We start from the raw sequence: 121,896 nt of genomic DNA on the forward strand, positions 1-121,896 counted from the left end.
TGAGAGTGGACATCCTTGTCTTGTGCCATTTTTGATTAAGACTTTATTGGAAAGGGAGCCATTCACTTTAATGTTGGCACTAGGATTAGCATAGATAGCATGAATCCATTTCATTAGGTTCTGTCCGAATCCCACATGTTCACATACTTTAAACATGAAGTCCCAGGCGACTCGGTCAAAGGCCTTCTCCGCATCGGTTGACAGGAGAAGACCCTTGACTCCGTCTTGCCTCATCCTGTGAATCAAATTAATGGATTTAGTAGTGTTGTCTTTTGCCTCGCGATTCGGCATAAAACCCACTTGTTCAGGGCCTATTAATTTGTCTAGTAATGGTCTCAGTCTATTGGCAATAATTTTAGTTAAAATTTTGAGATCTAAGTTAAGAAGCGAAATGGGTCTATAGTTTGTGCATTCTGAGGGGTCCTTGTTGGGTTTGGGAATTATGGTTATGTGTGCTGCCAAGAATTCACTGGAAGGTTTGTAACCCGATATAATGGAATTAAATGCTGTTGCAAGGTGCTCTGATAGGGTGTGTTCAAATATTTTATAATATTGGGCCGTCAGACCGTCTGGGCCAGGGCTTTTCCCGTTTGTTAGATCATGAATAATTTTGGAGACTTCCGCTTTAGTAATTGGCGATTCTAGGGCGTCTGAGTCTGCTATAGGTAGAGAGGGCATTGCACAGTTAATTAAATATGAGGAGATTGCTTGATCTCTAGTAATGAAACCTGATTGTTTTCTTGTTTGCGTCGGGATGTTGTATAATGCTGAATAGTAATTTTGGAATGTGTCAGCTATTCTTTGTGTATCATGTGTGATAGAGCCATTTCTAGTACGTATCCTGTAGATGTTGTTTGAGGTCAGGGTGTCTTTAAGGGTTCTGGCTAGGATTTTACCTCCCTTGTCACCATGTTCATAATAAATGGATTTTTGAAAGAATAGGTTTCGTTTAGTTTTGTTATCTAGTAAGTCTTGGAGTTCTTTCCTGACTGTTGTAAGTTCCGCTAAGTTTAAAAGGGCTAAGGATCTTTTATGGGTTAGTTCAAGTCTGTTAATTTTTTGGACTAAGTCAAGAATGTGTTTTTCTTTTTCCTTCTTCTTTCTGGCCCCCCAACTGATCAACTCTCCTCTTATGACACTCTTGTGTGCTTCCCACACCGTCATTGGAGATATATCGGGAGTATTATTCTCAGAGAAGTAGTCCTTTAATGCTTTGAGTATCTGAGCCTGAATAGTTGGGTCTGCCAGAAGTGAAGGGTTTAGCCTCCAGTTAAAGGAGGAAGGGCGACTGTTGTAGTAGTTAAGTTTAATTGCCACAGGTGCATGGTCTGAGATGCCAATCGAACCAATTTCAGCATCGATTAAGTTTTGAATATCTCTTTGTGTAATGAAAAGGTGATCAATTCTGGTATATCTGTTGTGGATGGAGGAGAAAAATGTGAAGTCTTTTTCTGAGGGATGTAGTGATCTCCAGGTGTCAATGAGGGCGAGGGATTTTAGAAGGCACTTAATTTTTTTTAGTGTGGTGTAGGCTATGCCAGATTTGCCCGAGGAGGTGTCTAGGTGCGGTTCTAAAGGGATGTTGAAATCTCCTCCCAGTAGGATACAACCTTCTGCGAAGCCTTTGAGTTCATCTACTATTAATCTGCAGAATGCTACGTGAGAGGAGTTAGGGAAATAAACATTTGCCAGGGTAATCGGCTTGCCGTTTATTGTGCCTTTCAAGAATAAGTACCTGCCTTCTGGGTCTATTAGTTGGTGTTGGATATCCATTTTAGAGTTCTTGTTTATGAGTACAGAGACTCCTTTTGTTTTGGCGTGTGGGTTTGACGTATGAAATGCTTGTGTAAAGAGGTTATTTGTTAGTTTGGGGATTTGTGTATTTTTAAAATGTGTTTCTTGAAGGAATACAATCTGTGGGTTACTCTTTTTGAGTTCATGTAATAGTTTATGTCTTTTTGTAGGGATGTTTAAACCATTTACATTGTGGGATATTATAGTGGGCGATTTACCTAGTCCTGTGTATGCCATGATTGATAAATAGAAAAGGGGGAGAATAGAGGGGGGGAAAGGGGATAAAAGAGCAAGGGTGAGGGGAAGAGGAAAGAAGAAATTGAGCGAGAGAAGAGAGAGGAAAAAGAAAGTTCAAACTGAGAGAGAAAAGTGTATACGTAGGTGACGTAAGCGCTGGGTTATTCGTCTTTACGTCAATGTATTTATGAAGAGAAAGTTGTGGCAGGATATAATCTGGAAGCAGGTAGAGAAAAAAGAAAAAGTTTCTCGGTGGGAGCGTGGCGTGGACACTCTAAAAGCAATTACTTATAAATATTCATTAAGTAAATAACAACAGTAATTGAAAAAGAACAATCAAATGTATCATAAAACCAGAAGAGCAAAGGTTCTCCTAGAAGAAAAGGAAAATTAGGTTGTTATAAAGTCCAAGTGGACGAACTTCTCAGAAATTTGGGCATTTCCACTGGTCCTGAAGGTGGAAAATTAACCTGTAAACAATAACAAGTGTGTACAAAAGTACCATAGTAACAAGCTAAACAGTAGCAGTTTTCCTACAAGGCATAATGTAATAGAATACCCTTCTAACGGGGTATAAGTAGTAGTTTGCAGGACTCTGGAGTTCCTAAAAGTTTAGGATGTTCAGTTCTCAGACTGTCGATTTGTTTAATTACCCCTGAAATGAAATCGAGCGTCAATAACCGCTTCTTTAAAAGTACATCCGGAGCTATTTAAAGTGAATACTTAGCCCTTCAACAGCTCTGGTAAGGAGGAAGGAATTAGGTGAAGTGACTGAGATTTCAGGTGGTAAGTTTCTGATGGAAGGGATCCTAGGGGATCTTATCCTGTAGTTTGTCCATAGGAAATTTGGTGATCCCTATCAGGGGATTTGGTTGCTTCCCGGGGCAAAAGAAAGGGAGAAGGGGGTAATAATAATGAACGTTTTTACCTTGTGTTCTAGCTATATAACACAGCCAGTTTGGTGATGTACCTTTGTGAATCAGCGATTGTTCAGGTATGTCTTCTGGGGGAAAAACGTTAGTTTCATCTGTTTGGGTAGCGGTGCTTCTGTCGTTTTGATGATGATCTTCGGTGTGGAATAAGAAGTCCCAGGTGTAGCAAATAAGCGTAGCTTGTAAAAATAGAGAAGGTATTAGTTTGCCTATTCATGAAAGTTATTATAGGAGGTATGTGTATTTTTTAAGTGATCTTCGGTTGCGGGATGCTGCCATCTAGTGGTTAATAAACGAAAAGTCATGTTGTAGGAAAAATTAAAGACAAGTTATCAGAGTTACTTTTTGGTTTTGGAGTGCGTATAAGTACATAATACTGTATAGAAAGTAATAGTTCCAGGTTTCAGGGCCAGTGGATTGTAAAATGACATCAACGGCTGTCTTTTAGTTTACTGGATTTATGCGGTGGGGTGGAGAGATTGTAATTGTCATAGAGCTTCTGTTTCTTTCCACCTAAACCTTTGACGTATGGTGATTTACTTGGTGAGATGCGTAACGGTGAGGCTGGGGCAGTGACCGGGGGAGGGAGTCTGAATTCTTGGTACCATTCAGGCAGCTCAATTTGCTCAATTTGTAGAAAATTGCAAAACGAGGGTAATTCATCCGGTGTGCGCAGGAGATGGACTTTCCCGTTATAGGAGACCTGTATGGCGAAGGGGAATTTCCATCTATACTGGATTCCTTTTTCTCTGAGTACGTCAAGAAGCGGTTTAAGAGCCTTCCTATTTCTGAGGGTGATAGGAGAAAGGTCTTGAAATAGCTGAATTAATGTGTCATTGAAAATTATTTGTTCGTTTTGTCTCGCTTTCTGAAGGATTTCTTCTTTCAGTGTGAAGCTTGTGAGACAACAAATAATATCACGAGGTGGAGCAGGATCAGGGGCTCTAGGCCTAAGTGCCCTGTGTGCTCTATCAAATTCAATGGGGGATTCTTGTGGCCTCTCCAGCAATTTATTGAATACTGAGCAGAGTACTGGTCTGATTTGATCTGGGGTGATTGTCTCAGGTATTCCTCTGACCCTAATGTTCGATCTTGTCCCCTGTTGTCCAGGTCCTCTAAATGTCTGTTAACGTTTATTAAGTGAAGGGAATGCTGGTGTGAGACTTCATCTAGCCTTTCAATAGCTCTGTCCCTCTGTCTGCCTGCTATCTCCCCTGCCGCCATTTGCTCAGTCAGCATTAGGATGTCAGCTTTGAGGTCAGTGATAGCCGTAGAAAAAGATGATTTGATGTCTGCTGCAATTTCCATCATTGCTGCATGTGTGAGAGGGAGGTCGGGTGGGGAAGTGTGTCTTACCAGTTCCTCAGAATTCATTAGAGACTCCGTGTCGAAGTCCTCCTCCTCCTCCTCCCTCGTGCTTGCCCGCGCCATATTGTCTTCCACGGGGCCTCTCCTTCCCTGTCCCTGGGACAGGAATATATCAGGGATTGCCTTGTTTTTGGATGGTCCCGGAGTCCGGGGGTGATTGTGCTGGGTTCCCCCTTTGGAGAGCCTACCCATGCTGCGTCTGTTCGTCCCTATAAGCTGCAAGAACCGTTGCTCTGCTCCGGAGCTCTGTCTCAGGCTTCCATCGCTCTCGTGCGCCAGGCCACGCCCCCGAGTTTTTTGAAGTTGTAATTTTCCCACAATTCTTGGGAAAATGAAGAATGTTTTTTTACAAAATTGTCATAATAACAAGTTATTTCTCATACACAGCATATGCATACTTCCAATTACACCCCAAAATACATTCTGCAATTCTTCCCGAGTACGGCGATACCACATGTGTGGGACTTTTACATGGGCTGGCCACACAGAGAGGTCCAACATGCAGGGAGCTCCGTCAGGTGTTCTAGGAGCATAAATGACACCTCTAATTTCCTAATGACCTATTACAATTGTGAAGGCCCTGGAGCACCAGGACAGTATAATTACCCACGAAATGACCCCATTTTGGAAAGCAAACACCCCAACGTATATTCTATGAGGCATAATGTGTCTATTGAACAGTTCATTTTTTCCCACAAGTCTTCGCAAAACGTGGAAAGAAAATGAAAACATATTTTTTTTTTACACAAAGTGGTCAGTTTATAAGATATTTCTAACTCAAAGCATGTACATAGCAAAAATTACACCCCAAAATACATTCTGCTACTCATCCTGAGTATGGCGATACCACATGTGTGTGACTTTTACACAGCCTAGCCACATACAGAGGCCCAACATGCAGGGAGCGCCGTCAGGCATTCTAGGAGCATAAATTACACATCTAATTTCCTAACGACCTATTACATTTGTGAAGGCCCTGGAGCACCAGGACAATGGTATTACCCACAAAATGACACCATTTTTGAAAAGGAACACCCCAAAGTATATTCTATGAAGCATTATGAGTCTTTTGAACGGTTAATTTTTTTACAAAAATCTTCAGAAAACGTGGAAAGAAAAGGAAAATCTTTTTTTATTTACACAAAGTTGTCCATTTATAAGATATTTCTAACACGTAGCATGTACAGTGGTGTGAAAAAGTGTTTGCCCCCTTCCTCATTTCCTGTTCCTTTGCATGTTTGTCACACTTAAGTGTTTCGGAACATCAAACCAATTTAAACAATAGTCAAGGACAACACAAGTAAACACAAAATGCAATTTGTAAATGAAGGTGTTTATTATTAAAGGTGAAAAAAAATCCAAACCATCATGGCCCTGTGTGAAAAAGTGATTGCCCCCTAAACCTAATAACTGGTTGGGCCACCCTTAGCAGCAACAACTGCAACCAAGCGTTTGCGATAACGTGCAATGAGGCTTTTACAGCGTCCTGGAGGAATTTTGGCCCACTCATCTTTGCAGAATTGTCCTAATTCAGTTACATTAGAGGGTTTTCGAGCATGAACGGCCTTTTTAAGGTCATACCACAACATCTCAATAGGATTCAGGTCAGGACTTTGGCTAGGCCACTCCAAAGTCTTCATTTTGTTTTTCTTCAGCCATTCGGTGGTGGACTTGCTGGTGTGTTTAGGATCATTGTCCTGCTGCAGAACCCAAGTTCGTTTCAGCTTGAGTACACGAACAGATGGTCGGACATTCTCCTTCAGGATCTCTTGGTAGACAGCAGAATTCATAGTTCCTTTTATCACGGCAAGTCTTCCAGGTCCTGAAGCAGCAAAACAGCCCCAGACCATCACACTACCACCACCATATTTTACTGTTGGTATAATGTTCTTTTTATGAAATGCAGTGTTCCTTCTACGCCAGATATACTTGGACACACACCTTCCAAAGAGTTCCACTTTTGTCTCATCGGTCCACAGAATGTTGTCCCAAAAGTCTTGGGGATCATCAAGATGTGTTGTGGAGAAATTGAGACGAGCTTTGATGTTCTTTTTGCTCAGCAGTGGTTTTCTCCTTGGAACTCTGCCATGCAGGCCATTTTTGCCCAGTCTTTTCCTGATGGTGGAGGCATGAACACTGACCTTAACTGAGGCAAGTGAGGCCTGCAGTTCCTTGGACGTTGTTGTGGGGTCTTTTGTGACCTCTTGGATGAGTCGTCGCTGCGCTCTTGGGGTAATTTTGGGCGGCCGGCCACTCCTGGGAAGGTTCACCACTGTTCCATGTCTTCGCCATTTGTGGATAATGGCTCTCACTGTGGTTCGCTGGATTCCCAAAGCTTTGGAAATGGCTTTATAACCCTTTCCAGACTGATAGATCTCAATTACTTTCTTTCTCAATTGTTCCTGAATTTCTTTGGGTCTCGGCATGATGTGTAGCTTTTAAGGATCTTCTGGTGGACCTTACTGTGTCAAGCAGCTCCTATTTAAGTGATGCCTTGATTGTGAACAGGTGTGGCTAGAGAAATTGAACTCAGGTGTGGACAACCACAGTTATAGTATGTTTTAACAAGGGGGGCAATCACTTTTTCACACAGGGCCATGATGGTTTGGATTTTTTTTCACCTTTAATAATAAACACCTTCATTTACAAATTGCATTTTGTGTTTACTTGTGTTGTCCTTGACTATTGTTTAAATTGGTTTGATGTTCCGAAACACCTAAGTGTGACAAACATGCAAAGGAACAGGAAATGAGGAAGGGGGCAAACATTTTTTCACACCACTGTATATAGCAAAAATTACACCCCAAAACACATTCTGCTACTCCTCCTGAGTATGGCGATACCACATGCGTGAGACTGTCAGGTACTCGGGTACTCAGATGGGCTGACAGGTATTCAGGTACTTCGATACTCAGATGGACTGTGACAGGTACTCGGGTGCTCAGATGGGCTGGGACAGGTACTCGGGTACTCAGATGGGCTGACAGGTACTCAGGTACTTGGATACTCAGATGGACTGTGACAGGTACTCAGGTACTCCGGTACTCAGATGGGCTGTGACAGGTACTCAGGTAGTCAGATGGACTGTGACAGGTACTCAGATGGACTGTGACAGGTACTCAGATGGGCGGTGACAGGTACTCGGGTACTCAGATGGGTTATGACAGGTATTCGGGTACTCAGATGGGCTGAGACAGGTATGCAGGTACTCGGGTACTCAGATGGGCTGTGACAGGTACTCAGGTACTCTGGTACTCAGATGGGCTGGGACAGGTACTCTGGTACTCAGATGGGCTGGGACAGGTACTTGGGTACTCAGATGGGCTGGGACAGGTACTTGGGTACTCAGATGGGCTGGGACAGGTACTCAGGTACTCAGATGGGCTGACAGGTACTTGGATACTCAGATGGACTGTGACAGGTACTCGGGTACTCAGATGGGCTGGGACAGGTACTCGGGTACTCAGATGGGCTGACAGGTACTCAGGTACTTGGATACTCAGATGGACTGTGACAGGTACTCAGGTACTCCGGTACTCAGATGAGCTGTGACAGATACTCAGGTACTCGGGTACTCAGATGGGCTGACATGTACTCAGGTACTCGGGTACTCAGATGGTCTGACAGGTACTCGGGTACTCAGATGGGCTGACAGGTACTCGGGTACTCATATGGGCTGGGACAGGTACTCATGTACTCAGATGGGCTGACAGGTACTCGGGTACTCAGATGGGCTGACAGGTACTCGGTTACTCAGATGGGCTGACAGGTACTCGGTTACTCAGATGGGCTGTGACAGGTACTCGGGTACTCAGATGGGCTGACAGGTACTCGGTTACTCAGATGGGCTGTGACAGGTACTCAGGTACTTAGATGGGCTGTGACAGGTATTCAGGTACTGGGGCACTTAGATGGGCTGTGACAGGTACTCAGGAACTCGGGTACTCAGATGGGCTGACAGGTACTCGGGTACTCAGATGGGCTGGGACAGGTACTCGGGTACTCAGATGGGCTGGGACAAGTACTCTGGTACTCAGATGGGCTGTAATGACAGGTACTTTGATGGGTGGTGACAGGTCCTCTTTATTGGGGCAGTAATCAGTGTGTGTTGATGTACACTAGGCGGTAACGAGATGTTACCGCAATCTCCTCCTCACACACGATCCGTGTGTGAGGAGGAGAACCCAGTAACATCTCGTTACCGGGGTTTGTTTACATTCTGTGACCGGCTGTGATTGGACACAGCTGGTCACGTGATAAAGAGACAATTTCATTGGCTCTTTACTGCGATCGGGGTTGGGCTGTGTCAGGGTGACAAGCCGCATCCCCGATTGACACTCAGCGCGCACCCTAGGCGCGTGCACGAGCGACATGAATGTGCACAGTGCATATGACCGGCTGTGATTGGTCACGGCCGGTCACGTGTATCGGGGGTGGATGGGGCTGGCAACCACACAGATCGGGGATGGGCTGTGTCCGAGGGACACACCTCATCCACGATCGCCGAGGAGCGGCAAAATACCGAGGCCGTCATATGACGTCCACCCAGGATGGGAGATCCCATCTGTGGGCGTCATTTGACTATGGCACGGTATTGAAGTGGTTAATATACGATGTTAAGTAAAATTGACTAAGAAATGTATGTAAAAGAAAGTAATCTGTGTATTTTTTATCCATAAAATTAAAATAAAGAATAAATAAAAAAAACAATAATTCTTCTCTCTCTGTGCTATGCAGCTGTCACCGCTGGTTGCATCGTTCCCAGGCTCCGCAATTGGATGGCACAGCCTAGCAAAGGTGGTGGCGGTTGGGAGGGGGGCCTTTCCACCACCCACAGAAATGATCAAGTGGCTGTTCAGTTATTCCTATCACTTCTGCCTAAAAGGGAATTGCCAGCTGAGTATTCTGATACCGGGATGATGCCTGTAGTTGCAGGCATCCCGGTATAACCACTGCAAACTGAGGATTAAGGATGAGTCGAACACCCCCCGGTCGGTTGGCACCTGAATCTGCGGACAGACCTAAAATTCGCATGAACTTTAGAACCCCATTAAAGTCTATGAGACTCGAACATTCAAAATCAAAAGTGCTCATTTTAAAGGCTAATATGCACATTATTGTCCTAAAAGGGTTTGGGGACCCGGGTCCTGCCCCAGGGGACATGTATCAATGCAAACAAACCTTTTAAAAATGGTAGTTTTTTTGGGAGCAGTGATTTTAATAATGCTTAAAGTGAAACAATAAAAGTGTAATATTCCTTTAAACTTCGTACCTGGGGTGTGTGTATAGTATGCCTGTGAAGGGGTGCATGTTTCCTGTGCTTAGAACTGTCCCTGCACAAAGTGTCATTTCTGCAGGAAAAGTCATTTAAAAGCACTCGCGGGTATAATGAATTGTCGGCTCCCTGTAATACAGAGATTGAATGTCATTGATAAAAAATAAATAAATGAGTGGGGTTCCCCCAAAATTCAATTACCAGGCCCTTCAGGTCTGGTATGGATATTAAGGGGAAGCCCGCTTCAAATTTAAAAAAAAATGACGTGTGGTTCCCCCCAAATATGCATACCAGACCCTGGAGGTCTGGTATGGATTTTAAGGGGAACCCCACACCAATTATTTTTTTTTAAATGGCATTGAGTTCCCCCCAAAAATCCATACCAGACCCTTTATCCGAGCACGCAACCTGACAGGGCGCAGAAGAAGAGGGGGGATGAGAGAGCGCCCCCCCTCCTGAACCGTACCAGGCCACATGCCCTCAACATTGGGAGGATGTTTTGGGGGTCTATGACCCCTCAAAGCACCATGTCCCCATGTTGATGGGGGCAAGGGCCTCATCCCCACAACCCTGGCCGGTGGTTGTGGGGGTCTGCGGGCGGGGAACTTATCGGAATCTGGAAGCACCCTTTAACAAGGCGACCCCCAGTTCCCAGCCCCCCACCTGTTTGAAATGGTAACGGGTACATTGTACCCCTACCATTTCACAAAGAAATTTTAAAAGATTGTAAAAAAAGACACAGAATCTGTTGGGATAAGTCCTTTATCCTTTACCTCTTGGTATCCTGCGATGGCTGATCTCTTCTCCGGGGTCCAGCGATGGATGATCTCTCCCGATGATGTCCAGCAAAGCGCATCCTTTCTCCACAGGAGACACCGCAGGAATCCTGGCAGCCTGACAGGTCTTAGCTGAGGAGGACGGGGCCATCCGTCACCTGCCCCCGCCCCCCCTCTGACGCAAGGGGAAACCTGGGCTTCACCAGTGATGTGCGTGTGACCCCGCCCCCCTCTGATGTAGCGGAAACCTGCGTTACACACCAGGTCACCCACCACAACCAGGAACCCCTCCCAGACCCATTCTGGCTCAGCTCTTGCATTACAGAGACAGAGAAGCAGTACTGAGACATGCACGAGAGAAGGCCAACTTTCAGGTGAATGGGGTTAGGGGTCATTTTATCCAGACTTCTCTGCAGAAGTACAGAAACGCAGGGCCGAATTCTCAGACGTGAAGAGACGTCTGAGGGCTCTACAACTAACATATGACATGCTATACAGTCTCCCAAGCTGATAGTTACTGTTAACAGACAGGCCCACTTCTTTGAATCAGCCTAGGATGCGGCCATGTGGCTGGACTGCAACAAACAGGCCCTATGTCACCGTGGCAGAGATGAAGAAGGAGATTGACCGGCCTGGTGCACCTGCTACTAAGGACCACCGGAGACCCATACAAGTGTCTTAAAGAAAGTTTGTTTGACGCTCACTTATTACCCCCTTGATGGAGCTGTTGTTCCCCTCATGATCCTACACACACCTGTTTTTTTTTTTTTTACTAATACATATGTATTTATTTTTCTTTTACCCCTGGATCCCACTCCTATGACAGGAAGTTTATACATATGGGGAATAGGAATGAGCTTCGTGTTCGACTCGAACTCGAACATCGGCTGTTCGCCCGTTTGGCGAATTCCGAATGTTATGGGCCGTTCGCGCCAAATTCGTGTGGCGCTCAGGCCCACAATGCACTGCAATGGCGCAGTGCATTGCTGGCTCATGATTGGCCAAGCATGCACTGTGACCCCGCATGCTTGGCCAATCACAGCGCCGGCAGCGAGGAGAGCCATGATTGGCCACAGGCAGGATGCCTGTGGCCAATCATAGCTCAGGCTGTGTAGTACACTCCCCACACTATATAAGGCCGCCAGCGCGGCGGTCTTGTGTAGTGTGTTGGCGTCTGTAGCAGTTAGTGGGTGTTCTGTGTACCTTCAACACAGTATACACCGATCGTTATCGGCCGATTTTTCATTCTTGCTCTTCTGTAGTGGTTGTTGTCTGCGTGCCCTGACCGCAGTATACACCGCTATGTTCACCTATATAGCTAGCGATATATCTATCTTTTATAATAGAGCTTGCAGTCAGTGTTAGGAGATTGTGCGTGCTGTCTGCGTGCTCTGAACGCAGTATACACCGCTATATCCACCTATATAGCTAACTATCTTGCTCGTTTTAAATAGAGCTTTCAGTCAGTGTTAGGAGATTGTGCGTGCTGTCTGCGTGCTCTGAATGCAGTATACACCGCTATATCCACCTATATAGCTAACTATCTTGCTCGTTTTAAATAGAGTTTTCAGTCAGTGTGAGGAGATTGTGCGTGCTGTCTGCGTGCTCTGAACGCAGTATACACCGCTATATCCACCTATATAGCTAACTATCTTGCTCGTTTTTAATAGAGCTTTCAGTCAGTGTTAGGAGATTGTGCGTGCTGTCTGCGTGCTCTGAATGCAGTATACACCGCTATATCCACCTATATAGCTAACTATCTTGCTCGTTTTAAATAGAGTTTTCAGTCAGTGTGAGGAGATTGTGCGTGCTGTCTGCGTGCTCTGAACGCAGTATACACCGCTATATCCACCTATATAGCATACTATCTTGCTCGTTTTAAATAGAGCTTTCAGTCAGTGTTAGGAGATTGTGCGTGCTGTCTGCGTGCTCTGAACGCAGTATACACTGCTATATCCACCTATATAGCTAACTATCTTGCTCGTTTTAAATAGAGCTTTCAGTCAGTGTTAGGAGATTGTGCGTGCTGTCTGCGTGCTCTGAACGCAGTATATACAGCTATATCCACCTATATAGCTAACTATCTTGCTCTTTTTAAATAGAGCTTGCAGTCAGTTGTAGGAGATTGAGCTACACTTTAAAAATTTACCAGTTGAAAATTACAAACAGATTCAACTTAACACAACAAATCTACACAGTCCCTGTCTTGTTTGCACCGCCTGTATACTGCTGTTCTGAGTATATAGGGCCTGGGGGCCACACGTATTTCCTTTTTTTAATATGGGTACGGGGTTCCCCTTAATATGCGTACAAGACCCAAAGGGGCTGGTAATGGGCAGGGAGGGCTACCCATGCCATTTTTCTCAATGATTTTCAACCATATTGCAGGAACCAGATATAACATTAAAACCACAAGCAGTTTTAAATGATGTTATTTCCATTAAATGTCATTTTGTGCAGGGACTGTTCTAAACACAGGAAACACGTGGCACTTCACAGGCATTTTTTTTTTCACTTTAATCGTCATTAAAATCAGTGCTCCCGCCAAAACAGCCGTTTTTAAAACTTTTTTTTGCATTGACCCATGTCCCCTGGGGCAGGAGCCAGGTCCCCAAACCCTTTTTAGGACAGTATCTTGCATATTAGCCGTTAAAATTAGCACTTTTAATTTCGAACATTCGAGTCCCATAGACTTCAATGGGGTTCTAACGTTCGTACGAATTTGGGGTCCGTTCGAAAGTTCTGGTGCGAACCGAGCCGGGGGGTGTTCGGCTCATCCCTAATGGGGAATTTCCATGCCCTATCCTGCTGGGAGACTTAATATTACCACACAAACCGCGAGCTATCTTGTGAAGTTGGCAAGAAAAAATGTGTAATTAAGAACACCATGTTTGTTTCTGTTTCAAGTTCAACTGCAATGGCCTGTCCTGTTGATGGCCTGGTTTTCTGTTTTTCATATTTACTTTACTTATACTGAAAGCTGCATATGCAAGATGCTGGATTCTGGAACTGCTGCTCTGCAAACACTGTCACATCCGAGCTGCAGGACATTTGGCTCACGACTAAATCCTATAGCAGGGAACACCAGTGGATTACACTAGCCCCACCCAGCCCCCTTGAGAGGGGATCCCCACACCTACTCAGCCCTATGGGCCCAGAACCGTTCCAGAACTTTCCGGGTGCTGTACCGGAATCATGCTCCTCACTAATGTCATGTATAATTGCTCCCAATGGCAGAAATACCAATAATTTCCTGAAATGTTAGGGGCTTAGGTTCCCCGCTTAAACGCATTATGATTTCCACTTGTCTTAAAAAATATCACCCTATGATTTTATGTATGCAGGAAACGCATTTGACTAATGAAACTGCCTTAAATATGCTTGGGTCCGAAAGGCCTACCATTCCACATAAACCTCTTACACAAGGGGGGTGAGTGTAATGATATATGGATCTGTGGACTTCCAAGAATTTGATGTTTGTATAGATGAAGAGGGAAAATTTATTTTCTTGCACTATATACACCTGTATCTACCCTTTATTGCTGGTGTTCTCTAATACAGGCATCTGCAGGAGATAGTGGGTGTTGTGTGCCTCCAGCACAGTATACACCTGTATCTACCCTTTTTTGCTGGTATTTTCTAATACAGCATCTGCAGGAGTTAGTGGGTGTTGTGTGCCTCCAGCACAGCACAGTATACACCTGTATCTACCCTTTATTGCTGGTGTTCTCTAATACAGGCATCTGCAGGCGTTAGTAGGTGTTGTGTGCCTCCAGCGCAGTATACACCTGTATCTACCCTTTTTTGCTGGTGTTCTCTAATATAGGCATCTGCAGCCTTTACAGTGGGTGTTGTGTGCCTCCAGCACATTATACACTACCCAATTGATGGTTTTCCCTTCTCCCTGCAGGCTATTACTATGTCTGGAAGGCCAACAAGGAGAGGCAGACAGTCACGAGCCAATAAAAGAGGGCAATCAGGCTCTGTGTCTAGAGACAACGGTGCTGGTTGTGGATGCGGTGCATCATCATCAGCACATGGCCATGGGACACGCTTGTCCTTATTTTCAGCAGCTGGACGTGTTGAGCCGCATAATGCGGAAGACTTGGTAGAGTGGGTGACCAAGCCCTCTTCATCCTCCTCATCCTCTCTCACCCAGGCTCAGGGTACTAGCAAAGCAGCTGCCAACACATCCTCTTCCCTTGTCTCAATATCATTCCTTCCCTAGACCCACCATGTCACCATGAATCCCCCGAACTGTTTGAGCACAGTGTTGGGTACATGCTCCAGGAGGATGCCCAGCGTTTTAAAGGCTCTGATGATGATATCCAGCTAGAGGAAGGCAGTAGCGTGAGTGCAGAGAGAGGGGATGCTCAAGAAGGACAGCAAGAAAAAAAAAAAAAGAAGGACAGCAATCTGACAGTCATGTTCCACCAGCTGCAGCATACTGCCAGGTTTGCTCCAGTGATGAAGAGGGAGGGGATGATGAGGTCACTGACTCCACGTGAGTGCCTGATAGGAGAGAGGAGGAGGAGGAGGAAGAGGGGGAGGCACATCTCCAACGAGGCAGGATGCCCTCCGGAGGCCAGCTTAGGGGCAGCACACGACTGAATAACACCGCAGAGCTCCACCTGTGCAGGGCGCTGCCTCTGCGCGTTATTCCAAAAGTTCTCTGGTGTGGGCCTTTTTTGAGACCAGTGCATCAGATCGCACCGCCTCTATTTGCAAAATATGTCTCAAGCGTATCTCGCGTGGCCAAAACATCAGCCGTTTGGGCACCACATGCTTGACCAGACATATGTTGACCTGCCTTGCAGCTCGTTGGCAAGCGTACCTTAAAGACCCACTCCAAAGAACAAAGCAGACATCTCCTTACTCCTCATCAGCTGGGATCTCCAACCCCACTAGACCTTCAGTCCTCTCTGAAACCTGCACTGAGAGGAATGAAGGTGTGGAACTAGGTGTGTCACAGCCAAGTACTTGCGGGCACTCTGCTAGCAGTACACCCCAGCCGCTGGACCATCGAAAGAAGTTCACTCTCAGCCATTCACATGCCCAGCGGTTGAATGCTAGCTTGGCTAAATTGCTAGCACTTCAACTGCTGCCTTTTAAGTTAGAAGACTCGACCCCCTTCCGTGAGTTTGTGCAATGTGCTGTTCCTCAGTGGCAGGTCCCCAAACGCCACTTTTTCTCATGGAAGGCGATTCCGGCTCTCTACCGCCATGTGGAAGGCAATGTCCATGCCTCGCTGGTCAGCGGTAAGGTGCATATTACCACCGACTCATGGTCCAGCAGGCATGGACAGGGACGTTACCTGTCTTTCACGGCCCATTGGGTCACTCTTCTGGCAGCTGGGAAGGATGCAGGACAAGGTACAGTAGTGTTGGAGGTTGTTCCGTCACCACACCTCCAAAATGCTACTACTGGTTGTGACACACATCTCTTCTCTACCCCCTCCTCTTCTTCTTCCTCCATGGCCTCTTCCAGTGCTCAGTCCTCGGAAACCAGCAGTTCTCTGTAGGCGTTCAAGGGGCTACGCAAGTACGCAGGCAAAAAGATGTCATGCCGTGCTTGCACTGGTTTGTTTGGGGGACAGAAGCCACATTGGGGCAGATATTTTGTCAGCTCTGCAGGGGCAGGCCGAGAGGTGGTTGATGTCACGCCAGCTTAAGCCAGGAATGGTGGTTTGCGACAATGACACCAACCTCCTCTCCGCCCTCCGACAGGGACAACTGACCCATGTGCCCTGCGTGGCTCACGTCCTTAACTTAGTTGTTCAGTGGTTCTTGGGCAGGTACCTGGGCTTACAGGATGTCCTGAGGCAGGCCAGGAAGGTCTGTGTGCATTTTCGCTGATCATTTAATGCCAGTGCTCGGCTGGCTGAGCTCCAAAAGGAGTTGAACTTGCCAAAGAACCGCCTTATATGTGACATGCCCACCAGGTGGAGCTCAACATTGGCCATGCTGCAGCGGCTGCACATGCAGCAGAGAGCCATCAATGAGTACCTGTGCGACTACGGCACCAGGACAGGGTCAGGGGAGCTCGTTTTTTTTTCACCATGCCAGTGGGGCATGATCAGGGATGCATGCACTGTCCTGTCACCATTTGAGCAGGCCACGAGGATGGTGAGCAGTGACAGAGCATGCATCAGTGACATTGTACCTGTTGTCTACCTGTTGGAGCATACGCTGCGTGGAATAATGGACAGGGCACTTGAGGCAGAACAGAGGCAGGATGCAGACAGTGTTCCTGCTGTCCCACCCATCACACAGGAAGAGGATGAGGAGGAGGAGGAGGCTTGTGTCAGCATGGAGGTGGAGCCCGGCACTTAGCATCAGCAGCAGCAGTCTTTTAGGGATGATTTACAGTCCCAAGAAACACGTGGACTTGTACGTGGCTGGAAGGAGGTAGCTGTGGATTATGTTGTCCTTAGTGACTCAGAGGACTCCGGACCGAATGCCTCAGCTAACCTATGCTGCATGGCCTCCTTGATCCTGCAAAGCCTGTGGAAGGATCCTCGTATTCTTCGGATCAAGAAGAGGGACCATTACTGGCTGGCCACTCTACTTGATCCACGGTACAAGGGTAAGGTTGCGGACCTTATCTTGCCGTCGCAGAGGAGCAGAGGATGAGACATCTCCAGGAGGCCTTGCAAAAAGGTCTGTGCAATGCGTTCCCAGAGACTGGGAGGTTACAAACTCCTGGTCCTGGACAACGTTTCACTGAGGCTTCGGTCAGTCACAGAAGGAGCCGTGGAGAAGGTGGCCGTCTGACCGATGCGTTCAGACGATTTCTTAGTCCACAGCCCCAAGGTATGATCGATTCCAACAACCATTGCCAGCGTCTGATTTACATGGTGCAGGAATACCTAGGGACAAGGTCAGACTTGGGCACCTTTCCCACCGAAAATTCTCTGGCTTACTGGGTCTTGAGGATGGATCACTGGCCAGAGCTTGCACAGTATGCAATTGAGCTACTGGCCTGTCCTGCATCCAGCGTTCTTTCGGAAAGCACCTTCAGTGCTGCTGGTGGCTTTGTAATCGATCACAGGGTGTGCCTGTCCACTGACTCGGTTGATCGACTGACCTTCATAAAGATGAATCAGTCTTGAATCACCACAAGCTACCAAGCATCTGAAGCTGATGTAACCGAATATTTTTTTTTTAAATCACATCCCTTTGAAATGGATATTTTGATGATAGACAACTCCTATCCTCATATTGATTAGTGGTTCCAAATTAATAACTACTGCAGTAGGGAACAGACACAAAAGATGCGCTCAGCATCTTTCCAAATAACCGTTCTCCTTTATTATGACGCATGTGAAGGTTTTTATACACATGATTACGTAGGTATCACATTAATATTACAATTGTACGTTTATGGTAGCAAGGGGCGTTACATAGGCAGACTAATTCTAATCAGGACTCGAAAGAATGCAAAACATGTACTGAAAACATTGTTAGTGCCGTGTGCACAGTGAGGGCATCATGCAATACATATAAAATAGAATACAATTATATACAGAACCTACAAATTTCCATTACAGTCTCCTCTCTTTTGATCAATATTTTGATCACTAACCATACCTGCTATCACCTTTAACCTGGAACCTCCACACGCTTAGGTGGAGGTAGTCCTGGCCAAAGAGGCAAAAACTCCATTGTGGAGAAAATAATAGCTGAGCAGCTTTTTTCATTACAAAATGACTTTTCACTGTTAAAAACAAATGATTGATTAGACATATTTACAGAGTACTGGCTGTACACTCCTGTGGCCAGAATGGCCTTCTAGCTTAATTGCTGGTATGCTGACTTATCAGCACATGTAAACACAGACAATTCTACATAAAATGGAAGAGGTACAAAAGAAAAATATGACTTCAAGATGGCTAAACTACTTTTCAAATATATATATCCCTTACAATTAAAGTAATTGAATCAAAAATTACCCTAGACTGTTATCGCAAGAGGGAAACAAATCAAACACAGAGATTTCTTTCATTTAGTCATTTTTGCAGTGTCTGGTGTGGATCCAGGTGACTTTTCTTTCAAGTTTTGCAAAACTCTACATGAAATAGATTCTGTATTGAGTCTCCAAACATTTCCTTATATATAAATGTCTCTTAACAATCCACAAATCACATGGCTTTAGTTTTAGATCCTTCCAAACTTTTAGGATCCGGAATTGGGGAGAAAACACATAAATGAGTTTGTCAAAAACCTTAAAAGATCAGCAACATTCTCTGTGAGATCCGAATGGAGGACTTCAGCTGATGAGACAAAATATAAGCAAGTGAATAACACACTCCCAAACCAAATCCCATAGGGAGAGAGTCCAACATCCCCCTTAGGGGCTTGATAAAATATAATAAAACATTGAGGCAAAAGTTTTCTAGTTTCTTACTCTACTTTGTCCGCTACATTGTAGACAGCAGGGGGTGTAAAAATAAAACCTCAAAACTTCTAGTAAGGACTCTCCTATAAAAATGATTTTCTCTGTTACTCTCTGTAGATTCTGCACTCTGTACTTACAAACTACTTCTGATAACACTTTTTTAATGTGACCTTTGCAGTAGTATTTGCCACTGGACATCCAGAAAACATGTCCATACAAACAAAATACATACTAAGATCCTGACTTGGGCATCTGGATAGATCTTTTTGTTATCTCTGGAAGGGATGTTCAGCTTTTGGTAACACCTTTGGTAACAGGTAAAACAAGAAGTGATATGTTATAAAAACAAACTGTGGTAAACCCTGGCTCTATCCCACACTAATTTACTAAGGCAGCCATAACTGCTTTTGACTGATGACACGGTCCATGTGTCAAGCTGAAGGGAAAAGAGTGTCTGGCAGACATAAATGATCACCTTTTCCAAACTCTTGTTTCGTAAGAAGTTGCCCTCTGTGGACCACTTGTGCTTCTCGTTCTGGGGTCCTTAAAGTTGAATTATTAATCCCAGCTATACTGGGCCAGAACTGGGGTAGAATCTGTGAGTTGCACAGACCCAGAAAGTGTCCGGGGCTGTAAATGCAGCATCCTTAGAGTCGCCTGGTCTGCTTCCATATGTGAGTTTTACTGCTAGTATGGCTACCTCAGCAAGAACCTGGAAGGCTGAAAACAGCCGATCAAATTAACTTGGCATGCTTGATTGGTTTACCCGCCGAAGTAAAAACAAACTTCTGGCCCTTCAAATGGAACCAAGCTCTCTACAGTGGTGTGAAAAAGTGTTTGCCCCCTTCCTCATTTCCTGTTCCTTTGCATGTTTGTCACACTTAAGTGTTTCGGAACATCAAACCAATTTAAACAATAGTCAAGGACAACACAAGTAAACACAAAATGCAATTTGTAAATGAAGGTGTTTATTATTAAAGGTGAAAAAAAATCAAAACCATCATGGCCCTGTGTGAAAAAGTGATTGCCCCCTAAACCTAATAACTGGTTGGGCCACCCTTAGCAGCAACAACTGCAACCAAGCGTTTGCGATAACGTGCAATGAGGCTTTTACAGCGTCCTGGAGGAATTTTGGCCCACTCATCTTTGCAGAATTGTCCTAATTCAGTTACATTAGAGGGTTTTCGAGCATGAGCGGCCTTTTTAAGGTCATACCACAACATCTCAACAGGATTCAGGTCAGGACTTTGGCTAGGCCACTCCAAAGTCTTCATTTTGTTTTTCTTCAGCCATTCGGTGGTGGACTTGCTGGTGTGTTTAGGATCATTGTCCTGCTGCAGAACCCAAGTTCGTTTCAGCTTGAGTACACGAACAGATGGTCGGACATTCTCCTTCAGGATCTCTTGGTAGACAGCAGAATTCATAGTTCCTTTTATCACGGCAAGTCTTCCAGGTCCTGAAGCAGCAAAACAGCCCCAGACCATCACACTACCACCACCATATTTTACTGTTGGTATAATGTTCTTTTTATGAAATGCAGTGTTCCTTCTACGCCAGATATACTTGGACACACACCTTCCAAAGAGTTCCACTTTTGTCTCATCGGTCCACAGAATGTTGTCCCAAAAGTCTTGGGGATCATCAAGATGTGTTGTGGAGAAATTGAGACGAGCTTTGATGTTCTTTTTGCTCAGCAGTGGTTTTCTCCTTGGAACTCTGCCATGCAGGCCATTTTTGCCCAGTCTTTTCCTGATGGTGGAGGCATGAACGCTGACCTTAACTGAGGCAAGTGAGGCCTGCAGTTCCTTGGATGTTGTTGTGGGGTCTTTTGTGACCTCTTGGATGAGTCGTCGCTGCGCTCTTGGAGAAATTTTGTGCGGCCGGCCACTCCTGGGAAGGTTCACCACTGTTCCATGTCTTCGCCATTTGTGGATAATGGCTCTTACTGTGGTTCGCTGGATTCCCAAAGCTTTGGAAATGGCTCTATAACCCTTTCCAGACTGATAGATCTCAATTACTTTCTTTCTCAATTGTTCCTGAATTTCTTTGGGTCTCGGCATGATGTGTAGCTTTTAAGGATCTTCTGGCGGACCTTACTGTGTCAAGCAGCTCCTATTTAAGTGATGCCTTGATTGTGAACAGGTGTGGCAATAATCAGGCCTGGGTGTGGCTAGAGAAATTGAACTCAGGTGTGGACAACCACAGTTATAGTATGTTTTAACAAGGGGGGCAATCACTTTTTCACACAAGGCCATGATGGTTTGGATTTTTTTTCACCTTTAATAATAAACACCTTCATTTACAAATTGCATTTTGTGTTTACTTGTGTTGTCCTTGACTATTGTTTAAATTGGTTTGATGTTCCGAAACACTTAAGTGTGACAAACATGCAAAGGAACAGGAAATGAGGAAGGGGGCAAACACTTTTTCACACCACTGTATATCTTGACTATCTATATAAATATATACTCTTTTTATAGCTCACGGGCTTTGCTAAAACATGGAGCTCTGCTTCTTGAGCTGGGGAAAAAGGATCCAATGACTCTGAATACAGAGAATCCTTCTGGGTGATAAACTTCATACTCAGTATGGGTATTGCCATGCTCAGTATAAAACCGGGAATAACACTACAAAAAAGTAAATACTCGGGTCTCCAGGGAGTGTGTCCTGCACTGGGCTCACAGTAGCTGATTCCCACGTCATCAATTTAACACATGTGTTTTTTCTTTGTCTCCAGCCTCCTCCAATAGAGGCAATAAGGTGGCTGGATTCAAATGTACGCATTTTTCATTGTTAGATTTGTGCATAAACAAACAAAACAAATTGCTATTTTAAACCTTTCATTAGACAAACATTTAGTTAGCTGCATATTTGCTCCGCAGGATGTGGGACCATTAAAAATGAAATATTTGACTAAAATAATGTCTATAACTTTGTCTAATAGCACATTTGCATAAAAGCTACAGCTCTGATATATTAGGGTGAACCCTTCATTACTGGGTAAAGCTTGCATAGATATAACAATGGCTTGTTTTCTATCATGCTGTTTGTGTAAGAACTCCAGTTTCATGTTTCAAAAAGACAACTTTTTCCTGGCAATATTATAATAAATGATAAGAATACCCTGCAGTCATGCAGAGATGTCCATAAATCCAAAATATTCTTCTACTTATACCCACTGCACTTACAAGGAAAAGGGGCGCATCATTTCACAATCCACACATTCTGCTTTGGATTTCAAAAATAAAAATGCATAAAAACAAAAGGACCAACAATATGTATGATGGACCAGAAAGCACTCGGCCATCAAAAACTATAAACCAACTGGCTGCAGGCAGCAGCTATCCTAACAGGGTGTATGGACTTGATGTGATGGGTCTGTTATATTTACATTTTATTTATTATTAATCTCACATCATGGCCCGCACATCAAGATATTATCAGACTTTAAGATTAATTTTTTGTAGAAAAACTTCTTATGTATCCCATCCATCTTTTCTTTGTTAAACATTATTGCAGCTGTATTCAAATTAACAACCTCATCTTAATCTTTTTTTTTTCTTTCCACTCAATAAATGTAAAATTACAAAATTGTTATCTTAATCTAAACTAATCCCATTTTTACCAATTTCCCCATTAACCTGAATTTCATTTCCAACCAAAGGTTGTCTAAACCAGTTTCAATATATCTATATTTATTAATAAAATTGTTAAACTCATATTAGAAATTAATACTCATATGATCATTTCAATATCACACACTAAATATATATGCACAGATAAATGTCCTTAACCACCTCAGTACAGTGCAGTTACACCCCCTTCCTGACCAGACCAATTTTCAGCTTTCAGCGCTCTCACAGTTTGAATGACAATTACTCAGTCATCCAACAATGTATCCATATGAAACTTGCGTCCTTTTTTCCACACAAATAGAGCTTTCTTTTAGTGGTATTTAATCACTAGTGGGTTTTTTATTTTTTGTGCTATAAATAAAATAAAACGTAAATTTTGTGAAAAAAATGCCTTTTTCTTCGTTTCTGTCATACATTTTTGCTAATTAGTAATTTTTCTTCATAAATTTTGGCCAGAATTTATACTGCTACATATCTTTGGTAAAAATAACCCACATTAGTATATATTATTTGGTCTTTGTGAAAGTTAGAGAGTCTACAAACTATGGTGCCAATCACTGAAAATTGATCACTTCTGATCAGGCCTTCAGTACATCAGGTGTATCTCATTTCTTGAGACACTAACAAGTCAGGAAAGTACAAATACCCCCCAAATGACCCCTTTTTACAAAGTAGACATCCCAAGGTATTAAGTAAGTAGCATGGTGAGTTTTTTTAAGTTGTCATTTTTTCCCACAATTCTTTGCAAAATTAAGATTTTTTTTTTTTTTTTTTTTTTACTAAATTGTCATATTATCAGGTTATTTCTCACACACAGCATATGTATACAACAAATTACACCCCAAAATACATTCTGCTACTCTTCCCGAGTACGGCGATGCCACATGTGTGATACTTTTACACAGCCTGGCCACATACAGAGCACCAACATTGATGTAGTACCTTCAGACGTTCTACGAGCAAAATTTACGCATCTCATTTCTCAACCACCTATTACACTTTTGAAGGCCCTGGAGTACCAGGACAATGGAATTTCCCATAAAATTACCCCATTTTGGAAAGCAAACACCCCAACGTATAATCTGTGAGGCATAATGAGTCTTTTGAACGATTCATTTTTTTCCAGAAGTTTTTGGAATATGTAGAAAAAAATTAAAACGCATTTTTTTTTTTACACAAAATTGTCAATTTATAAGATATTTCTAACACATAGCATGTATATAGCAAAAATTACACCCCAAAATACATTCTGCTACTCTTCCCGAGTACGGCGATACCACATGTGTGAGACTTTTACACAGCCTGACCACATACAGAGCACCAACATTGATGTAGTACCTTCAGACGTTCTACGAGCAAAAATTACGCATCTCGTTTCTCAACCACCTATTACACTTTTGAAGGCCCTGGAGTACCAGGACAATGGAATTTCCCATAAATGACCCCATTTTTGAAAGCAAACACCCCAACGTATAATCTGTGAGGCATAATGAGTCTTTTGAACGGTTCATTTTTTTCCAGAAGTTTTTGGAATATGTGGAAAAAAATTAAAACGCATTTTTTTTTTACACAAAATTGTCAATTTATAAGATATTTCTAACATATAACATGTATATAGCAAAAATTACACCCCAAAATACATTCTGCTACTCCTTCCGAGTATGGAGATACCACATGTGTAGGACTTTTACACAGCCTGGCCACATAGAGAGGCCGAACATTGAAGTAGTACGTTCAGGCGTTCTAGGAGCATAAATGACACATCTCATTTCATTCCTACCCATCACACTTTTGAAGGTCCTGGAGCACCAGGACAGTGAAATTACCCACAAAATGACCCCATTTTGAAAAGCAAACACCCCAACGTATATTCTATGAGACATGGGCTGCAAATAGGTACTCGGGTACTCTGATGGGCTGGAGATAGGTACTTGGGTACTCTGATGGCCTGGTGACAGGTACTTGGGTACTCTGATGGCCTGGTGACAGGTACTCGGGTACTCTGATGGCCTGGTGACAGGTACTCGGGTACTCTGATGGCCTGGTGACAGGTACTCGGGTACTCTGATGGCCTGGTGACAGTTACTCGGGTACTCTGATGGCCTGGTGATAGGTACTCGGGTACTCTGATGGCCTGGTGACAGGTACTCGGGTACTCTGATGGCCTGGTGACAAGTACTCAGGTACTCTGATGGCCTGGTGACAAGTACTCAGGTACTCTGATGGCCTGGTGACAGGTACTCTGATGGTTTGGTGACTGGTATTTGGGTACTCTGAAGGGCGGTGACAGGTACTCATATGGACTGTGACAGGTACTCGGGTACTCAGATGAACTGTGACAGGTACTCGGGTACTCAGATGGACTGAGACAGGTACTCGGTACTCTAATGGACTGTGACAGGTACTCGGGTACTCAGATGGGCTGTGACAGGTACTCGGGTACCCTGATGGACTGTGACAGGTACTCGGTACTCTAATGGACTGTGACAGGTACTCGGTACTCTAATGGATTGTGACAGGTACTCGGTACTCTAATGGACTGTGACAGGTACTCGGGTACCCTGATGGGCCGTGACAGGTACTCGGGTACCCTGATGGGCCGTGACAGGTGCTCGGGTACCCTGATGGGCCGTGACAGGTACTTGAGTACTCTGATGTGCCGTGACAGGTACTCGGGTACTCTGATGGGCCGTGACAGGTACTCGGGTACTCTGATGGGCCGTGACAGGTACTCGGGTACTCTGATGGGCCGTGACAGGTACTCGGGTACTCTGATGGGCTGGGACAGGTACTCGGGCACTCAGATGAACTGTGACAGGTACTCGGGTACTCAGATGGGCTGGGACAGGTACTCAGGTACTCAGATGAACTGGGACAGGTACTCGGGTACTCTGATGGGCTGGGACAGGTACGCGGGTACTCTGATGGGCTGGGACAGGTACTCGGGTACTCTGATGGGCTGGGACAGGTACTCGGGTACTCTGATGGGCTAGGACAGGTACTCGGGTACTCTGATGGGCTGGGACAGGTACTCGGGTACTCTGATGGGCTGGGACAGGTACTCGGGTACTCTGATGGGCTAGGACAGGTACTCAAATACTCTGATGGACTGTGACAGGTACTCTGATGGACTGTGATTGACAGGTACTATGAGGGGTGGTGACAGGTCCTCTTTATTGGGGGGAGCAATCAGTATGATTGGTGTACACTGTATGCGGTAATGAGATGTTACCGCAATCTCCTCCTCACACACGATCGGTGTGTGAGGAGGAGAACCCGGTAACATCCCGTTACCGCGGTTTGTTTACATTTTAGTGATCGGCTGTGAAAGGATCACAGCCGATCACGTGGGTAAACAGCCGGCCAATGGCTGTTTACCAGCGTCGGTGACGAGCAGTGTTCCCGGGGAACACGCCGCCACCGACGTGCACGCGCAGCGAGCTCGCTATCGCGCGCATGCGCCGTGCACGTTCAGGGTGTGACCATCTGTGATCGCCCGTGACTTCATCACGGCCGATCACGTGGTAAACAGCCATAACGAATGGCTGTTCACCCCCTTCGGTGGCGAGCGGTGTCTCCGTGACACGCCGCCACCGAAGAAACAGGGATGCGCGCGCACGATCGCGCGCATTCCCTGTTTAAACGGGAGGCCGTCATATGACGGCCTCCCGCCACAATAGATGCGCCGCCTGGCCGTCATTTGACGGTCGGCAGTCAGCATCTAGTTAAAGGGGGACATATTACTTAATTTTACTCAATTTCTCTCTTTTTTTTTTTTGCTTACTGTTTCCACTATCAAAGGATATTCAATTTGTGTAAGACACGGTTAAATGTAACCTTCATTTTACCATGTTTGGAAAACAGATTAAAAAATAATTGTGATCACATTGTTTATCATTAGATTCGTTAACCCGGAACATTTTGTTATAAATGTTTTGTCTAAAAAACTGAAATTGGCAGCTTATTACCAACCTCTCATCCCAGCCACATTCTTTCATGAGAGCACAAAGGAGGGGGTCACATCTGCATACATGACACATACAAGCGATAGAACTAAAGGTTCCAGCATTCACACACATACACCAATATCTCTCTCACTTTCTTTAAACTTGTTTAATACTTCCTTGCTTAAACTTCTGCTTTCTTTATTTTGCTCTGATATCGTTTGCATCCAATGTATTGTAATACCATACTTCACATACTGTACCTTCTATAATCAGACGGGCAGCCATAGTGCTCATCCCATCTTCCCTCTCTGCCAACATATAAAGGATTCTGTTTTAACTCTCATTACTGTTTCTTGACTTTACTAGTTGTAGTGCCTGACCCCCAAATTCATCCCACAACTTAACATCAAAAAGTCCCTTTCTGTCTAGTGTTAATTGTCACCCTTGATCCATCCTGCTCACATAGATAGCTGTTTCTCTAGCTGTATACTCTGCATGATTCTTTGTCCCTGTGGACTTTGGTGGTAACCCAGTTACCCTTTGTGGATCCCTGTCCACTTTAACCATTAATCTAGGGGCTCAGTATAGGCGGAACCGCACCTTTGGTTCATATATAGCGCTCCTCTTGCGCTGGGCCTTTTTGAGGGTCTCTTACCCTTCATTCCCTTACTTAATTTAATGCCCATAATGACTGGCCAGTCTTCTCTATGTGTGCCTATACCCTCTTGCTTCTAAACTACTTTATCTAGCAGATGTACTACATATACCTGTGAACAGCACTATTCTTCCCTTTCTTATCTATAACACTCCGATGGACAGTAGACAGTGACAACATAACATATAACCACCAATCAATACAGTTCAATTAAGGGGAGTAAAATAGGTACCCTTTGTCCCGAAAATGCCTTACCGATCAAGGAAGTCTGATAACTCAAATGTAAGCAAAAGGCTTACCTCAGCCAGCTGATTATTAGAAATTCCCAGATCGTCTCAAGCTCCTCGTTTCGGATATTAAGGGTCACCTGGTAACCCCTGCTGGCCAAGCTCGCCACCTGAAATGGATATTTGATTTGCCTATGTGGTTTTTATACATTGAGTTATATTTTTGGTTGCGCATCTAATTTTTTACACAGGTAGTTTAGTTTGCATGTACAGGGCGGTAGCGAATCTATAGAATAGGGATATCCCCTTGTGTTTCGCTGGGTGTTTGTTAATTAGGTAGTCCCATAGAATTTGGGGGATTTCTATTCGCCTGGATGTTTATTAGTAATGCATGTTTATTAGTAATGGATGTTTATTAGTAATTGATAAAGATATTACCTCCATTCTGTTCTTCTTGTTGTTACCTTTAACGTCCAGTAGATGATGGTGTTGCACTTTGAATCTTGTAAAGTGAAAACATAACAGTAAAACATACCATTTGAGCAAAGTAAAGTAAGAAATTTGAAGTCGGGGTGCAACTCCGGTGTACATTGTAATTATTCCAGTTAGCCTTAGATAGGGAGAGTAAAAAAACTTCCCAGACTTAGGGTTCCCCTTAATTAGAATCCCTGAGATTAGGATTTGGTAAAGATGGTAAATTTGCAGTGATGCATACCAGTGTAAATGATTAGTTTTATATCATTCAAAAGGTTCCTTGGTGTGAAGGGCTGAGGTTCTCCCTTGTTTAGTTTGCCATTGTTGAGTCAGTTTCCCGGGTAAGAGCTTATCTGAGATATCCTCTCCACCATTAGGTAGTAGGCCCCATAGTTTAAAAATCTTCTGGCCCTCCTCCGTCTTATGAATAGAATGTGACGTGCCTTCTTGTTCGATCAATAATTTAGTGGGGAATACCCATCTTTATATTATTTGGTGATTACGGAATATTTTAGTTATTGAATTCAAATTTTTGCATGCTAGAATTGTAGCTTGTGATATGTCTGAGTATAGCACGATTCCTGTATACGAGTCCGGGAGAGGTGAATGGTGACGTGCATATTGCATTAGCTGATCCTTCACTTGAAAAAAGTGTATTTGTGCGATTACATCGCACAAATACACTTTTAGGCTTTTAGGCTTAGGCAGTCTGTGTGCCCGATCGATTGACAGTTCCTGCTGTGGGACCATAGGCACTAGTGCGGTTATGGGGTTTATAATTTTCTGGCATACCGAAAAACTTAACATTGTTCCTTCTGTTTCTCTCCTCAAGGTCTACCAATTTTAATCTTAGGTTTTTTTAATTCATATTCTACATCAAAATGGGCTTCAACTAGGTCATTGTGGGCCTCAGTGAACTCACACATTTTATTTTCTGTGTAGTCCACTCTGTCACCAATTGCGTCAAAGTCTCTTTTGGACTTTTGCATGACGTTAAACATGTCTTGTTGCAGAGCTCCCCTTAAGGACATAACTATCTCTTTAATGCTTGAGTCTGAAATGGGCTGGCCTGAGGTGGGGATGGCATTCAGTTTTTCATCATATGGATTGTTATACAATGTCATATCATAGTTTTGAGAAGATTTACTTACATTCTCTTCTGAGTTGTTTAGTCTTCTTTTCTGTTTAAGTGGGCTGTTGATTTCAGCTTGTGAGAGCTTCAGCTCCTTGTTTTCTTTCTCTCCATTCTCATCTTGTGCAGCGTGGCTCCTTGTGCTGTGCTGAAAGGAGGAGGGGCCAGCGCCATTTTTTTCCGGAGTCCCCGGCTGGGCTTCGGAATTTGCCCAGTTTATGAGGTCCATCTCTCTTTTTTTGTTCCCCATCCTTTCAGTCGGTTCTCGGCTACTTCTGGAGCTTTTTTGTAGTCTCAGGGCTGCTTTACTGGCTTCTAGCTACTCTAGGGAGTCCTGTTGTCTCTGAGCTGGTTACCGCGCAACCATTCTCCTTCACTTCCACTCACCCCCCCCCCCCCCCCCCCCCCCGTAGGCAGTTTTCAATCCAGGTACTCACCCTATGGTCCATGCCAATGGACCTTAACTTGTATAGTGAACGTTTGTGGGGAACTGTATCAAATGCTTTTGCAAAATCCAGATACACCACATCTACGGGCCTTCCTTCATCTAGATGGCAGCTCACCTCCTTATAGAAGGTTTGTAGATTTGTTTGGCAAGAAGGATTCTTCATGAATCCATGCTGATTACTGCTAATTATACCATTGTCATTACTAAAGTCTTGTATACAGTCCCTTATCATGCCCTCCAAGAGCTTGCATACTATTGATGTTAGGCTAACTGGTCTGTAGTTCCCAGGGATGTATATTTGTCCTTTTTTAAAGATTGGTGCTACATTGGCTTTTCTACAATCAGCTGGTATCATACCAGTCAGTAGACTGTAAAAATGATGTACAACCATCTGGCAATTACTTGACTGAGTTCCTTAAAGAGGAAGTAAACCCTGATGGGTTTTACTTCCTCTTTGTTCCCCTGCAAAGGTAAAGCATAATGGGTTACTATGCATCGCATAGTAGCCCATTAAGTTACACTTACCTGCAGGAGAAGCCAGCAATGTCCCCGTCTTCTTCGCTAGCAGCGAGCATCCATTCTTCACCCCTCTTCCTTCTGGGGTCGCGAACTCCGGCTCTGTGACTGGCCGGAGTCGCGTGATGTCACTCCAGCGCATGCTCGTGGGAGCCGCCTGTCACAGCGTGCCCTTTCTATCTCCGGCACATGCTCAGAAGAAATCGCTGTAGATTGTGTAGGTCTCAGAGATATTTCAAGCACCTACAGGTAAGCCTTAATCTAGGCTTACCTGTGGGTTAAAGTGGTCTGTAAGGGTTCACAACCAAAGACATGCAGGTAGGTTAATTGGCTTCTGTCCAAAAATTGGCCCTAGTATATGAATGGGGACCTTGGATTGTGGGCTCATTGAGTGTAGGGACCAATGTGCAATGTACGGGGATAGGGACAATTGTAGACACTCACTCAGGTTGAACTGGATGGACTGGTGTCTTTATTCAACCTTACTAACTATGAAACTATGAAACAACCACTTTAAGGACCCTCGGGTGCAAGCCATCTGGTCCCGGTAACTTATTTATCTTACGTTTTTCAAGTCTGTTTCTGATTTTATCCTCTATTAAACTTGAGGGTGCTTCCTGTGACATATCAAAAGGATAAATATGAGGATCACAGGAGGACATGTCCCAGCAAATTAAGCCTGAGCAGTAGCTGTCTTTTGGCTATAGCATGGGCAGGAAGTGGTTAAGAATGTAAGCACTCTATGGGGTTGATTTACTAATGACAAATAGACAGTGCACTTTGCAAGTGCAGTTGCACTCATTTTCCCCAGAGCTTAGTAATTGTGGTAAAGCTCTGCTTATTTCCATCATCCAATCAAGCAAAAAGCTTTTTTTTTTCCTTGCACCTGATTGCGTATTCTTTACAAAGTGAAGCCTCACTACATTTTTAATTACAAAGAAAAAAAGAGTGCAACTGCACTTGCAATGTGAACAGTCTATTTTAGGGCTGAAATGATTAATTGATAAAATCGATAATAATCGATAATGAAAATCGCTGTCAACGATTTTCATTATCGATTAGTTGGTCTTCTAACGGCACGCATCTTCCTCCCTGCCTGTCAGTCCTGCCTCCGTCCAAGTGTTACAATCCCCTGTGTACAAGCCAGCGCTGCTGTATACCTTACTTATAGTGGCGCTCATGTGACTGGGCACCTCCGCCTCTCTCCTCCTCTCCTCTCTGCTGACTACAGCGGGATATTCTCAGCCCCGCCTGCTTTTCTGCCTCGAGGGAAGAGAGAGAAAGGAGAGAAGCAGCCGGTCGCGTGAGCGCCGAGCTGTGATATAATAAGGTAGCTGATGACTTTTCAAATATAACAAAGAAAAGGGGGTCCCCTGGGGGTGGACTTTTAAGACACGTACAAATTATAATAGTATACAAATTATTTTATTACATAAAACCAAACAAAAGGTAATCGAATATACAGTATATATTAAAAAGTACACCAACAGGTATATATACAACCAGTATTGATGCTATGTCGTATCATTCATTTGAACAGAAAACACCCTACGCATTTCGGAGCTTGGAAAAGCGTGTCCTTCTTCAGGGGTGTGTGGATACAATGTTTCTGTAGAATCTAATAGATGGCAAGGAACAGGGTAGCACAGTTATATAGTATCTAAACAGGTGGTGACACACTGGTACAAAAAATAGTTAGACACAATTTCAAAATACTTACAATACTGTTAACATATATGACAATAGCCGCTGGGCACCATTTGATAAAAGAACAAACAATTGTACAGGACCATATGGGTATATTTGACTCCGCCAATGCTCGAGGTGTATGCCCCAGTCTATCTCTATTCAATAAAGTGTTGTAGAGATCCTGCAGGAGTGGTGTGAAAACAGGTCTGCAGTCCCCTGTTGGGGAAGATTTTTTTCATATGAACTGGGACTTTTATAGTTGTTTTACCCAGAATAACACCTGGATAGAAAAAATGAGAAATAAAAAGTAGTGATAGTAATTTGAATGGGGTAAGAATAAATATATATAAATAAAGACTGAAATTTAAACATTAAACAATGCAAAAAAAAAAAAAACCTCCACTGACACTATCTCCAACGACCCGTCTTTTTTAGAACGCATTCTAGTAGGCACTCCCTCAGTACTGGACAGTCTCAACACATATACCCAATTAGCTCTCTAACACCTCCTTTGGAGGCAGTACCTGACCTAACTATAGTTAATCTATCTTCTTATGAACTTTCCAGTGATGAAATTGAGGTCCTTGGAAAGGGCCTCAACGTCTGCCCCAACCAAGATATGGATGTGTTTGAGATATACAAGGATCTCCAGCTCTTTGTTCGTAAATTATTACTTAAAAAACTTTTTTCTACCAAGGTAACTCCACCTACATTTACTTCACAGGAGACACAAGCTCTTAATCAATTAGTAACTCTTTTAGAAGAAAATCACCCCGTTGATCTTATCGATCAACTGGATCTATCCTTATTGCTGACAGACTCCGGGAACTCTCAAGATACTAATACCCAACCAATGAAGTCCATGCTTAGGAAAAAAACTGATTTTTGCCCCCCGCCAAGTACTTGCCCTAATGCTGCAGCATTTTTTAAATTGATTCATAACGATTTAGAAGCACTCAAAATTAGGACATCCACCCCATCTAATCTGAGCAAACAAGAACATAGCGCTCTTCAGCAGCTTCGTCGCAATAAAAGCATTACAATAAAAACATCTGACAAGGGGGGCAATATTGTCCTTATGGACAATACAACATATGTAGACATGTGCAATAAGATACTTAATAATGTTGACTGGTACCGTCGAGTCCCAGCCGACATTATAAGAAAGTATACTTTGAAATTCTATGCCATCATAGATGCAGCTTTTTCAAATCAAATTATTACCCAAGAAACTAGGGATTTCATTAGAACCAAATTTCCACGTGTGCCTGTCTTCTATGCCCTACCAAAAATCCACAAGAATGCAATCAACCCCCCAGGTAGACCGATCATATCAGGGGTTGGCTCACTCAGCGATAATGCTAGTAAATTGGTGGACGAATTTTTAAAACCATTTGTTCTGTCCCTCCCCTCTTTTGTTAAGGATACCCTGCATTTTTTGCAAATCATTGATACTCTAACCATCTATGATCATGCTGTCTTTGTTACGGTAGATGCGTAATCCCTCTATATAACTATCCCCCATGATAAAGGGATATCTGTTATTCAACATTTTCTATCTAAGAACTCTGGAGTCGACCCCAAATATGGGGAATTTATTGTCTCACTATTGGACTTTATTCTACAGCATAACGTGTTTACTTTTAATGGCTCCCATTTCCTCCATATACAGGGGGTGGCAATGGGGACATGTTGTGCCCCGTCCTATGCCAACCTGTATCTGGGGGAATGGAAGGCAAGTGTCCTGGATGATGAAGACTTGTCGATGTACTCGGACCACATTATTTGTTGGTACCGGTACATCGACGACATCTTCATCATCTGGGACGGTCCCCAGGATCTGCTGGAACAGTGGCTTTTGAGAATCAACAAGAATAATTTCAACTTACAGTTCACTATGAATTTTGACCAGAATCGAATTACTTTTCTCGATGTGGAGATCTATAGGGGGGAGTCAGGCACTGTGCTAAGCAAACTTTTCAGAAAGCCCACTGCGGGTAATTCTATTCTGTTTGCATCAAGTTTTCATCCAAAGCCGTTACTTGACTCTATTCCATATAGCCAATACCTGCGGGTAAGGCGCAATTGCTCCGAGGAGGCCGTATTCCGGGAGGAGGCCAATCAGCTCCGCTGTAGATTACTCCAGCGAGGCTACTCTCACACCTCCCTGAAGCGAGCCTTCAAACGTGCTAACTCATATACGAGAGAGAACCTGATCTACCGTAAAAAAATAAAAAAGGAAACTGACCAGGTTAGAATTATTACCAAATATAGCACCCAGCATCAACAGGTCAAAAAAATAATTGCCAAATACTGGCATTTACTTACGTGTGACCCTATCTTGGGAAAAATAGTGACTGCCCAACCCTCATACACCTTTAAACGTGCTACTTCCCTTAGGGACACTCTTATGCAAAGTGAATTCCGTGATGCCACTCTTCCTGCACATTGTAAATACAAAGGTACCTACATGTGTGGCAAATGCCACTACTGTAGATATATGATGATACAAAAGAACCCACTTTTACCTAATGGCAAAATATTTCATCCCAAACACTTTGCGAATTGTCGCACCAGCGGGGTAATCTACCTGCTATCATGTGAATGTGGTTGTTTTTATGTCGGTAAAACAAAACAGGAGTTCTGGAAACGGGCATATAGACACATCAATAGCATGCGTACATGCGACCCAGATCTTCCTCTGGGCCGCCATACTATATTAGTTCATGGGGGGAAATTTCCAAAAATTTAATTTCTTATTTTAGACAGGGTTCATCCTAACCCCAGAGGTGGTGATTGGAATAAAAATCTCTTGCAGATTGAATCAAGATGGATTCATTATCTAAAAGCTACTCAGGCCCCTGGCCTCAATGACGCCATCTGGTTCAAACCCTTCCTGGAGGGCTTTGTATCAGGGGGGAGGGAACAATAATATATAGGCCTTTAAATAAATATTTCTTGTAATACCTCTTTATTTAGAGGGTACCTGTGTGTTTCTACAAAACTTTGTATTCTCCTATTCTGGTCCACTAAATTTGAAGTAGTGGATTCTGTATATTTAATGTTATAATTTCTATTGTTTATTGTTTTCAAAAAAATGTTCATCTCTTTTCTGATTGTACTTGACCCTGCCTATGCTCATGGTTTCTACCCCTTGTCTTAAGCTATTATACTAGCTTTCATAAATATTACCATTACCATCAGTAAAGTTTAACTTTTTTTTTTTTTTTTCATGGTGGTTTTGCAATCAGCATCAGCTGTTGATAGTTAAAGGGGCCTTTATTATCAGAGCTGCCCTGACCGGTGTCTGCAGACCTTATTGGCAGGACGCCGGCTGGACGGACCTCTCATCCTCTCCCACAACTCCATATGGTGAAGTAAGTTATCAAAGTGCGGTTCACCCTGCGTTTTTTACTCCTATGCAGTATTGATCACAGCAGGTATAATTTTTCCCTGTTCTATACTTCTAAGGTGAATTCTGCTTGTGCTATTCAGTGTATATCTGTTTATTTATACAGATGATATCTGATATCCCAATACTCTTTACTCCATTACACAATAAGCAGATTTGTCTGATACACATAATATATAGGGAGGCCCCCTTTTTGCAGCACTGTCAGTGCCAAACCTTTTGTTACTACATTGCTGGCTGTCATCTTTTAATTTACTCAGATGCAACCCATCCTTTAATTAATTTTTTTTTTTTTCGCTCCATGGTGGTTGTGCGGTTGCGGGTGGGGTTTGCCCGGCACATCCGGCCGCCCGGGAATTTTTTCCTACGGGCGGCCAAAAAGATGGCGATGGGGTTGCCTGTGCTCTTGGGCTGCCTATCGCCTATCTTGTCTCTCCTGCGGACACCCCTGCCCGCTGGAGTTTCTGTGCCGGTGGGGGGAGTGGGCGGGGCCTCGCTCTGACGCCTTCGGGCCTCTCTGCCGGCGTCGTGGGCGTGGTCTCGCGTCCTGTACACCGGCGCCATCTTGCTACTCCTTGGGGGCATGCGCTGTCCCCCGGGGGTGGCGTCTTGATGGCGCCGGGTGTGGTGGGCGTGTCCCCGGCCCGGCGCCATCTTGCTACTCCCAGGGCACATGTGGAGAAGGATCTGGGGGTTTTGGTAGATCATAAGCTCAATAACAACTTGCAATGCCAAGCTGCTGTTTCCAAAGCGAGCAAAGTCCTTTCTTGTATTAAGAGAGGTATGGACTCCAGAGAGAGAGATATAATTTTGCCCCTGTTCAAATCATTAGTAAGACCTCACCTGGAATATGCCGTTCAGTTTTGGGCACCAGTTCTCAAAAAGGATATCGAGGAACTGGAAAAAGTGCAGAGAAGGGCAACCAAACTGATAAGAGCCATGGAAGAACTCAGCTATGAGGAGAGATTAGAGGAACTAAATTTATTCACTCTTGAGAAGAGGAGATTAAGGGGGGATATGATCAACATGTTCAAATACATTAGGGGTCCATATAGTGAACTTGGTGTTGAGTTGTTCTCTGTACGGTCAACCCAGAGGACACGGGGGCACTCTTTACGTCTAGAGGAAAAGAGATTTCATCTTCAAGTACGGAAAGGTTTCTTCACAGTTAGAGCTGTGAAAATGTGGAATAGACTCCCGCCAGAGGGGGTTCTGGCCAGTTCAGTAGATTGCTTTAAGAAAGGCCTGGATACTTTCCTGATGGTACATAATATAACTAGGTACTAACATAGGTAAAGTTGATCCAGGGAAAATCCGATCGCCTCTTGGGGGATCAGGAAGGAATTTTTTTCCCCTGCTGTAGCAAATTGGAGCATGCTCTGCTGGGTTTTTTTTTTCGCCTTCCTCTGGAGCAATTGTGGGCATAAAATTGGGTATCTGGATTGTACGATTATTTTTTATTTTATTTATTTGTTTTTAAGGTTGAACTGGATGGACTTGTGTCTTTTTTCAACCTGACTAACTATGTAACTATGTAACTATGCGCTGTCCCCGGGATGGATGCTCTGATGGCGCCGGGTGTGGTGGGCTTGTCCTCAGCCCGGCGCCGTTTTGCCACTCCCGGGGTACTTGTCTCGTCCCCGGGATTGGCGTTTCAATGGCGCTGGGTGCGGGGGGTGGGTCCCCGACCCGGCGCCGATTGTGAATTGGCCCAGGGGGCTGACCTGTAGCAGGGAGATATGTGCTCACCAACAGCTGATGCACTGCAATCAGCATCAGCTGTTGATAGTTAAAGGGGCCTTTATTATCAGAGCCGCCCTGACCGGTGTCTGCAGACCTTATTTGCAGGACGCCGGCTGGACGGACCTCTCATCCTCTCCCATAACTCCATATGGTGAAGTAAGTTATCAAAGTGCGGTCCACCCTGCGTTTTTTACTCCTATGTAATATTGATCACAGCAGGTATACTTCTAAGGAATTCTGCTTGTGCTATTCAGTGTATATTTGTTTATTTACACAGATGATATCTGATATCCCAATACTCTTTACTCCATTACATAATAAGCAGATTTGTCTGATACACATAATATATAGGGAGGCCCCTTTTACAGCACTGTCAGTGCCGAACCTTTTGTTACTACATTGCTGGCTGTCATCTTTTAATTTACTCAGATGCAACCTATACTTTAATTAATTTTACTTTTTAAATGACGCACTAGTTTCTGCCCTGCACTGTAATTGTCAGCCCCAGTGTTTCCCCACTTGCACCGCCCACCCCGTGGGGTCAAACTTTTTACTTTTTATTTTTATTTTATTTATTTTCTATTTATTTATTATTTTTTTTATTTTATTTTTTTTGCATTGTTTAATGTTTAACTTTCAGTCTTTATTTATATATATTTATTCTTACCCCATTCAAATTACTATCATTACTTTTTATTTCTCATTTTTTCTATCCAGGTGTTATTCTGGGTAAAACAACTATAAAAGTCCCAGTTCATATGAAAAAAATCTTCTTCCCCAACAGGGGACTGCAGACCTGTTTTCACACCACTCCTGCAGGATCTCTACAACACTTTATTGAATAGAGATAGATGGGGCATACACCTCGAGCATTGGCGGAGTCAAATATACCCATATGGTCCTGTACAATTGTTTGTTCTTTTATCAAATGGTGCCCAGCGGCTATTGTCATATATGTTAACAGTATTGTAAGTATTTTGAAATTGTGTCTAACTATTTTTTGTACCCGTGTGTCACCACCTGTTTAGATACTATATAACTGTGCTATCCTGTTCCTTGCCATCTATTAGATTCTACAGAAACATTGTATCCACACACCCCTGAAGAAGGACACGCTTTTCCAAGCTCCGAAACGCGTAGGGTGTTTTCTGTTCAAATTAATGATACGACATAGCATCAATACTGGTTGTATATATACCTGTTGGTGTAATTTTTTATATATACTGTATATTCAATTACCTTTTGTTTGGTTTTATGTAATAAAATAATTTGTATACTATTATAATTTGTACGTGCCTTAAAAGTCCACCCCCAGGGGACCCCCTTTTCTTTGTTGTGATGTTTTAGGATGTGGCACAACAAATTTACGTGACCCTGTCATACCCTCTCTTTTGTTTTTATTTTTAAAATATAGTGAGTGAGTGAACTTGGCAAAACATTCATTTTGGTATTTCTGGGAGGACAAGTGCCCCATCATAAGTATTTCTGGAGGAGTTAGTGCCCCATCATTGGTGTTCTGGGGGGGAATAGTGCCCCATCATTGGTGTTCCTGTGGGGGGGTAGTGCCCCATCATTGGTGTTCCTGGGGGGGTGTTAGTGCCCCATCATTGCTGTTCCTGGGGGGTAAAGTTCCTCATCATAGGTATTTCTGGGGGGAATAGTGCCCCATCATTGGTGTTCCTGGGGGAGGGATAGTGCCCCATCATTGGTGTTCCTGGGAGGAATAGTGTTCCATCATTGGTGTTCCTGGGTTAGGGATAGTGCTCCATCATTGGTGTTCCTGGGATGAATAGTGCCCCGTCATTGGTTTTTCTGGAAGGGGGAATAGTAGTGCCCCATCATTGGTGTTCCTGGGGGGGGATAGTGCCCCATCATTGGTGTTCCTGTGGGGTTGGGAATAGTGCCCCATCATTGGTGTTCCTGGGGGGGTAGTGTGGGGGTGTAGTGCCCCATCATTAGTATTTCTGGGGGGAAAGGTGCCTGGGGGGATAATGCCCCATCATTGTTGTTCCTGGTGAGGATAGTGCCCCATTATTGGTGTTCCTGGAAGGTATAGTACCCCATCATTATTTTAAATAAATGAAAACATGGCATATTACCTTTTTTATGATTTTATCCAATTAGTTGATTAATCAAAACAATAATCAGTCAACTAATCAATTATGAAAATAATCGTTAGTTGCAGCCCTAGTCTATTTTCCTTAAGTAAATAAACCCCTATGTGTGGTTTGCTTGAGCTGCCAGTCCAGAGTACTAAACTTTTACAGATGATGGTCAGCAAAATCTTACTTCCCAAGATATATTTAATAAAAGAAAGTAGTCTTTTTATTATTTATATAGTTTATATATATATATATTTTTTATATTGGTTTATATTATTTTTGTATAGAGGGGGGGGGCCTTTCTGTTGGGTGGCCCAGGGCAGTTTCCGCTTTTGCCCCCTTATAAATCCGGCACTGCTTGGTGATGCACAGGCTGGGTCACATAAGTTCCTGTACCCGGAGGCAGCTAACAATTTTATATCCTTACAAGATCATACAAACACACATACATACTTCTGAAATACAGGATGTTATGACACTGTTCTTCATGGTTAGATTGGACTGGACAGATCTCAGCCTGGGTGACCACACAGGAACAGGGGGATGGCAGTGCAGTCACACCATGTATAGTGTATAATTTATCACACATATAATCTATTAGACCGAACATCACAGAACAGCAGCCCAGGACTCTTCTTGTGTTATCAGACATGGAGACAACAGGTAGGAGGCTCTTCTGTTATTATAATAATCTATAAATGATTGATGGGATTTAGGATTCACTGCAGGACAGTGATCACTGGTATTAGTAGTCATCACTTAGAATAGAGGAATCATTGCTGTCACATGACGCGGGGACTTCTGACTCCATGTTTCCTTCTTTTTCCTCGTGCAGAATAAGGAAAAGAAGATGAAATATGGCTATTATGAGTATTAGCCCCATCTATCATTTGGTTCTAACCTTAGAACTGTAAATGAGAATCAAACAAACATACAAGCAATAATAGGACAGTACATAGGACTATAACAATACCATGTATAAACACAACTGAAGATATTTTCATAACAGCCTCCTGATATATAAAAGCCCAAGCCACAAAATTCAACTTACATCAAGAGATTATCAAAGCTCCAGCAGTAAAAGTGGCAATTATTTCAGATATCCGTGTCCTTTATTAAGCCATATTTCTAATATGCTGATATATTATCATAGGCCACTAATTTTTAGACAGGTCCTCCTGCGCCACTACAGTATCCCCTAGTTCATATTCTACGTAAGTGAAGCATTTCCTGATACTGCATCTAAAAGTGTGCAGAGTAGGGTTGCCACCTTTTCTTCAAGCCGAACCCGAATACTTTTGTGGCACAGGGAAATTTTTTATTTTTTTTGCAGTGAATGTTATAGGATTATAAAAGACCTGGGACACATTTGGGTGCCCCAAGGAGAGTAGTAATGTAGCTCACAGAGTGCGCCAGTGCTCTTGCTGACATTATCACCCCACCCTTCCGTGATGCCAAACCTGCCCCTAAACAGCTGCCAGCAGCAGCAACAGATTTGTGTATGACTATCTCAGTTACTTGGGGAGCCACAACCTGGTCTGAATAATGTGTCCAGGCTTCAGGTGGACTGAAACCGGGACACATGATTCAAAACCTGAACTGTCCCGGTGAATCCTGGACAAGTGACAACCCTAGTGCAAAGTGTGAGGAAAACCAAGTGCCTGACCATGACCAAAGATGTCAATGTGCGCATGGAGCAGTTCGCAAACCAGTACATCCATGTCAGTGGTGTATCATCCATAGGTACAGGATGTTCACTGAACATGGGCCCCACGTGGGGGGGGGGGGGGTGACCCACTGTGCTCTTACCCACTGTGGTCTGACCCACACTGCACCCATGGATGATCTGTGGTCCCTGGTTGACAGTCAGGGATGACTGGTGCGGTGGTGGGGGCAATTACAAGCACCGATCTCCCTGTATAGCTTTCACTGCAGCAGCTGACAGCTTGGCCTCTGTCAGGTATGTAGCACAGAGACCTGAATCATTGCTGTTCTGAGGTACAGGTAACCTTGTGCTTCTGGCTACAAGATTACCATAGCATATAGAAATATATTGTACAAAAATACCTATATATATATTATACTGTATATCAGTGTTTCTCTAATTCCAGGCCATGCCCTGGTACCAGGCCTCAGGTTCCCTACTGCTGGGCCATGGCTTGATATCTCATTTATGTGTGCTGATAAATACTGTTGCTCCTTCCAGTACCTTAGAGTGAAACTTTGCCTGAGCCTGTGCCCACCACAATCCAATCTACACGTCCATCCAACTTTCAAATCTGTTCCCCAGTCAGCCATTCCCCGATTCCATCAACACCCCTGACAGCTTCTAGTTTTAGTTTCTACACGTTTGCTTCCCAGTGTCCCACCATCTCAGTCTCTTGACCTACCCTCATTTACATTACTCCAGTCCATATATACCCCAGCCCATCCCTCCTGGTCACCAATTATACTCTCAAGCAGAAAAATATCGTACATGATCATACTCCAAACTCAACTTTCACCCACTCTAAACAGCACTGTCCCTCCTAACTTTCTCTCTGATATCCTCTGGCCCTTTCCACAGTCTTGCCAGCACAGTCTTGCTAGCTGATGACAGACAATATTCTATTGCACCAACCCAGGTCAAGTAAAACATTTTCTTCCTCATTCTGCCTACAAATGAAATCAATAGTCCTCCATGTATTCTTTTATTTATCCCATGTCGCATACAAAAACAGCACACACTGCATTTAGCCAACCACCGTTTCCGTACAAAATTTCCAATCTCATTGTAAATGCTGGTTTATTTCCATTCTCGCCTCAATTTCTATATTGTCTTCTGCACCACTTATTATATGCAGCCATTGCACACTGTTTTTTTTAGCATTCATTATACAATGTAGACCTACATTGGAGAGACATGTTAAATCAAACTCCTGTGGGATATGGCTTCTTCCTCCCAAATCCTTTGCGATATCCACTTGGCTGTGGGACCATCTACCAAATAGCTGCTCAATAGGAGAAAACCCCTCTGGTGGACTGTGAGACTTTTGCCGCGTACACACGATCGAATTGTCTGGCGTACTTAGTCCGATAAAACCCATTTCACTGGACAATCCGATCGTGTGTGGGTTTCAGCGGACTTTTCCAGCTTGAAGTCCGGCGGACTAAGAAAGTATTTTTGCACTCCAATCTTCCCGCCGGACTTGGGTTTCAGCGGACAATACGTTCGTGAGTATGCTAGTCCGGCGGACTAAGAATGACGCATGCTCAGAAGCAAGTACGAAAAAGGAAGCTATTGGCTACTGGCTATTGAACTTCCTTTTTCTAGTCCCGTCGTACGTGCTGTACGTCATCGCGCTAGCAAACGCCGGACTTTCTGTGTGTCCGTGTGTGGCCAAGTCCGTTCGGTAGAAAGTCCGCCGGACTATCCGCCGGATTGTTTGCTGGACTAAGTACGCCGGACAATTCGCTCGTGTGTACGCAGCATTTGTGGACGTGGCAGAGTGCAAACAAAAGATAGGAAAGAAGACAACTCCAGTCCCAACCAACACAATAGACATGTGCACTGACAAAAAATTTGTTAATTTTCGTTTCATTCGTATTTTAGATTTTTTTCGGAATTTCGGAAAATCTAAAATTCTGAATTCGGAAATTTCGGGAATTTTCACATTTCGATTTTTCGGATTTCCGAATTTAGCGTTTTCAGATTTCCGAATTTTGGATTTTGGAATTTCCGAATTTCCGATTTTCCAAATTTCCAAATTCCGAATTTCCAATTTTCAGAACTCCGAATTTTCGGATTTTCAGAATTCGGGAATTCAAAGATTTGAAAGTCCAAAAATTAAAAAATCTGAAAAAAGAGAGAAAACCAGTTTAATTAATAACTAACTATTAAATTAACGAGTGCAAATTTATCCAAAGTTACGAATTATCTGAAATAACAAATGCCGCATCTAAACAAATGGAACGGAACAAATTAATAATAAATAATTAATAATAAATAATTAATAATAATAATGTTTTTTATTATTATTAGATCGTTACATTCCATTTGGTTAGATGCGGCATTCGTTATTTCAGATAATTTAATTTGTAACTTTGGATAAATTCATACTCGTTACGTTCACTAATACGGTAGACAAATTTGAAAGGGAATTCCAATACCTATAATTTAATAGTTAGTTATTATTTAGAATTAAACAGATTTTCTTTTTTTCTGACTTTCGAATTTCCAAATTTCTGAATTTCCAAAAATCCGGAAAATCGGAAATTCGGAAAATCCGAAATTCGGAAATCCGGAAATCCGAAATTCGAAAATTTGGAAATTCGAAAATCGGAAATTTGGAAATTCGAAAATCGGAAATTTGGAAATCCAAAAATGTGAAATTCGGAAATTCAAAAATTCGGAATATCAGAAATCTGAAAATTGGAAATTTTACAATCCGAAATTCGGAAATTCGTAATTTTGGTAATTCGTAATTTCGGAAATTCGCAATTTCGGAAATTTCAGAAATTCGTAATTTCGCAAATTGAAAAATTCGGAATTATTCATTAAAAAACTAATTTGGAACTAAACAAATTGCACATGTCTACAACACAATATACTTGTTAGTGCTGTGTTAAACCACTCCACCAACCCATCAGTATTGGTTGAACTGGATGGAATCTTTTTTCAACCAGCCTAACTAAGTAACTATGAGTGATATACAGAGAAACTTAAAAGTTTGATCTTCAGCAGTGTTCATATTGTAACTCCTTCATCATTTCTGACATAAAGGGTGTCCCTTGATTCATAAGTATCTCTTTTGCTATTCTAGCACAGGTGAACATATGGAATAGTTCTTTGGTGATGGTTTTTGCCAAGATGTTCCTCAAAGAAATCGCTTCTGGATAGTGGGTCGCGTATTCTAAAACAAGAATATACTGGTGGTCCTAGCAATCTTCACCAATGGTCCAATCAAGTCGGCTGCAATCCTTTAAAAAGACACCCAAATAATGGGCAGGGCTTATCCATGCCCCACCCATGTAAAAGGGGAGGATGCCACAAGTTGTTCAAGGGTTTCTGTATTTAGTTTTGGCTAAGTGGTACAAAAGGTTGTTGGTAGTGATTACCACTATCCATGGAAACCATGTCTGCCACCCCTGGGACCTGTGGAACCGCATATATCGCCTTAACATTCGTGATGTTTTTATCCCCACCCACTATTCCACCCCCATTCTCAGGAATTCTTTCCAAAATGTCTCAGGTATGACCATGGCTGTCACATAGTTCTGAAATATAAAGTATGAAGGGTTTTGTCCTACTATGATTAATCCATGACTTATTGAAAATCTCTACAGATAACAATGAGAAGAAACTCTGGCGTGCTTCCTGGAAAGGGGTCATTATAATCCTCCTTGTGGGATCCAATATCATCCTCATCCGTATCATTGGAGCGATGTGTAAGCTATACAGTATGATGGACACAATCCATAAGTCTCTGGACCTGATTTATCAAACTGTCTAACGAAATGTAGAATTTGATTGGTTGTTGGAGAGCACAAAGACCATCGGGAATATTTTTTCTCGCTGATTTGCACCATGTTAAACGATGACCCTTCTAAAATGTAAGAGTTTTATTCTACCTATTATGTCTCCTCTCTTTGTGTCTTCCAGTTTATAAAGGTCAGTCTTTGGAAAATGAGAACAACCAGCTAAGGATGAACCTCACCCAGTCATCTACAGGTAGGTTTATTTTTTATTACATATACCCTATGGCAGCCTTTCTCAAACTTTTTAATAAAGAGGGACTCTTAAAATAAAATCTCTGGGAAGACCCTGCTATTATTAGCATTCCAAGCCTCATTTTGCTTCAGGATTGGGACAGGAAGTGACATCCATGATTACCCAGAAGCCTCTACGCATTCCGCATACATATATGCATCATCAGGAAACTTCCTGAGTGTCGATGTCCCTTTAAAACAATAGTTATAGTTAAGTAATAGTTAAGTTATAATATACTCTATTCACGGCTTTCATCGGCTTGTGTTTACATCCATGATCAGCTGTGATTGGACACAGCTGATCACATGGTAAAAGGCCGCTATGATTGGCCCTTTACCTGGATCTGTGATCAGCTGAGTCCGATGGAAAGCGAGATCATAGTTACATAGTAGGTAAGGTTGAAAAAAGTCCTTTAAGTCCAACGAGTGTGTGTGTGTGTGTGTGTGTGTGTGTGTGTGTGTGTGCACTTTTATGTCACTATTACATTGTATATCCCTGTATGTTGTGGTCGTTTAGGTGTCTATCGAATCATTTTTTTTTAATTATCGATGCTCCCTGCTGAAACCACTGCTTTTGGAAGAGAATTCCACATTCTTACTGCTCTTAACGTAAAGAACCCTCTACACAGTTTACGGTTAAATCGCTTTTCCTCTCATTTTAGTGAATGGCCGGGAGTCTTTTTAAATGCCCTTTTGCTGAAAAGTTTTATTCTACCTATTATGTCTCCTGTCTTTGTGTCTTCCAGTTTATAAAGGTCAGTCTTTGGAAAATGAGAACAACCAGCTAAGGATGAACCTCACCCAGTCATCTACAGGTGACATATAGCCTATGGCAGCCTTTCTCAACCTTTTTAATAAGTAGGGACCCTTAAAATAAATTTTCATGTCTCTGGGAAGCACTGCCCCCTAACACACAGCTAAAAAGATCATTGATATTGGTGATTACTGGGAGTTAGCAGCCTCTGGAGGAACCCTAGTTCCAAAACCCTGGCTTACGGTATTATCAGACCTTCCACTGACACCATATGGAGGGTTCTTTCCCAGAATGCAGATCAACTCAGGCAATCAGAACTGGGACTGCAGAGTAAGTCCCCCACCCAAGCTCAGATAGACTCATATTTTTCATCGTCATTAATGCCCCAACTATTGGATGCAGATAGGGATACCCTTGAAGACCCCATAACCATGGAAGAACTCCAGGGAGTGGTAGGTGCCTCTAAACTGGGCAAAGCACCTGGTCCTGATGATCTAATGGCTCAATATTATAAGTTCTTGCTTCCCTCTCTTGCTCAATATATTGTCAAACTATTTAATGCACTTGGCTCTTCTGCAACTTTCGCAACTGACACCTTGCTAGCTCACATCGCGGTGATACCTAAAGAAGGGACTTCCCCTGGAAGTGTCACAGGAAGTAGTTACCGCGGCCGAGATGCCCAGAGCGGTTCGTCCTCTGGAGGTGGTACAGGGAACGGGTGGCACGTAGAGGCACGGGCCACCAGCAGGTGTAGTTCCTGAATAAGTCTGTAAAATTGTGCAGGGGGTGAGCCGAGGTTCAGGAACTGGCTGAGGGTATGGTGCAGAGTTTAGTGGACAATCTGGAATGCAGCAAGGGATCAGGCACAAGAGGAACTAAACAAGTCCGTGAAGCAGGCCAGGGGTCAAATCCGTGTAAGCAAGTCCGTTGGGCAGGCCGAGGGTCAAACACTTGTAAGTAGGTTGAGCAAAGTCCGTAAAGCAGGCCGAGGGTCAAACACATGTAGGCAGATCAGGCAGAGTCCATTGAGCAAGCCGAGGGTCTGATTGAGGAGAACAGCAGCATAGTCAAAAACAGTCCGGGTTAGAGCCGGTAGTCATATATGGTAAATCTGGATACAGATACAAACATGAAGCTGACGACAAACCAACAACCTGTTTGGATGCCAGAGCCGTTTGAAATAGCCATGCCATAGCGTGCGCCATCCATGCGCTATCGCGCACACTGGCGAGCCACTGCGCGCACACGTGTGCTATTGCGCACATGCGCGTGCCACACTTTTGGGCCATGCACGTGTGTGCGCCAGAGCACCAATCTGCCACGCATGCACGCAGGAACACGGTGAGCATGGGTGGAAAGAGTCCTTCTCTCACAGGAAGCTATCGGCCGATCTCTTTGCTTAATTTAGATCTCAAGCTCTTCACCAAAATATTGGCAAACAGGATTCAACATCTTATCCCGAACCTGATCCATCTGGATCAGGTGGGATTTGTTACTACACGAGAAGCAAGAGATAACACTACAAAGGTTTTGAACCTATTACAGTTAATACAACCTGGATGCAATGTGCGTTTCTTAGTACAGATGCAGAGAAAGCCTTTGACAGGGTGAATTGGAGTTTTATGCTGCCAGTATTACGTCATGGAGGCTTCGGCAGTAAAATGCTGCAGTGGATCACCTCCATTTACTCTCGCCCGGCGGCCTGGGTTCGGGCCAACAGAGTATTGTCAGATACTCTTCAAATCACTAATGGGACACATCAAGGGTGTCCCCTGTTGCCCCTCCTTTTTGCCCGGTCATTGGAAGCGTTTTTCTGCACAGTCCGCCTAAATCAGGACATTACGGGAGTACAGATAGGAGGCACCCAGCATAAAATCTCGGCTTATGCCGATGATATGTTATTTTCTCTCACGAACCCTCTGATCACACTCCCTAATTTTATGAGGGAGTTTGAGAGGTATAGCTTGCTCTCTAACCTTCGCATCAACTTTACCAAGTCGGAGGCAATGGGGGTTAATTTTCCTCAGATATCAATTGCGCAACACAAGCTAAATTTTAAGTTTAAATAGACTGACAAAGCGCTAACGTATTTGGGCACCTTGATTCCACCTCACATAGCCAAGATCTTTGAGCTAAACTTCCCCCCATTATTGCAAAAGGTTAAGATACTACTGCACAGATGGAACACTGGCCTCCATTCTTGGTTCGGGCGTTGCAATATTATTAAGATGAGCATCCTCCCCAAGTTTCTCTATCTCCTGTCGTATCCCGTCTACCTACTTCAAACAGAGGCAGAAGTTATTTTTTTACTTAATTTGGGCCCATAAGCACCCTTGGCTGCAACGCAACCAACTAATGCTTCCTAAGAGACACGGGGGACTGGCAGTGCCGGATATACGCAAGTACTATCAAGCTATACATTTCAGTAGAGTAATTGACTTTAAATTATAGGTGCAGATTGAACATGCCCAATTGCCTTTGGGCAAAGCCCTTTGGTGCTTTGCCTCCCTCGCTAGAGAGGTTACCAACCACCCTCTAATAGGCAACACTGCCAAACTCTGTTCGGACCTGCTCTCCTCGATTGGTATATAATCTGAGACCCCCCCTGTACCTGATACTGGAGAATCCTCCTTTTCCACCGGGATTTTGTGATGCAGCCTTTCAGCATTTACTGAGCGTGGGCTGTATACAAGCATCCCGCCGCGGGGGCGTGGCCGACAATCTGGGAGCTGATGATACAGTCGGGCCTGTTTAGATTAAGATTTTGGAGTGCTCTTCCGATCACTCATTTCTTTAGCACCCTCCTGGCTCCGGAATTGTTAACCAGGCCCCTTACCACCTTTGAGGACTTTTGGAGCAATGCCGCACACGCTATGCTATGAACTGTCCCAAATTAAAGCATTTCTAGACAGAGGTTAGACGCATTCTTCACATTTTTACAGATTGTACAATAACAGAGGACCTGGCCTTTTTCCCCCTCCATGCATCCCACATACCAGAAAAGGTATACAAGGAATTTATTATCCGTCACCTTCTAGTCGCCACTTCCCCCGACAGTAGGGATGTGGATACGTAAAGTAAAAGAATTGGCTCTTTCTGCACGACACCAGCAGGAACGCTACTCAAAGATCTGGTCGCTCTGGAATGTCTTTCTGGTTTCAGGTGAGGGAAGAACTCTCCTTGACAGTAACCTGAATAGCTTAAACTCAGCCTTTTTTTTCAGGGCAACCCTTTCATTCCTGGGGTACCCAAGGGGTACATCTTATCTCTCCCCGTGTTCTGCGAGCTCACACAGGGTTTACCTTCGCATAACTGTCTCCCCATCCCCCCTCCCTCTTTCCCACTTCCCTACTTCCCCACTTCCTCACTTCCTCACCATTTTTTCTCTCTCTGTTCTTTTCTTTGTTTCTCCCCCTTCTATCTTTTCCTTTTTCCTTTTTGGTTCCTTGGATCCAGGTTCCTGGGGTCCAAAATCTTTCTTTAATATATAAAGTCATAAAATGTATTAGGACTGGTCCGGGACTGAAGATGGGGCAGCATACATGGTTTGTTTTTCTTTATACGTTGAGTACACCAGGAGTTAACACATTGGGGGTTATTTACAAAAGGCAAATCCACTTTGCACTACAAGTGAAAACTACAAGTGCAAAGTGCACTTGAAATTTCACTGAAAGTGCACTTGGAAGTGCAGTCGCTGTAAATCTGAGGGGTAGATCTGAAATGAGGGGAAGCTCTGCTGATTTTATCATCCAATCATGTGCAAGCTAAAATGCTGTTTTTTATTTTCTTTGCATGTCTCCCTTGGATCTACAGCGACTGTACTCCCAAGTGCACTTTCAGTGCAATTTCAAGTGCACCTGTAGTTTGCACTTGTAGTGCAAAGTCGGTTTGCCTTTTGTAAATAACCCGCATTGTCTCTAGATCAGTGGTCACCAACCCTGTCCTCAGGGCCCACTAACAGGCCAGGTTTTATGTATTACCTTGGGAGAGATGCAGACTAGAATACTGCAATTAGGGATGAGCTTCGTGTTCGAGTCGAACGTACGTTCGACTCGAACATTGGCTGTTCGTCCGTTCGGCGAAGTCCGAACATTTTGGTCCGTTCGCGCCAAATTCGTGTGGCGCTCACGGCCCACAATGCACTGCGATGGCGCAGTGCATTGCTGGCTCATGATTGGCCAAGCATGCACTGTGACCCCGCATGCTTGGCCAATCGCAGCGCCAGCAGCGAGGAGAGCCATGATTGGCCACAGGCAGGATGCCTGTGGCCAATCATAGCTCAGGCTGTGTAGTGCACGCCCCACACTATATAAGGCCGCCAGCGCGGCGGCCTTGTGTAGTGTGTTGGCGTCTGAAGCAGTGGGTGTTTTGTGTACCTTCAACACAGTACACACCGATCGTTTTCGGCCGATTTTCGATCTTGCTGTTGTGTAGTGGTTATTGTCTGCGTGCCCTGGCCGCAGTATACACCGCTATATTCACCTCACCTATATAGCTAGTGATCTATCTTTTATAATAGAGCTTGCAGTCAGTAGTGTTAGGAGATAGTGCGTGCTGTCTGTGTGCTCTGTACCCAGTACATACCGCTATATCCACCTACATAGCTCTTCTCTATTTGAGCCCACTTGCCATCTGCAGGAGTTATTGGAAGTTGTGTGTGCCTCCAGCACAGCACAGTATACATCTGTATATACCCCTTTATCTCTGGTGTTCTATAATAAAGGCATCTGCAGGAGTTAGTGGGTGTTGTGTGCCTCTAGCACAATATACTCTACCTAACTGCTTTTTTACCCAACTCCCTTCCGGCCATTACCATGTCTGGAAGGCCAGCAAGGAGAGGCAGACAGGCGCGAGATGATAAAAGAGGGCAAGCAGGCTCTGTGTCTAGAGACAACAGTGCTGGTCGTGGACGCGGTGCATTGTCATCAGCACGTGGCCATGGAACACGCTTGTCCTTTTTTTCGGCAGCTGGACATGTTGAACCGCAACATGCCAACGACTTGGTAGAGTTGATGACCAAGCCCTCTTCATCCTCCTCATCCTCTCTCACCCAGTCTCAGGGTACTAGCAAAGCAGCTGCCAACACATCGTCTTCCCTCCTCTCAATGTCATCATCAGTGACTCCTTCCCTAGACCCACCACGTCCTCCTGAGGAGTCTCCTGAACTCTTTGAGCACAGTGTTGGGTACATGCTCCAGGAGGATGCCCAGTGTTTTGTGGGCTCTGATGATGACACTCAGCTAGAGGAAGGCAGTAGCGTGAGCGCAGAGAGAGGGGATGCTCAAGAAGGACAGCAATCTGGCAGTCATGTTCCACAAGCTGCAGCATACTGCCAGGTTTGCTACAGCGATGAAGAGGGAGGGGATGATGAGGGCACTGACTCCACGTGGGTGCCTGGAAGGAGAGAGGAGGAGGAGGAGGAGGAGGCACATGTCCAACGAGGCAGGATGCCCTCCGGGGGCCAGCTTAGGGGCAGCACACCTGTGCAGAGCGCTGCCTCTGCGCGTTATTCTAAAAGTTATTTGGTGTGGGCCTTTTTTGAGACGAGTGCATCAGATCGCACCGCTGCTATTTGCAACATATGTCTCAAGCGTATCTCACGTGGCCAAAACATCAGCTGCTTGGGCACCACATGCTTGACCAGACATATGTTGACCTGCCATGCAGCTCGTTGGCAAGCGTACCTCAAAGACCCACACCAAAGAACAAAGCGGACCTCTCCTTGCTCCTCATCAGCTGGCATCTCCAACCCCACTAGACCTTCAGTCCTTTCTGAAACCTGCTCTGAGAGGAATGAAGGTGTAGAATTAGGTGTGTCACAGCCAAGTGCTTCCGGGAACTCTGCTAGCGGTACACCCACGTCCGATTATAGCAGGCAAATGTCCCTGCCCCAGCTGCTGGACCGGCGAAAGAAGTTCACTCCCAGCCATCCACATGCCCAGCGGTTGAATGCTAGCTTGGCTAAATTGCTAGCACTTCAACTGCTGCCTTTTCAGTTGGTAGACTCGGCCCCCTTCCGTGAGTTTGTACAATGCGCGGTTCCTCAGTGGCAGGTCCCCAAACGCCACTTTTTCTCACGAAAGGCGATTCCGGCTCTCTACCGGCATGTGGAAGGCAATGTCCTTGCCTCGCTGGACAGGGCGGTCAGCGGTAAGGTGCATATTACCGCTGAGTCATGGTCCAGCAGGCATGGACAGGGACGTTACCTGTCTTTCACGGCCCATTGGGTCACTCTTCTGTCAGCTGGGAAGGATGCAGGACAAGGTGCAGTAGTGTTAGAGGTTGTTCCGCCACCACGCCTCCAAAATGCTACTATTGGTTGTGACACACCTCTCTCCTCCACCCCCTCCTCTTCTTCTTCCTCCATGGCCTCTTCCAGTGCTCTGTCCTCAGAACCAGCGGTGCTCCGTAGGCGTTCCAGGGGCTACGCAAGTACGCAGGCAAAACAATGCCATGCCGTGCTTGCGCTGGTTTGTTTGGGGGACAGGAGCCACACTGGGGCGGATGTTTTGTCAGCTCTGCAGGGGCAGGCCGAGAGGTGGTTGATGCCATGCCAGCTTAAGCCAGGAATGGTGGTTTGCGACAATGGCACCAACCTCCTCTCCGCCCTCCAACAGGGACAACTGACCCATGTGCCCTGTGTAGCTCACGTCCTTAACCTGGTGGTGCAGCGGTTCTTGGGCAGGTACCCCGGCTTACAGGATGACCTGAAGCAGGCCAGGAAAGTCTGTGTGCATTTCCGCCGATCATTTAATGCCTGTGCTCGGCTGGCTGAGCTCCAAAAGGAGTTGAACCTGCCCAAGAACCGCCTTATATGTGATATGCCCTCCAGATGGAACTCAACATTGGCCATCAATGAGTACCTGTGCGACTACGGCACCAGGACAGGGTCAGGGGAGCTCGGTTTTTTCTCACCACGCCAGTGGGGCATGATCAGGGATGCATGCACTGTCCTGTCACCGTTTGAGGAGGGCACAAGGATGGTGAGCAGTGACAGTGCATGCATCAGTGACACTGTACCTCTTGTCCACCTGTTGGAGCATACGCTGCGTGGAATAATGGACAGGGCACTTGAGACAGAACAGAGGCAGGAAGAGGAGGACTTCCTGGCCTCTCAAGGCCCCGTTTATCCAGACAGTGTTCCTGCTGTGCCACCCATCACACAGGAAGAGGATGAGGAGGAGGAAGAGGAGGAGGAGGATGATTGTGTCAGCATGGAAGTGGAGGCTGGCACTCAGCATCAGCAGCAGCAGTCTTGTAGGGATGATTTACAGTCCCAAGAAACACGTGGACTTGTACGTGGCTGGGAGGAGGTAGCTGCGGATCATGTTGTCCTTAGTGACCCAGAGGACTCCGGACCGAATGCCTCAGCTAACCTACGCTGCATGGCCTCCCTGATCCTGCAAAGCCTGCGGAAGGATCCTCGTATTCTTCGGATCACGGAGAGGGACCATTACTGGCTGGCCACTCTCCTTGATCCACGGTACAAGGGTAGTGTTGCCGACCTTATCTTGCCATCGCAGAGGGAGCAGAGGATGACACATCTCCGGGAGGCCTTGCAGAAAGGTCTGTGCAACGCGTTCCCAGAGACTGGGAGGTTACGAACTCCTGGTCCTGGACAACGTGTTGCTGAGGCATCGGTCAGAGGGAGCGGTGGAGAAGGTGGCCGTCTGACTGATGCTTTCAGACAATTTTTTAGTCCGCAGCCCCAAGGTATGATCGGTTCCAGCACCCATCGCCAACGTCTGATTTACATGGTGCAGGAATACCTAGGGGCAAGGTCAGACTTGGACACCTTTCCCACCGAAAATCCTCTGGCTTACTGGGTCTTGAGGATGGATCACTGGCCAGAGCTTGCACAGTATGCAATTGAGCTACTGGCCTGTCCTGCATCCAGCGTTCTTTCGGAACGCACCTTCAGTGCTGCTGGTGGCTTTGTTACCGATCACAGGGTGCGCCTGTCCACCGAATCAGTTGATCGACTGACCTTCATCAAGATGAATCAGTCTTGGATCACCCACAGCTACCAAGCACCTGAAGCTGATGTAACAGAATAATTTTTTTTTAAATATCACATCCCTTCAAGACTGCCTATGCTAATGCTGAGTGACTGTCCTGTTATGTTGATTGTATATCCTCTTCCTCCTCCGCTGATATGTTGGAAGAACATTTCTGGTTCTGGTTGATGCCATCAGCCCAATTTTTCTGCCCCTGTTTAACAGGGGCGTTTAAGTACAATTTTTGATGCAATGCTTTGCAGCAGGGCTAATTCCTGCAATCAAGCAAGAGTATATGGGAGAGGTTGCAGTGTGGTGGCACCAGCACCAGTGCCTAAGGCCCAATTTTTCTGCCCCTGTTTAACAGGGGCGTTTAATTACAATTTTTGATGCAATGCTTTGCAGCAGGGCTAATTCCTGCAATAAAACTAGAGTATATGGCAGAGGTTGCAGTGTGGTGGCACCAGCACCAGTGCCTAAGGCCCAAATTTTCTGCCCCTGTTTAACAGGGACATGTAATTACAATTCTTGATATAATATTTCACAGGAGGGCCCCTTCCTGTGCCCACCTAGAGTAACGGTGAGGACTTATAGTGTTGTGGCACCAGCACCACAACCACCAAAGGTCAATTTTTCTACCACTGTTCAACAATGGCATGTAATTACAATTCTTGATATAATCGTTCACAGCAGGGCGCTCCAGCGCCCACCAAGAGTCACTTTGAGGGCTTACAATGTTGTGGCAAAACCAACACCTTGTTCCTCCATTTCTGCAGGGCATATAGGGCAGGCCTCTACTTTCAAACATCCAATTTACAAACATCTCCTACTTGCAAACGGAAGGAGACAACAGCAAGTGAGATGAAAAAAGATGGACGACAAAACAAATTATACAGTTATAACCCTTCCCTATGTTTTCCAAAAAGCTTAAAAATAGTTTTTTTGACTGGAGCTACACTTTAAAAATGTACCAGTTGAAAATTACAAACAGATTCAACTTAACACAACAAACCTACACAGTCCCTGTCTTGTTTGCACCGCCTGTATACTGCTGTTCTGAGTATATAGGGCCTGGGGGCCACACGCATTTCCTTTTTTTAATATGGGTACAGGGTTCCCCTTAATATGCGTACAAGACCCAAATAGGCTGGTAATGGGCAGGGAGGGCTACCCATGCCATTTTTCTCAATGATTTTCAACCATATTGCAGGAACCAGATATAACATTAAAACCGCAAGCAGTTTTAAATGGTGTTATTTCCGTTTAATGTCATTTTGTGCAGGGACTGTTCTAAACACGGAACACGTGGCACTTCACAGGCATACTACAGACACCCCCCAGGCACCATATTTAAAGGAATATTTCACTTTTTTTCACTTTAATCGTCATTAAAATCAGTGCTCCCGCCAAAACGGCCGTTTTTAAAAACATTTTAGGCATTGACCCATGTCCCCTGGGGCAGGAGCCAGATCCCCAAACCCTTTTTAGGACAGTATCTTGCATATTAGCCGTTAAAATTAGCACTTTTCATTTCGAACGTTCGAGTCCCATAGACTTCAATGGGGTTCTAAAGTTCGTTCGAATTTGGGGTCCGTTAGAAAGTTCTGGTGCGAACCGAACCGGGGGGTGTTCGGCTCATCCCTAACTGCAATCACTGAGCAGCAAATTATATCACCTGTGATGTATTTAAGTTATCTTGCAAACCTGGCCTGTTAGTGGGCCCTGAGGACAGGGTTGATGACTACTGCTCTAGATCATTATTGCGGAATAGGAGAGACACTCTAGATCAGACTTTCTCAACCTTTTTAATACAGAGGAACCCTTGAAAAAACCTTTCGGTCTCAGGGAACCCCTGTTAAAAATGGCTATATCTACAACTCATAATACATTGGTGTAATGATCAGTGGAAGAGTGCTCCATACATCTATTGGTCATTGCTCAAGGAACCCCTAGCAACCATTGGAGGAACCCTGGTTGAGAAACCCTGCTCTAGATGGCGATCCAATACTGGGTTCTAATCTGCAATGTTTAATCTCAATGCTGTGTTGTGCTTATTTCTGAAATGCCCTGTTGTATGTCCTTGACTGTGTCCTATGACTAAATAAAGTAAGTAAAAAAAGTAAGAATGAGGAGAAGGTAAATGTTAAAAGTGCCAACCCACCAATATATGTCCAGAATAAATGTTATTTTTCATTCTAGCCAACAAAATCAGGCAATGCACTTAGGGTTTTGAAGGCAGCCCCCCTTCATTGGGACTGGAAAGTTATAAAACTGAAATATAGACTGGGGGTCATGTATAAATACAATGAAGAACTCAGGTAGGGCTGAAATGTACTTGTTCCAGCAAGCAATTATTTAGGGGCATTTTTCAACCCTACCCCAATTCACTGCTGTTTATATCCATTACTTCATCCATATCAATTACCATCAAAATGTCAGCGTTATCATTTTTCAGCCCTGGCAAAGGGGAACTTCAACCTCTAAAAAGCATTGGCTGATTTCTTTAGACTAAATATATGAATAAAATGTATTCTGGATATATACTAGTTGATTGGTAATTCCATCATTCACCCTCTCCTCATGATTCTACAAGGACCCCTCCAGGGGCTCCTGTGTGATCAGAGATCTGTTATCCTACACTCAAGCTAGGCAGAAAATGATCTGAAAACGATTGGTTTGGCAGTTACCTGCCAAACTTCAGCCCATGTGTACAGCTCTTTGTCAGACAGAAGACCAGCTTCTGTTGAACGAGTATGCTGGAAAAGCAGCAGCAGTTTGGCATCCAATCAGCATTGGAAGCCAATAGCTGTAAGTGCTGACCGGTGTGTTCTGGTGGGAGGGGCGGCACCCCTGTCAGAACACAAGGCAACAGCTGGGATGTAATGTTAGTACAGCAATCTCCTCCATTTTTATTAATTCAACCCTCTGTGTTAAATAAAAAACAAAACATCTGCACGTGTGTACCAGGCATTACTATCAGAACAGATCACCCAGAAGTCCAGATCCTCCTCCCCATCACCATATGAGAAGTGATAATGTGACCGGTGATGAAGGAAGAAGAGAGAGGGGGAGTTACATGGCACAGGCTCAGGAAGTATACTCCTACTGTTCTCCCACTGACCCCATTTGTTGGTCTGTATTGGATTCATGAGAACTGAGTTAATATTTCAATGTCAGCAAATTAACAGTGGTATTTGCTGGATGGATCAGTAATTCACTGGTTGCCTCCACTTTTTTTCTGGAATTGCTTTTAAAATCAGTGTGACATCACAAGTGGTTATGAGAAAAAGAAAGATGGCTTCCATTCACCTGTGAATCTATTTGTATTTCCATTGCCCCCTCATCCCTTTAAACCCGAACACATATGAATTACACAGGTTCTGAGGCTAATTGAATGCAGATAAAACAACAAGTGAGTTTAATTACCACCGTAATCAGGCCCCAGAACCTGTGTAATTAATATGTGTTCGGTTTTAAAGGGATGAGGTGGTAACCCTAGTCCTGAGTAGTGATGGACGAACTTCCGACGGGACGTTTCGCGAACGCGAAACGCGAACGGACACAAACGTTCGCGAAAACGACCGTTCGCCGCGGGCTCCATTGACTTCAATGGGAGGCGAATTTCGCAAACCTTTAGGTCGAATTTGCGGCCACGGGGTAATTATTAGGGGGTAGCACGTAGTCCCACCACCTGGACAATAGCATAATACATGTATGAGGTGAATTTGGGATCGATAACTACAAGCATTTTTTTTTTATTTGGGAAATTGTTCTGACAATTCAGGACTATGGAGCTAATGAAGGCAATGGAGGAGAGGGAAGGTCAGGGACCAGGGTAGGCAAACAAGAGGGTGCAGGAGATACAGAGCACTGACAGCAGCACCGTAATACAGAGCACTGACATCAGCACCGTGACATACAGCGCTGACAGCAGCTCCGTGACATACAGCGCTGACAGCAGCTCCGTGACATACAGCGCTGACAGCAGCTCCGTGACATACAGCGCTGACAGCAGCTCCGTGACATACAGCGCTGACAGCAGCTCCGTGACATACAGCGCTGACAGCAGCACCGTGACATACAGCGCTGACAGCAGCTCCGTGACATACAGCGCTGACAGCAGCTCCGTGACATACAGCGCTGACAGCAGCTCCGTGACATACAGCACTGACAGCAGCTCCGTGACATACAGCGCTGACAGCAGCTCCGTGACATACAGCGCTGACAGCAGCACCGTGACATACAGCGCTGACAGCAGCTCCGTGACATACAGCGCTGACAGCAGCTCCGTGACATACAGCGCTGACAGCAGCTCCGTGACATACAGCGCTGACAGCAGCTCCGTGACATACAGCGCTGACAGCAGCTCCGTGACATACAGCGCTGACAGCAGCTCCGTGACATACAGCGCTGACAGCAGCTCCGTGACATACAGCGCTGACAGCAGCTCCGTGACATACAGCGCTGACAGCAGCTCCGTGACATACAGCGCTGACAGCAGCTCCGTGACATACAGCGCTGACAGCAGCACCGTAAGCAGCCCCAGGAGGAAGTCAGCACAGCACAGGGATGGTGTGATCCCCTCATAATAAGAACCCCCAGGAGGAAGTCAGCACAGCACAGGGATGGTGGGAGCCCCTCATAATAAGAACACCCAGGAGGAAGTCAGCACAGCACAGGGATGGTGGGAACCCCTCATAATAAGCAGCCCCAGTAGAAATATGACACCGCTCAACCTCTTCAAAGAGGAGGGTAGGGGCATATAGTACGGTGTGCTTTTTTGGGTCAGGGAAGTGAGCCAAATGAATTAAGAAGGTCTGTGTGCTTGATTCCAAAAATTGTTTATAGACATATACATGGTCTACTGATCACATGTGTTGAATTCCTCCGAGATCCATGCCTCATTCATTTTTAGAAATGTGAGGTAGTTAACACTGTGGTGAGCTAGGCGAGTACGCTTATCGGTCACAATCCCCCCTGCTGCGCTGAACGTCCTTTCGGACAGGACACTGGATGAGGGGCAAGCCAACAGTTCGATTGCAAATTGGGCAAGCTCTGGCCAGAGGTCAAGCCTGCCCACCCAGTAGTCTAGGGGTTCATCACTCCTCAGAGCGTCCACATCGGCCGTTAACCCAATGTAGTCGGACACCTGACGGTCTAGGCGTTCCCTGATGCTGGATCCGGATGACACCTGTCGATGGGTCGGCTGAAAGAATGACCTCATATCCGAAGTCACCAACACATCTTCAAACCGGCCTCTTCTTGCAGGCGCTGTTGGATTGGTACCCGCAAATCCTTCTCTGGGAGTGGGAATTGCTCCTCTGCCAGCGCACGCAAAAGCAGAATGCAGCATTTCTCGAAGCAAGGCCTGGAAGTGCTGCATTCTGACAGCCCTCTGCGACGGCGGTAACATTTCCGCCATTTTGTGTTTGTACCGGGGGTCTAAGTACGTTGCCACCCAGTACTGGTCCTTGACCCTCATGCTTTTTATACGGGGGTCCCTATTAAAACACTGGAGCATGAAGGCCCCCATTTGCACTAAAGTGGAAGCGGTGTGGTGGCCTGGCTCCTGCTCATCATCCAGGATAATGTCGTCCTCTTCATTCTCCTCTCCCCATCCTCGCACAACAGGGATCCCAGAAAGGTTTAAAGCATGCTCTTCTTGCTCCTGCTCATCCGCCCCGGCACCATCCTCCTCTGACTCCTCATCAGACTCCTGTTGTTGACTTGTCTCAGATAGAGTAGCCCCCCCTGGGAATTCATCCAGCATTGCGACTTCCTCATCTTCCCGCTCCTGCTCCTCCACAGCCTGATCAATGACACGACGCAATGCACGCTCCAGAAAGAAGGCATAAGGTACCATGTCACTGATGGCGCCATGGCTGCGACTGACCAGTTTGGTGATCTCCTCAAATGGCCGCAGAAGTCTGCATGTGTCGCGCATGAGCAGCCACTGGCGCGGTGAAAAAAAACCCAGCTCCCCAGAACCGTTTCTTTCGCAGAGTTCATACAGGTAGACGTTAACTGCACGTTTCTGCTGGAGCAGCCTATCAAGCATATAGAAGGTTGAGTTCCATCGCGTCGGGCAATCGCAAATAAGACGTCTGACCGGCAGATGGTGTCGCCGCTGAATGTCAGCAAGGCGAGCCATGGCCGTGTAAGATCTTCTGAAATGGGCCGAGATTTTCCTTGCCTGCCGCAAGATGTCCTGGACCCCAGGGTATTTGACAAGGAATCGCTGCACGACCAAGTTTAAGACGTGTGCCATGCACGGCACGTGCGTGATTTTGCCCTGTTTCAATGCGCTAAGCAGATTGGCACCGTTGTCACACACCACTTTACCAACTGTCAAATTGAGCGGTGTTAGCCACTCATCTGCCTGTGAACGCAAAGCTGAAAGGAGTGCCGGGCCAGTGTGGCTCTTTGCTTCCAGGCACAACAGACGCAGCACGGCATGGCAACGTCTCACCTGGCATGTGGAATAGGTTCTGGGGAGCTTGGGCGGTGCAGTGGAAGAGACGCTAGCAGCGGAAAAGGAGGAGGCAGCTGAGGAGGAGAGGGAGGAGGATGGAGTAGGAGGAGGAGAAGAAGAGTCAGGCCTGCATGCAATCCGTGGCGGTAAAACCAAATCTACACGGGTGCCACGGGTTACATGCTTGACGGCCGTCAGAAGGTTCACCCAGTGGGCAGTAAAACTGATATACCTTCCCTGCCCGTGTTTGCTAGACCACGTGTCTGTGGTCAGATGTATCTTGGCACCGACACTGTGTGCCAGAGATACATTCACTTGCCGCTGAACATGGCCATATAGCTCTGGGATGCCCTTCTCTGAGAAATACTTCCTTCCTGGGACCTTCCATTGTGGTGTTCCAATGGCCACAAATTTGCGAAAGGCCTCCGAGTCCACCAGTTTATATGGCAGTAGTTGGCGGGCTATGAGTTCTGACAAGCCAGCCGCCAACCGTTGGGCAAGAGGGTTATCCGGCGTCATCATTTTTTTACGCTCAAACATTAGGCCCACGGAAGCCTGCCTTTTTGCAGAAAAATGTGAGCTTGGCGTGATGGAAGGTGGAGTGGAGGACAATTGTGAGGAGAGAGGAGAAGGAGAAGTAGAAGACGAGGCTGGACGGTGAGAGCCTGCAGTGTGGCTTTGTGTGTTCCGTTGCTCCCACTGGGCTCGGTGATGGCTGCTCATGTGCCTTCTTAAGGCGGTCGTCCCTAGGTGAGTATTGGGCTTACCGCGACTAACGCGTTGACTGCAAAGATTGCAGATGGCAACGCTATTGTCAGCAGCGGACACGTTAAAAAAAGCCCACACTGCGGAGCCATGTGCCGGTGTCCTGGGAGCGCCAGATGTGACCGTACATGGTCGATGACTCGCTCCTGATACATTTGCAGTCTGCTTTGTCCCTGCTGTGCAATGTAAGTCATTGCTGCTTCTCCTCCCTATCTGCTGGTCCATATCTCCCTCTGAACTCCCCTCCTCTTCCTCTCTTGTGGGCACCCACGTGACATCACTAGACACGTCATCATCAACGTCACCTTCCCCACCGCTATAAGTAGAGTAGGCAGCAACACCGGGGACCAACCTCCTCCTTGGGCTGATCTGGGTACTGGCGTCAGACTGCTGAGTAGCGCTTGTTGCTACCTCCTCTTCCTGATCCAATACCAAGAGTGGCTGCGCATCAGAAATGTCCTCTTGATATGGATCGGAAAATAATTCCAGTGACTCAAGCGGAAGGTATGTGGTGGTGGTGGTGGTGGTCGTGTTGTTGGTGGTAGTGTCTTTGGGGGTGCACATAGCAGAGAGTGAAGAAGAGGGTGCAGATCGAGAGGATGAGGAGGGTGCAGAAGAGTAAGGCTGAGCGAGCCACTCAACCAAGTCTGGTGCATCCTTTAAAGTAATTGAACGCACCTTCTGCAACTTCCCACTTTGGCTCAAGCCTGTTGCTCCTGCCCTACCCCTACCACCCCTGCGGAAGGGCCTGCCTCTTCCTCTGCATGTCATTTTTTAAATGACCCTGTGACAAAACTCTTAGTCCCTATACCGCTGAAGGACTGCTGCAGTATAGGTGAGCGGTCAGCAGTGGTGCACGTCAACCCTATCTATTGTGGACCTATAGCGGTCCTTACAGAACAGCAGACTGTACCGCACTCAAGCCTATGTACCGTAGCACCCTATACCAAGTTACCAGTCCTTATAAGAACTTTTGTGGACCAAGCAGGTTGTGTATTAGTGTTTAGCAGACTGTACGTCAGTCCCTATACCGCTGAAGGACTGCTGCAGTATAGGGCAGCGGTCAGCAGTGGTGCACGTCAACCCTATCTATTGTGGACCGATAGCGGTCCTTACAGAACAGCAGACTGTACCGCACTCAAGCCTATGTACCGTAGCACCCTATACCAAGTTACCAGTCCTTATAAGAACTTTTGTGGACCAAGCAGGTTGTGTATTAGTGTTTAGCAGACTGTACGTCAGTCCCTATACCGCTGAAGGACTGCTGCAGTATAGGGCAGCGGTCAGCAGTGGTGCACGTCAACCCTATCTATTGTGGACCGATAGCGGTCCTTACAGAACAGCAGACTGTACCGCACTCAAGCCTATGTACCGTAGCACCCTATACCAAGTTACCAGTCCTTATAAGAACTTTTGTGGAACAAGCAGGTTGTGTGTTAGTGATTAGCAGACTGTACGTCAGTCCCTATACCGCTGAAGGACTGCTGCAGTATAGGTGAGCGGTCAGCAGTGGTGCACGTCAACCCTATCTATTGTGGACCGATAGCGGTCCTTACAGAACAGCAGACTGTACCGCACTCAAGCCTATGTACCGTAGCACCCTATACCAAGTTACCAGTCCTTATAAGAACTTTTGTGGAACAAGCAGGTTGTGTGTTAGTGATTAGCAGACTGTACGTCAGTCCCTATACCGCTGAAGGACTGCTGCAGTATAGGTGAGCGGTCAGCAGTGGTGCACGTCAACCCTATCTATTGTGGACCGATAGCGGTCCTTACAGAACAGCAGACTGTACCGCACTCAAGCCTATGTACCGTAGCACCCTATACCAAGTTACCAGTCCTTATAAGAACTTTTGTGGACCAAGCAGGTTGTGTATTAGTGTTTAGCAGACTGTACGTCAGTCCCTATACCGCTGAAGGACTGCTGCAGTATAGGGCAGCGGTCAGCAGTGGTGCACGTCAACCCTATCTATTGTGGACCGATAGCGGTCCTTACAGAACAGCAGACTGTACCGCACTCAAGCCTATGTACCGTAGCACCCTATACCAAGTTACCAGTCCTTATAAGAACTTTTGTGGAACAAGCAGGTTGTGTGTTAGTGATTAGCAGACTGTACGTCAGTCCCTATACCGCTGAAGGACTGCTGCAGTATAGGGCAGCGGTCAGCAGTGGTGCACGTCAACCCTATCTATTGTGGACCGATAGCGGTCCTTACAGAACAGCAGACTGTACCGCACTCAAGCCTATGTACCGTAGCACCCTATACCAAGTTACCAGTCCTTATAAGAACTTTTGTGGAACAAGCAGGTTGTGTGTTAGTGATTAGCAGACTGTACGTCAGTCCCTATACCGCTGAAGGACTGCTGCAGTATAGGTGAGCGGTCAGCAGTGGTGCACGTCAACCCTATCTATTGTGGACCGATAGCGGTCCTTACAGAACAGCAGACTGTACCGCACTCAAGCCTATGTACCGTAGCACCCTATACCAAGTTACCAGTCCTTATAAGAACTTTTGTGGACCAAGCAGGTTGTGTATTAGTGTTTAGCAGACTGTACGTCAGTCCCTATACCGCTGAAGGACTGCTGCAGTATAGGGCAGCGGTCAGCAGTGGTGCACGTCAACCCTATCTATTGTGGACCGATAGCGGTCCTTACAGAACAGCAGACTGTACCGCACTCAAGCCTATGTACCGTAGCACCCTATACCAAGTTACCAGTCCTTATAAGAACTTTTGTGGACCAAGCAGGTTGTGTATTAGTGTTTAGCAGACTGTACGTCAGTCCCTATACCGCTGAAGGACTGCTGCAGTATAGGGCAGCGGTCAGCAGTGGTGCACGTCAACCCTATCTATTGTGGACCGATAGCGGTCCTTACAGAACAGCAGACTGTACCGCACTCAAGCCTATGTACCGTAGCACCCTATACCAAGTTACCAGTCCTTATAAGAACTTTTGTGGACCAAGCAGGTTGTGTATTAGTGTTTAGCAGACTGTACGTCAGTCCCTATACCGCTGAAGGACTGCTGCAGTATAGGGCAGCGGTCAGCAGTGGTGCACGTCAACCCTATCTATTGTGGACCGATAGCGGTCCTTACAGAACAGCAGACTGTACCGCACTCAAGCCTATGTACCGTAGCACCCTATACCAAGTTACCAGTCCTTATAAGAACTTTTGTGGAACAAGCAGGTTGTGTGTTAGTGATTAGCAGACTGTACGTCAGTCCCTATACCGCTGAAGGACTGCTGCAGTATAGGTGAGCGGTCAGCAGTGGTGCACGTCAACCCTATCTATTGTGGACCGATAGCGGTCCTTACAGAACAGCAGACTGTACCGCACTCAAGCCTATGTACCGTAGCACCCTATACCAAGTTACCAGTCCTTATAAGAACTTTTGTGGACCAAGCAGGTTGTGTATTAGTGTTTAGCAGACTGTACGTCAGTCCCTATACCGCTGAAGGACTGCTGCAGTATAGGGCAGCGGTCAGCAGTGGTGCACGTCAACCCTATCTATTGTGGACCGATAGCGGTCCTTACAGAACAGCAGACTGTACCGCACTCAAGCCTATGTACCGTAGCACCCTATACCAAGTTACCAGTCCTTATAAGAACTTTTGTGGACCAAGCAGGTTGTGTGTTAGTGTTTAGCAGACTGTACGTCAGTCCCTATACCGCTGAAGGACTGCTGCAGTATAGGGCAGCGGTCAGCAGTGGTGCACGTCAACCCTATCTATTGTGGACCGATAGCGGTCCTTACAGAACAGCAGACTGTACCGCACTCAAGCCTATGTACCGTAGCACCCTATACCAAGTTACCAGTCCTTATAAGAACTTTTGTGGAACAAGCAGGTTGTGTGTTAGTGATTAGCAGACTGTACGTCAGTCCCTATACCGCTGAAGGACTGCTGCAGTATAGGTGAGCGGTCAGCAGTGGTGCACGTCAACCCTATCTATTGTGGACCGATAGCGGTCCTTACAGAACAGCAGACTGTACCGCACTCAAGCCTATGTACCGTAGCACCCTATACCAAGTTACCAGTCCTTATAAGAACTTTTGTGGACCAAGCAGGTTGTGTATTAGTGTTTAGCAGACTGTACGTCAGTCCCTATACCGCTGAAGGACTGCTGCAGTATAGGGCAGCGGTCAGCAGTGGTGCACGTCAACCCTATCTATTGTGGACCGATAGCGGTCCTTACAGAACAGCAGACTGTACCGCACTCAAGCCTATGTACCGTAGCACCCTATACCAAGTTACCAGTCCTTATAAGAACTTTTGTGGACCAAGCAGGTTGTGTATTAGTGTTTAGCAGACTGTACGTCAGTCCCTATACCGCTGAAGGACTGCTGCAGTATAGGGCAGCGGTCAGCAGTGGTGCACGTCAACCCTATCTATTGTGGACCGATAGCGGTCCTTACAGAACAGCAGACTGTACCGCACTCAAGCCTATGTACCGTAGCACCCTATACCAAGTTACCAGTCCTTATAAGAACTTTTGTGGAACAAGCAGGTTGTGTGTTAGTGATTAGCAGACTGTACGTCAGTCCCTATACCGCTGAAGGACTGCTGCAGTATAGGGCAGCGGTCAGCAGTGGTGCACGTCAACCCTATCTATTGTGGACCGATAGCGGTCCTTACAGAACAGCAGACTGTACCGCACTCAAGCCTATGTACCGTAGCACCCTATACCAAGTTACCAGTCCTTATAAGAACTTTTGTGGAACAAGTGAGTTGTGAATGTTTAGCAGACTGCAGCAGAAGGGCAGCAGTCAAGTATAATATCCTTTCTATATTTGGAAGAAAGAATATTATACATGTACAAGCCTATTACTGTACCACTGATACCAGTCCTGAAAAGAACCTTTGTGGAACTAATAATAACAGCAAGTCTTTAAAATTACCCTCACTGCCTGACAACACTGCTTCCTTCCTGTCCCTATACAAATTGGCAAAAAAAGAGAACGATTAGTGGTTACTGGAACAGCTCTTTTGTGGACCTTGATAGTAACAGCTAATGATGATGATGATGATGATGATGATGAAAGACTAATCTGGCTGTCCCTGTAGCATACACCGTCCTTTCCCTTTCTCTAAACTAACAAAAGACACTCAGGCTGCTGCAAGAATCAGCAGCACAGCAAACCTATCAACACCTAACACCTATACCAGTCCTGAAAAGAACTTTTGTGTACCAAATAGCTAGTGGTTTATCTCTCCCTACTCCACACAGGAACCTGTCCCTATCTTAACAGAAGAAAGAATGTAAAATGGCCACCGGATCGGGTGTATTTATAGGTTAGGGGGAATGTACAAGTGTCCATGTGCTGTCATGTCTCAATTGGCTGTCCTGTATCACATGATAAACGTGTCACCAAAGGTTAAAGTTCTTGTATACATTAAACACGTAAGTCCGCCGCGGCGAACGACGGAAAAAGGCGTTCGAACGTGCGGACCGCGAATGTCGGAAATTCGCCGCGAAACGACCGCCGGGCGAACCGTTCGGCCATCACTAGTCCTGAGATATACAAAGTCCTGCCAGCTTAATGACCTGACATTTCTCTACTGCAATTAGGCAATACAGCATGGTCACCACCCCACCCCAGACTGTGGTTGAACTGTGATTGAGCAAAAGAAATTTGCAATACAATGAGATGGTTATATCAAATATAGCATAAATGAGAAATCCCAACAGGACACAAAAATAGAATGTTACATACAGTAATTCCCTAATGCAATTCCCTAATTCCCTAATGCAGTATAATGTACTGACTGAGGTCCTTAAGTCTTTGATGAAGAAAGCTTGTAGTGCATGGTGGACTAAAACCTAGAAACCCAAACTTGTTAGTGGAGGACACAAGACAGTTCAAATGGCAGAGAGTGGATGTCTATGTAAATAAGTATACGATATACTAGTGAGAAGATGTGATCATTGTAACCATCCTCACCAAAACCACGCCCGGCGGCCTGATGGGTAATAAAGGTTAATTATACATAAAAGGAGAAGAGCTAGAGCAAAAGCTGGAAAATAGAGGGAAAAGGAGAAGAGCCAAGAGGAGAGGGGAAAGAAGGGAAGGAGTCCAATGGAGTATGCAATGGGGGATCACTGGTTAAAATACATTTTCAATGAGAGAAATACAGTGCCTTGAAAAAGTATTCATACACCTTAAAATTCTCCACATTTTGTCATGTTACAACCAAAAACAGAAATGGATTTTATTGGGATGTTATGTGATAGAGCAACAAAAAGTGGCACATAATTATGAAGTGGAGGGAAAATGATAAATGTTTTTTAATTTTCTTTATAAATAAAATATGTGAAAAGTGTGGGGTACATTTGTATTCAGCCACCCCCGGGCCAATACTTTGTAGAACCCCCTTTCACTGCAATTACAGCTGCATGTATTTTTTTGGGATGTCTCTACCAGCTTTGCACATCTAGAGAGGGACATTTCTGCCCATTCTTCTGCTTTGCAAAATAGCTCAAGCTCTGTCAGATTGGATGGAGAGCGTCTGTGATCAGCAATTTTCAAGTCTTGCCACAGATTCTCAATTGGATTTATGTGTGGACTTTGACCAGGCCATTCTAACACATGAATATGCTTTGGATCAAAACCATTCCATTGTAGCTCTGGCTGTATGTTTAGGGTCATTTTCTGGTGAACCTCCACATCAGTCTCAAGTCTTTTGCAGACTCTAATGCCGTGTACACATGGTCAGACTTTCCGGCAGAAAAAGTCAGACTGAATATTTTCATCGGATATTCCGATCGTATGTGGGCCTCATCGGACTTTCTTTTTTGAAAATTCTGACAGACCTAGAAATAGAACATGTTTTAAATCTTTCTGACGGAATCAATCCCTATCGGGAAAACTTGTCTGTATGCTGTTTTCCGACAGACCCAAAGCGACGCATGGGCAGTTATTGGCTACTGGCTATTGATGTACCTTTTTCTAGTCCCGTCATACATCACCGCATTCGAGATGATTGTACTTTGATGTGATCGTGTGTAGGCAAGACCGTTTCAGTGGAACTCCGTTGGAACTCCATCGGAAAAACCGCCAGAGTTTATTCTGATGGAAAAACTGGTTGTGTGTACGCGGCATTACATGCGTTCTGGTAAGATTGCCCTGTATTTGGCTCCATCAATCTTCCAATCAACTCTGACCAGCTTCCCTGTTCCTGCTGAAGAAATGCATCCCCACAACATGATGCTGTCACCACCATGTTTCACAATGGGGGTGGTGTGTTCAGGGCAAAGTGCAGTGTTATTTTTGCGCCACACATAGCGTTTTTCTTTTAGGCCAAATAGTAAAATTTTGGTCTCATCTGACCAGAGCACCTTCTTCCACATGTTTGCTGTATCCCCCACGTGGCTTCTCACAAACAGTAAATTGGACTTCTTATGGCTTTCTTTCAACAGTGGCTTTCTTCTTGCCACTCTTCCATAAAGGCCAGATTTGTGGAGAGCACAACTAATAGTTGTCCTGTGGACAGATTCTACCACCTGAGCTGTGGATCTCTGCAACTCCTCCAGAGTTACCATGGGCCTCTTCTCTGAATAATGCTCTCCTTGCCGGCCGGTCAGTTTAGGTGGTCTTGGTAGGTTTGCAGTTGTGTCATACTCTTTCCATTTTCAGGTGATGGATTGAACAGTGCTTCGTGAGATGTTCAAAGGTTGGAATATTTTTTATGACCTAACCCTGCTTTATACTTCTCCACAACTTTATCCCTGACCTGTCTGGTGTGCTTCTTGGCCTTCACGATTCTGTTTGTTGACTAAGGTCCTCTAACAAACCTGTGAGGGCTTCACAGAACAGCAGTATTTATATTGAGATTAAATTACACTCAGATGGACTCTATTTACTAATTAGGTGACTTCTGAAGGTAATTGGTTCCACTAGGTTTTAATTAGGGGTATCGGAGTAAAACAGGGCTGAATACAAATGCATGCCAAACTTTTCACCTATTTATTTGTGAAAAACTTTGAAAACCATTTATAATTTTCCTTCCACTTCACAATTATGTGCCACTTTGTGTTGGTCTATCACATAAAATCCCAATGAAATATATTTATGTTTTCGGTTGTAACATGACAACATGTGGACAATTTCAAAATTTGAAGAACAAGCTTTATGGACATGGATTTATACAGATTTTAAAAGCAATTAAAACATTTTCTTATAGGGTGCACAGTTTGTCCTGATGGCTGGTTGTGTCACAGAGAGAACTGTTATTACTTTTCATCTGATGGAGAATACAGAACATGGAAGGAGAGTCGGGAAGTGTGTGAAGAGATGGGAGCCGATCTACTGGTCATAGAGGACCGGGAACAGCAGGTATGATATAACATGGCAATAAATGTGAGATAGATGATTCCAGCAAATGCGTGCTTATTATACAGCAGTGACCGGAACAGACGAGATCAGGCATGTACTGGCCATTGGGACTACAGGGAGTTTCCTGGTGGGCCGATGGCTCAGTGGGCCGGTTTCAGTGACAAAGTAATGGCTGCACGGCTTGCCCTCAACTTCACGCAGTGATGTGAGAAAGGTGAGAAAAATACAGAGGAGAATAAGTGAAATAATAAAAGAGGTTAGTGAGGACGCCTTATGTTATGCTACTTATGTTTTTTTTGCACAATTACGCATAGTTCTATATACTGTTTTTGTGCTTGTTTGCAAAATTAAAGTGGGCTGGTCTGAATGAAGTCCAGGGCCAAATTTTTGTCCCAGTCCAGCCCTGGATGAGATCACGCATGTATAGATTTTAGGGTCTCACCGATACCGGTATCCGTGCCGAAACTAAGCATTTTCGCGAGTATTTGTACTCGTGCAAATACTCCAATACCTGAAACCAGTTGTGAACAAGCACGAGTTACTGGCGTGAAACCGGTCTACCAATGTTCCTGTAATGTCCTGTTTATGTTATTTGGCACTTTGACAATAAAGTATCTGTTCTACAGAAGTTCTTCCTTACATGGTGTGCGACCAATTTTCCATTTTCTTCAATTACTATTAACGGCGGGGAGCCGGGGCCAGCACCCATGAGGAATTCTTTATCTACAGTCTGAGTGGTGTTACACTCTTTCTGGACCTAAAACCAATACTTTCAGGCTCGGTTCTTTCAGCCGGAAATGATCATTTGCTAAGGAGTGGGGCCACTGCGTCCTTAACCACTTCAGCCCCTGGAAGAATTTACCCCCTTAATGACCAGGCCATTTTTTGCAATACGGCACTGCTTTACTTTAGCTGACAATTCAATTGAGCGGTCATGCGACGCTGTACCCAGATGACTCATTCAGCTGTCAGTGGAGTTCCTCTGTTGACAGATGAAGTGTAAGGAAGAAACAACATTGCTTAGCCACTGAAACAGAAAGATAAAAAGAAAAATTGTTTCTTTTTGTATACTTCTGTTTATCCATATAAGGATCAAAGGAATGATCTACAGATTAATTTACCTCTCTCACCCTTCCTTCATCTTCCTTCTTGTCTTTTGTTCTGATTTTTATCTCACTGTATATGGTCTTCAACTTTTTTTTTTTTTGAGAAACGTTTATCCTTTATTATTGCTTGTCATGGCCAACTAGAGCTCATTTGTTACATTGATTTTGCTGTTCTGTCAAGTTATGCCGCGTACACAAGATCGCACATTACGACAACAAAATCCATGGGAAATCTTGGATACACATGGTCGCACAAAGTTGTTGGAATTTCCAAACATCAAGAACGCGATGACGTACAACATGTACGACGGCACTAGAAAGAGGAAGTTCAATACCAAGTGCGCCACCCCTTGGGTTCCTTCCGCTAATCTCGTGTTAGTAGAAGTTTGGTGACAGATGATTCGCACTTTTCAGCCTCCTGCTTTTACGATCATTACTGCTCTTCAGTTTGTGCTTGTGGGTTTGTATTTCTATTACGTATTTGATTTTCAGTGCGTTCTTGTCTGCTCGTATCTGATTTTCAGCTCCGGCCTATGTTTTTTTAGTGCTTTCTGTTAGTTTGTTCTGACCAGCTGGCCGTTTTGAAGCCATTTTGACCCTCACCCCGGACCAGAGGTTTTAAAACTACCATCTGGCCAGAGCCAGAAGAGTGGTGGAGAACACTTTTGAGACAATGGCCAGCCGGTTCCACCTATTCCTTATGCCAATCAACATGGTGGAATATAAACCTAACCAGATAATCCTTGCATGCTGCATTCTCCAGAACTATTTAATTAGAAATTCAATTAACTATGTGGCCTCAGTTAGGCCTGAGGCCGGACTTCAACAAAAAACCCTGACGGCGCTTGAAGCTGGCAGTCCTGGCTTGCCCCCTCAAAGCGCCCACGAAGTAAGACAGAAGTATGTTGAGTACTTTGCGGGATATGCCAGTAACTGTTTAAGAAACATTTTATCAACAATTTTTGAACTTAAACTGAAAGAAGATTTCCTTTGATTTCCTTTGTTAATCCTTTGATTTATAGCTGTCTCCTAGGTTCTCCAATGGGCCTTTTTTTTTTTGACATTTTCTTCAATAGTGCAAATGTAATTTATTTGATACATGAGATCTCTTCTTCAGCTATTATTATGTTGTGAGTCTGCTACACACACACCTTGTATTTGTTGTTAATGTATGTAATGCATTACTGACAAAAATATTAATCATTTTCAGCACCATGAATGAATTTTGTGGTGTCCTGAAAATAGCATGATTATGGCAAGTTAGAAAGCACTGTGGGAGTTATTTACTAAAGGAAATTCCACTTTGCACTCCAAGTGCACTTAAACGTGCACATGAAACTGCACTTGAAGTGCAAAGTGGATTTGCCTTTAGTAACTAACCCCCATTATCACTGTAAACACCAACTTACTACAAAAATTGCTATTGATCATTGAAAGAAGAAGCCACACATTGTTGAGTAGAAAACATTTTACTCAAAGCACATTCACATGTGCGTTAGAAAAGGGTTTTGGAACAAACCAACATCTTTGGTGTATATTTTTTTTCACATTGTAAATATCCTTTTGTATATCCTCAGGAACTTACAAAGTTCAACTTTGACAAAGTGAAGGCAATATCAGACATGAGTATGTCCAAACTGTGTTGATATTGCCTTTATCAGATGGGGTGATGTCACCCCTGTAAAAGCCACATTTTGAAGATGCACACAAATTGGGATTCAAACTGGGAATTTCCCTCCTGATCTCATGGCTAATGTCAACATGTGCTAGCTCCAATCATGGGGGATCAATGGACGTGTTTTGGGGGCGCAACCCCTTCCTCTCACCTAATTGAGTTGGGAGAAAGCGGTTGCACCTACAAAACGCGTACATTGATATCCCGTGATGGCAGATAGCACATGTTGGCCCACTGTGTGCATCTTCAAAATTTGGCTTTTAAAAATACTTTAAAATTTTTATTTTTCATTTTATTTCCTTTCTAAAGCTGGAATATTTACCTTTTTTGTTAAAGTATCACACATGTAGGCACCACTATAGTGTCCACTGGAGAACCTGTGCGGGACACCCTAAAAAGTTTGATTCTGGTGTCCCACATTAGTGCTCCTGCGTCCAGATGTGTAAACAGCTGCTGAGTGTCTTCTCCTTACACTGAATCAAGTTTGCATTTCATTCTAGTTACAAACCCATTTAGACAACAAACTTATTTTAACACAAATAGGCATGAACAAATATAGTTAACCTGTATCTGCCTAAAACATCTTATAAGTTGGCAAACAAACTATGTTTCCTATGACCGATTACTGTGCCCATGAAATGAAAGTTGCCATTTTAAAATGTGCAACAGTAAAGAAAAGCACATGGAGCAGCACGACCGTTAAGAAGAAGAATAGGAACACACGACAAAATACCTACTTTTTTGCAGCACTCTCTTGATTCTTCTGTACTGATCACGCTCCCTCAGTTTGAGGTCTGACCATCGTTTCCTCATTTGATCCTTGGGTCGTCGTATCCCAAAATTCCTATGCAGACTCTTCCCAACTTTAGGCATGATCTTGGTCTTTCTCACATTTGGGTTTGGGTACGGTCCATAGTTCCCATCATAGTCGGCCTTCTTAAAGATGTCCACCGTATCCACCATCTCTATAAAAGGACATAATTGAGGCCTTCAATTTAGATCGAGAGGTTCGGGTCTCCGGCCTTTTGTCTTTGCACCTGTTGTCTCTGCGACATGTGCACTCCCACTGTGCTGAAAGACAAGGGGCAGGGAATAGACTAGAAAGAACGCCAGGGGCGGCCGGAGTTTAACGCATGCGCACTGTATATAAAGCATAAAACACGCGCATCTTATGTACGATCTGTGAGCGGAAGAGACAATTGTTATAATGAAGGTACAATTTTAAGTTGGTGCATCAGTGGCCTATCCTGAGGCCTATATCGGGTCACAATTAGGAGAGTTTCGTCTGGCATTAGGGTTTGCCTTGTTTTGTGTCTTGCAGAGAAAATGGATCTATTCAAAGATGAGGACTTTATCCCCATATTCATTGATATGTACAGGGTGCTGTCCTTTCTGTGACAGATAAACCACCCCTTTTATAACAATAAACCAAAGAGGAAGGCAGCACTGGATCAATTGCTGGAATTTGTGAAACTGGTGATCCCCATGGCATGAGGAGCACTTAAAATAGAGAGCGCATGTAGGTCCAGGATTCCCAGAGATCAGGAGCAGCAGATGACATTTATGTACCCAGGCTGTGGTACTATGACAGACTGCATTTTCTGCCAGGCCAGACTGAACCCAGGCCAGAACTCTCCAATCTTCCTTCAAGGCTTCCTTCCACTCCAGCTGAGGCTTCCAATGACCAACCTGGGCATTCCAGGCAGCAACATGTGGAGGAGCCCAGCTTAAGTCAGGTATAGCATTCTTCAAAATATTTATGTTTGTCCAATTAATGATGTTAAATATATGTTAGTTTTTAAAACTAATTTCTGATTTCACTAATTGTTTTACATATCAATAGACAGTAGTGGCCACAAATGATTGGGACAAAAATGAAAAATGCTGGGGTCAGAATGATAGTCTTTATTATTTATTAACATTCAATTTCCAACAGTCATGAGCTAAAAATTGTGTGTGATTGATGAACCAAAAACTAAAACTATGTCCCTTTTTCATACACAGGAAAGCCTAAGCCAGGAGGAGGCCGTGGAAAGCCAGGCAGCCTGAGCCAGGAGGTGGCGGGAGTAAGTGGCAGCCAGGAGGTGGCGGGGGTAAGTGGCAGCCAGGAGGTGGCAGGGGTAAGTGGCAGACAGGAGGTGGCCGGGCCCAGTAGCCTGCCCGAATCACAGGTCCCTCCCCTCGGCCTTCCACAAAAAAGTGCCAGGAAGAGGAGTAACCTGAAGGAGGCAGCAATTGGCCTATTTCTGATGGCTACTGCAGCCCTCAGAAACCCCCCGGTGTTCAAGAGGACTATGCCTACATGACAGCCTGCAACATGCTCTAAATGGAGGAGGGCCAACACCTCTTCTGTGAGGAAGTGATCTTGCAAGCCCTAAATAAGGGGTTGAGGGTTGAACTCACAAGCCAAATCCACGTTTGTATGTTCCATTATGGTCCTCCCCCTCCACCTCCTGCCACACCTCCAACACCAGAGCCACAGCCTGGAAGGAAGCGTGTAAGGAAGACAAGAGTGATGGCCTGGGTTCAGTCTGGTCTGGCAAAAGATGCAGGCTGTTGTATGACCACAGTCTGGGGACATATATGTCATCTGCTGCCGTTCTGGATCTCTTGGAGTCCTGATTGTGCTCACTATTATATGGACTCCTCAGGCCACCAATTTTGACTGTAAAATAATTGATGTGTGCCCTGGGGTACAAAGGCTTCGCAAATTTCATCAGTTTTTTTCCAACGTTGCCTTCCTCTGTATTTTGTTAGGACCCATAATAAATGGCTATTTCTTTTTCACAAATACTTGCCTATGTTTTTTACTTCAAAAACGCCAGTTTGTTTTTGAGTAGGCAGGTACATTTCAAAAATAAAAGGTCAAATTAACAAGGGACACCAACCAACCTCCTTGAGGTAAAAAAAAAAATACAAAATAATAATGGTGTTGAGGTAACTTGACACACAAAACAAGAAATAATGTTATGAAGAGAACTAGAAAAAAAAATGCATATCTTGATAAAAAAAAAAAAATGATTATGGAGACCTGACAAAAGAAAAAGATTATTCATGAGATCACGAGAAATTCTAAAGAAATCAGTTTGTGAGAACTCTGTGTAAATATGAGCAACAAAACACTTAATTCTTCTAGCATTATAAAGAACAAGAGAATGCGCTGCACTAAAAGATTTCAAAATTTTCATCGTGATGAATGTGCTATCTCCATTACGAACGCTAGGTCTACCATGTTTATTCTAAACATGCATGTCACTTTGTGCGTCGGAATTGTGTACTAGACATGTGCATTCCTTTTTGTCCGAATGCATTTTCGTCCGAATTTCAGGTATTTTCGTTTTCGTTTTGACAAACGATAACAAAGTGCAGAATCCGAAAAACGAAAGATCCGACATAAATAAATGCTTTATTTTCATTTTCGTTTTTACAACAGTTCGATATAGAATAGGAGATTCGACGTGACTCTGACAATAACAATCTGTGTCTATTGAACCTGTGGTCGAATGTGCCTAACCTTACCTCTGACACTGTGAGACTTAGACCATTCATTCAACATGAACGACAGAGATCGACAAAGCAATGAAAAACACACACGTTTATAATAATATTCGACCGAGCATCGAAACTGAATTTCTGACAACAAGCTTAGATCGTACATTTGCCGTTGGAAAGTCCGACCGTGTGTACGCGGCATAAGTCTCACTGCTCAGACCATATGTTTTCCTAAATTCTCTGTATGTTTCTACGCTACGTCTCAAGCGTATCTCGTGTGGCCAAAACATCAGCCGCTTGGGCACCACATGCTTGACCAGACAAATGTCGACCTGCCATGCAGTTCATTGGCAAGCGCACCTAAAAGACCCACATCAAAAGAACAAAGCAGACCTCTCCTTGCTCCTCAACAGCTGAGCTCTCCAACCCCACTATGCCTTCAGGCCTCTCTAAAACCTGAACTGAGAGGAATGAAGGTGTAGAATTAGGTGTGTCACAGCCAAGTACTTGCGGGTAATCTGCTATCGGTACACCGAAATCCGATTGTACCAGGCAAATTTCTCTGCCCCAGCTGCTGCACCGTCGAAAGAAGTTCACTCCCAGCCATCCACATGCCCAGTGGTTGAATGCTAGCTTGGCTAAATTGCTAGCACTTCAACTGCTGCCTTTTCAGTTGGTAGACTCTGCCCCCTTCCGTGAGTTTGTGGAATGTGCGGTTCCTCAGTGGCAGGTTCCCAAATGACACTTTTTCGCACGGAAGGCGATTCGGCTCTCTACCGACATGTGGAAGGCAATGTCCATGCCTTGCTGGACAGGGCGGTCAGCGGTAAGGTGCATATTACCAATGACTCATAGTCCAGCAGACATGGACCGGGATGTAACCTATCTTTCACGGCGCATTGGGTGACTCTTCTGGCAGCTGGGAAGGATGCAGGACAAGGTGCAGTAGTGTTGCAGGTTGTTCCTTCACCACGCTTTCAAAATGCTACTACTGGTGATTCTGACACACACCTCTCCTCCACCCCCGCCTCTTCTTCTTCCTCCATGGCCTCTTCCTGTCCTTTGTTCTTGGAACCAGCGGTGCTCCGTAGGCATTCAAGGGGCTATGCAAGTACGCAGGCAAAAAGATGCCATGCCGTGCTAGCGCTGGTGTGCTTGGGGGACAGGAGCTACACTGGGGCAGAGATTTTGTCAGCTCTGCAGGGGCAGGCTGAGAGGTGGTTGACACCACCCAGCTTAAGCCAGGAATGGTGGTTTGCGACAATGGCACCAACCTCCTCTTCGCCCTCCGACAGGGACAACTGGACAACTGACCCATGTGCCCTGTGTGGCTCGTGTCCTTAACTTAGTGGTGCAACAGTTCTTGGGCAGGTATCCGGGCTTACAGGATGTCCTGAGGCAGGCCAGGAAAGTCTGTGTGCATTTCTGCCAGTCATATAATGCCAGTGCTCGGCTGGCTGACCTACAAAAGGAATTTAACTTGTCCAAGAACCGCCTAATCTTTGACATGCCCACCAGGTGGAACTCAATGTTGGCCATGCTGCAGCAGCTGCACATGCAACAGAAGGCCATCAATGAGTACCTGTGTGACTACTGCACCAGGACATGGTCAGGGGAGCTTGTTTTTTTCCCCATGCCAGTGGGCCATGATCAGGGATGCATGCACTGTCCTGTCACCATTTGAAGAGGCCACGAGGATGGTGAACAGTGACAGTGCATGCATCAGGGACACTGTCCCTCTTATCCACCTTTTGGAGCACACGCTGTGTGGAATAATGGACAGGGCACTTGAGGCAGAACATAGGCAGGAAGAGGAGGACTTCCTTACCTCTCAAGGCCCCCTTTATCCAGTGTTCCTGCTGGCCCGCCAATCACACAGGAAGAGGAGGAGGAGGAGGATTGTGTCAGCATGGAGGTGGAGTCTGGCACTCAGCATCAGTATCAGTCTTTTAGGAATCATTTACAGTCCTAAGAAACCCGTGGACTTGTACGTGGCTGGGAGGAGGTGGCTGTGGATCATGTCGTCTTTAGTGACTCAGAGGACTCCAGACCGAATGCCTCAGCTAACCTACGCTGCATGGCTTCCCTAATCATGCAAAGCCTGCGGAAGGATCCTGGTATTTGTCGGATCAAGGAGAGGGATTATTACTGGCTGGCAACCCTCCTTGATCTATGTTACACGGGTAAGGTTGCGGACCTTATCTTGCCATCGCAGAGGGAGCAGAGGATCAAACATCTTTGGGAGGCCTTGCAGAAAGGTCTGTGCAACGCGTTCCCAGAGACTGGGAGGTTACAAATTCCTGGTCCTGGACAACGTGTTGCTGAGGCTTCGGTCACTCACAGAAGGAGCGGTGGAGAAGGTGTCCGTCTGACCGATGCATTCAAACAATTTTTTAGTCCGCAGCCCCAAGGTATGATCGGTTCCAGCAACCACTGCCAGCGTCTAATTTACATGGTGCAGGAAGACCTAGGGGCAAGATCAGACTTGGACATCTTTTCCACTGAAAATCCTCTGGGTTACTGGGTCTTGAGGATGGATCACTGGCCAGAGCTTGCATAGTATGCAATTGAGCTACTGGCCTGTTCTGCATCCAGTATTCTTTTGGAACGCACATTCAGTGCTGCTGGAGGTTTTGTAACCGATCACAGGGTGCACCTGTCCATCTGTTGATCGACTGACCTTCATAAAAATGAATCAGTCTTGGATCACCACCAGCTACCAAGCACCTGATGCTGATGTAATTGAATAATTGTTTTTGAAATGTCAGATCCCTACAAGATCTGCCTATGCTGATGCTGAGTGACTATCCTGTTATGTTGAGTGACTATCCTCTTCCTCCTCAATGATCATGCTGATAGCTTGGAAGAACATTTTTGATTCTAGGCACCTCCACCAGTGGCTAAGGCCCAATTTTTCAGCCCCTGTTTAACAGGGCCGTGTAATTACAATTTTTGATGCAATATTTTGCAGGAGGGTTCGTTGCTGCGCTCAACTACAAAGTGTCGTGGCACCAGCACCAGTGCCTATGGCCCAAATTTTCACCCACTGTTTAACAGGGGCATGTAATTACAATTTTTGATGCAATACTTTGCAACAGGGCTCATTCCTGTGCTCCAACTAGAGTTTCTGTGAGGTGCTGCAATGTTGCGGCACCAGTGCCTAAGGCCCAATTTTTCATTCCCTGTTCAACAGGTGCTTGTAATTACAATTCTTGATATAATATTTCACAGCAGGGCCGTTCCAGCACCCACCAAGAGTAGCTGTGAGGACTTATAGTGTTATGGCACCAGCACCACCACCCAAAGCCCAATTTTTCTACCACTGTTCAACAATGGCATGTAATTACAATTCTTGATATAATAGTTCACAGCAGGGCGTTCCACCAACACCTTAGCCCAAATTTCTGCAGAGCATATAGGGCAGGCCCCTACTTTCAAACATAAGGAGACAACAGGAAGTGAGATGAAATCCACCCCTAGGAAGGGAAATTCTCTCCTGTAAGAGTTGATATGGGAAAGATGTGCCTCCTCTCCACTGATGCTTTATCTCTATCCTTGTTTTACTAAAAAAATGAAGTTTTTTCAACTTTTTTTTGCATTGATACATGTCCCCTGGGGCAGGACCTGGGTCCCCAAACCCTTTTTAGGACAATAACTTGCATGTTAGCCTTTAAAATTTGAATGTTCAAAATCAAAAGTGCTAGTCCCATAGACTTTAATGGGTTTCTAAAGTTGGCACGAATTTTCGGTCCGTTCGCAGGTTCTGCTGCGAACCGAACCGGGGGTGTTCGGCTCATCCATTGGGGTGGTGTATAGAGCCAAAAAGATTAGAATTGTGTCGATGCCCCAATGTTTATGGACCTGACTGACTTGACTGACTAATCTCACCAACTCCACTAAACGGGGTTAGCTATTAGCTGCTGGATTGGCAGTGGGGAGGCAGCAGTTGTTTCCTAAGCCTCCCCATGTGTAATTGTTGCCCTTACCTGGCAGTCATATAGTAGGATGTATAGTATATGTATAGTAGTCATATAGTAGGATGCACTGCTCCAGGATTCACTCCTCCAGCTGCAGACTCTTCTTCAACTCATTGCTGTCATACTCAATGGTGACTTTGCCCAGATGTCTTCTCTTTGACTCCTCAGCGGTCTCATTGGGGGCTGGAAGTAGACCCAATGGGGGGGGGGGGGGGGGGTGGAGGCTGTAGCCAGGGCTCCTGAGCGAGGCCATTGGGGGAAGTGATTATTGATCGCCCAGTGGTCAAGTGACAGCTGGGCAGACAAAGGCAGGTTGTCTCCAATCACCCCTTCCATCTCCTACCCTGGCTGCCCTTTCTTCTCTTATGTGGACTCTCCACTCTTCCCGATCTCCTGTTCCTGTTCTCAGGGCTGGTGCGAGGAGTTTTGTCTACACTGTGCGCCAGGAAAGGGGGGTGGTGAATTTTACGTAAAGCAGCTGCTTAAGGGTGGCACAGGTCCTGCTTGTGCAGACGGGCACCCCTCTAGGAAGGGAGCTTGTAGGCACATGCCTGCTGTTCCTAATGGGAAATCTGGCCCTGCTCCTCCTGTCTATGTATCATTAAATTTAAATTGGATGACAGATTGTTCTCTTTTATGTAACAGGATTCTCTGCTACATTCAGGTTACACATAGACAGCAGTCATTAGATCGTATTTTCCATAAACAGTGACAAGAATCATTCACTCCACATGTAATGGTGTCAGGTATAATTGGGTGATGTTTTTTTCATACTGGAAGTGAGCGTGCATATTATGCGTGAACTTTAATTATCTAATATAGAAGATTAGACATGTAAAATGAATGTATTTCCTATGGAACATCAGGAAACTGACAAATAATTCCAGATCACAGATCTTTTTTTTTTTTCTGGTGACATTTGCCACAATAGAGCTTTTGTAGAAATGATGGAATAGACAGATCTTCAGACTTCTATCCAATGTGTGTGTCCGATGTCTGTAGCTGGAGTGTGACAGATGATATTTGTTCTCCCAGGAGTTTATAAACAGATCCAGCAAAGCTAATGACGTGTTCTGGATTGGTCTGTACAGAGATGGAGATGGATGGAGATGGGTGGACGGTCGGCTCTATAATACCAGCCTGTAAGTGACTCTTCATCTACACTGAGAATATGAATGATGTTCATCCAGAAAACAATAAATACTCATAACTCCTCATTGTTATTTATTACCAGATTCCAGATATCAGGAAAATCCTCAGGAGACTGTGTATGGTGGGAAGCAGGTTATAAATATAATAATGATCGCTGCCAATTCAGATACAACTGGATTTGTCAGAAGAGAACCCTGAAGATCTGACAGTTATATCACAACATATTGACCAGTGGTGGCTGGTGCTCAAAAATTTTGGGGGGGCGCAAACTGAAAAATTAAACTTTTAGTAATGCAGGGCTGTAAATAGCCATTTATCAGGTGATTATGTATCATTACTGCTAGGTAAAACTGTGGCCATTAATTGCAGCCTCACTCTATCCATTATGAGGGATTCCCACCATCCCTGTGCCAAGTTCCCGGGTCTGAGTGACCCACCGTGCCCATTATCAGTGTTTCCACCATCTATGTGCTGAGTTCCCAGGTCTGTACACCTGTAGTGCCTATTATGAGGGGTCCCCACCATCCCTGTGCTGAGTTCCCAGGTCTGTACACCTGCTGTGCCTATTATAAGGGGTTCCCACCATCCCTGTACTGAGTTCCCGGGTCTGTACACCCACTGTGTCCATTATGACGGGTTCCCTCCACCCCTGTGCCGAATTCCTGGGTTTTTACACCTGCTGTGCCCATTATGAGGGGTTCCCACCAAATCCCCATCCTTGACAGGTTTGTCTTCCCCCTTTCAGCACAAGTCCCCCATCACCCCTCCAGAAATAAATCCTCTCCCCCTCCCAGCACAGCCCCCAATCTCCCAGGGTGGGGGTCTTCACCATAGGTGACTTGTTGACCTGACCTGAGCAGTGTATCTTACCTCACAGTTACAGCGTTCCTGTCCCAGCTATCAGGCGTCTCTCTCCTCCTGCCTGGTCAGCTCTGGAGCAGGCTGCTTAGTGCTCACCTTCCCCAGTTGTCACCACACACTGTGCTCACAGTACAGACCCGTTCTCGTCCTGAGCTGCTCTCATCTAATCCTCCTCACTTCAGGAAATAGCATGTGTGCTTCTCTCCAGCCAATAAGAGTGGAGGGATGTTGACTGTAGAAAAGGCAAGGCAAAGTGGAAGATAAGAACTGGAGGACTCTAGCCCTGCTGTGGGTCACAGGGTGGATGGAGCTGGACTCTGGGATTTTGTGGAGGCAGATATGCTAATATGTTAGGGAGACCGCATGGCCCCCCTGGAGCTAGGGGTGGGGGTCGCAATTGTGACTCCTGTGACCCCTGATGTTACGCCCACACCTCCTCCATTCATAGATTCTGTTCCATTTACAGACACTGTCAAACTTTTATGAATGGAGGAGCTGGGTGGAAAGGGAGGGCATAGTCAGACTCTCTTGATGAGACCCTATGACAGCCTACTAGCTGTATTTACACCCAATGCACCAGAAAATTACTGCAGGGGAGCATCCGAGGAGGACGATTTCATCTAAAGGAGGACACAGCAACACAAGAAATACATCCTACTGGCTGTTAACAATGTTCCTTGTGCTTTTTTAAAAAAAATTAAACTGAGGCTTTAAAGAAATGTCTTGCAGCTATATATGAGAGGAATGGATAATTAGGTGCTGTGAGGTACAAGGAGTGCAGCAATGACACCTCCTCCAAAAACAGCAATGGCACCGGTAGCCCAGTGATCTGATGCACTTACCAGAAGGGTCAACATGGGCTGTCAGTGCAGGGCAGTACAATGAGGTGTCCCCCCAGGAGTTGGTAAGGAAGATGACAGTGGCCCATGTACATTGAGGCAGCAGTGGGGCAGAGATATTTCTGTCACATATTGAGTTAAACAGATAAGTAAAACCTGGAGGAAGGGGAATAAAAAGTAAAAAGGTAGATGGGGGGGGGGCAGGAGTTTGGGGAAGTAGGAGGCCTTTCTGGATCGTAAAAAGAGGTGCACTATGGTTCTAGGAGAGTGTAATTGAAGCCTGGTGGCATATACTGTCTGTCCTGGGCTGTCACACTTGGTGCTATCCTATCTCTCAGCATGACTTCAATTTTTTCATGGATCGTGGTTTGGGTGGTTCTATTGTTAGTTTCAGGCCTTGGCTATTGTTTGTTCGGTGGCTGTAGTAGTTCGCAATAGGAATTTAAATTGTGTATTAACAGTATTGGGTGGGTGTTTATTAGAGAACACTAAAGTTGGGTCTGGAGGTATGCATTTGGCTGATTTCTAGCATGGTGAATGTGACATCTACCAATTACAGCCACCCTAAAACATTCAGCAAATCAACCGTTTATTCTTTGATGTCTTGTGAAGACCAACTTGACTGTTCAAAGAGGAACTAAACTCTAGAAACTGTGTCCAAAAAATGCAGTTAGAGGGCAGAAAAATAGCCACCAGAATTGTCTGCAGTCTTCTGGTAGCCAATTGTTCCCCATTAATATTACCATGCCTTGGCCTGCATTGTGTCTCTATGTGGAGGCATAGGTTTGCTTCCTCATGTCAGAGCCTCCAGCAAGGAGAACAGTTAGCACCACAGGAGTGACATCACAAAATCTCTCTCCAGATCTCCTGAGACTAGCAGTCAGAGACAGCAGTGCCATAGATCGCACACTGTGTATATACTGCTATGAGGCTACAGAAAAGGAGTGCCTAGGCACCCTCACATATCAGGACGTCCATTGCTGTTATTCAGAAGAAATTCCTGACAATATTTTCAAGGTACTGGTTAGGCATAGTAAACATTTCAAAAATCAAAAATTCAAAAAAGCATATCAAATCTTCACTTTTAGAAGTGCTGCCCAATTGATGGCTAGGGAAGGGATATTCAAGAAGCGCAGATCCACAGAATTACTGAGGAAGTACAATAACGATCTCGCCTAATCTCACCCCAAATCTGCTCAGACTGGCAGTCAGAGGCAGCAGTGCCTCCGGTGATCCTACACTGTAGATATACAGTGGATATAAAAGTCTACAAACACCTGTTAAAACGTCAGGTTTCTGTTATGTAAAAAAATGAGACAAAGATCACAAAAGAATCATTTCAGAACTTTTTCCACCTTAATGTGAACTATAAACTGTACAACTCACTTGAAAAACAAACTGAAATATTTTAAGGGAGGTGGTGTAAAAATAAAAACTTAAATAATGTGTTTGCATGAGTGTGCAAACTCTCTTATAACTAAGGGATGTAGCTGTGTTCAGAATTAAGCAATCACATTCAAACTCATGTTAAATATGGGTCAGTACACACCAGCCATCATTTAAAGTGCCTCTGATTAGCCCCAAATAAAAGTTCAGCTGTTCTAGTAGGTCTTTCCTGACATTTTCTTAGTTGCATCCTACAGCAAAAGCCATGGTCCGCAGAGAGCTTCCAAAGCATCAGAGGGATCTCATTATTAAAAGGTATCAGTCAGGAGAAGGGTAGAAAATAATTTCCAAGGCATTAGATATACCATGGAACACAGTGAAGACAGTCATCATCAAGTGGAGAAAATATGGCACAATAGTGACATTACCAAGAATTGGACATCCCTCCAAAATTGATGAAAAGGCGAAAAGAAAACTGGTCAGGGAGGCTGCCAAAAGGCCTACAGCAACAATAAAGGAGCTGCAGGAATATGTGGCAAGTACTGGCTGTGTGGTACATATGACAACAATCTCCTGTATTCTTCATATGTCTGGGCTATGGGGTAGGGTGGCAAGACGGAATCCTTTTCTTACGAAGAAAAACATTCAAGCCCGGCTAAATTTTGCAAAAACACATCTGAAGTCTCCCAAAAGCATGTGGGAAAATGTGTTCTGGTCTGATAAAACCAAGATTGAAGTTTTTGGCCATTATTCCAAAAGATATGTTTTGCGCAAAAAAAACAACACTGCACATCACCAAAAGAACACCATACCCACCATGAAGCATGGTGGTGACAGTATCATGCTTTGGGGCTGTTTTTCTTCAGCTGGAACAGGGGCCTTAGTCAAGGTAGAGGGAATTATGAACAGTTCCAAATACCAGTCAATATTGGCTCAAAACCTTCAGGCTTCTGCTAGAAAGCCAAACATGAAGAGGAACTTCATCTTTCAGCATGACGGCCCAAGCCATACATCAAATTTAACAAAGGAATGGCTTCACCAGAAGAAGATTAAAGTTTTGGAATGGCCCAGCCAGAGCCCAGACCTGAATCCCATTGAAAATCTGTGGGGTTATCTGAAGAGGGCTGTACACAGAAGATTCCCTCGCAATCTGACAGATTTGGAGTGTTTTTGCAAAGATGAGTGGGCAAATATTGCCTTGTCAAGATGTGCCATGCTGATAGACTCATACCCAAAAAGACTGAGCGCTGTAAAAAAATCAAAAGGTGCTTCAACAAAGTATTAGCATAAGGGTGTGCACACTTATGCAACAATATTTTTTCGTTTTTATTTTTACTTCCATCCACCTAAAATATTTCAGTTTGTTGTTCAACTGAGTTGTACAGTTTATAGGTCACAAAGGTGGAAAAGTTCTGAAATGATTTATCCTTGTCTCATTTTTTTACATCACAGAGCATCGACAAAGCTGTCGGTACAGGAGTGTCTATGCATACCCACATACCAGGACATGTAATACTATATATTAGAGAATTTCCAGACAAAATTAACATTGCTAGATGTTCCCTATAACATAACTCTTGATTTTTTGCACTTTAAATCTGCATTTGCTGCCAATCATTGGCCACAATGCAAATAAAGAATCATTCATAAATCTTAATTTCCATACACCTTCATTTTTCCTATGTGATGTGTTCCTGTAAATGTTATTCATTGTTGTTGGCTGAATCCAGACAAACAAATGTGTTTTTATCTCCCTGTTTAAATGTGCTTCATGATATTTAACCAATTGCTGACCAGGTCTTTTCTGGAAATTTCGAACCCCCAAACATGATATCTTTTATTTAGCAGAGAACCTAAAGAATAAAATGGCGATCACTGCAATATTTTATGTTACTTTGTATTTGCACAGCTGTCTTTTATATGCATTTTTTTGGGGGAAAAAAATATTTTTTTCAGTAAAAAAAAAAAAAAACACTAAAGTTAACCTAAAATGTTTGCATAATGTGAAAGATGATGTTTTGCCAAGTAAATAGATGCCTAACATGTGACGCTTTAAAAGTGCACATTGGGAATGGAGACAAACTACGGTACTTAGAAATTTCCATAGGCGACGATTTAAAATGTTTTACAGGTTATCTGTTTAGAGTTACAGAGTAGGTTGAGCTCTAGAATTATTGCTCTCGCTTTAACAATTCCAGCAATACCTGACATGTGTGGTTTGAACACAGTTTACATATGTGGGCACGACTTCCGTATGCGTTCGCTTCTGAACGTGAGCATAGAGGGATGGGCGTTTAAAAAAAATTTATTTGTTTTTTTTTTTTTTTTTTTTTACACTGTCCCTTTATTTATTATTATTTTTTATCACTTTTATTCCTATTACAAGAAATGTAAACATCCCTTGTAATATAAATCAGCATGACAGGTCCTCTTTACCCCAGATCTCTCATTTTCCTTTAAAAGCAAAAATAATTAAAATAAATGACATTTTGATTTTAAGGGAAAAAAAAGTGATGCCGGAGGTCGCCTCGGTCCTCCAAGGGCATAGAGCCGAGTGGGGCCCATCTTACTTTCACTTGACTTCCTGACTATCTAACAAAACTGATCAGATTGTTGGATGTGGTTGCGTGTTTATGAATATATAAAAATATATATTATTAATTGTATCAATGCAGCCGTATAAAGTAAAAGGTCATATATTTCTGAATTTGTAGCGTATTGCCTTAATATATATTATACTTACAAAAAAGGGAACAGCAGGAAGTCTCCTCCCTAAAACTCTGCATGGCCTTAAATGAGAATCTATGGTCAGAGCATACATTTCATTTCATAACATCAGCATTGCACTAACAATACAAAAATAGTTATATTTGACAATTCGTAGGAGGATTTCTGTCCTCCTCTCTGCTGCCAACTGCTGAGATGCTGGGGGGGTGGGGGAGACGAGCCTCTCCGCAGCTGCATGGAGAAGCACAGTCTGTTCAGTTTCTCTGGAATTCTTTAGCCCTAGGGTATCCAGCTAACATACTTTTGTACAAGCTGCAGTGATTTTCAGCATCCATAGTGGTTCCCTGGATATTAGATGTAGTACCCTCTAGGCTGCTAGATGTGAGAATACGTTTTTGTGTAAAATAGGTAAATTGTGAGGCTTGGCTGGCAGCCAAGCCTGTGTGTATTTTTCTTCTGGGTTAGGGTTGAGTGACTTAGGTGACTCACAGGCAGCATCACTGAGATCTCCCACTTCTTTCCAAAATGTAGTAAAATCTGTAAAGGAAAGTGAAGAGGAGAGGTGGAGCTGCCTAGAGTATTCCAAGGAGCCTTGATGAATCCCCAATCTGGATTGCAGAGGGCATGCCTCCCTAAATACCCAGGGTCAGTCTAGCTGGGGAGGAAGCTGGGAGTGAACTTCTTTTGACGGTGCAGCAGCTGGGGCAGGGAAATTTGCCCTGTACAATCGGACGTCGGTGTACCGCTAGCAGATTGCCCGCAAGTACTTGGCTGTGACACACCTAATTCTACACCTTCATTCCTCCCAGTGCTGGTTTCAGAGAGGACTGAAGGTATAGTGGAGTTGGAGATCCCAGCTGAAGAGGAGCAAGGAGAGGTCCGCTTTGTTGTTTGGTGTGGGTCTTTTAGGTACACTTGCCAACGAACTGCATGGCAGGTCAACATATGTCTGGTCAAGCATGTGGTACACCGACTGTAATTGCTGCAGCAGGTGCCTGTGGTATAGGATCAGAAGAACACCAGCAATTGGGGTAGCTTTAGCTGTACACTGTGCAGGTGGCACAATACACTGACTGTAATTGCTGCAGCTGCCTGTGGTATAGGACCAGCACAACACCAGCAATTTGGGTAGCTTCAGGTGTACACTGTGCAGGTGGCACAATACACTGACTGTAACTGCTATAGCTGCCTGTGGTATAGGACCAGAAGAACATCAGCAATTGCAGTAGCTTTAGGTGTACACTGTGCAGGTGGCACAATACACCGACTGTAATTGCTGCAGCAGCTGCCTGTGGGTAGGACCAGAAGAACACCAGCAATTTGGGTAGCTTCAGATGTACACTGTGCAGGTGGCACAATACACCAACTATAACTGCTACAGCTGCCTGTGGTATAGGATCAGAAAAACACCAGCAATTGGGGTAGCTTTAGGTGTACACTGTGCAGGTGGCACAATACACTGACTGTAATTGCTGCGGTTGCCTGTGGTATAGGACCAGCACAATACCAGCAATTTGGGTAGCTTCAGGTGTACACTGTGCAGGGGGCACAATACACTGACTATAACTGCTATAGCTGCCTGTGGTATAGGACCAGAAGAACACCAGCAATTGCGGTAGCTTTAGGTGTACACTGTGCAGGTGGCACAATACACCGACTGTAATTGCTGCAGCAGCTGCCTGCGGACAGGACCAGAAGAACACCAGCAATTGGGGTAGCTTTAGGTGTACACTGTGCAGGTGGCACAATACATAAAGAAGTCTCTGTCATAATGACATACAAAAAAAAAACACAATTACATCCAATGAGTGGTAATATACAGGGTGACTCTAGTGGCGGCCAATGCACTGTGGGCATATGAGCGCCGCCCCCTTATCCATGTGCCCCTTTCAGGATGCCGGACGCATGGATTCCTATGTCGGGGGTGGTACTTTTTGAAGCACCTGATTAGAGCCAGAGGCTCTAATAGGCTTCAAAATAGGGTGGGCTCAGGCGCAGGAGCGGAGGAGACACGCTGGAGCGGAGGTCACCCCTGCTCTGGTACATCGGAGAGGAGCTGCTGTGATAAGTCCCCTCTGTCATAGCCATGTGAGTGCGTGGGGGGGGGGGGTCCTGCCAGAGCCACAAGAGCCACAAGCCCCACGAGTGGGGGGGAGGTCGGTGGGCAGAGTGGCGGCATATGATGGGCACAAGTGGCTGCATATACTGGGCACAAGTGGCTGCATTTCACTGACACAAGTGGCTGCATTTGATGGGCACAGGTGGTTACATATAATGGGCACAGGTGGTTACATACAATGTGCACAGTGGCTGCATATGATGGGCACACGTGGCTGCATAAGATGGGCAAAGTGGCTGCATATGATGGGCCCTGTGGCTGCGTTTGCTGGTCACAATGGCTGCAATTAATGGGCACAGAGGCTGCATTTGATGGGCACAGGGAGGCTGCAATTGATTGGGGGGGGTCAGTATTTTTCAGTTTGTTTGCGCCCCCCAAAAACGTTTTTGAGCACCAGCCACCACTGAGTGACTCCCTGGATTTTAGGTCATGTACCTGGAGGGAGCTAACAATCTAATATCATTACAGAGTCATAAAAACAAACATACATACACTGAAATACAGGATGTTATAATTTTCACACGGTTCTTTATAGTTAGACAAGGCTGGGCAGATCTCAGCCTCGGTGACCACACAGGAACAGGGGGGTGCAAGTGCAGTCACATCATATTAAGTGTACATGATATCTTACATAGAACCTATTAGACCGGACATCACAGTACAGCAGTTTAGGATTCTTCTTGTGTTATCAGACATGGAGATAAAAGGTAAGAGGCTCTTCTGTTTTATATTGCTGAAAATATTGATGAGATTTAGGATTCATTCCAGAAGAGTGAGAAATTCAGATTCCATGCTTCATTTTCCTGCAGCAGGATAAGAAAATGATAATGAAATGCAGTTATGGAAACCATCTGTCCTTTGGTCCCGACCTCATAAATTGAGCATTGAAAATGTTTCCTGAAGTCAAAACTGCAAATGAGCATCAAACAAATATATTAATACAAAATAGGACAGAACATGGGACTATAGAAATATCATGTACAAACACAACTGGAGGCATTCCCACATTAAATTCCTGATATAGCAAAATCCAAACTGCAAGATTCAGCACAAATCATGAGTTTGTCAAAGATTCAACAATAACAGCAACACTAATATTTGACATTCATGTCCTTTACAAGACCATTTCTCCAACACCCTGCTCTATTACACATGGTCATACTCCAAATTGAATCTTCACTCATTCCAAACAGCACCGTCCCTCCTAACTTCCCCTCTGATTATACCCTCTGGCACCTAAGTTCTCTCATGATCTTGCCATCACTGCTGCCTAAACCAGCTCCTGAAAGACCCTTAGCTTCTGCACCAGTCTGGTCAAAGTAAAACCTCATACACACGATTGGACTTTGTACAAACTTTCCTGTGGATTTTTGTACAAAGGGCGTCAGCCAACAACTTGTATTGCATACACACGGCAGGACTTTTTCAGCCAACTTTCACCAAATCATGTGGTTTTTCTGCTCTTTACCGCCACTTTTGATCAACTTCTGTATTGTTGTCTGATCTTTTGCATTGGTTCTGAGCATGCCTGTTTGTACTTTGTACAAAAGTCCTATGGTTTTCTGTACACACGATCAGACTTTGCTCCATCGGACTTTTGTTGCCAGAAAGTTTGTCCGTTCGCACAGCCAACAAAAGTTCGATGAAAACGGAAAAAGTTTGTCCGGTGGAGCGTACACACGGTCGGATGTTGCTCCAAAGCAGCTAATTTGCATGTTTGTTGTCAAAAATTCTGATTGTGTGTACGGGCCTTTAGAATGTTTCTTCCCCATTCTGCTCACAAACAAAAGCAATAGACATACAAAAAACAAAACACAATTACATCCGATGTGTCATAAAAAAAAGAAACATACATACACTAAAAATACAGGATGTTATAATCTTCACACTGTTCTTTATAGTTAGACTAGACTGGGCAGATCTCAGCCTGGGTGACCACACATTTATTCTTCCCATATCACATTCAGAAACCGTATATACTGCAGTCAGCCCAGTAAACGCCATTTATAATCCCAAGGTAAACGCTGTTTAATCTCTTCCATTCTTCACCCCAATGTCTACCTTGATCAGTCTTCTGCAGTACCTATAGCCATAGAAGACTGTTTTAAACACTTGTTATACAATTTGATCCTGTATGTGAGAGGTATGTTAAATCAAACTCATGTGGGGTGTGACTTCCAAATCTCTTTCAATATCCGGTAGGCTGTGGGGCCATCTACCATACAGCAGCTCAATGCGAGAGAACCTTGTAGTAGACTGTGAGACATTAAGGACAGAGAATGTGTGACAGAGAAGAAGACAATCCCAGTCCTGTCCATCTTTATCATTTACCTTACACAACCTACTTTGTTAAACTACTTCACCAACCCTGTGAGTAATACACAGAGGTTTACAACTATTTTATCTTCAGCAGTGTACATAAAAGCTTGATCACTTTGATATAAAGGAAGTCCCTTCATCGATAAGGTTTTCTTTTGCTATTCAAGTGTGGGCGATCATATGGAATAGTTCTTTGGCAATGGTGTTTGCCTAGGTTTGCCTTCTGGACAGCGGATACCATAATCTAAAATAAGAATATACTGGTGGTTCCTAGTGGACTTCACCAATGGTCCAACCAAATCTACCACAATCCTTTCAAAAGGCACCTTAATAAAAAGGCAAGGTTTATCCATGCCCCTTCTAAAAGAGCATGACCCGGGGGGCGTGGCGACCGGGCTCCAAGATGGATGCTTAACCCATGAGCTCCGCTCGCCCGCCGGAGATAATCCACTACCATCAGAGCTCACTAGTGCCATCCGCAGCCTCACACACAGCCAGCTTATCGGCGTTACTCCGCTGAACGAGAAGATGCAGCGAAACAGAACCGGCAGCAGCCGCAAAAATTATAAAGCTACTTTGCCTCAGCCTCGTGCGGGCTACAACAAAATGGCGGCGGCGCTCAGGATGTACGGCTGAAGCAAAGGCCTGGAGCAGACAATGGCACTCACGCGCTGCCATCCACTTCTACCCACTCAGCTAACCCACCCAGTGAGTTCTCCTCTGGACCATCCAGCCCCTCAACGAGGAGTCCAGCCAAATCGAAGCCGAGGAGAGACTCCCCAGTCAGGCCGCAAGCCAATCCGGACATAGGGGTAAGTGGGCCTCATTGTGCCACCACAAGCCAGATCACAAAGAGAGGGGATCCTATCACAGACTTCCCCACAGCAGACAGACCAGTGTCAGATACAATGTTAAAGGACATGTTGCTGTCCTTGTGATCCTCCTTACAGGCAGATATGTTCAGGGGAATAAATGAATGTCAGAGAGAAGTGCAAGCAATAGGCCACAGAGTAAACCAGGCTGAGAACAAGATGGAGGAATATACCTCCTCATACAATATGATGGTGGAGGCCCATACGGCACAAGGGGAAGATATAGCATGGATAAAAGACAAAATGGCTGACCTCGAGGACAGATCCAGGAGGAACAACCTCAAATTGTGCGGCCTACCAGAATCTGTCCCCCCTATTCAGCTACCGCTATATGCCTAGATCCTATTTTCCACATTAGTGCCAGGGGCAACAGCACAAGATCTCCTCGTGGACAGGATCCATAGGGTCCCTAAACCATCCTTCCTCCCTGCTTTCACCCCCAGAAATGTTCTACTGAGAGTACATTATTAGCACATAAAATATCAAATATTGCAAGCTTCACGTAAACCATAAAATATTCCTCAGCAATATGCCAATTTCAGATTACTCCCTTACCTTTAGAGGCACACCTTACAACGCTGCCGCAACCTGATGACAATTACCAAAGCACTGAGGAATCATAAAATCCTCCATAAATGGAAGTATCCAGCAACTCTCTCCATCACCCACAACGGGGTCACCATCTCTGTGTCCAATCTAGAGGAAGGGCTCACTACTTTACGGAAATGGGATATACTCCCTGACCAGGCCACTCATCAATCACCTCCAGTAGGCCCGCATTCCATAGAAAACGAATGGCAAATTGTATCTCACAAACTCACACCACATACCCGTACGAACTTCCACATTTCCCCTACAATGATGATCACTTGTCTATCGATTAACGCCAGGGGCCTAAATCAGCCAGCAAAAAGATTCTCCCTATGGAAAGAAGCTGGTAAACAAAAGGCGGACATTCTCTGTGTACAAGAAATGCATTTCCAACTTAATAACACACCACAATGCTCACACAAAGACTACCCATACATTTATATGGCCTGTACACTGAACCACAAAAAAGGGAGGTGTACTACTAGCCATTAAAAATTCTCTCTCCTTCCAATCCAAAGATATATTCCTCGACGAAGGAGGCAGGTACATCATTACTACCAGAGACATCAACTCCAAACCGTATACGATAGTCACGCTGTATGCCCCAATCTCACACCAAATCCGATTCATTAAGAAGGTTCTCAAAAAAGAAAACTCAATGAAATACGCTAATTTCCTGATTTGCAGAGATTTTAACGTGACCTCGGATCCGTCTCTGGACACTTGCTCAGGTAAATCTAAAGGTAACCTATCCCTTCAGATGCTTCTCCATAATGAGGAACTGTTCGACATATGGAGATGCCTTCATGCCAATGAAAGAGACTACACCTTTTTTTCCCAATAGACATTGTTCCTACTCCCGCATTGACATGTTCATGACGGACAAATGGCTCCTGCAAAATGTAGAAACAACAAGAATACACGACATTGCGTGGTCAGACCATGCTGCCATATCTGTGTCTGTTGTAGAAAAGGGAGTCTCCTCTTCACCCCCCATCTGGTGCTGTAATATCTGACTAATCCAAGAGCCACAATTCCACACATCACTCTCTCGGCATCTAAAAAATTTCTTCTCAGACAATGCCACATCGGTTAAGGACCCATATACTTTATGGAATGCACACAAGGCCTTTATGAGAGGCATCTTAATCCAAATGGTAGCTAAAGAAAAGAAACGACAGGCTCAGCAGCGTGTGGTCTCCGGCGGACTTTTTCTTCCCAAAAGTCGGGCGGACTTTGAAGGAAGTCTTGACTCACAATCCGCCCGTCTGAGTGCTAGTCCGCCAGACTTTCCAAATGAACAGACTTGCCCACACATGGAGTAAAGTCCGTTAATTACAATGTCAATGTCACCCCCTACCTCTGTGAGCTTGACACCTCACGAGCCCCACCGCCTGGTATGGGTTTTAAAGATAACCCCTACGCCGAAAAAACAGCGTGGGGGACCCCCCAAAGTTCATTTCAGACCCTTATCCGAGCACGCAGCCCGGCCGGTCAGGAAAGGGGGTGGGGACGAGCGAGCACCTGAACCATGCCAGGCCGCGTGCCCTCAACATGGGGGTGGGTGTTTTGGGGAAGGGGCGCCCTACGGCCCCCCAACCCCAAAGCACCTTGTCCCCATGTTGATGAGGACAAGGGGCTCTTCCCAACAACCCTGGCCGTTGGTTGTCGGGGTCTGCAAGTGGGGGTTTTATCGGAATCCGGGAGCCCCCTTTAATAAGGGGGCCCCCAGATCCCAGCCCCCACCCTATGTGAATGAGTATGGGGTACATTGTACCCCTAACAATTCACCTGGGGGGAAAAGTGGTAATAAAAAAAAAACACAACACAGGTTTTTAAAGTAGTTTATTAATCAGCCCCGGGGGTCTTCCTCCGACTTCGGGGGTCTTCTCGATGGGCTCCTCCGCTATCTTCTGCAGAAGAGCCCGGCTTTCTTGTTCCTCATCGTCGCCAACCGGGGGTCTTCTTCCGACTTCTCCCGCTCTTCGGTTCTTCTGCCGGGCTCCTCCACTATCTTCCAGCTCTTTTACTGGCAATCCGCAAGATATAGCAAACCAATTTGCAGACTACTACAGCTCATTATATAACCTGCACAATGACCTAGATACACCTCAGCCGACCGCAGAAAAAAATACAAAATTTTTTACAGGGAATAAACCTCCCAACCCTCTCTGACCATTAACTTGATATCCTAAATGCCCCAATTACGACCCAAGAAATAGAAATGGGAAATCTCCCGGTCCCGATGGATTCTCCAATGAATACTTTAAAACTTTTAAAAACATACTTTTACCACACATGACAACAATCTTTAACAAAGCCGCAGATTCTGCTACCCTCCCCCAAGAGATGCTGAGAGCACACATAGTTACATTACCGAAACCAGGTAAAGAACCTAATACACAGGCCAATTTTAGACCCATCTCCCTTCTCAACTCAGATACCAAAGTATATGCAAAACTACTGGCCAAGAAACTAACGAATATTATAACCTCAATTATACGGTGCGACCAAATGGGTTTTGTGACGGGGAGACAAACCTCTGACGCAACTAGGAGAATTGTTAATGTAATACATCATGCTGAACGAACTCAAACTCCTTCTCTGCTGCTATCTATTGATGCAGAGAAGGCGTTCAACGGGGTCCACTGGACCTATATGGAAATGACTCTATCCAAGTTTAGCTTCAAGGGCTCCATACTGAAGGCTATTATGGCCCTGTATTTGTGTCCCTTAGCACACGTTTATTAGGCGAGCTTCCTATCCACACCCTTCAACATTTCAAATGGGACCAGGCAGAGGTGTCCCTTATCTCCGACTATCTTTAACCTGATGATAGAACCTCTAGCCAAAGCTATAAGAACACAACCCTTGATCACGGGTTTGCAGTCTGGCTCTAGCATGCACACCATTAATCTATTTGCGGACGATGTAATCATACTCCTGACTAATCCACTAACACAAGCCCACAAAATCCTTACTGCCTTTGGTGATGTCTCATATTACAAGGTCATCTTTACCAAATCCTTGATATTGGAGTAGGTGTACCAGCCTCCACACGTGATACTCTACAAACACAATTGCCTTATAAGTGGAGCAAAGGAGGCATCACCTATCTAGGAATTATGCTTACAAACAAAACATCCATGCCTGTTAAAACTAATATAGTTCCGCTGATAGCCAGGCTGGAAACCCAACTCAAGGACATGTCAAAAAATGAAATATCATGGTTTAGTAAAATAACAGCTTATAAAATGTTGATACCGCCGCAAAAGTATAGCAACCCTGAGTTGGAGATACTTTTGGGGTGGAAAAAAAGCCAGATGTTCCCGAAATAACCTCACATCTCACAAGAAAGCAGGAGGAGCAGGACTAGTGGACATATATGACTACCTATGGGCAGTACGTTTAGACCAGATCAAATATTGGTTTCATGAGATTGCTACACCACTATGGGTGGACATAGAAAAAACAATAGCACCGACAAAAGTTCTGACATTACTACTTGTCATGAACGACAGGTGGACACCATGGGACACAACCAAACTGTCTCCCCCAATGCAAATCTCATTAGAGGCATGGAGATTCCTATTGGGAGATTCCTATTGGGACAAAACCACACGGACACACAAGATATAAACTACGAAATGCCTTTGATCCTTCTAGAATCAAAAATCCCAATGTTGACAGTCAAGGACCTGATGCACAAGGGCATCACACATATATCAGACCTTTACACAGGAACACGACACAAATCTGCAGAACAGATTAAGACAAAATACCACCTTACGAATGATAAGATGTTCAAATGCTTTAGAATCAAACATTTCCTCAAATCCCAAACACGCCTAATTATAACTCTTCCACGCAAAGTATGGCAATTCTACTCAACAGCCAAACAAGACACAAAAGGAATATCTTTATTTTTCAACGTCACACGGGATAAACTAACATTTACATAAATTATAGCTATGAAAAGATGGGAAGCGGAACTGGACACCACCTTCTCAGAAGAACAATGGCAACAATCATTCAAGGAAACACATAAAGCTTCTCATTGTATTAAACACTGGGAACTAATAAAATGGCAAACGGATGGCATTACACACTATATAAAATAGCAAACTACTTCCCAGGAACATCATCAAAATGTTGGAGGGACTGTGGACGATTAGGAAACCTATTACACATGTTTTGGCAATGTCCTAACAAAAAGCCCATGGAACCAAGTATTACAATAGATTTCAGTTATAACAGGAATGCTCACAGTGCCAGATCTGGCTTTGGCAATTCTCCACTTGAACATAGAGAAATTCCAAACAGACTTCAGGCCAGTCATAACTCACATACTGTTAGCCCTTGTACACACGGTCAGAGATTCCCGACGGAATGTTTCTTATCGGACCGCTTTGTAGGATATTCCCACTGTGTGTGCTCTGCATCGGACTGTTTCCGTCGGAATATCCGACGGACCAAGTTTTCCAACTTGGCGTTAAAATTTTCCGACAAAATGCTCCTATCGGACATACTCCGATCATGAGTAGCCTACTCCGACGGACAAAGTGCCACGCATCCTCAGATCAAATTCCTAGACCAAATCTATTGGCTACTAGCCTGTACGTAGTCCCGTCGTAATGAAATAACGTCATCACGTTATGTACAATCGGATTTTCTGACAACTTAGTCTGACCGTCTGTATGCAACATCACTTCCGGACCTCTTGCGGAATTAATCCGTTGGAATTACTCAGACGGATTTGGTTGTCGGAATCTCCAACCGCGTGTACAAGGGCTAAGAGACATGCTTACTAATCCTACGCAACTGGAAAACCACCACAGCCATAAACCTGTCAGACATCACTAAAGCTGTGCACAGAAACTACACTTTCAAACGTCTCATAGAGATTAATTCATTGTATTGCATTGTAAAATATTCAACAAATATTGGTCTATATGGCCCAAATGATCTTAAAGACCCAATAGGTTACTTTGTCGAGTTGACTTTACTTATTTATGAAGATTTTCATTTTTGTTGATAGCAAACACGCTAAAAAGATTTTCAGGATGTATATTGGTTGATTGTGTATATCAAAATACCCTCTATACTATGTACTTTGTTTATTTTTGATATATTCAATAAAAAACATTGAAACTGAATATTAAGTAAGGCTGACACTGATATAGTAAATATGCATATAGTCTGTTGCTGGGAAGTCTACAACTCTTATTATTAAAGTAATGCAATCTGTTTTGAAGCCTCGTACTGTTTGGCGTAAGGTGGCAAAAGTTATTTCTAGTAGAAATCTGCTTGATTAATTTGTTTAACCTGAAAATTGAAAGCCCTTGTAAAAATTATCAGAATGTACAAAAGAGGAAAACTGTAAAACATTTGTAAAACTGCCAAAATAAATGCAATTTAGAACAGGAAAATAAATAAATAAATAAATAAATAAATAAATAAAAGGGCATGACACCACAAATATTTAAATATTTATTTTGGCTAAGAGGTACAAATACTTTTCAAAAGCTCTGGGTATGGCCATGGCTGTCACATAGTTCTGAAATATAAAGCAGGAAGGGTTTTATCCTACTGTTATTAATGAATAATTTATTGATAATCTCTACAGGTAAATGTGAGAAGGAACTCTGGCGGCCTTCCTGGAAAGGGGTCATTATAACTCTCCTTGTGGCATCCAATATCATCCTCATCCGTATTATTGAAGTGCTAGGTAAGTTATACAGTATGGTGGACACAATCCATAAGAAAGGGACATTTTCTGGACCTGTTTCTATCAAACTGTCTAATGGAATATAGAATCTGGTTGCTGGAGGGACATAAAGATCATCAGGATTAGTTTGTCTTTTTTTTTTATTTATTTTTTTACTTTTTTATTTATAAAGTTCTTTAACATGTTAAATTCTAATATGTGCTTTGTGGCAACAGCTTCCCCTCTACCTTCAACCACTGACAGGTTCAATCCCAACCCCACACTGCTCTCCTGCTTCTGGATAGGCCTCAGTCAGCTTAGCAGCCAGATGCCCTCGGGTTAGGCCCAATCTCTGGCCTAGCAGCCCGGGGCAACACGACACATGTCCACCCAGACAGCCGTCCAGGTGGCACAGGACATAAATCACCGGACTCCACCCAAATATATAGGTTCTCCCAGGAGGCCAAGGAATCCAAGAAAACCCCTGCCCATTGGCTGAGATACCCCATATACCCATAACCTGTCTTTGAGTAGCTGTATCATAGCTAGTACCTCCAAGTACCCGGCCACCTAGTGGTAGAAGTGCAATAAGGCCAAAAGGGAGAAATCAATGGATCTCTAACAATCGACCAGGTTGACTACTCCTGGCAAGTTAACTTGTGAGGAGCATCCCTGCCTAAACTCCAGGGTGCTACATATGGTAAAGGCAATCACTATATGTACTGCACAAAAATATCTATAATTCAATAATAAGATAATGTACCAAAAGTACCCTAATCCTTTATATTGGAGTGTATAAAAGTTTTGTACATATTTCTCTCGTTGTTATGGACAGGACTAAAATATAAAGATTAAAGTAATAGGATTAAAACTATTGCATAAAATTATGTGGTCTTTTATCCAGCCTACAGGTAAAGCTCTAGGCTCCTTTTCACATATTTTCCCTGTCTCCTTAGCATGTATTATAAAAAGTGTGTTGGGTACAGAGAACAATAGCTCAATAGCTTTAGCTGAAATGTACACACTCAAGTTAAAGTACAAAACAATGGCTCTCCCTTATCATAACATCCAGTATGAGGTTTCAGTGAGAGGCAGCATGACTGAAAACAGGTTTCTGTTGAAGTGCTGTCTCTAGCTAAGCCATAGTCCTCTGTGAATCCTTTGTCATATATTAACTCCTTCAGATGTGGGCTATAGCCGAATGACAGCTACAGCGCGGATCTGCTTTGCCATGAGGCCGTCAATAGACATCCTCCCCTTTGCGCACGCTGTGATCACTGAGTCAATGAGATCACGATCCGATCCCTTACCACGCGATTAGCTGTCAGCTAATGACAGCTGATCACATGATGTAAACAGAAGATCGATAATCGTTTTCTTTTTTTCCTCATGCTTACTTCGTGAAGAGAAAAGCCAATCACCAGCTTCAGTGCAAGGGACATCGGTCCTGAAGAGGAAGAGCTGAAGCTGCCTCATCTGTTCCCATCAATACCGCCTTCCAGTGCCACCTGCCAGTGCCCACACAGTACCACGAATGAGTGCGTAGGTCCCAGCAATAAGTGTTACCTATCAATGCCCATGAGTGTCACCTATCAATGCCCACCAGTGGTGCCAATCAGTGCCTCATCAGTGCTACCTAGCAGTGCTGCCTAACAGTGTCACCTACCACTGCCGATCAGTGCCCATCACTGCCACCCATCAGTGCCCATCACTGCCATCTATCAGTGGCCATCAGTGCCAGCTACCAGTGCAACCTCAGTACCACCTATTAGTGCCCTTCAGTGCCACCTATCAATGCCCTTCAATGCCACCCATCAGTGCTCACCAATGCCACCTCATCAGTGCCCACCAGTGCTGCCTATTAGTGCCGCCTATCAGTGCCCATCAGTGCAGCCTATCGGTGCTCATCAGTGCAGCCTCATCAGCGTACATCAATGAAGGAGAAAAATTACATGTTTGCAAAATGTATTAACAAAATATAAAACTTTGTTGCAAATTCCTACCCTTTTTTATTCTGAAGAAATCCCTGTGTTTGTGTCCATGTGAAAGGGAAGTGATTTCATAATTACCAATCAGCTGTGCACCTGCAAGCCTCTAATCAGTAAATCTGTTGTGCTTGCATCCCTTTAGCCGTGATTTCCTATCTCACCAAAAATTACATTTTTGTTCCAGGGGATGCCTGAAATCTGACTTAGTGCAGACTTCTGGGTAAATTGGTGAGCCAATCACACAAGCAGGAAATTATGTTTATGGGGGGTATTCTGTACACATTCTGAGTACAGAACACCTCCAGGTGGCCATATTGCATTTACAGAAAATTACAGAGCTGCAGATTAATAAGAAAAGGTAATTTTTAATAACATTCACTTGCAATATGACTTGTGTTGCAATTGTATACTCTATATTATTTTTTCTGTATTTGTTATTTTTTTCCCCCAAAGTGGAGTTACTCTTTAACAGTTTTTTTAAAAAAAAAAACAAAGAATGTACATACTGCATAAAGTGCCTTGCAAAATAATTCACCCCCTTGGAATTTTTTCGTGTTTTGTTGCCTCACAACCTGGAATTAACATGGATTGTTTGAGGATTTGCATCATTAAATTTAAAGAACACGCCCACAAGATTTATTTTTTTATTTTTAATGTGAAGCAAACAACAAATAGGACAAAATAACAGAAAAAGTCAATGTGCATAACTATTCACCCCCCTAAAGTCTATACTTTGTAGAGCCACCCTTTGCGGCTATCACAGCTCTGGATAAGTCTCTAAGAGTCCATTCCTCCTTGAAAACTGCCCCAGCTCCTTCAAGTTGGATGGTTTGCCCTTGTGAACAGCAATCTTTAAGTCGGACCACCGATTTTCTATTGGATTGAGGTCTGGGCTTTGACTAGGCCATTCCAACACATTTACATGTTTCCCCTTAAACCATTCAAGTGTTGCTTTAGCAGTGTGTTTGGGGTCATTGTCCTGCTGGAAGGTCCTAGCCTCAAATCACACACAGAGTGGTTCAGGTTTTGCTCAAGAATATCCCTGTATTTAGCACCGTCCATCTTTCCCTCAACTCTGACCAGTTTCCCAGTCCTGACTGCTGGAAAACATCCCCACAGCATGATGCTGCCACCACCATGTGGTCACAGTGGGGATGGTGTTCTTTGGGTGATGTGATGTGTTGGGTTTGCGCCAGACTTAGCTTTTTCTTTGATGGCCAAAAAGTTCAATTTTAGTCCCATCAGACCAGAGCACCTTCCTCCATACATCAGACCAGAGCACCTTCCTCCATACATTTTGGGAGTCTCCCACATGCCTTTTCACAAACTCAAAACGTCCCATTTTGTTTTTTGCTGAAAGTAATGGCTTTCTTCTGGCCACTTTGCCATAAAGCCCAACTCTATGGAGCGTACGGCTTATTGTCGTCCTATGTACAGATACTCCAGTCTCTGCTGTGGAACTCTGCAGCTCCTCCAGGGTTACCTTAGGTCTCTGTGCTGCCTCTCTGATTAATGCCCTCCTTGCCCGGTCTGTGAGTGCGGCCGTCTCTTGGCAGGTTTGCTGTTGTGCCATGTTCTTTCCATTTGGTTATGATAGATTTGATGGTGCTCCTAGGGATCATCAAAGATTTGGATATTTTTTTTATAACCTAACCCTGACTTGTACTTCTCAACAACATTGTCCCTTACTTGTTTGGAGAGTTCCTTGGTCTTCATGGCAGTGTTTGGTTAGTGGTGCATTTTGCTTAGGTGTTGCAGCCTCTGGGGCCTTTCAAAAAGGTGTGTATATGTAATGACAGATCATGTGACACTTAGATTGCACACAGGTGGACATCAATTCACTAATTATGTGACTTCTAAAGGTAATTGGTTGGACCAGAGCTTTTTTATGGGCTTCATAACAAAGGGGGTGAATACATACACACATGCCAATTATCAATTATTTTTTTTCTGAAAAATTGTTTTTGTATATATTTTTCTAATTTTACTTCACCAACTTAGACTATTGTGTTCTGATCCATCCCCTATAATTCAGATTAAAAAACACATTGAACTAAAGGCTGTAATGTAAGAAAGTAGGTAAAAAGTAAAGGGGGGGGGGGTGAATACTTTTGCAAGGCACTGTATATATAAAGTTTTACAATAAAGTTGACTCCGAATCATTATATGTTCCCTTTTACAGATAATTTTGCAATTTTTTTCTTTGCAGCTGATAAATATTTGACATGAAAAGTGTTTATGGAATGCATTGTAAAACAAATGTCAAAATTAGACATAGTGAATGATTTTATTTTTTTTAAGTTTAAAATGGTGAATCAAAGACAAAATAAATACATATTTACTGTAAATCTCCTGAAAAATGTTTTCTTATATCATATGTAAAAAAAAATTGGCATAACGTTTTTTTTTTTTTTAATCAATTCTCCTTATTTGATTCACAAATTAAGATGATTCACATATATTACTTTCTTTAAAGAAGAACCTTAAACAGATATAAAAGACATAGATAAGATAAGATAGGTGGATATTCACTCTCCACCTCCCCTTCCCATTTCCATTTTTTTTTTGTGATCCCAAATTTACCTCAAGGTAAGTTCAGCATATTTTAGATACTTACCCACCCAGCAAATCTAGCCCTGTCCAGGTGTCTTCTCTTCTGGCACGCTTTATCTCCCGCCACCATGTTTCACCGCAATGTTATTGATAGGCTGCCAGCTGTTCTGGGTTTATCCCGCATGCCTCCCAATGGTGCGTCATTACATGTCACATATCCCAGGAGGCAAAGGGAGCCCAGTGCACCAGGAGGGTCAGGGGGAATCAATTCCACAAACAAGGAAATCTTCTAAGCTCTCGGCTTGCTTCACACACACTGCAGCCTTCAGCCTTAAACTGGCAGTAATGAACAAAAGTATATGGCGATAAACTGGAAGTAAAGCACGCAAAACAACATGGTGTTAAACTGGCAGTAGCGCACACAGAAGTAAATAGCGTTAAACTGGCAGTAACGCACACAAAACTATATGGCGTTAAACTGGCAGTAACCCACAGAGAAGTAAATGGCGTTAAACTGGCAGTAATGCAATCAAATAGCTGGTGTTCAACTGTCACTACACTGATGCTATCTTAACTGTCCCTACTCTAGCTATACACTAATATAAATATTACTGACACGGTCTCACTACTCTACGCTACACTACACTGAAACTATCTGAGCTATCCCTACTCTACACTAATGTATGTATGAATGACACGGTCTCACTACACTACAGTGAAACTATCTGAGCTGTCCCTACTCTAGCTGCACACTAAGCAAAGCTGAATAATGGTCCTCCTCACTACACTTACACTATCCCTAGACTGACACTAAACTAATAGTCTACACTGATAATTGAAGCAAAATAGCACAGTATAGCACACTAACAAACTAATAGCACTGAACAAAGCCCTGTTCTATCTCTCTCCATGCCGAAATCACACTGAAAATGGCTGCCATTGAAAGAATACTTTTATACTGTGGGGCGGGAATGAGCCATGATTGGATAAATTCATGATGAAAATGTCCAATCATGACTTTGACAGTGCTCTGTGCAGAGCCGTCTTTTCATCTGGGCACGCTGGGCAGTTACCCGGGGGCCCCACTTGCCTGGGTGGCCCCATCTGCCCAGCGACCAAGCATGTCTGTTTGGATAACCAAAACATTGGCCGATGGCTTGTGCCACGGCTGTCTGAGTTTCCGCCCGCTGAATCCCGACTCATTATTGACTGACTGTCAGTCTGTCATGTGACGTCATGTGAGATGGCCTGCCACTGTTGCTTATGGGAGTTGTAGTCCGCCACGTCGACTGCATGCTCAAGTTCCCTGCTCTGGGGGGGGGGGGCGTGGAGTCAGTCTCTCTAAGGAGAGCAGCGCTGCCAGCGTGCTACAACTCCCGCCAACCTGCGGTTGGATATTTTTCCTGCCTCTGCCACAGGAAATGGTAGGTAAATCAAGAAATAAAGCAGTTGTTTTACTGGGAAAATAGTGTGGCAGTGGCAAGAGTGGGTAAATTACAACAAAAAAAACCCTGATACTTGACATTTCTGTTCTTCTGTCCAGTAATCCAGCCTCCAGGATCCTTGAATATTAGTGCGCTTTTCTCCTACAAACAACTTCCTGGTAACAGCAGCCTCCTTCTCCATCCCAATCCCCACTATTGGTTTATTACTTTGATAGGATGCTCCATACATTTTTGCGATCCAACTGTACTGTTTTTATACAGTTTTAGATTGATCAAAACTATGTAATTATGAGGGCCTACGTAAACGAACCAATCTGTATCAAACATGCCCTATAGAGACCTATAGTTGTTAGTAGGTCTAAAGTAGATTGTGCTCAGATTAAAATGTGTATGGTTATTCTGGTCCTAGGGCACTGTTTTTTTCTTTTTGTTTTATATTTCACAGGTCCTCGGGTACTGTTTTTTTTATTACCTTTGCCAGCTCCTTTAGCTTATGCATGTCCCAGGGGGTACTTTTTTTTTACCTTCTACTGGTCTTGGGATACTGTGTTTTATTACCTTCCATAAGTCCTGGGGTGCGTGATTGTGTAGACAGGGCCCCAGTGCACTGTATTGCTCGGAGACCTATAATGCTCTTAAGATGGCATTGGCTCTGTTCCCTGATTGGCTGAAGCTTTCGTTGCTTCAGCCAATCAGGGCTTGCAATGCACTGTTCAGTGCCGCAATGCATTGTGGTCGGTTCGATGGGGGGGGGGGACAAATGGTTGAATGACTCGTGTGTTTAGGTTTTCGCCGAACAATTAAAGTTCGGTCCGAAGTTATGCTTAGGCCGAAGCGTTCGTCCATCCCTACTGGCAATGTCAGTGGTAGTTAGTCAGTTCCCTCCCAGCGTCAGTTAGTGTCAGATTTCCCATTGCACTATTGCAGTCCCTTTATAAGCCATTGAACACTGCCATTAGTAGTATAAAAAAATATGGAAAAATAATTCCAGCATATATACCATAGATTGTAGGCACTATTATTTTCACGCAAACCAATCAATAAACGCTTATTGGGATTTTTTTTTTAATCAAAGACATGTAGAAGAATACATTTTGGCCAACAGATTATTTTTTTTTTTTCGTTTATTGGATATGTTTTGAAACAAGATGTAAAAAATATATATATTTTTTTTTTTTGGTCTTTTTCTTTATATCGCAAGAAAATTTAAAAACACAGCAATGATCAAATACAACCAGAAGAAAGCTCAATTTGTGTGAAAAAAAATGATGTACATGCAGTTAACCACTTCAGCCCCGGACCAATAAACACCTTAAAGCGGAGGTCCACCCTAAAATGGACCTTCCGCTCATCGGATTCCTCCCCCCCCTCCGGCGCCACAATTGGCACCTTTCAGGGGGGGGGTGCAGTTACCTGGATAATCCAGGTAACTGCACCCACTTCCGGGCTAGCTCTCTGCGGAAAGGGGCGTACATTACGCCCCTTTCCGCAAGTGCCCGCCCCCTTCTGCAAGTGCCCCGCTGCCTGCTGGGAAACACACAGATCCCAGAGGCAGCGGGGACCGTCCTCATTGCGCAGCGCGGCTAGCGCATGCGCAGTAGGGAACCGAGAAATGAAGCCGAAAGGCTCCATTTCCTGATTCCCATACCCAAGATGGCGGCGGCAGCACTCGAGTGTCGATCTAGAGATCGGCTTCGGGTGCCGACATCGCGGGCGCGCTGGACAGGTAAGTGTCACTATTTTAAAAGTCAGCAGCTGCAGTATTTGTAGCTGCTGACTTAAAAAAAAAAAAAAAAACGCGGAGTCCCGGCGGACTCCCGCTTTAAGGACCAGAGGTCTTTTTCCAATTTCGCACTGCGCTGCTTTAACTGGTAATTGCGCAGTCATGCAATATTGCACCCAAACGAAATTTGCGTCCTATTCTTCCCACAAATAGAGCTTTCTTTTGATGGTATTTGATTGCCTCTGCGATTTTTTTTTTTTGCGATATAAATGGAAAAAGAGTGAAAATTTTGAAAAAAAAAGATATTTTCTTCTTTTTGTTATAAGAAAAATCGAATAAACTAAATTTTAGTCATACATTGAAAGCAAAATTTATTCAGCCACATGTCTTTAGTAAAAAAAATGTCAATAAGTGTATATTTTTTGGTTTGCGCAAAAGATATAGCGTCTACAAACTAGAGTACATTTTCTGGAATTTACACAGCTTTTAATTTATGACTGCCTATCTCATTTCTTGAGGTGCTAAAATGGCAGGGCAGTACAAACCCCCCCCCCCCCCAAATGACCCCATTTTGGAAAGTAGACACCCCAAGGAAATTGCTGATGGGTATGTTGAGCCCATTGAATATTTATTTTTTTTTGTCCTAAGGGATTGAATAATGACAAAAAAAAAAAAAATTTTTTTTTTACAAAAAGTTGTCACTAAATGATATATTGCTCACACATGCCATGGTTATATGTGGAATTGCACCCCAAAATATATTTCGCTACTTCTCCCGAGTATGGGGATACCACATGTGTGGGACTTTTTGGGAGTCTAGTCGCGCACGGCACCCTGAAAACCAATCACCACCTTCAGGATTTCTAAGGGTGCAAATTTTTGATTTAACTCCTCACTACCTATCACAGTTTCGAAGGCCATAAAATGCCAAAATGTTGAGTCCATGGAATATTTTATATTTTGCCACAAGTTGCGGGAATATAACAAACTTTTTTTTTTTTTGCACAAAGTTGTCACTAAATGATATATTGCTCACACATGCTATGGGCATATGTGAAATGACACCCCAAAATACATTATGCTGCTTCTCCTGAGTACGGGGATACCACATGTGTGGGACTTTTTGGGAGCCTAGCCGCGTACGGGACCCCGAAATCCAAGCACCGCCTTCAGGATTTCTAAGGGCATACATTTTTTATTTTACTCCTCACTACCTATCACTACCTATCACAGTTTTGAAGGCCATAAAATGGCAAGATGGCACAAAACCCCCCCAAATGACCCCATTTTGGAAAGTAGACACCCCAAGCTATTTGCTGAGGGCCATGTTGAGACCATTAAATATTTTTTTTTTTTGTCCCAAGGGATTGAATAATGACAAAAAATAAAAAAAATTTTTTTTTTTACAAAAAGTTGTCACTAAATGATATATTGCTCACACATGCCATGGTTATATGTAGAATTGCACCCCAAAATATATTCCGCTACTTCTCCTGAGTATGGGGATACCACATGTGTGGGACTTTTTGGGAGTCTAGTTGCGCACGGCACCCCGAAAACCAATCACCACCTTCAGGATTTCTAAGGGTGCAAATTTTTGATTTAACTCCTCACTACCTATCACAGTTTCGAAGGCCATAAAATGCCAAAATGTTGAGTCCATGGAATATTTTATATTTTGCCACAAGTTGCGGGAATATAACAAACTTTTTTTTTTTTTGCACAAAGTTGTCACTAAATGATATATTGCTCACACATGCTATGGGCATATGTGAAATGACACCCCAAAATACATTATGCTGCTTCTCCTGAGTACGGGGATACCACATGTGTGGGACTTTTTGGGAGCCTAGCCGCGTACGGGACCCCGAAATCCAAGCACCGCCTTCAGGATTTCTAAGGGCATACATTTTTTATTTTACTCCTCACTACCTATCACTACCTATCACAGTTTTGAAGGCCATAAAATGGCAAGATGGCACAAAACCCCCCCAAATGACCCCATTTTGGAAAGTAGACACCCCAAGCTATTTGCTGAGGGCCATGTTGAGACCATTAAATATTTTTTTTTTTTGTCCCAAGGGATTGAATAATGACAAAAAATAAAAAAAATTTTTTTTTTTACAAAAAGTTGTCACTAAATGATATATTGCTCACACATGCCATGGTTATATGTAGAATTGCACCCCAAAATATATTCCGCTACTTCTCCTGAGTATGGGGATACCACATGTGTGGGACTTTTTGGGAGTCTAGTTGCGCACGGCACCCCGAAAACCAATCACCACCTTCAGGATTTCTAAGGGTGCAAATTTTTGATTTCACTCCTCACTACCTATCACAGTTTCGAAGGCCATAAAATGCCAAAATAGCACAAAACCCCCCCAAAATGACCCCATTTTGGAAAGTAGACACCCCAAGCTATTTACTGAGAGGCATGTTGAGTCCATGGAATATTTTATATTTTGCCAAAAGTTGCGGGAATATTACAAACTTTTTTTTTTTTTGCACAAAGTTGTCACTAAATGATATATTGCTCACACATGCTATGGGCAGAAGTCAAATTACACCCCAAAATAAATTCTGCTGCTTCTCCCGAGTACGGGGATACCACATGTGGGGGACTTTTTGGGAGCCTAGCCACGTACAGGACCCCGAAAACCAAGCACTGCCTTCCGGATTTAAATATAAAATGCTACCAAAAAAACTGTTAGCGATCGCAGGGATCAGGCCTGACTCTGCGATCGCTGCAGTTATGTGTTTAGTGTTTTGTAAGTGACAGTGATCGATCGATACTGCACTTGGGTGGGCTGGGCAGAGGGGCAAAATGCAGGTGCTAGCAGGTATCTGGGCTGATCCCGCTAACAATGAGTTTTTTTGGAACCCTGAACTGCTGGGGACGCTAGTATAGATCTGATCAGATCAGATATTGATCTGTTCAGATTCTATACCACTACGGGAGGTGTATGCTTTGCGCGTGGGTGTTAGCGGTACTGGCACTAACCTAGCGCTGCCTGGGGCGACGCAGGCCGTGACCCTAAAACCTAATTGATATCACCCGCCGGGTGATCAGGGGGTTAAACCTTTATTGGGTAATAAATGGTGGTGCCCTGATGCTATAAAAAGCAAACTAACCAGAGTCACCCGTAAAACTTATACGGTGATCAGTGGTGAAAGGGTTAACTAGGGGCAATCAGGGGGTTCAAATTTTTATTAGGTAGTATATGGGGGTCCCTGGCGCTATATAAAAACCTGACGGGGAACCTAAATAACTAACTGGCTAACCAGCGTCACCAGTGACACTTATACTGTGATCGCTGGTGAAAGGGTTAACTAGGGGCAATCAGGGGGTTAAAACCATTTTTGGGTAGTATATCGGGGTACCTAGCGCTATAAAAACCTGGCGGTGAACCTAAAAAAATAACTAGCTACCTAGCGACAGTAGCGACACTGATGCAGCGATCAGAAAAATTATCGCTTAGTGACACTGGCAAAAGGGGGTGAAAGGGTTAACTAGGGGCAATCAGGATGTTAAAACCATTATTGGGTAGTATATCGGGGTACCTAGTGCTATAAAAACCTGGCGGTGAACCTAAAAAAATAACTAGCTACCTAGCGACAGTAGCGACACTGATGCAGCGATCAGAAAAATGATCGCTTAGTGACACTGGCAAAAGGGGGTGAAAGGGTTAACTAGGGGCAATCAGGATGTTAAAACCATTATTGGGTAGTATATCGGGGTACCTAGCGATATAAAAACCTGGCGGTGAACCTAAAAAAATAACTAGCTACCTAGCGACAGTAGCGACACTAATGCAGCGATCAGAAAAATGATCGCTTAGTGACAGTGGCAAAAGGGGGTGAAAGGGTTAACTAGGGACAATCAGGATGTTAAAACCATTATTGGGTAGTATATCGGGGTACCTAGCGATATAAAAACCTGGCGGTGAACCTAAAAAAATAACTAGCTACCTAGCGACACTAGCGACACTGATGCAGCGATCAGAAAAATTATCGCTTAGTGACACTGGCAAAAGGGGGTGAAAGGGTTAACTCTAGGGGCAATCAGGGGATTAAATCTTTATTGGGGGGTGATAGGGGGCTACCCTGGACCTAACACTAACTGCCCTGACAGTTTTTACTTTTACAACTGACACTGAATGCATTGATCAGTAAAGAAATGATCAATGCAATCAGTGACACTGTGACTGGGGGGGAGGGGGGGCGGGGGGGGATCGGGGGCGATCGGGGGGGGATCGGGGGGGTTTGTGTACCTATGTGTACCTATGTGTCAGTGTAGTGTTTTGGTGCACTTACTTTTAGTCTTCTCCTCGTAGTCCGGTCAAAAAGACCGCCCCAAGGAGAATGACATCGCTTCCTCCTTCCTGTGTAAACAATACACAGTGGGAGGAAGTTCGTCATTGGCCAGGAGCGATCGAGAGGGGGTGGCCAGAAACCAACGGCCATCCCCTCATCGCGGATCGCTCCTGGAGGGAAACGGACCGCCGTATCCAGCGGGAGGGGGTCCGATCGGACCCCCCACCCGCTGGAAGGCAGGCACGTACATGTACGTGCTTGTGCCTGCCTGTGCCATTGTAATGACGTACATTGGCAATACGGCGGTCCTTAAGTGGTTAAAGTAGCGCAGTACTAAATAGAAAAAAAGTCCTGGTCATGAAGGGGGTAAAGTCAAGTACAGTAGTACCAAGATCTGTATTTATATTAGCTGCCTATAATCCCCCCTACCCCCCCTTAGGGCAAAACTGTGAGACCATCAGGCTCATGTACAGTGGTGTCAGTCTAAGCCCTTGTACACGCGGTCGGACATTCCGACAACAAAATCCGTTTGATTTTTTCCGACTGATTTTGTCCGAAACTGGTGTTGCATACACACGTTTGGACAAAGTTGTCGGAAAAAATCCAATCGTTCGTAAAGTGATGACGTTATTTAGTTATGAAGGGACTACGTTCAGGCTAGTAGCCAATAGCTTTGGTCTAGGAATTTGATCTGAGCATGCGTGGCACTTTGTCGGATCGGAATTCTCTACAAACGATCGGACAAACTCTGATCGGATCATGTTGTCAGAAAATTTTTATATCAAGCTCTCAAACTTTGTTGGTCGGACATTCCGACGGAAAAAATCAGATGAAACCCACATACAGTCAGATTATCCGACAACACGGTCCAATCGGACATTTTCCGTCGGAATGTCCGACCGTGTGTACAAGGGCTAAAAGGCATGACCTCATCAGTGAGCTGTGGTTCTTTCACCATCCAATCATATGCTAAGGAGGTCCTTGACCAAGATGTATAGCTTTAACTGCATTGGAGAAAAGTGAGATCAGAGACTTCTCTTGGTTAAAAGACATATATGACAAACGTATTTCACACAAGTGAATATAAACATTAAATAACTCCTACAAAACATTTTATTTTTCCATTGATTTCCTTATTTATAGGTCAGGTCCGTGATGGGGAGATCGGGATGATGGAAATTAAGAAGCAGCTTTGTGTGAACACCAGTGAGGAACTTGCCGGTATGTCCCATTTTCTACTAGTCATGTTATCTTATCAAGCAGAGAATAACTGGAATAACCTACAGGAAGAGGAAATGGGCCTTTAAAGGCAAAATGAAGGAGGGCAGCTCACAACCGCTTAGTAATGTACATCAGAGAGTTGCCAACCATTTTATCTATCAGCCATCAATCAGAAACATGGCTGCCTTAAAGGTGAGAATGAGGAGAGGTTAAATGATGAACTCATCAAATCCCCCAGTATGTGTCCAGAATAAGTTTTATTTATCATTGTGTTCAACAAAATTCATAAGCACATCTCAAGGATTTAAAGGTTCTGCCTTATTGGGGCTAGAAAATGAAAAATCTGAAATCTAGACTGACAGAACTCTGGTATGGCTTCAATGCACTTAGGGTAAGTGGTTTGGCAGGAGCACATTTCAATCCTTCACAAATATATATATCCATTGCCTCGTCAATTATCTATATCCATTACCATTAAAATTTCAGCTTTATACAGCCCTGAAGAAGGAGAACCTCAAAGACTAAATAAAGATAAATAAAACAAGACCATATTAAAAGGTGTGGACATCCTCTTCTCCGCCTACAATTACCGCAGTTAAGACAGATCTTACAATGATCCTTTACCAGGAGAAACTGGACACTGAAAAGCAAGACTATTCCCATATGAACAAATCCTTTACCAGATGGCATTCCTACTGTGAGCATGTCTTCTCTCCTATGGAAAGATAATGCATACTTTCCAGTACACAGAGTGGTACCTGAGAGCAGATTTGACCAACTCCCCGGGCAAATTAATAGTCCAGCCCCCTGCATATCCATGATTTATTCGGCCAGATTACCCTCCAGACTAGTGGACCTTATTCCCATGACACTAAGTTATTATAGAAGACCCATTCCCGCTATATCCCCCATCCTCTCTTTATTGTCTCCTTATCTATTGTTGCTAGGCCTATGGCCAGAACTCCATCCTCATTAACACTCTTCTTTGGTTATAGTTCTTCCTATGTATTATTCTTTTGGTGAGAGTCCTCCAACCTATGTGTTAGTTTTCTCTCCACGTTCCATGCAAGAAGCTTAACACTACGACTTTTGCAGGAACGCTTTATATTTCTTGCATATTGTATTGCCTATTTTATTGCATCCTATGGTATTCATGCACCAGTATCTCCTGGTTCTTGTTCTTTGATACTGTTGAACAAACTCTATTCACTCTTATTGTACTTTTTCAATTTCAAACACTAAATAAAAAATAAAAAAATAAAAAAATTATATATATATATATATATATATATATATATATATATATATATATATATATATATATATATATATAAAAAAGATGAATACATTTATTCAGGACACATACCAGTGGATTGGCACTTCCATCTTCTACTCTCTCATCATACCTCTCCAGAGACCCCTCCAGAGGCTCCTGAATGATCAGAGATCTGCCTGTTATCCCACACTGGCTATCCGAATAGATCACCTAGAAGTCCAGATCCTCCTCCCCATCACTATATTATGAATATATGTGAATGTTAAAAGCAATGAAAACATTTTCTTATAGAGTGTACGTTGTGTCCTGGTGGTTGGTTGCGGCACAGAGAGAACTGTTATAACATTTCATCTGGTGGAGGATACAGAACATGGAAGGAGAGCCGCAAAGTGTGTGAAGAGTTGGGAGCCGATCTACTGGTCATAAAGGACCGGGGACAGGAGGTATGATATAGTATGGAAATAGATATGAGATGGATGGACAGGCGCAGAGAAGTTCTACTCCATTGTTCTGGCATCTGCATGTTTATTATACAGGAATGACCAGAACAGATGAGATCACGCTATGACATGTGTATTGATATGATTATACATTTGATCCCCCATAAGTAGCACTATAAAGACCCTCTATTTAATGTATTTTGGGATCTCCTGATTTCAACTCAGGGTGGAATTATGGTTACTTCTTCTTTGTGTCCTAAAACCAATGGTAATACAAATTGACTACATTTGTTTAGAATTACAACTGATGGGTTGTTAGGACTGCGACGATCTACCTACAATTATGTAATACAAGGGCATGCCTAAATGGATGTAAATCAGTTGGATGGTTTAGGTAGGTACACACTTGAGGATTTTGAACTTAAAAAATGTATTTCAAAATACTATAACAATGTTTTTAGGATGCATCTCTTAGTCCTTGTACACACGGTCGGAGATTCCGTTGGAATGTTTCCTATCGGACCGTTTTGTCGGATATTCCGACTGTGTGTGGTCTCCATCGGACTGTTTCTGTCGGAATATCCGTCGGACCAATTTTTCCAACTTGACGGTAACATTTTCCAACAAAATGCTCCGATCGGACATACTCCGATCATGTGTAGCCTACTCCGACGGACAAAGTGCCACGCATGCTCAGTCAAAATTCCTAGACCAAAGCTATTGGCTACTAGCCTGAACGTAGTCCCGTCGTAACAAAATAACGTCATCACGTTATGTAAAATCGGATTTTCCGTCAACTTAGTCCGACCGTGTGTATGCAACATCACTTCCGGACCTCTTCCGGAATTAATCCGTCGGAATTACTCCGACGGATTTGGTTGTCGGAATCTCCGACCTTGTGTACAAGGGCTTACATTCAGCTTCCTGCCACAATTACCGTAAATTAGTGGCTATCAGAATGCAATAAAAGAATGTGTAAAATTATGATAAGATGGTCTGCAATGTCATTGAGTAAATATAACATAACAATTTTTTGTTTCATTGGATTTACTATACATTGGCCCCGGCAATGTGGCCTTTGATCTGCAAATTACATCAATTAATACAAACATTACAAAAAACGTTTATTGAATGTATTACTATTTAACTCATTATTAACCCTTTCATAACTTTTAATCAGCCATAAGTAACTTATTCTTCTCCTTCTTCTTTTAGCTATTATTTTTCTGTTGATTTTTTTTATTTTTTTATTTATTACTCATTTTTTATTTTTTTTATCAATAATACTTTTTTTTTTCACTTTTTTCAGTGTAGCAAAAAAAAAAAGATCAGATTTTGTTGTCAGAAATTTAGATCCAGCTCTCAAACTTTGTGTATCGGAAATTCCGACGGAAAAAGTCAGATGGAGCCCACACACGAACGGATTTTCCGACAACGCGATCCGATCGCACATTTTCCGTCGGAAAGTCTGACCATGTGTACAGGGCATTATACTTACATTAATGTGTTATTATCTTGTGGAAGTTCATGGTTGTGATGTGATTTCCTGTCTTTGTGATCTCTGTGTTCCTTTGTGTAGCACCCTTTACTTTATGTAGGTGCTAGGAGTAGGATTTTGTGTGAGTGCAGGTAAATCCAGCTAGGCCTGTTTGTTTTGATCTGTGGGGTTGAGAGTGGCCTAGAGTAGAGCTGACTGACAGACAGTTTCATTCCCTGTCACCTCCCTCTTACTTTTAGAGGATTCTAGAAGAGAGGAGGGGAAGTGGGAGTGAACTGTCTGGGGTGTCTCAGGGAACCTTGACCAATCCCCAACTAGGATTGGCAGGGGGCAGGACTCCTTGAAATACCCAGAGTCAGCCCAGTTGGGAAGGAGTTGTCGGGTGGAAGAACTGGGAGATTAAGTAATAGGCTGTTGGGGTCTTTGAGGAAGCTCCCCAGTCTGGGGGGGGGGGTGACTCTGGGCCTGGACTTTGGAGTGTACAGGACCCCCGTACAAAAAAGTATGGCTCTCAATTCAATGTTCAGGACAATATTTCCAGTATGGACGTTTTTGCATGTAAGTGCACACATCATGTGTTTGTGGGGGTGGGGAGCTTAAAAAAAAGTTGGGTGTTATTTTTATTCATTATAGGCCACGGTAATTTGTTTAAGCTTTTTTTTATCACTTTACATTATTACTCTTATATACAGTAGGGGCTAACACAACACTTACTGTATATAATAACAGAGTGGAAGTGATAGGTCCCCTTGGGCGTCTATTAGACCTCTAATATCACCTATGGATCACAATGAAGCTGATGAAGCACAGGTCATTTTCACCAATAGGGATGAGCTTCGAGTTCGAGTCAAACTCATGTTCGACTCTAAGGCCGCGTACACACGCGCGGACTGTTCGCCCAACCTTGTTCGTCAAACAGTTTCGGCAAACAGTCCGCTCAAAATTTGCATGAGCGGACTTGCCCACACACGAGCGGACTGTTTCAGCGAACTGTTTACCAAACAGTCCGCTCAACTTTTGAAATGAACGGACTCGCCCACGTAAGGCGGAGGCAAATCCGCCCATTTCGAGCGCGTGTACAGGTAGGCGGGGCCCGCGAAGGAGACGTCGCGGGCTCCGCCGCCTGGAATGGGCTTAAAGGGGAACCCCAACGCCGAAAAAAATCGGCGTGGGGGTTCCCCCAAAGTCCACAACAGACCCTTGTCCGAGCACGCTACCCGGCCGGCCAGGAAAGGGGGGCGAGCGAGCGCGCCCCCCCTCCTGAGCCGTACCAGGCCGCGTGCCCTCAACATGGGGGGGTGCCTTGGGGAAGGGGGGGCCGCGCGGCCCCCCCACCCCAAAGCACCTTGTCCCCATGTTGATGAGGACAAGGGCCTCTTCCCGACAACCCTGGCCGTTGGTTGTCGGGGTCTGCGGGCGGGGGGCTTATCGGAATCCGGGAGCCCCCTTTAAGAAGGGGGCCCCCGGATACCGGCCCCCCACCCTATGTGAATGAGTATGGGGTACAATGTACCCCTACCCATTCACCTGTGAAATAAAGTACAAAAAAAACACAACACAGGGAAAAAATATTTTATTGCACAGCTCCGGGGGTCTTCCGTCTTCGGGGGTCTTCTCGCCGGACTCCTCCGCTATCTTCGTGTAGCTCTTTTGCTAGCGGAGGAGTCCGGCTTTCTTCCTCCCCGCCGCCGGCCTCTTCTCCCGACTTCGGGGGTCTTGTCCCCCTCTTCGGTTCTTCTGCCGGGCCACCGCGCCTTCTTGTAGCTCTTTTGCAGGCGGTGGCCCGGTCTTCTGTCGCCGCTGCCTTCCGTTCTTCTGTCGCCGCCTTCGGTTCTTCTGCCGGGCCACCGCGCCTTCTTGTAGCTCTTTTACAGGCGGTGGCCCGGTCTTCTGTCGCCGCTGTCGCCGCCGACTTCCGTTCTTGTTCTTCTTCTTGTTCTTCTTGTTCTTCTCCAGGAGATGTTGACACGTCGCTCTCTCCGGCCGGAATGCCAGAGCCACGCTGTGCGGTCACTTATATAGTGACAATGGGGCGGGGTCACATGGTATATGTCACATGGGTTGGTCACATGGGTTGATGTCACATGGGGACTATGACATCGTAAGGGGGCGGGGTCACCATGTGATAAAAGTGTAATATTCCTTAAAATTTCGTACCTGGGGGGTGTTTATAGTATGCCTGTGGTTAGAACTGTCCCTGCACAAAGTGTAATTTCTGCAGGAAAAAAGGTCTTTTAAAATCACTCGCTGCTATACGAATTGTCGGCTCCCCCTAAGACAGAGAACACTCAATGGGTGTTCTCTGTATTTTGGGAGCCGACAATTCATTCATTGATAAAAAAAATAAATAAAAAAAAGCGTGGGGTTCCCCTAAATTCAATTACCAGGCCCTTCAGGTCTGGTATGGATATTAAGGGGAACCCCGTGTCAAATTAAAAAATTTTTTTTTACGTGGGGATCCCCCTAAATATCCATACCAGACCCTTCAGGTCTGGTATGGATATTAAGGGGAACCCCGCGTCAAATTTAAAAAAAATTGATACGGGGCCCCCCTAAAAATCCATACCAGACCCTTTATCCGAGCACGCAACCTGGCAGGCCGCAGGAAAAGAGGGGGAGACGAGAGAGCGCCCCCCCCCCCTCCTGAACCGTACCAGGCCACATGCCCTCAACATTGAGAGGATGCTTTGGGGGTCTGTGACCCCTCAAAGCACCATGTCCCCACCCTGGCCGGTGGTTGTGGGAGTCTGTGGGCGGGGGGCTTATCATAATCTGGAAGCCTCCTTTAACAAGGAGACCCCCAGATTCCTACCCCCTCCCTGTTTGAAATGGTAAGGGGGTACAAAAGTACCCCTACCATTTCACAAATAAAGTGTAAAAAATGGTTAAATAAGACAAACACACTTTTGAAAAATTCCTTTATTAAAAATATTTTTTTTTTTAAAAAGATTCCAGCGGTGGTAATCCACTCTTGCTATCCAGCGACGGATGATCATCTCTCCGGGGTCCAGCGATGGCTGATCGGATCCAGCGACGGGTGATTTTCAGTCCAGCACAGTCCATCCATGCATCCGTCTTCTGTCTCCACTGAGGAGACACTGCGGGGATCCCAGCGCCTGACGTTTCTTATATTGGGAGGGCGGGGCCACCCGTCACCTGACCCCACCCCCTCTGACGCTAGTGAGGGAAGCCAGGGGTTCCGCAATGACGTATGGGTGACCCCGCCCCCTTCTGATGTAACAGAAATTACACTTTGTGCAGGGACAGTTATAAGCACAGGAAACATGCGCCCCTTCACAGGCATACTATAGACACCCCCCAGGTATGAAATTTAAAGGAATATTACACTTTTATTGTTTCACTTTAATCATTATTAAAATCACTGCTCCTGAAAAAACGGTCGTTTTTAAAACTTTTTTTTGCATTGATCCATGTCCCCTGGGGCAGGACCCAGGTCCCCAAACACTTTTTAGGACAGTAACTTGCATATTAGCCTTTAAAATGAGCACTTTAGATTGTGAACGTTCGAGTCCCATAGACTTTAATAGGGTTCTAAAGTTCACACGAAGTTTAGGTCTGTTCACAGGTTCTGGTGCGAACCGAACAGGGAGGTGTTCGGCTCATCCTGACTCACCAACTTCTTCTCTTCCCACGGTAACCGAAGGAAGGACACCCTGATACTGGAAGTACTGTAATGAAATCCTTGTGAGGGGAGATCAGATGGTGTATATGTCCTCATCTACCTCCGGTCCACCACCAGACACCCGCCGTGCTGGTTCTGGACCCATAGGAGGGAAAGCAGAGCCTGGGATATATGGAGATAGTGGGTTGGGGGGAGGTTGTGCTGCACCTTCTCAGACCCATATAAGAGGAAATTGGCGGAACTTCCACTTTATGGATCATCAACTTTTGTAGAAATGGAATAGACAGATCTTATGACTTCTATCCAATGTGTGTGTCTGATGTCTGTGGATGGATTGTGACACACAATGTTTTGTTCTCCTAGGAGTTTATAAAAAGATTTAGCAGACTACAAGCAGGACAAGCAATGGATATGTTCTGGATTGGTCTGTACAGAGATGGAGATGGATGGAGATGGGTGGACGGTCACCTCTATAATACCGGCCTGTAAGTGACTCTTCATCTACACTGAGAATATGAATGATGTTCATCCAGAAAACAATAAATATTCATAACTCCTCATTGTTATTTATTTCACAGATTCCAGATATTAGGAGACACTTCAGGGGACTGTATACAAATGCATGCAACTGTTGGATATTATAGTGATGACTGTCAATCCAAACAAAACTGGATATGTCAGAGAAGAGCCCTGAAGATCTGACAGATTCCTCCCAACATACCAACACCCTCCTTGATCCATAATACAAGAAGATGACTTCCAATGTCTTTTATCCTCACAGTCTAAATGCTAAGACTTCCACTTCTTTATTGTGAAATCCAGGACATGGCAACAGTTGTTGTATTTTTTATTTTTTTGCAGTGAATAACAATGGCAGCTGGTGCTCAATATTTTTTTTTTTTTGGGTGGGCGAAAAGCTAAGATTGTCCAGAAAGAGAATGAGGAAGATAATAGTGAATATTAATTTGCCATTGTCACACAAAGCCAATTAGAGCCTCAGGCTCTAATCATGTGCTTAAAAAAACAAAACAATGGAATCCATGTGTCCAGCACCCTGCATGTAGATTTGGGGGCCGAACGCATGGATAGTGGGGCGGCGCACCTACGCCTTTCAGTTTCGGGCCACCACTGGTGAATAATGTCTTCTTCAGCACAAATGAAAGAGAGCCTTGACTGCTGGGAGCATGGCACTTTAACCGCTTAACAACCGGCCCATAGCCGAATGACGGCTACAAGGCGGTTGCATAACTCTGGGAGGGCGTACTATGCACCCAAACACATCCGTGATGGATCATGAAAAACGGCCACTGATAGTGGCCATTTACCACATAATTGCTTTGTCAAATGATAGAGCTATCCCATGTAAACAAACCGGCATGATATCCGGTTCCTCTTTCTCCTCTCCGTCCAGTGTGAGTGGAGAGGGGAGAGATCGGTGGCAGCAGCGCTGTGGGCTGTATGTGTAGTGCCCACAGCGCTGATATGTGACAAATCCATCCATCCATCCATTCTCAGCCATGCATACCCATCCATACTCTGCATATCCATCCATCCATCCATACTCTGCATACCCATCCATCCATACTCTGCATACCCATCCATCCATCAATCCATACTCAGCATACCCATCCATAATCTGCATACCCATCCATCCATCCATCCATACTCAGCATACCCATCCATACTCTGCATACCCATCCATCCATACTCTGCATACCCATCCATCCATCCATACTCTGCATACCCATCCATCACCCATCCATCCATGCTCTGCATACCCATCCATACTCAGCACACCCATCCATAATCTGCATACCCATCCATCCATCCATCCTCTGCATACCTATCCATCCATCCATACTCTGCATACCCATCCATATTCTGCATATCCATCCATACTCTGCATACCCATCCATATTCTGCATATCCATCCATACTCTGCATACCCATCCATCCATACTCTGCATACCCATCCATCCATCCATCCATACTCAGCATACCCATCCATACTCTGCATACCCATCATCCATCCATACTCTGCATACCCATCCATCCATACTCTGCATACCCATCCATACTCTGCATACCCATCCATCCATCCATACTCTGCATACCCATCCATACTCTGCATATCCACCCATACTCTGCATACCCATCCATCCATCCATAGTCTGCACACTCATCCATCCATACTCTGCATACTCATCCATCCATACTCTGCATACTCATCCATCCATCCATCCATACTCAGCATACCCATCCATACTCTGCATACACATCCATCCATACTCTGCATACCCATCCATCCACACTCTACATACCCATCCATCCATCCTCTGCATACCCATCCATACTATGCACATCCATCCATAGTTTGCATACCCATCCATCCATACTCAGCATACCCATCCATCCATACTCAGCATACCCATCCATCCATACTCTGCATGCTCACCCATCCATACTCAAAAATACGCAAAAAAATAAAAAACCCAACGGTGATTAAATACCACTAAAAGAAAGCTCTATTTGTGTGAAAAAAAGGACAAAAGAATTTATTTAGGTAACGATCGGCCGATTTTCTACTCGTTGTTGGCCAACAAATAATACCCAATATGAATATTGCGATTGAAAAAGTCTGATTGGAAAAATTGCGTCGTAACGTTTGACAATGAACGATATTCTGTTCGTTGGTGTGACGGTCGTCAGTAAAATATCTCTCGAACATTAGCACCCATGAGCGGAAATAGTCGATGACCCGGAAGCAGTGTTCGAGAATGATGTTTAGTAAACATGAATGAAAAGTTCCAAATAAACATGAAAAAAGAAATGTGAGCAAAAGTATAGATTATCAAAAAAATTATTTATTAAAAAAAAAAAACGAACAATTCTCGTATTGTGTATTATCTTCCTAAATTATTTTAATTGCATATATATATATATATATATATATATATATATGTATATATATATATATATAAATAAATGTATATATATATATATATATATATAAATAAATGTATATATATATATATATATATATATATATATATATATATATATATGTATATATATACAGATAGAGAGAGTGTATTCTTTCGATGTGTTTGGTCTGCAACTGGAACACCCCATCCGTATACATATGTATACATTTTTTTTTTTTAAATAATCACACCATAAATCATGAAAACAAGTTTTTATTGTGTGGCTTTATTTTAAAAGGTCCATAAAGGTAGCCCAAAATGACTGAAACATGTGGGTTTTGTATAAAAATAATTAAATAAATAAAAATTGTACAGACAATGGAGTCATTATTATTATTATTTAAGGTACTTATATAGCACCATCAATTTATGCAGTGCTTTACATATAGAAGGAGCTTACAATCTATTGTTCCTAACTCACATTCATATACTAGGGCCAATTTAGACAGAAGCCAACTAACCTATCAGCATGTCTTTGGAGTGTGGGAGGAGTCCCCAGAGGAAATCCACGCAGGAACAGGAAGAACATGCAAACTACAGGCAGGTAGTGTCATTGAATTTGAACCATTTTACCGCTAAGCAAGAGTGCTAACCTCTACACCACTGTGCCAAGTCACATTAGCAGCTCATGTCGCATGACATGTGAAAATTAATGTTTCCCTATGGGAGCCGTCTTAACTGGTCCGACACAAGTCGATCCGACTTTGAAAATGCTCCCTGCACTACTTTGGTCCTGCTTCAGCCCATTGAATATGATTGAAGTGGTATCAAAGTCAGATCGCCATCTTGCCTGATCCGACTTTGGCGTGCGACTTGTGATCTGATGATCTCAAGGAGGAACTCCACGCCAAATTTTAAATAAAAAAACGGCATCGGTTTCCCCTCTAAGAGCACACCAGGTCCTTCGGTCTGATATAGATTTTAAGGGGAACCCCCTATGCCCAAAAAATGGCATGAGGGTCCCCCCAAAATCCATACCAGACCCTTATCCGAGCACGCAGCATGGCCAGTCAGGAAAGGGAGTGGGTACGAATGAGCGCCCCCCTTAACCGTACCAGGCCGCATACCCTCAACATGGGGGGGTGGGTGCTTTGGGGCAGGGGGTGAACTGTGGCCCCCCCACCCCAAAGCAGTTTGTCCCCATGTTAATGAGGAC

The 121,896-nt window shown here is 44.4% G+C and overlaps 2 protein-coding genes and 1 long non-coding RNA gene across 3 annotated transcripts; all 3 read left to right on the forward strand.

The window, feature by feature from the left end:
* Positions 1 to 39,300: 39,300 nt before the first annotated feature.
* LOC143930012 (uncharacterized) lies at positions 39,301 to 44,469 on the forward strand. Its single transcript, XR_013262687.1, has 3 exons — positions 39,301 to 39,422; positions 44,085 to 44,186; positions 44,401 to 44,469. It is a non-coding gene; the product is annotated as an uncharacterized LOC143930012 (long non-coding RNA).
* A 773-nt stretch (positions 44,470 to 45,242) lies between these two features.
* On the forward strand, positions 45,243 to 83,295 carry LOC143930934 (killer cell lectin-like receptor subfamily B member 1B allele B). Its single transcript, XM_077455624.1, has 4 exons — positions 45,243 to 45,322; positions 68,678 to 68,829; positions 80,115 to 80,221; positions 80,314 to 83,295. Exons 1-4 carry the CDS (start codon positions 45,298 to 45,300, stop codon positions 80,435 to 80,437), a joined length of 408 nt encoding a protein of 135 aa, XP_077311750.1. The 5' UTR covers positions 45,243 to 45,297; the 3' UTR covers positions 80,438 to 83,295.
* Positions 83,296 to 88,692: 5,397 nt separating this feature from the next.
* Positions 88,693 to 118,647, forward strand: LOC143930013 (killer cell lectin-like receptor subfamily F member 2). The gene is made up of 6 exons (XM_077453918.1): positions 88,693 to 88,870; positions 97,572 to 97,673; positions 110,822 to 110,899; positions 112,467 to 112,618; positions 118,120 to 118,241; positions 118,335 to 118,647. Exons 1-6 carry the CDS (start codon positions 88,783 to 88,785, stop codon positions 118,456 to 118,458), a joined length of 666 nt encoding a protein of 221 aa, XP_077310044.1. The 5' UTR covers positions 88,693 to 88,782; the 3' UTR covers positions 118,459 to 118,647.
* Positions 118,648 to 121,896: the final 3,249 nt, after the last annotated feature.

Source organism: Lithobates pipiens, unplaced genomic scaffold (genome assembly GCF_037356315.1).
Source record: "Lithobates pipiens isolate NorthernLeopardFrog02 unplaced genomic scaffold, aLitPip1_a1.2 Scaffold_25, whole genome shotgun sequence".
NCBI lineage: Eukaryota > Metazoa > Chordata > Amphibia > Anura > Ranidae > Lithobates > Lithobates pipiens.

What these genes read in the sequence shown, in the direction of transcription:
- LOC143930013 (XM_077453918.1), top strand. Translation starts at nt 88,783, where the DNA reads ATGATATCTTACATAGAACCTATTAGACCGGACATCACAGTACAGCAG. An exon ending in ATCAGACATGGAGATAAAAG is followed by an intron (nt 88,871 to 97,571) that starts GTAAGAGGCTCT and finishes TAATCTCTACAG; the next exon opens with GTAAATGTGAGAAGGAACTC. An exon ending in CCGTATTATTGAAGTGCTAG is followed by an intron (nt 97,674 to 110,821) that starts GTAAGTTATACA and finishes CCTTATTTATAG; the next exon opens with GTCAGGTCCGTGATGGGGAG.
- LOC143930934 (XM_077455624.1), top strand. Translation starts at nt 45,298, where the DNA reads ATGAACCTCACCCAGTCATCTACAG. An exon ending in TAGAGGACCGGGAACAGCAG is followed by an intron (nt 68,830 to 80,114) that starts GTATGATATAAC and finishes TTGTTCTCCCAG; the next exon opens with GAGTTTATAAACAGATCCAG. An exon ending in CGGCTCTATAATACCAGCCT is followed by an intron (nt 80,222 to 80,313) that starts GTAAGTGACTCT and finishes ATTTATTACCAG; the next exon opens with ATTCCAGATATCAGGAAAAT.